Consider the following 144,179-nt stretch of genomic DNA (forward strand, 5'->3'; position numbering starts at 1 on the left):
GTCTAATACAACAGTCAACATTCATGAAAGCAGTATTTACTGCAGACTGCATTCATTTTGTTAGATGTACACTGAGCTAACTGAGTGTCCATTTTACTACAAATGATTATCTTGTTCGACTTGAAGTCAGACTCTCTTATTTGTACCTGCTGGCAAATAGGACATTTTTAGTGTACATTTCATTGTGCACCAGTAGGTACCCAAAAATTCCAACCAATAAAACCATTACAGATTTTTGAACATTACCTTCCCATCAAGTAAATCTTATCTTTCTCACTGTGTGATCACAGTGGTTAATGCTTTGAAAGCTTTTCTAGTGAAATGCTCCACCCAAACAACCAACAAAAGAGGTATTGCATCAAAGCAGAAAAATGCTCTAACTTGCTGTGTCATTGTGACTTTGGAACTCCTATGATGATAAGTATTACTCACTATGGAGATCAGTGAACTAAGATCTTGTAAATATTATGCAATGGCTATGTATCACTTTACACTTTGAACTACAGAAATGGAACCACAGATGTCACATATCTCATCATCACATCAGAGGAATAATTTTGCTGTTCCACTGTCGTCACTCCTCACAACACTGTACACACAATTATAGGTATCAAATCAATATCTTTAAGGGTTCTCTTACCTCCAAACTTGGGCTAAGGGATGATTTGGGTTGGTTACTTGTGAAGCTTCTAGGGGATTCACTATCAAATGAGAAATTGTATTTCACCTGTCTGTCTCTAGAGTTTATTATAACAAAGAACATAGTGTATATAGATGGGTGTTTTAAACATGGATTGGAGTAACCTGGAGCTGCTATTCCTCCACCTGATAAAAATCTCAAAATTTATTTTCAATTTTGATAAACAGTTGATAAAACACTTGAGATTTTTCTCAGGTGGGGAAACAGCAGTTGCAGGTTCATCCAAATCCTATTTGGCAAGAGTTTCTTGCCTTTTTACCTGGGTTGTGTAACAAAAGCAGTTTGAACATATGCCCTGTGGTTATTTACTAATAACATAATGGAGTTAAAGGCAACATGGATTGAAATATAGCAGTTCTCCACAGCCTGTAAAACAATAGCCAATTACTTTTGGAAAAATAAGGCTACAACTCACACTTCACTGCCAGAGCAAGTTTTCAAACACTTTTTGCCTTGAAACAAGGCAGAATCAGTGACTTCTTTTAAATCACTTCTCAAAGCCCATTTGCTTTTATGTGATCTTTTTACCATCTTATAGTCTTCTCTCGAGACAAAATTTGTATGTCAAAGCACTTTGTAAACTTTTTAAAAAATGTGCTATATAAATAAATTTATTATAAAATAAAGTTATTATAAAATAAAGTTATTATTGAGGTAACCTGCTTAAAACAAATGCTCAGCTTAGCTTAATTCGGCCAAAAGACAAAAAAAAACAAACAAAAAAAACATTTTATCTCTAATGTTACTGTAATGTAAATCATATCCAAATTATGTAAATGTTGTCTTTCCTCCTAATTTCCTGCCTCCTTTAGATTCGCAACGATTGACAGAACACTTGCAGGCCTCTGGTTCTTTAAATAAATATGACTGACAACTGAAAAACTGACAAATTTGACAAAATGGACATTGAGAAATGACTAGCACAGAAACTAGGTTAGCTTCTTCTTGTTCCCATGACTACATCCGTGCTCCCGCGAGATTTTGTTCTAAGTCTCTTGAGCGCCGTTGCCTGGATACATTCGCAATCAATGAGGACGCTGCTAGATTCTTCATCTACCACACAAAATGATGCAGTGCAAAACAGCCTCTGATTTGTTTGCAAGGGCGGTACTTGGATAAATGATACGTGAGTTGTTTTCCTTTTATACAAGCTTTACTTATATGCAACTTTGAAAGGAAGCTGTTTAACTAAGGTGGCACTAAACAACGTTATCTTGCTCGTTGCTAGTCACGTAAGCAACTTTGCAAATAGCATTACATGAATTAAGGGATCACTTGAGCTTTCATGCAATATTTAATCCAAGTATTTATATTTTGTCTCCCAGAAAAAGAAAAACAATCATTATCAATGCACGTAAGATGACCAAGGTGGGAAGGAAGTAATAGTTATTCTCATTCAGCTAAAACAAACACCTACGTTAGGTTGAGTGTAAAAAAAACTAAAGTCTATGTACCAAACTGCCACATAAAGTCCCACACAATTTGAATTAGTAGTATTTTACAGTATTCATTTTTGATGTAATTTCCCTCTTTTATAAGTTTCTTCTTATGATATGAATCATAGATCATGGAGCGTGAAGATGAACTGAATGACTTGCGGCTACAGTTCCAAGCTCTACAAAAACAGCAGGAGAAGAAAAAACAGGACAGGAAAAAGGAGACACAACCAGATAAACTTAATGCCAGTGTTGCCCAGGATGATTTGGATCTATCTAAGCAAGGTGTTCAGGCAGACAATCTTAAAGAAAGGTGAGTCTTACAGAGGCTTAATTAAATGTTTACCAAAGCTGTTCTCCACAGTGGTGCCTTAATGTATGTGACTATTACGCTCTGAAATTGAAATCAACCCCTCACCTATTTATTATTCATTTTAATCGCCTCAATATAGACTACTACAAAATGAGAATCAAACTTTGCTGGACCAGCTGAGGGAGCTAAAAGATGAAAATGGTCGGCTCTTCAAACTTTTGAGTGAGAAAGATTTTGAAATTAAACACCTGAAGAAGAAAAGAGAAGAAGAAAGACTGGCCTTGGCAGGTATGATAACATAATTGCCACTTATTTTACATAACTGTGATGTTATAGGTACGTCACAGCTTCTTCATGATTTATCCACTCATCCTTGTTTAGGCACATCGCGTTTAGCAGGGGATGTAGCAGCCACCAAGATTGTTGAGTTGTCCAAGAAGAATAGAGAACTGATGGCTGAAATTGAGCGAGGAAAGATTAAATCCAAGCAAAACAGCAACAGAATCAAAGAGCTTGAGAAAGAGGTAACAACATTTTGAGTTATGAATATAGATGTCACTTAATTGGATTTGTTTAATTTATTACATAGAGAATAAATGAATGAAAAATTGCTTTTTTCTATAGTTGCAGACTGCTCTTGTACACTCTCCATCGGGACAAAAGATCAATACAAAGTCACAGGACAGGAGGTCATCTGAAGACAGTGATGTAATTTTTAATGTGAAAATTGACCCAAATTATATTTTCATGTGGACTTCCTAACTTTAATGGGGGCAATTCAATCAGACTCATTCATAATTTGTTTACAAAAACAGGGAAATCCTGTGGTGAAATCTCTACAGGAGAAATTAGCTGCTGCCCAGCTGAAAGTGATTGAGTATCGCAACCAGGTTCAGTCTGTCAAACAGGAGTTGAAAGTTGCTCAGAGGGTAATAGTGCAATCTTTTTTACCTGGTCATATGACTAATCATTAATTCAAAAATATGAACTGTTACCTTCATGTAAATGTCGCTCTCTGATGCAGGTTTTAATCTGTGAGGTTGGGGAGGAGGTCAACCTTCAGCAATTATTAAGCAGTCCAGGGAGCTTTAGGGGTCGCTCTCAGCAGATACTAGCTCTTCAGACAAGGGTAAGCTGAAATTACTGCATTACTGACAGACATAAAACAAACACCTGAACAGAATCAAGGATAATAGAAGAAGAAGAAAAAGAAGAGCTTTTGAAGCAGAATAAATACAAAATAAGAACAAAACTTATGCTACAGGTACGGGACCTTGAGCAGCAGCTGCTGAACCAGTCGGCTCAGCGGAGACAATCAAGTGTCCTGAGTGTAGAGGAAGAGTTTCTGGGCCTTCAGAAAACCCCTCCTCAAGACAGGAACCTCAGCTACATTCGCACCATTGAGAAGGAGAAGAGAGAGGCTTTTGAGGTGTGTATATGTTTATTATTACCATGTTATTTAATTTAAATGTGAATTTGTTACTGTACAAAGGCCTTGCTCTCTTTCCATAACTGCACAGAGGATCTCAGCGGACTATGAAGCCCTCCTGAAAGACCATGAGGATGTGAAGAAAAAGCTGGAATCATCTAAAGCCAGGAACAAATCACTGTCTGCTGAAATAAAAACTCTGAAGGTCCAGGTCTCCACTTTACTGGAGAAGGGTAAACATGATGATGAGCTTGTGGATGCTCTGCTGGTAAGGCATTAGATAAGTGATATACTTGGTGTATTTGCTATTATGTGCACACACAAAAACTGTAGTACATTACATTTACAAAAACATTAGGTTTTGTAAGGATTATATAATATATTTGATTACATATCAAGTATTATCTTAAAACCTTTTTTTCCTGTGAATCATCTTTTCTGCAATTAGAAAAGCATACATGTTGGTTGACCAGCCTGCCAACTTGGGTTTACTCTCTGGGTGTACGACAGGTGTTTAGAAGTTCAAATAATCATGGAATTTTGTAAGCCACAGACGAGCATTTAAATTGCTGAAATTGGAGTGACAGGGTTTTATATAACAGCAGGAATATATTAGCTTTGTTAATGAGCTAAACATGGTTGAATGCGTAACATGATTAAAGCCCATCTGACAATTTGTGGTTTTGGAGCAAAATGCTCCATGAAAGGCATGAAGAGTCTTTAAATTTTAACTGTGTTTTATTATACAATTCAGTTCTTGTTACGCAGACCAAATAACCAACAAAACCAAAACCAAAATAATCAGGGATTTCACATCAAATTTACAAGTTAATATAAGCCACATAAATACGTACTGAAAAAAGAAGGATCATCTGGGATGAGCCCATGATTTACCACATTATTCTCAACATTACCTGCTCCTCACCTCATGTGCCTCTGGCAGAAGCAGCAGACCCAGATGCAGGAGGTGCTCACACGGCTCAGCCAACAGCAGAATGTACTGAGCAAGAAGACCCAGCCGAGCCACGTAGAGCAGCTGAGCAGTGAGCCTTCAATACACAACAATCTCATCCAGAGGCTTAACCAGATGGTTGCTGACAAAGAGGCCAAGATCAAAGAACTAGAGGAGGAAATCCAGCAGCTCTCAGTCAAGGTAAAAAAAATAAACAAATAATCGGACCAATATCTAAAAGCTCCTCAGCAAACATAAAATTGTATTTTACCTCCTGGAGAAGTTTAGTTCAAAGATTCCAAAATATTAGCGTAAAAATCTGCCAAGCCATTGAAAGTGTGTTTACAACATTTTACAGGGACAGGGCATGGAAAGACAGATCAGCTTCAACACAACAATTTGCAGTTCAGGATTGTCCCCTGAAGAGGGAGACATTGCCAAAAGAATAACATCTTCAAGGTACGCATGCTATTAGTAATCATGATAAAGGATCATACTTATTTTAATGGGATTACTCATTAAAACTTCTGATCCTCTATTTACATCTTGAACAAATCTAACACTAGTATCCTGAGTCAACTGTTACAGTGTCACTGAATTCTATGGCAGAATAAGGGTTAATAATTCAATCTGGCTAATGTGGGGCTTTCTGCAATGACATTATTGATTTTGTTTGATGTCTCATGGTTTTTTCAGTGTATTCTGCAGGGATTTCCGTTAATATGACTGTATGTCAACTCCTTTCTAGTTCTGTTTCTAAATTTGGTCATAAACTGGTGCTTCCTGCTGTGGGAAGTAGTATAGAATTCAAGTAAGTAGACATAAAGCTGTATTTAGACCTGTTCCTGTGTCATACATATCAATTATGTGCCAATGAATTATGAGCTAAAATGTTCATGTTTTATCCTTCTGTTCGCAGAGGTCAAAGTTCTTCAAAATGTCCACAATGTTTAGCTGATGTGAGCTCACTGATGACCCAGTGTAATGAATATAAAAACTTCTGCATGGAGAAGGACAGACTCCTCAAACAAGTTAACATCCTACAGGCAAAGTAATTCCTTCTGTAGACATAGTTGTTTTTTTTAATTATCTCCGAATTTTTTTCTGTTGAACACATTTTTTCTCCAATTTATTTCTCTGCATTTTCTGCTGTTGGTGGTCATGCTGTTTGTAGAGAAACATAGATCTAAAAATACCACTTCATCTGTAGCTTTAAAACAATTCAATTTACATTGATTCAAACAAACTCCCACAACAACAAAAAAGTGAGTTGCCATTAAAAGTCCCCAAAAGCAAGAACTTTTTCATTCTGTTACTTTTCTCACTGATGATAGAGGCTGACATTGCAAAGCTAACAGTCACAGCTAGATCAGAAACAGCATCATCATGTAACTGTTGCTGGCTCTTGTATTTGTCAAAGATTGTTTTTGTCAAAATTATCCGATGTTAGAGTACCTTTGCCATCATAAACACTTATGCTATTCTAATATAATAAAATGTCAGCTGCTCGTGAAAGACTGCCACAACAAAAGCATTACAGCATGCACCCTTGGTGGTAACGTCTATCCACTGAGAGATTGTTTTGGCTTGGCAAGTACACAACGGTTAAATAACTCACATGGGGAGCAATTAAACTGCAATGAAATGAAATGTTATTTTTCATATTTTTCAGAATGACCTTTTCCTAATATAATATGAGGGAATGTTACACTAGAGCACTGATTCATAGTCCATTGTGCGTGCCCGTTTCAAGGCCATGGACAGTTCTTACTGCTTTTTGTGTATTGCAGGGTTGTTTCCACTAGTTCTTGGAACTCATTTTATTTATTTATTTATTTAGTGAAAATCATGACTGACAGGTGCACTGAAACCAAGATTTTAGTTTCTTTGACAGCCTTCAGGCTTAAGTAGTACTTGCTACCTTTCCCTTACCTAGAATCCCACTACATTACTAAATCAGAAAATTGATTATGTCATAAATGAATAATTATATAATTTATATAGACAGTTACTTAGATTAATAATAATGTAATTATTATATTAGTAAGCAATTAAACAAGTAAATGTATCTATTCAGATATCTATGTCCATCTGAAGCTTCATCAATCCATCTCTACAGTCACCATCAAGAGTAATGGCATTATTTTAAACAAATTTGTAACCATGAGATACCTTCTTTGTGTCAATCTTCCAGAGAGAAAGAGATGAACCAAAGGTGTTTGGAGGCAGAACAGAAGTACCAGGAGGAGCACTGCAGGACAGTGATCCTGGAGCAGCAGCTGGAGAGGACAAAATTGGATTGAGAATAAGTACTGTGCAAACAGCAAGGGTGGATCTGGTATGCCGAGGCTCAGTGACAGCATGATGTGACAATGGCAAGCAGTCACGGGCGTGTGGTCCAATAACGTATTATAATGAAAAATCGTAATTGTTATAGTTGTTTGTGTGTATAAATTTTAGTTGTTACTCTCATATAAATCATATATAATTACAGAAATGTGCAGTGACTAATGAAAAAGCGCTGCCTGCAATCTTTGTGTGCTGAAGGGCGTACTTTTCTCCACCCTATGGCGTATGTGTGTAATATGTGTGGATGCATTATAAGAGCTGGATACGGCAGCGCCGCTTAGCCTTGCAGCCAATTTTTCTCAGTGGCCACTCGTGGTACCGTAGTGAAAAATCCCCCTGCAGCCCAAAAAGCATTTTCCCCATACACTACCATTGTAAAAGAGATGTCTGTAAAACTGTTGACAGGACACCTCGAACTGTAAATAACGTCAATTATAATTCTTTGTATCATGGATCTTTGATCCATGGAGGATTTATATTTGTAAAACTTTCCTTGAGCTGAGAAAAGCGATTTAAAAATATGTGACGTCACCACAATGTAAAGTCTATGGGCGGGAACTTGTGGGCGGGACCAGCAGGAGAAACACTACTGCGCATATTCAATGGGCCGCATACCCCCAGAAGTAAACCCAGAGGCTAGAAACCTTTTTGGCGTATGCGCCAGTTGAGCAATTGTTATTGGACTGAATAGGCGCCATTTTCGGTCTGGTATCCAGCTCTTATAATACATTGATGGTGATATGTTTGGCTTTTCCTGGTGGCCCTTGATTGGTTGACACCACACGCTGAAAAATAAGTGGATCTGGGTGGAAAATGTTACACCCAATAAATGTTGCCATATTGGGCCCAATTGCTGCTTTCTTATTAGATAAAATGTATCCCCTGTAGGCAGTCAAAATGCACACGGATCATTATGGTACTGTGGTGATAATTGTGAAGTGAAAGCAGTTGCTATGTGGCCACCAAAAGATACTTTTTTAAACTTTTAGAAACCACTAGCCTAGCCGCTATGGCCGCCAGCAGCTGGCCCTCTACTAAATTGTAAGGCGCATGATCACGGCCAAATGCACAGAGCTACCTAGTGGAAAAGTCTCATTATGACTCATTTCTCTACCTTTTCTGTTTCGCTTGTGGCTATCATGACTAAGGAGCAGTGTCCCTCACTAGCAGGTTGGCAGGAGTCTTAAAGCAACCGGAGCTGTCTGTAGACAAACTGAATACACGCTCCAACAACTCTGTTGCCATTTCTAATATTGAGGAAACTGTGTGGATGGTTTGACCTGGTCCTAAAAAGCGAGATTTCTATTTTTCCATCTATCAAATTTAAAATAGTGAATTTACACCAGAAAGAAATAATGATGCACGACAATGGACACACTGCCAAGGGACAGTGCTAATTCTACTCCTCATGTTTGGGCTGTGCAGAGATGTTAGTGTTGCTCTTGTATGTTGTCTCCTGGCTGGTCATTCAGCTGGAGGAAACAGAGGCGCTGAGGGCATTGCTGAATAGCACTCTCCACCATGACCGGCAGCTCAACGGTGACGTGATGAGACAAGTCAAGCATGTTTTCCTGCAGGGTCTGTGACAGCCCAGACAAGACACTAACCAGGGGAACTGGCTGGTCCCTGCGTAACCTCACGTCCAGCTGAGCCCTACCTTCTTCTGTCACATGTGACAAACAGCAGCCTGCAGGAAACAGGCTCTCCTCCTCTGCCACACAAACATCATACAGACCATGGTCTTTTTCTACATTTGAATCCTCAAAAACATTTTACGATGGGTTCCTTTGTGCGTTAAACCTTTTGAGTTTAACCATTTGAGTATACCTTGAGTAGCAGAGCTTTTAAGTCAACCCTAAAGGCATCAGACAAATGTTCCTTGATGCTGATAGGATGTCTCCCCATGGTTTCATATCTTGTATGCTTGCTGTTTTATAAATGTCACTGTCACATTTTATTAAGTCAACATATATCTTTTCCACCGCTGGCAACCTTAAGTGCATTGCAGGTATAGAGAGCAACAATGTCTATTTTTTAAGCATTTGTGTAAGCAAATGAAACATCTAATCCAATCAATGAGAGGGAGCCAAACCTTCATCAGACGTTTTCAACACATTGTTTACCTTCATGACTATGACTTTCCTAGAGTTCTTTGTTTTTTTTGGCCCCAGATGGTTGTACATAAATGTGTGACAAGCCAATCCAAATAGTAAACACCCCAGTTAAGCTCCCAAAAGCTTTAATATTCCTTTTAAATATTACTGCTAATCATTTCTGACTTGAAACCAGCTGTGTGGGAATAGTGGTTGAAAATGAATGCGGACTCAAGCTGCACAAACTCCCACTGTAGTCCTCCATGCATTCCCCAGAGCATGTCACATGTATGTACAGTATGTGATCTTAGCTCCTTAATCCAAAGGTTGTCTGGTTATGCGTAGCCTGGTGGGAGTGGCTCCCACATTCATACTAACATCTGAGTTATTTTCTTCCGATGTAGCCAAAAGGATTTCAGCAGAACCCCCCCTCCACATCACGCTTAATTTAAAACCATGGCTGAGTTAGTGTGCTGCTTCAAATACCGCACTATTTCTTCCAGGACCCTGTGGGAGATTGGCAGGTCCCCATTGGACTGAGCGAGAAAGTGCCACAAGACAAAAATATCAGAGTTTGGACGTGATGAAGAAATCCTTTATGCGCAGAGAAACAAAAAACAGCCTGTGTTGAATACCTCCTGGATAGAAGGTGAGGCACCCTTTAATGTAGCGGAGGTAACCACTCACTGTTGAGATGTGTCATTGGAGGAACAGAAGAGATACCATATGCCTTATGACCACATGCCCTACAGGATTGCCAAATATGTATCAAATGTAGCAATGTGCGTCAGAAAGGGTGTTGATGGAGCAAATACTTGTCATGGTCCCTTACTGCATCCGAGTCCAGGGAAAATGTTTAACTTAGCCTAATAAATTTTTAGTTTGGTTGTTTTTTAAATCTGCACAACACAACTTGATATAAAAAATGAAGTCAGTGTTTGCAAACATGTAGAATCATTTCTCAAAACCGCAGTCTAAAGCTTTTTATCTTGTACTTGTGGTGCTTGATAGGAATGAGGCCAATATTACCAGTTTTTGGCTTTTAAATAAAGCTTATTGCTGTTGAATACTCATTCCACTGTATCATTTCAGTTACAAACCTATGTTGTCATAGATTAATATGACTTCTCCTGTTGACTTCAGTCATTAAAGAGTATCATCACTTTCAAATAAATTACATTTCACTAAACAATTTTAATATTGTTTTATGAAGCTGTATTACGCAGAAAGGTGTAGATTTATTCCAAAATGCCCAATAACCCACCAAACCAAACACAAACTTATGTAAACACAGCATACGTAAACAGCCTCACCTATTTGTCATTCCAGGTTTGAATGACTCCTTTCTCCATCCTTCTCCTCAGAGGTATTCCCTCGTTCTGGACCAATGCTTCCTGCAGACCATTGACTGCATCCAGAAACTAAAGTAAATAGTGGAGCTGTGAACGCAGAGGTTAAAGTTAGCCATCAGTATATGAGGGATCTGTGAACTTTACTCAGGCCAGAAAACGGTTTGTGCCTCTATGAGTCCATTCATCTCCTAGTGCCTCTCATTTACATTTAATGGAAAGAAAATAAACAGTCGAGCCCTAATGTGCTCATTTACAGTAAGCAGAAATAGAGTAATGAGCTGTTATCTTTACTAAGACAGTGGTGAAGCGATGATAAGCACTTTTAATAACTGAAATGTTCATCAAAGTCCACAGGATGAATAAAATTGTTTCTGATACTGACATCCAAAATCACACAGTATGGAGTCCTTTACTACAGTCACACACAATTCATTGTGATGTGTTGATGAGACAAGCTCTGCCAGGAGATTATCTGATCTTGATTTTCTCTGTGCAGCTGTGCAGTTTGCTTTCTTATTTCAAACCTTTGAAGTTATGCTCGCTTGTTTTCAAACTTTGGCTTTGCTTGCAATTCCCCAACAGGCACAGTCTGGTGCAGCAAGATATGATGTCAGTACTTGTGGCAAGTTTGTTCATTTTATCAAGTTTAAATAAATAAATAAATAATAATAATAATAAAAAATGTGTGTCCAGATACGGGAAGCATCACTAGATGGCAGTGTAGTTAGTCATGTGCTGTATATCTACTACTTTTGATGTGTTTTTCTGGCAACCAGTGACTTGTTATTGTCCTCCAATGATGTGGTCTGAATCGGTAAATCCCAATTAAACATATACAATATGCCTAATCTGGTGTATACAGCCTTGCTGTTCTATACAATACATTTTGATTGCCATTATAATGACCTAGTGGTAATTGAATCAGTGGACTGTACAATAAAATAATCTCCTTGCTTCTTAAAGGGGATGGAGTAAATAAGTGAGTTAATAAATATGAAATTATGATAAATACAATAATTCCACAATAGCATTGTCCTTTTGGGAATGTTATTGTGTAGGTCACTCTTAATTTAGCAAATATACATGCGTATATCTTAGTGGTGACAGCACTGAAGAAACATACCAGTTGTTTTTTTGTTTTTTGTTTTTTTCTACTGAAACTCTTAGGACAACTGCACAAAGGCACAAAGAGCTGAATGACACAAAAACAAACTGACTCTAAAATGGTGACAGTATTGCTTAGAACGATTTTTGACAAACTAGCTCCTCACAGTCTGCGCCCTGCATGCTCTGTTACTACTGGCTGACTTTCCTTTCCCATCACTGTAGTAACCTAGCTGTCACTCTTGACTTCTCCTCGTCTCATCCGCCCCCATCGGAAGAACAGTTTTCTCACTCTATACTGAACTATTCTGTCAAACTCAAAAAAATAACAATTGCTTTAGGAAACACTTCACCTCACATCTGATGTCGTTCCTGACAGAAATTTATTTTAATCCAACATCTAGTACTCTCCCACTGACATTGCCTTTTAAATCACCTGTGTCAAAGAAGAAAGAGTGTTTATTGATACATACATGTTTATTTATAGCCAAAATCAGAAGAGAATGTGTCAGAGCTGGAAGTTTGAATCATTGGCTGTGTCATGCGTGTCCATTGTCACTGGTGCAGATATCCTTAATGCTCCAGGCAGCTGACACATAAAGACTAAAAAAATGACTGTAGCTGACTGCAGCTGCAAGGCAGGGGGAGCAACAATGTCCATTAATGAACAAAGTTGTTTAACAAGTCACTTAACACACAGTGATACAATGGACACAATGGTAGTGACATTTTACTCACCGATCATCGCCAGTGGGATCTGCTGCTTTCTGGAGATGTGTGCATGAAGCACTCACTGATCACAGGCTGCTGATTTCTGTAGTTTTACCTTTATATGATAGTTCAAAGTAGAGAGAGACAGAAATAATTGGGAGAAAGTGACAAAAGGGGATGACATGCCAGCTGAGCCACCATGACACCCCAAGAGGCTGCTTATTGCTCAGAGAAATACTGTTTGCATATGCTTTATGAATATAAATATGTGAAGCTTTGTTTTGACACAGCAATCACATCTACTGATTAATGCTTAATGGATCCTCATTGTGCCTGCACAGACCCATATTCTGTAGCTCTTTATGTGGTGCTCTATGTAAAGGCTGCATGCAGTCAAACACTGTCAGAGCCCATTAAGAAAATGTTCAAAGATTTCGAGATGTTTTGAAGCTTTTCGGAACAGAATACTGCACAATTTGAAAATTCACATACAGTATTTTCTGTTTACAGCAACAGTTAGCTGCTGTACCCTGAACAAGCTGCAATCCGTTTCTTCCTTTCTTTCCCATGTAACTGCTTTCTGACACTAAAGTAATTTGGTAAAAGATAGACATATTTGGTGAATATACAGCACATATAGGCTCTAAGTGGAGGCTCTACCACCTTACTTGTCCTCTACCCCCTGACGCAGGCCTTAATGGCTCCAAGTGCGTTTCTTCCATCATACAGAATCTAGTTCAGTGGACGGCCATAGGACGAAAATATCAAACACTCAGAGTTTGTCCCCCTGGAGGAAAAACTCAGTGTTTGAGGTTGTAGAATGCAACATGTTGCTCTTAACCCATTCTTGACTAACACAGCAAAATAATAGTGAGAGCAATACCCATAGAGAACACTGTGTTGTTTACAAAAACTGAATAAAACAAGTACATCTATCAAATAAATCTTGTCCATGGGATGAATCATGTAATATCACATTGTAATTTCTCAGAGACACCATTTTAATGCTATTTTACATGTTTCTTATAAAAGAAACACCCAGACAGCCACAGAGTTTCTAGTAATAGGGTAGTACAGGCGTGTACCTTGGTGCCCTAAGACATGTTTGTAAATGAAAGAAGCTGGGACCAGTATGTACCAAATTCTAGCTAAAATCTCCATGTGGGCTCCATGGATTAATGATCCTTTGGGTCCCATTTAGGCAATTAGTTATATTTATTTACTAAATTTAGTTATATTTTATGTACAGTGCATACAAATTTCCCCCATTAATTTTTGCATTCCTACATTGGCCAATAGAAACAAAAAAACCCACATGTAAATAGACATCTCTGCCACTGTGGCAACAGATACATGGCATCAAGAAACTTGCTGCAAATACAGAATACATAAATAAATTAAAACAGAGGTGCTGCAAGTGTTGCACGACAGATTCTGGAGAAGGCTTAAAAACTGATGATCATGCGACTAGTGGAAGGCAAATGTTAGATATCTCCAATAATATTGTAATCATGCAATCATAATGTCAAAACTGAAAACTTCTGTATTTTCTTGTGTTTTCTGTATCTGCAGCCCATCTCTTGATGCCATATACTGTATGTGTTGTCAAATTGGAGAATATATTTCTTAATTGCAGTGAGTTTTTTCCCAAATGCTACTAATGTGTTGTCAAAGTGGTGAAAATGTTTTCACTATTTTGTTGTGTTTTGTCTATTTGCAGCCGTTTTGTTAAGTTGCAGAGCGTTGAGCTGTACAATTTCCCCTCATGCACAGACAACTAGACCACACAGAGGGAAATCATAAGTGCACGGTGATGATAATAAATTACAGTAAACAAGATGGTTTACTCACTCAAACATTTGAATGAGTGAGTGGGTTCTTCACATCTAAAATATTGCAGTTTTCTAAGCTCATTTTGAATACTTTGACCTTGGCGCGGACAGACCTGTATTCATAATTATGGGAGAGGAGGGTGGATTGGCTACAAGGTTATCTTTTTTGACTACAAATAAAATATCAAGACAATGCAATATTATTACCAAATGTTGTTTTCTGACACTTGTTGCAATTTTAACTATGACAAAAATCAAATACCAAGCCAGATAGGAACAGTACTTCACAGCTTTTTTTCAAAGTGATTTTGAAATTCCACTCTGTTGACAGAGAGAGATTTAATAACAGAAAAACTGAAGTTTTTGTGAAATCATACCAGATGCAACAACACAGCAGGTTGTTTTATATCCCACCAGTCAGACTTGATCCACTGTAGCTGATGTAGCACTATAGCACTCTTATGGTAATTGGGACACCTCTGACAAAATCCAATCACCGGGAGCTATTTCTGACTAAGGCTGAGGACAAGGGCTCTCATTATCACCAGAAACCCTTAGGATGGGGCTGCAGGGTGGTAGCAAACGTTTCCTTATTAATCATCATCAGGGAAGTCAGATTCAAGTATGTTACATATCGCCGGGTGACAAATTAAAGGTAAAACTGGTACAGGTCTGAATGCTTGACCCCTACAGTGAGGGGATCTGGTGGCTCTGTTATGCTGTGGGAGGCATTTTGCTGGCATGGTTTGGGCCCACTTGTCCCCTTAGAGGGAAGGGTCACTGCAAATTAACACAAAGTCATCACCTTTATCCTATGATGAAACATTTCTATCCTGATGAGAGTGATCTCGTCTAGGTTGACAATGCCCCAATTCACAGGGCACGAGGGGTCACCGAATGGTTTGATGAGTATGAAAATTATGTGAATCATATGTTATGGCCTTCACAGTCACCAGATCTCAACCCAATTGAACACTTTGGGAGATTTTGGACTGACAATTTTACTGACTGACTGATTTTAGATAGTGCTCTCCACCACCATCATCAAAACACCAAATGAGGGAATATCTTTTGGAAGAATGGTGTTCATCCCTCCAGAAGTGTTCAGAGACTTGTAGAATCAATGCCAAGGCGTAACATTGTACTTCACTTTATGTTGGTTTTTCCTTTAATTTCTCACCCATCTGTATGTAAGTATAGGTTCCTCAATCAATACACTTTATGCATAGTGCCCCAGTTTCTATGGTGATTAATGGATGATTTGTAATGGTCTTTGCTGGAAAGAAAATCTTCGACACAATATATTTTGACACTATTAATTAAAGACTTACCCAAGGCCAAGGGAAAGGTTGGCAAATGGAGCTATAATAACAACATATCCACTTTGACTAATAGCATTTCTTATTAAAGAGTCTATTAGACCTGTCCTGAGACATGAAGATGATGCTTGAATTTACAGTATGAAAAGCATCTCCCTGCCAGGTCCTCCCCTCCGTCTCTTTACTGTTGTTTAACTGGAACCTTTATGTACTCTGTAAGTAAAATGTCTGGTTGTTATAGCAGTTGGTGTGAAAACTGGATACTACATTCACGCTAGCAACAGATAATATTCGATTAGATAACTGATCCTAAAAGACATTCTGGAAATATCCTATGTTAGAAATGAAAATGAGAATGGATTACAACACAGTAAATCAGGCAATGGAAACATCGAGAGGTGGAAAGTAACAAAGAATGTAAAGTCAAATACAATATTTAAAGTTATGTTCATTAATATTTTTATATAAATAATGGATCAAATGACTACATGTAGTGAGTGTTTTTTAAGTCTTGTTTCCAGACACAGTAGGCAGATTCTGTCAGTGAAAAAGCTATGATGAACCCAACAACAATTAACATGGTTAGCGACTACCTTACATGTGTAAGGTGACCAGAAACGTGACTCCCAATGAATGCTAATGTTGCTTTATATCTTGAATGTCTAAATAGATCTTTTTTTTTTTACAGCAGAACAACACGGATGTAATCAATAACCTCAATAGCAACCACAAGCCAGCTCCAGGATCCTGCTATTGTGCATACTAATTCACTCAAATGGCTTACTAGTACACATATTGTAACAGAGCCATTGTTAATGTTATTAATTTACCAATAAACCAACACATAAATAGTCCTACTAATATATAATATAGGCTACTAATGCAATATATAAAGTGTATTATATATCAGTAGTTGTGTATCTGATGGCTGCAGTACTGGCTGGTTTTCACATGAAAAACATGAAATAAGCTCATAGAAATTGATAAATTGATTGAGGTTACAACTGTATTAAAATACAGATGTACAATGCAATGGACTGAAAAAGACCGTTATCCACTCAAAAATGTTTTTTTTTTCTTGTTCCTTTAGTTGGATGTTTGAACTTCATTGTGCATTGATGTATGTGTAGAGTTTGACACTAGAAGACTCTTTTCACTTCATCTGTTGAAAGTTCAAATTTTCTCTGTGCTCACCTTAGTTTAAGAGGTGTAACGACGAGCACAATTTGTGACATCACAGTTTTTTTCGCAACCGTGGTCCAGTATGCAACTTACACAAGCGTGATATTGAAACCTGAAGCCTCCAATGCACATACACTGAGAATGGATTTTACAGTTGTGGTGGGAGATATCTTTTAATCATTTAAACGTATGAAATTCAAAAAAAGATATTCAAACGATTTAGGATTTTCCAATGTAGGAGAAGAAGTGTATGTCATTATAAGTATTTTTCAGGGGGTAATTGACCCTTTTTTGAGGAAAAACCATACTAGACACAAATTATTAGTCAAAGCAGAGTATTTTTATATGTCTTCTTCTTGTTTGGTGTATCAGTTGTGTTATTAGTTTAAAGTCCTAGCGCAAATACTCACTTCTCTCAGAAATGGATATGAGTAGGAAAATAAATCAGTTTGAGAAGTTATAAATAAGTTAGATATCAGAATACTGAGATAAATAATGAGTTTGATACAGACTGCTAAAAATCAAATTCACTTTGTTACAGAAATGTTAATGCCCTACATGATGGTAAAAAAAAAGCAGAAAGTATTAGATCATTTGAAAAAATTGTCCTTGAATATTGTTTTTCTCCAGGAACTTCACTTTAAACAGGCAGAAATTCAGTTTCTTAAATGAAAATGGGTGGTGGAGGAGAAGCATATGTTGCAACTTATTCCACTAACAGTAGGTGAGTGGGTGTTCTGGTGAGAAATAAGATGTCATTTTCTTTAATTTCACAACAGGAGGACAAAAAAGGTAGACTCTTGGTTGTGCACTGTATAATTTATGGGGAAGAATTCATTTTAGTTTCTTGATACATTCCATCAGCAGCAGATTTATCTTTCTTAGGTGAGCTTCAGACTACATTAGACAAAATTCCATCCAGCAGTCTCATTATTGGAGGTGATCTAAATAATATTTTCAGTTAATTGGATTGAGCAGGCACTAAATAGAACTCAAAGTTACCACCTATGGGTCTATTAAACTTCATTAGGAAAAAATAATTTGGAGAATTTGGTTCCCTAATAGTAGAGATTGCTTTCTATTCATATTACCATACACTTGTGTCTTCTCAGATTATCTCAGGTAATAACAACCTCTCTCAGTGGGTATGGACAATGAACAGGGCTTACCTCCACAATCCAGATTTTATTAAATATGTTAAATCTAATATGGAATCATTTAAAATCACCAATATGGAAGAATGCATCCCATGTTAAACAGGATGCATTTAAAGCCTTTATTTGAGGGGTAATAATTTCATATTCATCCATGTCAAAATCACTCAGAAAAAGAGATTTTAAAAAAAAGGAAAATAAAAAAGGAAAAGGCACAATTGGAAAAATTGGAAAATGTGCACATACAAAATTTAGGACAACATGAAGAGAAAACATGAAAAGAAGATAATGATTAAAACATGAATATGATACACTATTAATCAAAAGAGCAAATAATTACAAATTTATTTCTAATAAAGCTTATTACATTAGTGCAAACAAACCTGAGAGACAAATGGTGGCTTGTGTAAAGAAAATGTAGGCAAAATCTGTCATCACATAAAGGGACAAAACCACAGGACAAGTAATTATGGATAACAATACAATAAATGAAACCACTAAAGAGTTTTATTCTTGCCTATAGTCAGAGCTATCTATAAATTTCAATGCTGACTTTTTAGATGTCTGATCTAAGGAAAATGACAGAGAAACAAAAACAATATCTTGAAACATAACAGAAGAGATAAGAGATGTATTTTATTTTTAGAAATTTTATTTTCTAAAAATAAAAACTCCAGGCTCAGATGGAATTCCAATAGAGTCTTACTTCTCTTTTTGGTCTGATGTGAAACCCTTATTTATGGACATAATAGTGCATGTTTCAAAAACACAATTACCACAGACAGGGTATGAAACTGTAATTTCGATAATTCCAAAAACCAGAAAAATCAGAGCATTCGGTATTAGACTATAGGCAAATTAGTCTAAAATTATAAGCAATAGACTTTCTAGAATACTCCCTAGTTTTATTCACGTTGACCAAATGGGTTTTATATCAGATAGACATATGCAGGCAAATGCTCACAATTGCCTAACTGTAATTCAATATGCTAAAAATAAGTAAGGTAAATATGGCAATATTTTAATTTTCCTTGTCAGATAATTCAGTTAATTAAAATTATAATCATAAATTTCCCCTGGCCCAAGTGTTTACTAATAATATCCTGTCCGAAAAATTTACTTTGGGCCGGGGTAAAAGACAGGGGTAACCCCCTTTCCCTCCTTCTGTTTGCCCTGGCTATTGAGCCGCTGGCAGAGAATATCTAAAAGGAGAGGAGTATTAACAGACTTGAAATTCAACCACCAAAAATATTTTGGTGGTTGAGCTTTTGCCCACCGAGCTCCACTGATTTGGAATAAACTACGACTGCATATTCGGGAGGCAATCTCTGTTGAGACTCTTAAATCTAGCTTGAAAACACATCTTTTCTCTGTATACCGTGGCCTCTCCTGATTTCATCGGCTGGGAAGTCAAATCACTCATTGACAAGTAGTCACCCCAACCCTGTTTCAGTTATGTGATCTCTATTTGTTAAATTCCTAACCTCAACCTTGTTGTTATATTAACATTGTTATCTGTGTATGTGTGTGTGTGAGTCTGTGTGTGTATGTGTATGTGTACTTTCACATGTAAAGTCCTGTGGTTTTTGTTGTTGTTTTTATTAACTTGTAAAGTGTACAGAGACTCTTTGGGTGATGTGCACTATAAATAAATTGAGTTGAAGTTGAAGTACAAGTTAGAAGAAAAGAATATAAATTGAGTTTGTTTGCCGATGATCTTTTGTTGTATCTAACTGATGTTGAGACATCTATCCCTAGAGTGCTGGAAATGTTGTCTAGATATTCTGAAACTTTGGGTTATAAACTGAATTTGGAGAAAAAAGAACTTGAATGTCGATAAATTTCAAGAACAATGATTTCACAGAGTATGATCTCACAAATTGCAGGCACCCAAATGAGGTACACAAAGTTGTAAATATTTAGGTTGCCAAAGTAGCTTGAAAAAAACTATAAAAGATAACTATTTATCACTAGAAAGCAAACTGAAACAAGTCAACAGTGGGTTACCCTGCTTATGAAAATTCTTGGTAGGATAAATCTTATTAGAATAGTGTGGTTGCCGAAATGTTTATCTTCTCAGTGTTACCCATTATCCCTCCCCAAAAATATTTTAAAATGGTATCCTAACAAATTTTATATAGAGTGATAAAACCTCTAGATTGTAGAGAAGATAGAAGAGAAGGAGGGCTGAGCTTACCTGATTTAGAATTATATTATTTATCCTCCCAAACATTTTATTTATATTTAAAAATTCTGAAGATCAAAATTGGATAAATATACAGAATTCTCAATTCAGTCCAGGGACCTTATTTTGGAGTATGTTATCTAGAAGAGAAAAAGAAAATGTTAGTAATGTTATTATTAGAGATATATTAAAGAGCTCATAGTACCCCATTATCCCACTAGAACACTGTGCTCCCAGAATGCAGGCTTACTTTTGGTTCCTCGAGTCTCCAAAAGGAGAATGGGAGGCAGAGCCTTCAGCTATCAGGTGCCTCTCCTGTGGCACCATCTTCCAGATTCGGTCCGGGGGGCAGGCACTCTCTCTAAGTTTAAGAGTAGGCTGAACTTTCCTTTTTCATAAAGCTTATAGTTAGGGCCGGCCGGGGTTTGCCTTGGATCAGCCCTTAGTTATGCTGCTATAGGCCTAGACTGCTGGGGGACTTCCCATGATGCACAGAGCTCCTCTCTTCTCCTCCACCTCTCTATCTGTATGCGTTCATGCCCCATTACTGCATGTTACTAACTTGGCTTCTTCCCGGAGTTTTTGTGCTTTCTTGTCTCACAGGAAAAGTCCAAGTTGTGGGCCATGGCTGTGGTGGCGTGGTCCTTCTCCTGCTGTTATTGTTATTATTATTACTAGTCATATCTCTTTTATTATTGTCATTGTTATTGTTGTTATTATGCTTCTCTGCCCCACCCCCCTTCCTTCCTCCTCTCTCAACCCAACCGGTCAAGGCAGATGGCCGCCCACCTAGAGCTCAGTTCTGCTTGAGGTTTCTTCCCGTTAAAGGGGAGTTTTTCCTTGCCGCTGTCACCAAGTGCTTGCTCATGGGGGAATTGTTGGGTCTCTGTAAATTAAAGAGTATGGTCTAAAAAGCAAAACAATTTTTGTTGCCTTTTTTGTATTAATCTCATCCTTCTGTGCCTCTATCATTTTAAACTCTCCAAGTGTCAGTTCCTTGTGCCATTTTTCGCTTTCCTTTTCTTTTCTTCTCCATTTCTTTTTTGTCTGATGCATCCCATACTTCAAAACCTCATAACGAGTAAGCTTTAACAGCTGTGCTCTTTAATGTTGCTATGGTTACAGGCTGGGTAAAGGATGAATTTAGAACGGTGATTAAACTCGAGCCCAACTACGAGTGCAGTACATGGTTTTAATGCACACCTGCTGGCCAATCAGAGTACTCAGACAGACTATGGTATAATGAGTAATAACAAAGAAAAAGACACAAGGTAGAGAGAATAATAAATAAAGGTAATAATAATATGAAATATATATAATATGAAACTGGAAGATGCAGGCAATTTGAGTCTTGTGGGGCTCTAAATTTACCAAGCACGGGGATTGTTTTTTCTAATATTTCTTTACTTTTACATCAGTGAGTTATGAATGAGTTTTTTTTTTCCAGTGTGGCATTGATTCTTCCACAGAAAAGAATTCTTTTTCTATCACTGCAAACATAATAGAAATAGCTCTGTGGCTTCAGAGCTCTTACAAATTAAATCAGCAACCAGAAACCTGAAATTATTTCTGAATTTAAGACCAACAACTGCAGAAAAAGTCATTTAATTCTAACTCTTCTGCTCTTTCTTTAGGCAGGTGCATATAGAAAACAATGGATTCCACCGCAGTTTGGCTCTTCACATTTTCCACACTGAGGGGCGTGAGGAGGAGGTGTGAGGACTCCAGACTTCTGAGGAAATAGAAATGATGACGCTCACAGCCATTTGCTTCCCTGTCCTGCGCAGGCCGACCTCTTGGGTAACTGTGCTGCCCATCCCCCCTCACAGTGTTAACTGCCTGTCCCCAGCAGGATGAGCTGGTTGTAAACCACACCAGGTCTATTAATTAATTAATGTACCCTAACTGCAGGGCTGGCTCCATCCATTGTGGTGGGGCAGTTTTGAGCTGCATGCAGTGGTGACCGCTGGTGTGTTTTTGGGCTCCTGCAGTGTTGTGGGAAAGGAGGCAAGAGACAAAGGAGAAGAGCTGCAGACAACTGTGGATGGGAGGAAACTGTCAGCACCATAGTCACCATTAATCACCCAGGGCCATTGTGGTCCTGTCCTGTAAACGGCGCCAGTGCAGGCAGGCAGGCAGGCAGACAGAGAGAAAGAGGGAGAGAGGAAGAGGAAGAGGGAGAGAGGGGGGAAGGGTGGCTGCAGGGGGAAAGAAGGGGAGAGAATGGTTGGGGATCAGCCTATATGTCCACCTCAGCTCCTTCTGCGGGGCTGGGGAGCAGTGCTGCTGTCTCAGTGTTTGTCCTCCGTGTTCTCCCAGATCCCGGATCCTGAGGTAAGAGAGCCTGATACATCACCATGTCCTCCACAGGTTCCTCTGAGGAATAACCTGAGGATTATTCTGTGATGGGGGGCAGGTGTTCCGTTGTTTTATGTAATTCATGTTTAGTGTTAGGTTGCCAGACTTGTTTGTTGCCTTATATGACGAGGAGTGAGTGAAGGTTAAAACCTGATACATTATATTGTGTTCCATGGAAAAGCCAAACCACACGCGTACTATAGGTGCAAACAGAGGGATGAATATAATATGTCCTGGCATGAAGTTGTTTTTGCTATGAGGCTGAGGTGTAGATGGTTACATTTTTCAGGATAGGACTACTACAGTAATCTGACAAAAATACCAACTGAAATCCATTATGTTTACTGAAATACATGGTGATAAAATGACTATGCTACTGAGAAACAGACAATTCACTCATGGCACATGATTGAGAGGACATACTAGTGACATCACTGAGTAAAAATTTCTAAAATTAATATTGGTTGTGGTTGTATTCATTGAAATGTTAGAATCAAAACTGTAGAAACGAATTGACCATGCCATTGCAATAAATTGAGTGTTGAAATAATATACAATATGACTCAGACACTGTGAAAATATTGATTGTGAGTAATCCAAAAGATTATGTTCCTGGATACAGTTTTAATAAAGCTGTGGAAAATGGATTATATTTATTTTTAGGATTGAAGCACAGAGGATGATAGTGGCTTTAAACAACACAAATCTAAATAGTGTAACCATAGTATGCCTCTGTTTGGACATTGTTTTTAATTAATAACTTCATTATTGGTCCTTTGCTATTACTGCACATGTCTAATAACTTAACCTGTATCCCAGTGCTGATTTTTCTATTTTTAGATGTTAATCTTCCATTCAGTTATACTAATCTTGCAAAGTCCCTTAAGGATCCTCTTAGAAAAACTAAACAAAACACTTAATCGGGGTAAATTATCCATGCCATTGAATATGTAATGAGCAAACTAACAAACCATCTAACAAACTAACCCAGAAACAGAAATATGTAATAATTTGGGGTATTCAACAACGAACATGAGGCAACTTGAGGTCAGTATGTCTCTGAATCTATGTTGTTTGTTCCATCAGAGGAAAATTTGAGGCTTATAGCTACTTAATCCAGCCACATGAAATGGCTCTCTAGAGGAAAGGACTTAGTCTTACATAATCACTCTTGAAGCAAAAAATGTCATTATTTAAGGGCAGTGCTAGATATCCTTCTTAAGGCTAATCCTGCTGTGGGAGTTGCATAAACACGAGTGTAAACTCAGACCATTTTCCAAGCACATTCTTTGTTAAATTTCACAGCTTCTCTTGTAACCTCTGCAAACTAACAGTATAGAGACCCTGAAGACAGAGTGCACTGTCACATTTGTCATGTTGGCTCGCTGAAGCCAATCAGGCCCGACAAACAGCTAAGACCACAGCTTCTGATTTTCTCACATGGCACAAAGGAGAAAACAAAAGCTTTTGGTATCTGATGTATTTGGTTCCCTCCACATGAACTAAAAGATGTATTCTTCTGACACATTTATTTATTAATCACATACGCAAACACCTGCACATTGTCATTTGACAAAATAATTTTTGTTCATTTCTACCTAAACCAAAGCAAACTTATTCCATTTCATTTCTTATCCTCTGTAGAGCCTCCGTCCTTGGTGTTTACTACCCATCTTATTCTTAGAACATTTTTCTGTTTCACCACATAATGTAGTTACCAGTATAGCCAGCAAATGTAATAAGTGTCCATTTTCTGATCCATCGCTTATTGCTTTACGAACTTAAGTATAGAGTTTCCAAAACAAGCTTGTTTCATCCAATCGAGTGATCGATCAATATAGAGTGGACAGGGAGAAATCCTCACAATGGTTTTATCAGGGAACCGATGCTTGGCTGGCTCCACCAAAGTACTGATCCAAGCCATTGATCTAACACAAAGACACACACATACATACACAGTCTTTGTACATATTGTTCTCCTATCCCCAGCTCTGGAGAGGGGTGTTTTGAAATGCGAGAAGTGTTTGTTTTTGGCGTTATCGACTGAATTTTTTGTGCAGCAGAGACTTAAGACATCTCAGACGATTGTGAAAGTTCAGAGAAAATGTGGGAAAATTCCAGAGACAAGCACGCTCAGGTTGCTTGATTTTACGCAGGTCATTGTTTGTAGACCAGCAGCTCTTGTTGGTGTCAAGTAAGGGAGGAGATTGAGGCGGTGAAAGAGCCATGAAAACCCACAGGTGATGTGGGTGTTGGAAGTGTAGTTGGAAATGCTAAAGACCTTTTCACCTGGGCCTGGGTATTTTTTTTGTTTGTTTGTTTGTTTTTTTCTGCCTGTGCCCTGAGAAAAAAAAAAAACCTTCAAGTCAGCTCTGTGGTTTTGTGGAGTTCTTGTCAGGGACTGCATGTCAGCTCAGTTAAATGTCATAAATCTAAATAGATAGATAAATAATAAATAAAAAGAATATGTCAACCATTCCAACAAAGTATGACATCATGGGCTCGAAATTGAGTGCAGATTGAATGGTGAACTTGTATAAGAACGTCAGACACATGCTTGAGGATGTTTTGTGCTGAAAAGGAGACCGAAATTGCCGTTGAACATTTTGGCCATGTGACACTCATGAGATAACAGGTGATTAGGGAACCTGTGGCTTTTTAAGGACTTCAAACGCTTCTTTTTTATCTGAATTGTGTTAATCTATGACTGTATTATGTATATTAGATTCAAAATGGGTTCATCGTTAACTCATTTCTACTTCAAGTCAGAAAGTGAAAGAAGTGGCTGGAAAATCTTACACCAATTACTTTGCTGGCACAGATCAAAGTATGACACAGAAAACTGAGCATAATTCTTAGAAGATGTGAAGCTTGAATTCCACTGACATCTTGTTTACTCCATGAGGTTTCCTCTCCACTGTAAAGCCTATTTCTGTAGGATTATTTATGTTGTGTGGATTAAAAAAAAAAAAAAATCAATGTTTTCTCTTTTTTCCACAGCTTTTACCCACAGATCCCCCAAAGAAGCCGGACCCTGTCAACTCAGAGACTGTTGTTTTCTGGGGGTTGCGGCTATGGCAGGTCATCGGCATTTTTTCGGTGTTTGTTTTAGCAGTTGGTGAGTATATCACCATAAATTCATACTGTTTTCATACTGTCTTGAAATATAGACGCTCTCTTAAGAAATCACTGCAGGCTAAAGATGTCTGTGCATACAATTATGGGTCCATTGTGTGATTATTAAGTACAGTGTGATTAGGAGTAAGGAGACAGGAGATGAGGGATCACTTTGAAGTTTCTGGAAGTGAGTCATCCAAGTAACTCTTGGTGATGCTGAACTTGGAAAAAGTGGGTTCAAATACTATGCTGCGTACAAATGAGCAAGTTACACTCTCTGATTTCACTTGAAGATTTTCAAAGGCTGTACTTATGTATTTGCAATCCCACTTGTAATTGCTTTTCTTAATGTGAAACCAAATGTTCAATGTGTGTCTGTGAATTACCTGTCCAAGTCTCTCTTCAAAAAGAGATCCCGATAAATGAGACTACCTGTTTAAATAAAGGATTAAATAAAAGTAATAGCTGTAACTGTAATGCGAAGAAAGGAAAAGTCTCACTTTACTTTTCCCAGTCTCTGATCAACAAAACAACAAATCTTGGGTCAAAATGCAGAAGTTTCTCAATCCAAACCAACACATTGAGTACAGTCAACGCAGCAAACAGATTTTCTGATTCTGACTACATAAGTGACTTGTTGATCTTTGGCCACAAACCTCAGTTCTTTAGACACATGGGACCAAATTATACATTGTCTAATTTATTCATTATTATTCAATGATGCCCTCAAGTCGCATTATGTTTGTGTCAAAAAGTCAGAATTGTTGAACTCATTCTTTTAATGATCAAAAAGTTTATAGGTCTTTAGGATCCCAAGATATGTGAAGGTTTTTTTCACAGTATTCAGGTAGCATGTAATAGCCGGTTATTACCACTAGTGATTGTGTTATAACTGTGTTTGCATTTGTGTTTGGAAAGTGCCGGTCACTGAGCATTACAGTAGTAATCTGCACATGTATATAAACTTGAAATATAATAGGCTATGTTGAAAGACAGCAATAGGTTTTGAAAATATCACTTTTGGCATCAACGATTTAAAAAAACAACTATGTTCTGAAAAGTTTTTACAAGCTTACAGTTTACGTATAGTTCAGTCTGTTTTACATAAGTAACAGGCCTGTATGCATTTAAGGGTTAAAACATCCAAACACATCATCATCTAGTAAATGACATTGTAATGAATAACGTGTCTATTAAAAAAAAACTCTCCTTACTCTCTCTCTAGTTATCACTCTGTGCTGTATATTCAAATGTCGAATCCCAAGAACAAAGAAGGAAATAGAGGCACGGCATGCACAGAGACAGGCCGCCAAGAAATACGCCAACACATTAGAGACAGTGCCACCTCTGAACGAACTGACTGAGATCCCAGGATGTAAGTACTTCTCGCTGATACCTTTCCAATATTTATATGACTATATTAAATTGGTAATATCCACTAATGTACACAATGGTCTCTACTCTGATATCGACTGTGGTGCTTTCCTGCATGTTCTGCTCATTCTCTCTTGTGTCACAGCTTCTTCAAATTCTCCGCACAGGTCAACTTCAAATACTGGTGGCTCCAAATGAGAAAATGGAAAATAAATATTTGAAAACTGTTTGAACTTTAACACAGTGAATTCGTGTGACGTCAATAAACTGCACAGAGTACAGTAAGCCCCCTTGGACCAGTCTTGTGATTGCTTTATACAAAGGCACACCCAGAAGATCTCAAAATTAGGAGGAATAACTTTCTGGTCCAGCTTTCTGCAGCACTACAGTTTGGTTTTTGGTCTCTATCTATGGGCAGAGAAGTGTATTTAATACCAGAATTTCATTTTTGTCAAATCTACAGGGTCTTACAAGACTTTTCACTGTTGTGGTTCCACTTTATGATCAAGGCCAAGAGGACAGCTGCCTTTTATATCTATATAAATAATATATATATAATAAATCTATATATATAATATCTATACTTACATTATTTCTAAGGCAGCTTTAATTTCTTAGATTGTTGCTGTCTCTCCTTGTCACCTCACAAAACTCACTGCACTCTATTCAATTCTTCTGCTCTGTTTTATGCTGTTATACTTATCTGCAAATCTTCTCTTCTCTTCTCTTCTCTTCTCTTCTCTTCTCTTCTCTTCTCCTCTCCTCTCCTCTCTTCTCTTCTCTTCTCTTCTCTTCTCTTCTCCTCTCCTCTCCTCTCCTCTCCTCTCTTCTCTTCTCTTCTCTTCTCTTCTCCTCTCCTCTCCTCTCCTCTCTTCTCTTCTCTTCTCTTCTCTTCTCTTCTCCTCTCCTCTCCTCTCCTCTCCTCTCCTCTCCTCTCTTCTCTTCTCTTCTCTTCTCTTCTCTTCTCTTCTCTTCTCCTCTCCTCTCCTCTCCTCTCCTCTCCTCTCTTCTCTTCTCTTCTCTTCTCTTCTCTTCTCTTCTCCTCTCCTCTCTTCTCTTCTCTTCTCTTCTCTTCTCTTCTCTTCTCTTCTCTTCTCTTCTCCTCTCCTCTCTTCTCTTCTCTTCTCTTCTCTTCTCTTCTCTTCTCTTCTCTTCTCTTCTCTTCTCTTCTCTTCTCTTCTCCTTTTTCTTCCAGCTACCCCAGATGCCTCTGCGGTACAGACAGTCTCTGAACAGGTCCAAACTCAAAGTGCTAACAACAGCCAGCTTTCAGGAGTTAGGGTCAGCGAGGAGCACTCCAGCTCCCTCACTTTGCCAGAGATGGGATGACTTTTTCTTTTCGTCTACACTTATCTTCCTTCAGACACTCCTCTTGACTTCAAAAACATAGTGTATACATTCACAGCCACTCTGAAAGTCCACTTCCTGCATCTATTGACCCTCTGTCCTGCAGTTAGTGAGGCAGCAGTTCATTTTGTCTTCCTCAAATCTTATTGCTGTAAGTGGAATTCAAAAACATTCATCTCTCATTCAACTGCTGAGCACATCTCTTTTGACATATATGGCAAAAAAAAAGAACTGGATTTGAATTTAATCAAAGAATTTGCTCCATAGTCTCGATGTAGTGCAGCAGTAACTCTGTGTCGTAGAAAATTGAACTTTTACTGTGGCTACAAAATACAGATTGTACTATTTTTGCACACATGATTTCTTTGGGGCAGCTGGACTTTTGTATCTTGCTAGGCTTTCTTCTTGCTTAAAGCCTGGATGTTTTTAAAATACTGTAGGTGCTTAATGCGTATTTGCATGAAAATGTGGGAGAACAGGACTTATGATAACTTTGTGAATTTTCTGAGGCACAGAAAATTGGTATTACAGTCACCAATGAAAATAGTAATGCATGTAGTATGTCTCACTTCAAATGTTTGTGCTCTGTGTTTGTCTCTTTCCCTACCTGTCTGTTTGCCTTGCTAAGATTAGCTTTGAATAAACCAAATCATTTACACTGACCTCTGCAAGTGTAAATGGAATATGATCACTGATGTCAACACTGGTCTCATCTGTGATTAAATATTCTTGTTTTCTTCTTTCTCTCAGGAATTTGGTGTGATCGGTCTTGTGTGTATCTAAACCATTGTAGTTACTTAGTTGTGGCTTTTTCAGGGTAAGAGCAGTGACACATATAGAGACTGACATCTGTCTTGTCTTGTTCCTCTTGTGGATATATTATGCATTTGTGCACACAAATACATTAAATGGTTATTGTGTCATTATTATGGAAGAAAAGGCATTGAGCTGTCAATATGTTTTTCCAGCATGATAACTGTGTCAAATAACATCTGCGTTAAAGGGGGAAAAAACACATTACATCACATGATAAACCTACTGTGGCAAGAACAGCCATATCTCAAGTGTCATCACGGAGAGTTGATCTAATATGCACTGGAGTAAATCCTCCTTCGTGACTATAGAACTAACTAGTCAACTGCATGGCCGGGAGAGGGGCTGAGGGGGAGGTTCACTGACTGCAGCCATTATAAAGACTGAGGATGATCAGCTGCTCTCAACCGTGAACTCCAAACAAACCGTACTGTAATGTTTACTACTGGATTAACTCAGAGAGGGACAACATAAACATGCATGCAAATATGCAAATTGCATTTGCAGCCTTTGTGCAGTGATTATGACATGTCATAATGAAATATGCAATATCTGCAAAATCAAATAACCACACTGAGAGAATAGGGAGTGAATTTAGTGGCATAGAATTTAAAGCAGTAAAACTATAACAAAGATAAAATAAAATTCAGAAGCAGAGCTTTCTTTTTAAAATGAAAAATGTAAATGTTCTTCCAGTGCAATCAGTAAAAACAACACCAAATATAATTTAGCAGGTAATTAAAAGTTACAAATGAGGGTCAAGAAATCCCCACTCTTATCTTTTGGATGTGTGCATGAATATATTTTCCACACATAACGGAAGCTTGTCAAATTTGTTTATGCATTTGCAGAAAAATATAGTGTATGTTGTGCATAAATAAAGAGTCAGTTAGTTTTTTTTTTTGAAGATGTCTGACATTCTCCATTGAGAATTTCTCTCTGCCTCCATTTACACATACATACCGAGCTGTTAAAACCATCTGGGACAAAATATGAGAAAAGAAAGTGGTGAGCCTTTCCAGTTTCACAGCCAATATCTGTTGCAAACACATTGAGACAAACAGAAGGAAAGAACAAACAGCTGCCACTCTGTCAGTCTCTATCATCCATTTCTCTTCGTCTCCCTTACAAGCACTCTCACAAACATTAAACAATAATACAGGGACTGGAGAGGCAGAGTTGTGAATCAAACCCTCCTATTCGCCGCCCTCACTTATCTATCAACTCTCACTAGACCTGCTGCTTCTACAGTGCAGAGTCCATAATTCCAAGCAGCTGAAAAAGAAGAAATTCTCAGTGTCGCCAAACAGTTGCAGCTGTTGTTTTAACAACTCAAACACATTTTTACACATCTGCCGCCTATAGCTCTGAAAGGGTAGTGAGGAAAAGGTCGTTTGAGGTTCAGAGCACACCGACTGATGAGTGACGGACTTGCGAAAAGGAATTTGGTCCGGTTACAAGTCTCGCTCTGTTCCTCAGGATGAGGAAACAAAATCATTCCAAAAAAAACAGGCATTATTTGGGATATTAGTGAGACAGTTTCTGGCAAGCAAAATAACATCACGCCTCAGATTTACAATTCTGACAATGAATTATATTGCCCCAGTCACATTGAACTGTGATTTTTTTTAAATGTCACAATGCCAAAATGCACTGCGCCCTCAGGTTTTATCAAAAAAATGGTACCAGCTTTATCTGAGCTGATTTTTTGACATTTAGGGATAGTGTGAAGGTCAGGGCCTTTTGTAGAAGGTGACGTTAACCTTTTGTAATTCCACTGCCATACGCAATATAGTATGTAAACACCAATAGTTTTCTTGAAAGAAGTATTCAACTAAAAGTCCTGTATTCCAAATACTACTTGAGTAGAGAAGCATAGCAAAATGCACTTTAAGTATCAAAAGTAAAAGTGCTTGTTCTGCAGAAAAATGGCCCCTACGCCTGATATATTGTTGTATATGACATTATTAGATTGTTAATTTAACTACTTTCTATACTCTTTGGTAGTTTAGTACAGTGGTTCTCAATCTATGGGTTGGAACCCCCTCCAAAGGGCCACAAGATAAATCTGTATTCATTTTTTGGACTTTTCACATCTAGACTTTTTGTGAAATAGTGGATAATATAAAGATATCTCTTTGGGCCTTGAACTTAAATGAAACCATGTGAAGTTTAAAGGGGAACCCACTCTTGCTAATAACTCAGACATCTGAAGCATAACAATCAGCCACAGTTAGACAAAAGGTGGTTTTTTCAATATTTATTGTGTTTTATAAACTGGTCACATATAACTAGTTACTATAGCTGTCAAATAAACGTAGTAAAGAAAAAGTGCAATATTTCCTGCTGAAATGTAGTGGAGTACAAGTATAAAGTAGCATAAAATGTAAATATGTGTGTAAAATACTGATGCATCATCTCCAAGTTTTGTCAAAAGCAGACTGGCATGTGAAGTAGCAAGAAGTAAAGAGGCAAGAGAAAAGAGCTTATGAGTGAAGGAGAAATTCATGAGAATAAGAGCATAAGTTATTTTCAGAATTCAGTCGAAATACAAAGAAATCTATTCACAAACATCTGGTTGGTTGATTATTTTAAGTCAGCTGGATTCACCAGTCATAGCAACTTTTGACATTTGGTTCGTGTTTGTCATTTGGTTTCTTGGCCTTCGTTTGTGTATCTAGTGTCTCTGCAGCATTTGGGGAAAATGTTTGCCTTGCTACTGAAAAAATAATACAAAAAGAAAGCAAAAAAAAAAAAAAGCTATAAAGCTCCATTTGGCCTTGACTACAGTCTTTCCTTTGAGCAATTTTCACAGTCTTTAAACAATAGTTGCTGGAGTGTAAAATCACTCCAATTTTTCTTCTAGATCTATATCACGGTCAGGTGTAATTTGTTAAATCTTGCCTGAGGCTGTTACATGTTTTTGGGGATCTGTTGGGCCCTGTTAGCTTTGTGTCAGCTATTCATTGGGGTGAATATTTCATGTGGAGAATTTGTCTGTCAAATCTATTGCCTGAAAGAGACTGCTGTGGGCTCAACTGTTCCTAGAAATGAATTGTAAATACCTTTAGAGTTTTTCTTTTTCTGTAAAGGAAGGGTAGCTTTAGAAACCCTCTCTTTCTTCTTAAAGACAACTGTTAGTTTTCATGGAAAAACAAAGAAATCTTGATGCAAACAAATTAAACAAGGCGTAACTTGAACAAATTATGATTAGATTTGTAAAAGAAGGAGGCTGCAGGCCAGGGTATACTTAACATCTAAAGGTCAACAGCTTTTGGACATTTACTCGTTCAGAATCTCCACATGCAGGCAACCTGTTTTTAGATTACTTTTGCATACATAATTTTAAGCTTTATTAGGCAGGTTTGGGCTCCAGAGAAGATTTAGGGAGAATGTAATGCAGTAGTAGTAACATTTTAGGAAATGGGAAATATACTTATTTGCTTTCTTGCCGAGAGTGACATAAAAAGATCAATACCACTCTCGTATTTGTCCGTTAAATATGAAGCTAAAGATGGTTAGCTTAGCATAAAGACTGGAAACGGCTAGCCTGGCTCTGAAGGTAACAAAATCCACTTACCGGCACCTGTAAATCCCACTAATTAACTTGTTATTTCTCATTTGGTTAATCCGTACAAAAACCAAAGTGCAGAAACAATTTGTGGTTTTCTTGGGGTTATGTGCCAGACTATTTCTTGGCTGAGCACAGTAACTTCCTGACACTTTGAAGTCACCACTGGTTGCCTGGTGTAACCACAAGTCAATTTTACGCTTTGTTTTTTGTATGAATTTAACAAATGAGATGTGACTTGTTAATTAGTGAGATTTAGAAGTGCTGGTAGGAGGATTTTGATACATTTGAACAGAGTCAGGCTACTGTTAACCCTGTTTTCTGTCTTTACACTAATCTAAGATAACAGGCATCTGACTGCACCTTACCAAACAGATATTAGTGTGGCATCAACACTGTCATCATAATCTCAGCAAGAAAGCAAATAAGCATATGTTGAACTATGCCTCTCGGTCCAGAACAGATATTTTATTGGAAATATACATTTAATATTTGCTACTTAACTGTACTTTTCCTCAACTTCAATCCAAGCAACTTCAAGGTGATATTTATCCTCACTACCTCTGTTAATCATGTACATCTTCTGGATGTCACCTCTTGAATAATGATGAAAAAAACATTGTCTCTATCAACACACACAAAGTGGACTGTAAACTTTTGCACTCCATTTTCTCGCTCAGAAAGCACTTCAGTTCCATTAAAAGAATAAATAGACCATGCTTACTAGAACAGATAGAAACAGATGTTCCTTCATTACATGCAACCTACTTAGCACAGCATTCTGTTGGATTAAATTCTGCCTTCCAATTACCGTTAGAGGCAGTACCCTGGTGATACCTGATGCCTTTAACCTTTTTTGGCTTGTCTTGCTGCAGCTGCAAAAGCGGAAGAAAATGAGGAGGTGACAACAGTCTCCGGGAAAGTAGATGCTGATAAAGGGGAGAAGAAGACAAAAGAGGGCAAGAAAGAGGGCAAAGGTGCCAAAGAAGGGAAAGGAGATGAAAAGGATGCATCAACAAAGAAAAAGGGTGAAAAGGGAGCATCTGACAAAGAAGGTGGTGAAGGAAAAGGGAAGAAATCTGGAGAGAAGGGAGACAAAGGGGAAAAAGAAGAAAAAGGTGAAAAAGGAGGCAAAGGAGGGGCTAAAGGGGGAGCCAAGAAAGCTCAAAAGTGACCCCTGCCTTCCTTGGACAAAAACTGAAAAGGATAATTTTGCATTTTTCACAAGAAGCATTTTTTTTTTCCTAAAATGACATTTGTATGATATTATATTTAAAGTAAATAAAACTCTTACACAAAAGAAAATGCATTATTGATATTTTGTCTTCTTCAAACTCATGAAAGAATAGATTGCAAACACAGTTCTGCTAACAACACCATACAGTAAAATTATAGGTTTATTGTCTTGTTCACAATTCACTGATGAACATTAGAGACCAGAAAACATATTTTTTATTTTATTCCGAGTTTACACTGATATCTACAACGTGCCTAAATCACTATGGAGTGATGAGAAGGTGAGATGTATCTTAGCAAACACTGTCCACATACTGTATCTAAAGCATGAAGACCAAAGTTGGCTCCACTGAGTACATTTCGGCACGAGATAAATAAAGACAATGAAACACATTTTTATACTTCCATGAGAGGTATTTGAAAACAACAAAATACATTAGCTCTATGATTATTGGCCTTATTGTACACTTAGTTCCAAAACACAATCATTTTACATGATACAATCAGAACAAAATACTGTATTATAGGGTATTAAAGTGCTCAAATATAATTTTCCAAGTGTTTTTTTAATAAAAGATTTTCATGCTCCGATACCTCCCGCCCTTTTAATTAAAGATGTCTAGAAACTGTCTGGATTACACAACTCTAACATAATGTTCACTTGGCAATTAGTGGAAAGCCAGATTGGATTTGAAGAATAACCACCTCATGTCAACTGCAGTTTTTTATGTTTTATGTAATACAACTGCACTCCTATATGGGCTAAAAATTCAGAATACCAGAATACCTGCTCAAAGAACCCAGTTAAATATGAGAAATAAGTCTTAAGTGACAGTGAGATACTGTATTATCAAGTGTCAAAGGTTTCTCTTCACTTCAGTCTTTTCCTTTCTCCGTCAATGTGGCCTGCAGCCATCTGTAATTAGTGTTGTAGTCAATCCACTCAACCTGAAGTTGCAATCATGACCAATCCTCATGGAAATGTTCAAGTTGAGTCCAATTTGAGTCCCTTAAGGGCCAAAATGCACTTCTCAGAATTCCACTGCTAATTAGTCAAAATGCGCAGGCATCTGGCCACCGTAAATAAACAGTTGGAAGCTGTCTGGCTCAAATGCGTGTTGTGGATATTTCTAAAATGACTGTAAGGCTGGAGTTATCCTACATTTTTCTTATTGTAAAAAAATGCCATTAAAAGACCAATGACATCTATGTGTAAGTATTTCTCAATATTTTACTATTTCTCTATCCTGTCTTTGTCTCTCAGCCCAATTTTGTAATTTTTTTTTTTTTTAATTGGTCATAAATGTATAGTTTCCTTTAAAAAAAAAAAAAAAAAACTAACTAAAACCTCAGCAGTGAATTGTGCATTTGTTGGGGACTATTTTTAGCTGTGGATTACCACACAACACATTTGGTGTACTAGTGAGCATTTCCGCAAATGTTTGTGATTGACTCAACATAAACTACTCTTCCCATGTTCCTAATATTGAAAGAACATGTCACCTAGTGTAATGATGTGGCTCCTTTGTAGTTTTTAATAGATTGGACAACAATGGAGGTCTATGGCACAGAGGAATATCAGACTCTGGGTACAGAGACAATACTTGTTAATCAGTTCATTTCTATTTTTGGTCTTTTCATGGGATTTGTTTACAGTAAGATTAATATAGATATATCACCAGACTTACGACTTACCAGACTTATAATGTTTGTAAGGTTGTGTGGTTTATGTTGTGTGGAAAAAGTATGAATTAATTTTAATGTTATCTAAATCTAGTCTTTTACATGCAGAGTAAATCTGCTGGATGGACTTTGAGGCAGTACAAACGGCAGCAGACCAGGCTTTAACCTTTCAAAACACAATCAAAGCACACATCTTAATGGATCTAGCAACAGGTGAAGCAAATCTGGGAATCAGTTAATTGGGTACATAATTCAGTCAGTGAGAATTCACCAGAAGACAACGACAGCAGGAGGGACAAGAGAGCTTGTCCACAAACGGCGGTCACCAGATGTAAAACTAAAAAAAAATTTAAAAAGTGGAATAACACTGCAAACAAGAGCAAATATTAACTTTGGTCATGTATCAGTTGAAACTATACTGTGAGGTAAAACTCCTTCATCTCATTTAGGTAAGGAGCTCGATCTGATCTGAGTCACAAGTCCGTCAGACCTTTAAGTCCAAACCAAATAGCGACTAAATGGGCTCTTGGGATGTGAAAACCAATTCCACGGTAGGTCAAAAAATCCAAGTGCAGGATCTGAAAGCAAAAAAACTGCCTTTAATATTAATGTCTCAGTCAATTGTTACTAAGCTACTGAGTGTTAAGCACGGTTTTCTCATGCCTCACTGCTGTGCACATGAAACTGAGTATTTAAAAAGAAACTGTACGGGGGGCTGTATTTCAAAACCTTAATATTGACATTTTCTTTCATTACCTACCAGTAGCAAATATTTCTGGAGGGGTAATTTTACTGTACCTTTAAGACTTTTTGGTCACTGTAAACAAGATGGTGGATGAAAATACAAAGAAATGCTGCAAAATAACCTTTTCTCTGGCAGCAGATCATGCCTTTTCTCTTTGGTATAATAGATAATGTGACTTAACCTTCTGTGAACCATGCTGGTTGAGTGCAGTAAGTTACAAGTTACAGAATTTAAAACATCTTGTGGAATGCTTCATTAAATGCTTGTCTTGAATGCCCTCTGACACCTGTAAATATATTCACCAAGTTTTGTTTTGGACTATATACATAATCAAATATTGCAAACATTCTGTAAACGAACACATGAAAAAAAAATATACACTGAAACATAGCTTTTGAACATATTCATACACATGAACACTATTAGCTCACAATTAGAATGTATTTCTGATCTTTGTAAACATTGTGACTTGTATATACATCAAAAAGCAGCATAACACTGGACCATCTGTAAAAATTACTGTGTTATTCATTTCTGGGTTTTCCTTCATAGCCACCACAAATGTCACTCTTGGAATTCCAGCGGAATTTGAGATTTTCTTGGATTCCTCTTTTAATTAACATTCCATTGGAAAATGTGACCGTTTCCTGCACCCTGTGTTTTTTTTGAGTGGGGTCTTTTCCTTTGAAAGCTTTGAAGAAAACCATAGAGCTCTTCTTTACCTCAACTAACGCTGAATTCAAAGAGTGATATGGTCTTCAAAGAAATATTCTTACTTTGGCATCATGTTGTGTGTATGTGTGTCTGTGTGTGTGTGTGAGTGTGTGTGTGTGTGTGTATACGTGTATATGTGTGTGTCAGGGTATTTTGGGAGAAAATTTGAATATGAAACATTCATTTGAACTCTATGAGATCTGTTGTAATTAGAGAGATGAAAACTGGGTCATTCTAAACAGCAGAAACTGTACATTTTGAGAAATAAAAATGAACACAGCCTTATATAACACACCAACATCCTCTGGAGAGAAATGCTGACCATGCTAAAACACCACTTTAAAAGTATAAAAATAGGTGTGCAACAACAGAGGACTTCAATTACCTGAGTACCTTCCCTTTTACACTGAAGTGGATTTAAGTCAATGCAGAACAAATGCCAGAAAAGATGAACAGATTCCTCAAAACAGCTAGGATTAAAATTATTTTAAGCCAAGCCTACACTTAGTCTATTCACACCGACTTAATCCTAAAACTTAATCTGTTTCAATGTTTTGAAATTACCCACACATGTGCCACTAAGTGCACTCAAGATCCACCTGGCTTTAAATAGGTGATTAAGGCTGTTCCTGGCAACTAACTAATCCCAGTCTGATTTATGCACAAAAACTGAGCACAAGACAAAAAAGATAACAATTATGGCAGTGGAAAAGAAATAAGAAATGGCAGTCTGTTTTCAGCCTTTTACACATTCACTGTGGCAGGTGCTTGGTGAAAGGTTTGAGAGTATTTGCCACAACAATGAGGGTTATCATCCTCAAATAAAGGTGGTCCAGCTCACAGAGGTGATACACCCTTTTTGCCTTGAGCCTCATCAGTCGGCAATGTTCTAGCTCAATTCACAGGAGAAAAAACTGGCAGTGTTGATGCAGGCAGCCTTCCCCTTCAGACCATCCTGAGACTGTTTCATGATTTGTTTTTTTTTTTATCAGTTTTTTATCCCTATACACAGCACCCTGGAGGTCACATGACTGTCTCCCTCTCCTCCTCCACCACCGGTGAGGGTTTCTCGTCCTCACAGGGCCGTGTATGAGCAGAATGCTCTTCTTCGGGAATATGGAGCTCCTGTCCCGACGAAGGTATAGAGTTCTCCGAGACAGAGCCATTCTTCACGTACCCGGGAAGGTTCCGGTGCCCATTCACAGACACCGGCCCCAGCCTCGTGGTGAGGTGGAGAGCCAGCGGTCCTCTGGCAGTGACGTTGGTAACACTGGTGTGTGATACCATAGGTCCATAGCTGTAGGTGTTACTGCCACTCCGAGCTTTTCTTTTGAAGTCCAGGGCCAGAGTCCTCCTGCTCCAGGACTTTTTGATCTCAGCTTGCACCTTGGAAGAGAAGAAGTTATTAAGTTGTGTAACAGCTTGAATATTATACAGTAGTTTCTGCTATAACATGCTAAAGGTATTTGAGTTCTTACCTCCCCGTTGCAAAAGCAGTAGATAATTGCTACTAGGAATCCCTGGAAAAGAGAAGAAAATAATTTTACTTGCTTCATCTACAAATTTCCAGGGCAGCTATCTTTTATGTGCGCTTAATATGACATTTTAAGTGTATAATTGGATATTTAATATGGTATTTTTAATCATCAGCCACCCCTCTCTTTCTCTTCATCTTAATTAAAATCTAACCACCACTCAGTAACTCAACAATAAGCAACTATCTAACTATTACACAACTGATCTCTTCCATTGTCTTGATCGTTCTGTTTTTGGTGATTAAGACGTTAACCCTGAGGACATGTGAAATCCTGATCAGGTCAATCAGATTTGTTAAACTTGAAAGGACATGTTAATATTAATGAGGGACCCCAGAGCTACATTTGCATTCCTGGCATTTTACCACAGTGGCTTTACCTGGAAGGAGTTGAAAAGCATCTCGTAGTGCATCTGGATCTGCCAGGGAACTCCAGACACTTCTGTATAAGGCATGGCATTGAATATGATGTAGTGGACGCCAAACAGTGGCATCAACACCAATGTGGACTTCAACAGTTTTCTGTAATACAGAATAGTAAAATTCATAATCTCAAAAATTGTTTCGAAAGATCACTGGTACACCTCTGTAACTATAGCCTCACTTTTGGGGCCACTATGCACTTTTATGAACAAATAACATGATGAATACCTTAACTTAAATACAGGTATTTGGTTACGTGCTGAAACAATTAGTTGATTAATCAATTAATTGATCAATGGAAAAAGTATTTAAAACACAATTTATCAAGCAGAAAAGCCAAACATTCTTTGTTTCAAACTACTGATATGTGAGGATTTAGTGTTTTGGTGAAGACTTCACCTTTGACTCTAGGATTTTTCTAACTATTTTCTGTCATTTTATAGACTAAAACATCTCTTAATACAAAAAATAACCTAAATTATCTGTAATGATAATAATCTTTAGTTGCAGCCTTATTTTGGTTCATGACTGTAAAGGTACATTGTTATCTACCATTTGCAATCCTCACTTAGAGCCTATCTATTACAATCAATTACAATTACAATTTAATTTAGCTGACACTTTTATCCAAAGTGACATACATCTGAGAGGTGATACAACACAAGCAGGGGTCTAGTCAGGAGAGAACAACATATATAAGTGCCATAAAGCTAAGTTTGACTTAGATAGGACATAGGTGCCAACAGGCGGTGCACAGAGTGCATAGAAGCAGATTTTTTTTCTTCCTTTCATCCATCAAGTGCAGAGGTGTTTGCGAAAGAGCTGGGTATTTTCCTTTCTTATCTCATGATGTAAATGCAGTCAGCATAAATGCGTTCATGATTTTATCAGACTGGCAGTGATGTGGGTTACAAATACGTCATATGATGAATGAATCAGGAGAAGCCACTGCTCTAGTAAGGTTTAGAAATGTAAATACTAATTTGGCACAATACTTCTACTTCTCAGTACCTGTACTGTTGCCTTGTGTCACACCTTCCAGCATTTGTTTCTCGTAGTTTAGTTGCCAAGACTCTGATGATGTTCAGAAATAACATAAAATTAACCTGAAGAGAAAATAGAAACATAATGATAGAATTAAGTGTCATTGCAAACATAAAAAGGTGTGTTATCAAGCAGCCGTAATGCCACAGGTGCTGTGAAATACTATCATTTCCTACACAGCAGGGGAAAGGTGCAAGCAGTGAGCATGTACTCACCACAACGGCTGCCAGGATAGGCACTTGATATATCCATTTCAAATTGCCTGCACTTAAGTCCCAACACCTGCAGTAGATAAACAACAAAACAGGGATCAGCAAGAGATAAATAAGGATCAAGCTGCAAAGTGTGATGATCCAGGATCCCTCTGCTCACTCTGGTGAGATTTAGAAAGGACATTTTTTTCTCTCCCTCACTCTCTAAAGTTGATCTAAAGGCTCTAGACACAAGTATCATATGAAACCATTCAGAAATGAATTTGTCAAAATTAATACTTACATGATATTTTCAACCCTAATTCCTCATGAATTGATTCATTACCCCTGGGTTTCACATGATTTGCAATTTGAATATACTTTTTTAGTTTGTGCCAAGGCATTGAAATAACAAAATCTGTGTCTGATTTTAGTTGGTATTAAAACAGTTCAGTTGGCCTAAACTGTCACATGTCATTAACTAGGCCCATAGCTTCAAATGGGGATATTGAGGTCAGCTCTGTGTCTTTTTTTTGTTGTTGTTTTTTTTCTGGGGGTTTATGGCTTTTAGCGACAAGAAAGATTCATAGATCTGAAGACAAAAAACACTGAGTGCTTGATGTGGGTTGATAGAATCTGCTATAAATAGCTTTGATTTTTAGCCAAATGCCCACTATTACTGCTTACTACATACTACATGTACCACTTACAGTTGACTGTACACACCCAAACTGTGGTTATTATCATGCTTGGTTTGTTTTTGTGCCCAAAAAGGTCTAAAAGGGAGGTGGAAATGTTCTGCAGCTCTCCTGCTGACTGAGAAGTGAATTATGTAGTTTAGTTCCACTGGATACCAGCTTAACTGTGAGCTCTCAGCTCCAAAGTCTTCAATGTTCTACAGAGCTAATGTGGAGGAAGCAGATAGTGCCAGTCAGAGGATGTTGAGGGCCCGCCAAGTTGGTTTCAGGCAGTTTTGCCTATTGAGGGCTGCCCATTCATAAGTGGAAGGTTAATCCACTTAAAGGGAAACTTCAGGATTTTTCAACTTAGACCCTATTTTCTATCATTTTGTGTCTAAGTGACTAATGGGGACAACAATTTTTGAAATTGGTCCAGTATTGAGCGACAGCAAAATGGACTGCAATGTATCTTTTGGGGCAATTGCGCAACGTCAATGTACGTCCACTAAAAGTGGTTGTTTTTGCCAGGCTCAGATTGTTAATGTAAGTGTCTGACAAGTGTCTTGTTCTAAAATCTTGAATTGTTGTTGAATTCAGCTAAATATTCAGCCATGACAGAGTTGGAGAGAGGAGTGCCAGGAGGACAGGACAGGAGTTTGCTGTGTTGGAGTACAGAAAGCATAGCTTAGTGTTATCTAAAAGATTTTCAAAGTAATGGCTGAATATTTAGCTGATTTCACAGCTGCCAGCTGCAGCATTCTCGCTCTATGCCGGACCAATTTTATAAACTGTCCCCATAAGTCACTTAGACACAAAATGATGGGAAAATAGGGTCCAGGTTGAAAAATACCAAAGTTTCCCTTATATGCAGCTTTCAAACCTGTTCTCAATCTTTACTACATAAACCCATGGCATGTTTGGCCATGGTTTGTGAATTGTGAAGTCTAATCTTTGTATCTCCCATATAAGCCCTTGAGATTCAGACCTGTGTGAAATACTGTGGTATTTTTGTTAAATGAAACTTGCCACAAACAATACATCTGATCAATAAATTACTGATGAAAAATGTACTCCATCATTAACTTTGTTTGCACCTGCCTTCCTTGCTTCAAGGAACTCATGACCTTAGTATTTCTCTATTAAAGTTTAACAAGATTAATAATGCAGATCACTTACTCTGTGTCTGCAAATGTGGCTCTCACAGTTGCCCAAACCGTCACAAACATAGCTGGTACTCCTGAATAAAAAAAATAAAAAAATAAATCATTATGATATAATCGCCATCACTATGGCAAACTACTCTATATGATTCCATAAGAAAAGTCCGTAATTTGCTCATATGGGTAGAACCTGGGTAGCACAGCATCCACATTGTATGCGCTGTGCTTATGTGACTAATACGCACAGTGTGTACAATGCAGGAACTGTAAAGCCCATCTATATTCGTGCTATGTTTTCACATAGACTTGAGTCATAGTCATGAGTTTCCATTGTCTTCAGCTAGTTATTAATACAATATTAGCAAGAGACTTGACAGCATCTTTCATTGTATTTCTTACAAAACCTTTAAGGCATACTAATTTGTCCATCAATTATTAAATATCTTTCATAAGATTTAATTTGCATGGTATTAAATCATATTGTAATCACTTTTGCAAATAGAATGGGAATGAAGCAGCACTCACCCCATCCAATCAGAGTAAATCCCCAAAGATACTTTCTGTCTGAGAAGAAGGTCATAAAGATGAGGCTGTGGAGGTACAGACCCTCAACAAGGATCCAGTAGTAATTGGTCGCCAAAAAGTACATGAACAAGGTCACAGCCGCCTTGCAGCCAATCTATACACAAACAGCAAGGAGAACAGATCAAATCAACTCCCACATTGACAAAAAAGCTATAATGTTTCAATTTTTGTTCACATGTATTCCTATCACTTTAATCTCTTGTTTCTCCTCCCATAATGCTACAGTAGTTCTACATTATAGTGTATATGATTCCTGCATATAGGCTTGATCACATTTTTATTTCACCCGCAAGGGATATTTGAACAGAAATGTAGATGACAATGATACTTTTGATTATTTGGTTTATTAATTCTGATTTAGTTTGCATAGAGCAGCTATTGCATATGTAGTCATATGGAGCCAAGTAAAACTCAAAGAGACCAACACAAAACACACTCTTTAAAATACCTTAACATTTACACTGCATTCATGTGTCATTAAATAGTTTTGGGGGAACAAGGTTGTGAGTATGTATTCGAGGTCCAGAGGTGTATTATTTGTTCAAGGTCTGGAAGTGTAAATGTATTCACATGTACTCAAGCTTTGGAAGTATATTGTGTATTTAAGGTTTGAAAGCCAAGTATGTAATTAAGGTTTGGAAGTTGAATATGTATTCAAGGTTTGAAACCGGAGTATAAATTCAAGGTTTGGAAGTATAATATGTTTTCAAGTTTTAGAAGTTGAAATGTATATATAGATGGGTGACTTAGTAAGGTGTTGAGCCACCACATGCTGCCAGAACAGCTTCAGTGCACCTTGGCATTGATTCTACTATTCTACTTCTGGAGGGATGAACACCATTCTTCCAGACGATATTCCCTCATTTGGTGTTTTGATGATGGTGGTGGAGAGTGTTGTCTAACACTTCAGTGCATAGGTTATAGGCATAGGCATAGGATAGGCATAGGAGACCACTCCCATCAGGATAGAAATGTTTCATCATAGGATAAAGGTGATCACTCAGAACAACAACAACTTTGTATTGATTTGCAGTGACCTTTCCCTCTAAGGGGACAAGTGGACTCAAACCAAGCCAGCAAGATGCCTCCCACAGCATAATAGAGCCACTGGATCCCCTCACTGTAGGGGTCAAGCGTTCAGGTCTGTACTGTTCTCTTGTTGTACGCCACACATGCACTCGCCCACTTGTTGAGAATATGATGAAGGATGACTCATCTAACCATATCACTTTTTTTCACATCTCTGTAGACCAGTGCCTATGGTTTTTGCACCACTTAACTCTCAAATGTGCATTCATCTTTGTAATGAGGGGTTTATGCACTGCAACCCTGCTATAATATCCCTCTCTATGTGATTGTAGACAGACTGTTCTTGCTGACAAAGTCTGATCACATCCTGCATTGACATTCTCAGTCATCTGCGTAAGAGTTGCTCTTCTGTTTTTCCTTACATATCGCACTAATGCACAAGCATCAGTCATCAAATGTGCGCTGTCGACCACAAGTTCTGACCCTATTTACTGATGATCCCACAGATCTAAATGCAGATGTCACTTTAATCACTGTTCCTATTGAATCACAAGCCAGCTGAAGCTCCTGCCATCCGTACCCCAACAATGACCCTCTTTCAGAGTCACTTAGATCTTTTCCTCTTTCCAACTTCACACAAAATCAGAATCAACTGGGCCTGCACACATTTTTAAACATGCCACAGAGCATGACTGGATGTTAATTGCTTAATTGTACCATGCAGTGCACCTGTGTGGAAGCATCTGCATTCGTTATGTTTCACCACTCATTTATTCAGGCCTTTCCTTTAATTTGCCACCTGTCTTGAATGTATTCAAGGTTTAGAAGCTGAGTATGTAATCAAGGTTTGGGAGTGATGCATGGAGGTTAAGTATGTATTTGAGGTTGGAGGTGGAGTATAGAAGTAAATGTAGTTTAGAAGTGGAGTATATAATCAAGGTTTGGAGGTAAGTATTTATTCAAGGTTGGGAAGTGCAATATCTATTCTAGGTTTGGAAATGGAGCATGTGTTCAGTAAGCTGTAGTGGAATATTCTACTGCATATTACTGAATACATACTTGATGAAACCTGAAATACAGTATAGCAATTGAATTACTCAAGGTCAGACATGTTATTACTTTGAATTATTTCAAACAACAGAACATTGATAATAGATGATTCTGCACGTTTGGTTTGGCGGTTTGGTAATTAAAACTATCATTGTTAGGGGAGTATCGTCATGGTTTAATATTTAAAAAGCCAACATTAACTGTTGATCTAAGACAGGACACAAACCCTTGTCGCAAGTCGACAACCATCCACCACCCTGATCAGCCCACCCTGACCTTTCATCATATTGAATAAATGACACACTATACTTCCTTAATTGGCATTGAATGTTGGTGTTGGATGGATTGTGTTCTGTAGAATCATCCAATATCAATATAATTCCTAGGGATACTTGTTTTGTTTTTAATAAATGTTAAGGCTATGAAACTTAACAAAAGAAAAAAAAGGAAAAAAGCCCTTCAGGTTTTGTTTACATATAAAGTATTTTATATTCAAGTGCATTTACTGCAGATATCCCGCATATAAAGCCAGAACATATCATGAATGGACATAGCCTAATGCATATGCATATTTAAAAACAGAATATTTTTTTCTTGGCATGTGTGAGTATCAGCCTACGGTATACTCCTCCTAAAATTCACATATTTTAATTGCATTTGTGCTTGTGTTACTCACAGCCTGTTATTTCTCTCTGACACAGTGTCTTGATTCATTATCTACACTTGTGGAAGACCAAGTTCTATTCTGAGCTTACTGTTTGAACATGTAATCACTTTCATTGTTGCACGAGTGACAGTGAAAGTAGTTTAGCTTTGTTTACATATGATATGCGGTTTTGAAACTATGGCAGTTATCACAATGTAACATGTGGGTAGCGAGTCTTTAAAAGAGTGTTCAGCTGCGTAGTGTGTTTGACACATAATGAGCTAAAAAAAAAAAAAAAAAAGACTCCACGAGAATGTTTTCCCAGATGACTGGGATGATGATTAATGATTGTTAAAATAACAGTGCAATCATCACAATATATAGCATGCTCAGGATTCAGGACAGTGATTATTGGAAAACCAGAGGTGTAACAGAAGTGATCAGCTTTTGTGTTTCAGTTACATATTGCTTTTTGGACCATGTGAATTTCTCTTGGGCCCAGCTGACTTGTATTGGACAAGAGTAAAAATCAGGAGATGCAAGTCAGAGATTCAATTAAATAAACAAATAAAATAAAACAATATAAAATAAGATCCAGGTTCACAATCAGTATCGTAAAACTGATTGACAAAATGAGGTTTTATTTTCTTAAGGATTATTTGTGTTTGAACAGCAGTTAATAACAATCCAGTAATATTATGTGCTGTTGTATTGACAGAATGTATGGGAGTCCCAGGGGCCCACACTGATTTAGACAGCCATCGATTCAGCTCCAGTTAACGTCAACCTCCACACTGTTATCCAGCTTCAGCTGTTGCTGCCGTATTGTCATGAAATGATTATTTGAAGCCAATTCCTCTCAGCGCTCCTTTCTCTGTGTGCCTTATAGACAGCATCTGTCTGTTCGCTGGAGCATCTTTTTAGTTAGAATTTTTTATTTGCAGCCTAGACACAGGTCTATAATTTGAATATTTTTGTCTCTATGAGCATTATCTTTCATTAATTTTGTGATAAAATTGATTCATAAAGCTGAGCATTATTGAGTTCTTGACAAAGAAGCTGTGCTGTGCCCAGAATAGACCATCTGCAATTTACCAAGACATAAAAGACAGATGTGTAGGAATCAGACAGGTTGATCAAATTATGATGAATATGCAAAACGAGCAAATGAAATGAAATGTGCAAATGAAATGTGAATAATGACAATCTAGTTTTGCACCATAATCTGTGAAATAGCCTAGTTACATAAGGTCATTTTTATCTAGACTTACACTGACTTTATATTTGAATTGTTATTATTATTATTATTTGTTATTTTGTTGAAATAAGAAAAAACTGCTCGAGCTTCATGACAGTTTAAGTCATAGACATAGGAGAATTGTCTAAACCCACAATTGAAATTTTAATCCTTCAATTAATCTGAGAACCAAAAAAATCCTCAAATGTGGAGAGATGTGGTTTTTAATGGACGACAACAATAAGTTCAATTGTACTATAACAAAGCAGTTTTAATTCTACAGTACATTCACTACACTGAATTTGGAGAGCCAGTGGATTTAAAGCGCCCACTAAATATATTGCACAAATTGTTTGTTTGCATATTAAAGCATGCATGAAAAGTACCCAGTTTACCCATTTTTTAAACTTGACTCTAAAAGGAAAAGCCAAGTACTGGCCTAGTAAAAGCTTGGCATGGTGACAAACAGTACAGTTTATTTGCTCCAGCACTGGAAAAGCAGGTGAGACTTTGCAAAAGACCACTTCCTCTTAGGAAGCAAAAAGTTTTAACGCCCAACTGCACCACAAGTCAAATTCTTTGGCCATGTACTGCAATCAAACAATGATGATTCCTATTCTGATTTTCTTTGGAGAAATCAGGAAAACCTTAATGAAAATCTTGTCAAATGCCATTGTGTACATTATGTTACATGAAGACAAATACTGTGTATGTTCTGTTCCTTGTTATAGCATATAACTGGAAAGATCCTCTTTAGAAATTTGTTCTGTACATGTTTTCTTTCTGACCTTGTATCTTTCCTTGTATTTCTTCAAGGACAATGTGCTTTATGTTGCCCACTTCTATAGGTGTGTTTTAGCTGTGTTGATATACTTACAAACTGTGTTTTGTTGGCTGGCGGAGCCTCAGTGATGGACTTGAGGTCTTCCACTGTGACTCTTTCCATGTCCTCTAAGGCAGATCCAGAGTAGAGCACAACATCCTTCACAAAAATACTTATAGCTCTTAGCATGTAGGACACAAATAGGTGCATGTGGATGTAGTTCCTGGTGCAGTGTAACCGTCTAGGGAGAAAACAAACAAGAGCGACAAGGTCAAAAGACAGATCTGTTGAAAATTGTGTGTGTGTGTGTGTGTGTGTGTGTGTGTGTGTGTGTGTGTGTGCGCGCGCGTGCATGCGTGTGTGTGTGTGTGTGTGTGTGCACGCGCGTGTGGGCTGGCACACCTTCATGTAAGAGTGTGTAAGTATTTTCACACACACACACACACACACACACACTTACGCATGAACAATACTCATCCTAATTAGAGCCAGCTGAATTCCACGCTGACTATAACACATTCTTGAGATTTAGGGGCTTGAAACACACAAATATTGAATTGCTAGGCTCAAAGTGAGCTGTAAAAACAAAATTGCAAGCATGTGTTGAGAAGTTCCAAAAGCATGTGAATTTCCTTCCAGACAAGCACAAGTTTATCTATCAAAGATTCTTCCAAAACATCCTGTCTGAATGTTTACTGTGGCGTGGGCCTTTGAGGTCATGCATATTGGAATCAAGTTGCTAGATCAATGGCCATAAAGGTTACATCATTACACAGTCAAGTAAAAATAGTCGATGATCATTTTTACTGAATATTTATTGGTGTTATAATAAATCCAAGAAATCAACTTGTTTTTCAAATCTTGAACAAGAATATTCTGAAGTCCCATGAAAAATCTTTAACAATTACTGAATACTGAAATTAGTAGTTATTGACTGTTTCTTTCTCAATAGCCTTATTAATAAGCTGAATATTTGACAAGCTATCCTTAGAGAACTATTGATTTGAAGTGGTGGGCAAAAACTAATCTAGCGTACATTTCCCTGGTGAAAAAAAAACCTAAACATAACTGCTAATGTGAAATATCTCTTTTCTCTCCCTGGAAAACATTTATGAGCTCTCCTGTCTGAAAGCTGACATGTTGAAGGTGAGACATGGCTGGAGTGCTCTGGAGCACAGAGCCAGAATGTCAGATGGACCCCTGGGACAACTTATTAAACTCATTTGGCCCGTAGATTTCCTGGTGCCAGTTGGGAGCGTTCCTAAAGCTTTCTGACTGCCTGCCTGTACAGTAAGTCACGCTGGTGGGAACATTGGTAAACAGCTCCTTCACATCGATTTCTGATACTCCCTATGCTCAACAAAATAAGCAAATAATGACAAATCTGCCCTGCATTAATCAGCCATGAAAAAAAAAAAAAATCAGACTGTCACCACACAAAAAATGAATTCAGCCTTGTTTTGGGGTTTTCTTCATTGCCATTGAGGCAAGAGAGATTGAAGATTAGACTTATGTTTATAGCATTTATCTTTATATTATTCACATCTTTTAAAACAATTTGATCTACTTTATATGTTTCAGTGGAGAAAACAAGGAAAAAAGCACCACTCACACACATTGTGACTTAAGATATGTTATTTTTCTAAGCTTGGTGGAATTACAAAATCAGTATCCGAGCTTTGGTTGTTTGTCATCGAAACTCTAAATCGGCATGAAAATGACAAAGAACCTAAATGTCAGACGATTGAGCATGCATTGCTGCAAGCCTGGAGGCAGATTCCTCCTCAAAGGTGGACATATCATAGTCTGTAAAAAGTCAAAGTACAGTAAAAGTCAAAGGTAATGTTACATTTGCATGCTTCATGTTGTTGCCGTGACAAAAAATATACTGTGTCGCATGCTTATACACCCAGGGAGAATCGCATGATTTCATGATAAAGCCTCTTTTATCCTTTAAGTCATCATGAAATTAATATGCTCTCTGCTGTTTTCAACTTAACAATATTCACTGGCATGGTTAGAAATTGCCATTTATCATGTCATCATGCTATTAACCATTTAGAGTGCCTGTTTTGATCTCCTCTGCAACTGCTTCAACCTTCATTTCTGACCTTGCATTTAAATCCCTCTCTTGGGAACGTTTGTGGTTGAAAAGGCTGATTGAAAAATTCCAGTGACAGCATCGACTCACCGGAAATATCCCAAGATGACCACAGCCACCATGAGTGATCCCAGAGAGATGGAGTACCCCACTGTGTAGATGAGATACAGACGGTGAAAGACCTCCTGTTGGAAGAGGATAATTTGTTAGACTGTTGAAAGGGCAGCAAAATGGATAAAAACACTAAGCTTGAGAAGACTACAGCATAGCTTCTCTTTACTGTAGTGCCACTGTAGATGTACTGTAGGTTTTAGTCAGATTACTGTCTTTTTTTTCTTATAAAACAACTGTAACTACATTCATTTTTTAGCCACCATTATAGAAAAAATACATTAAAAAACTGCAAATTAACCTGGTCAACACTCATGTGCATCTACAAAATAATACATTGTAGCAATTACAGCATCTATGCAGTTTTATTTTAAAATAACCTAACGCACATAGGAGTTTGGTAGTTTACATTGTTGATCCAGCAACTTACTACAAAACATTTTAATCACATGAAACATCTGTTACATTAATCATATTGCCACATGGCTTGGAATGCTATAAATAGGATAACAGGGAACAACAAACTTTAGAAAAACATATACTTATTATTTATACTGTTCATAATAGATTATATTTCTAATCTCATGTACAATAAATAAAGATCAGGAGGCTTCAGCTACTCAAATGAAATATTATATAATCTTTTTCATAAAAAAAGAAAAAAACATTTATCTCTTATTGTTGGAAAAACATAAGCATACTGGCAGGCTTCATTTAGCTTTAGTGATCCAGGTAATTTGGGAAATCAGAACCATTCGGTTTAACTATTTTTCCATTAGTTTTTACAAGACTCGATTACTCTTTGTGCTTAAAATTTTAGTGACAACATTGCTTTAGGCAAGTGATTTTATTACAAAGTACATGTTTTCACCAAGAGCTGCAGAGATATAGAAAGAAGAATCCTCATCTACTAAAATGAAATACTATATGATCTTTTTCATAAAAAATGAAAAAAAACTGTGTGAAAAATGTATATCTCTTTTTGTTGGAAAATTATAGGTATACTGGCAGGCTTCATTTAGCTTTAGTGATCCAGGTAATTTGGGAAACTAGAACCATTCGGTTTAACTATTTTTCCATTAGTTTTTACAAGACTCGATTACTCTTTGTGCTTAAAATTTTAGTGACAACATTGCTTTAGGCAAGTGATTTTATTACACACAGCGTGTTTTCACCAAGAGCTGCATAAATATAGAAAGAGGAAATTTCTCAAAGACTGACACTATATGTTAGAATTTTTCCTAAAAACTAGGCTTCAAAATGTGTTAGCTTCCGTGCGTTTGAAAATGCATTGCCACCTGGTGACAGAATTGTCATAAGCACCCAAAAGTTACTGATGGAAACAACATTTGACAAGGGTGACGGCGCTGAGAAAGGCTGGGTGGGGTGGTTTGATCTTCTAAGCAGTGAGCTGGCAGCCAGAGGACACTGTGAGGGGAGCCAACCAGACCCTCTGCGCGTCAACATGCTGAAGGGGCCGAGAGCCTCATGTGATGTAACCAGATACTCCACTGCTGTTATCATTTAGCATCGGGCTTCTGTGCCAAACGTGTATCTAAGTAGTGATGGTGGTCCGCGGTATGGCGGTTATGCAGTCAGGGGCTTTCATTCGTGCATATGTATTTGTCATTAAGTGCTGCAACCGCTTTTACTGGAGCCCATCAACATAAACATCTAAAGTCAGAAAGAAATTGAAGGGCGCCATGATGAGGTTATGCCCACATCCTCTACACCCCATTCAAACAGGGGAGAGGAAAATGTATGTGGGAAAGCTGATGTGTATTGTTTCATGGCAAAAATACACTACGAGTTAAAATCAAACCAAAACCTTCTGTACAAAAATTTGGAGCGAGCTTTGAATGTATTTACCAGTGAGGTACTAATTACTCTATTCCCTCTATTCATTGACAAATTCCAAGGCTAACCAGTAGCAACCCTACAAACTGGAGAGCCACTTAATACTGACCACTAATATAATGATAATACCTTTAAAAGCTACAGACTACAGACTTATATCCATGATTATTATTCAAATATTGCATTAAAAAGCCATTTCAGCATAATAATAGTCGATAATTTGATATTATTTACACAAAAAACTTCATACAGTACACAAACACAACAATGGCTGTGTAAATGGCATTTTTTCCATTTACAGCCAGGCCCTGGCTGTTTTCAGCCGTTCTTACAATACCCAGTAGTCCTATTCACTGCCAGTGTTATGCTCTGACATCCAAGCCCCCACGCAACGATAGAGAAATACTACAGGAGCAACTGAGATCAGGGTCACATTTACCTTTGTCAGTCACTTGGGGATGAAGATAGTAAAAGGCTGCAGTGTTTGGTTTATGACACAATGTGCCTCTCACGTGTGATGGTGATGTCAGTGTTTGTAGTGTTTATGATCTAAGGTTTGATTCTCACGTGATGGTCATGTTTAGGTTTTATGTTACAGCTGGCTGAGCTTAACGACTATGTTAAGGGAATATGCTGAGTAGTAAGTTTTGGTATGTAGTCGTTATGTTTAATAAAAATTGCGTTATGGGTGTAAAGATGCAGACCCGAGAGAATATTCAGACCTATTCTAAATTTGCCCCAGCAGTCTCTCCCACCATGACTCTGCCCAGTTTTACATCCTCACTTACACAACAACTGTGTGTTTTTTGTGCAAAATTCTCCTTGTGTAAAATGAGCAACCTTAGTAGTGTGTTCTGTTACGATACACAACAGGGAAACACTGGGTACCAATGTTACAAGTATGAAACAAGGATCACCCCAATATTAGCTCTACTATTGTAATTATACAATAACTGTTTAATTCATCCATAACAACAGCTAAACCACAAATTAAATAGAATTAAATCCCTTTCAATTTTTTAGCATGACGAACATAAAAGACACACAATATGGCCAAAAAGTATGTGCTTGTACTTATTCTGCAGCTATTTATCATCACAATAAAATTATGTTACAGTGACAAAAGTGCACCTCCAACTTTGTGAGAAGCCTCTCCCGTGTCAATGTGACAATACACCCCATGGTCCAAGCTTGGTCGATAAAGAAATGTTTTTCCGAGATTAGTGGTGAACTTGAATGGCCTGCACAGAGCCCTGACCTCAATCCCATCAAACACCTTGAGCACACCTGGGATGAGCTGGGGCACCAACTGTGAGCCAGGCCTTATCAACCATCATCTGTGTCTGACCTGGCGCTCTTGTGTCTGGATGGGACTGAAATCCCTGCAGTCATGCTCCAAAACACTGTAAAAGCCCCTCCAACAGAGCGGATGCTGTCATAAAAGCAAAGTAATGGCAAAAGTTTTTGTTCAAAGATCACATACGGGTGTAATGTTTGGGTGTCCACATACTTTTGGCCATTGTGTCAATTTAGATTGACACAATTAGAATGTTTGAGCTCAGTAACAGCAATAAAATATATATATTTAAAACTGCACTACACTGGTAGCCTCAAATGGCTGTGAGACAGAACTTTTTTATTTTAAGAATGCCATTACCGGGAAGGCAACATGACATCAGTACACGGCAGACTCCTTGGGTCTCAGTTTCTTTTTATTTCTGTCTACTAACAAGAAAGCCAGCTACGAGGTTTAGTCATGATTGAAGATTTCTTAGTGTTTTGTGAATGGAATGCTCTCTGGCAAGTTTTGTAGTTTGCAATTAAGGCTAATGGGACACTGTTGTCAGTATCTGAATGGTCATTTAGCTAATTGAAGCTTTATATTATCACAAAGCAACCACATTGCCTTCCTGTCATTATCTATTTATTCACACTGTACATTAGTGAGGAGACATGTTGACATGTGTTACAAATTTCAAAGGGGTTGTAATTGCAGGGTGAAATGGTGCAATACAGTAGTTGCCTGAAAGGCTGTAATATCTTAAGTGTGACAATTTACGCAATGCATTCACAAAGGCTATTGCTCTCAATTATTGCAGAGAACGGCACTGTAACTGTGTCAATGAGCATGAAAATGGAAATGAGACGGCTCTTACCTTTTCATGGCTCTGGTTGTAATGGTAGAGGAATTTTGCACATTCGCTATAATTGGCCCATGTCTTGTTGTTGGTTGTGGCCAGCTCCCATGTTCCGTTGTTGTCACACCGACGGTATGCCAATCCTAGACATCAAGCGGAAAAGTCTATTTTTAATTACAGATTTCGATTGTTGATTACCAACACAATCAATTAGACATCCTTAGCTTATTTCTTAATTAAACCTGCATAATTGTTTAAAATTGCCAAAGAGGTTTCTACTGCACAGTATAAAACCAGAGGCATAGTGCTCTTTAATTAACTGAAAATGAGCCTACAGGGTGTTAATTCATGACTGTATTCAGGGCCACATTTACCTTTATGGTTGAAGTCATAGATATACTCTGGACATGCGGTGGATACAAGTTTTCCTGGAGCTCCTTCAGGCCAACACACAATGCCGTCCCATTCTGGTGAGCAGAAACCATCTGCGGAGACAGAAGCAGTGCTGACTTTTAAAAATAGAGCCACAGAGAGTGTTGTTCTCCCCTGATTCCAACATTACATGGCTTCGGGCATTTACAAGAGCAGCAGTAGGCTATGTTTTCAAGGATTCTGTTGTCCTTTAAAAAATAGGGCAAATGCATGGACTTTACATAGTATGTAAATTAGCACCGCAGAGCAGTCTTGTAATTTGTGGTCTTACTGTACAGTAAATGAGTCTTTTTTTTTTTTTTTTTTTAAGGAAACATGGGTCACCCAGATAACACACGTTCTTGTTCGCTCTCCATCTATTGTCATATAATTAAGACTCACAATCATGGAATTCCCAGCATGCTGATAACAAGTTGTCTATTGAATCTAGTGTTCATTGACCTTGTTTGTTAGCTGCAGAGGTCTCTTCAGCAGATTTCCATCACTGCTACATTGTTTATAACATCATACTGTTTTTATGTTGTATGGAATTGATTTCAGTATGGATCTCATTTAAAAGGTTACATGCAATACTGGCAGCATTGTAGTATCCTGAGAAGCCTACTATGTCAAAATAGAAGTGCTATGTTATAAAGATGTCTGTCTTCAACATGCATCGAATTCAACTTTAATATAATGTATCTGCAAAGAAAAAGAAAAGCTCATAAATCATTTAAAATACTGTAATTATAATCATAACATGCATTTTTGTTTCATTTACGGGATTGGTTGATTCAAAGGAAATTATAGGGAGTTTCTGAGATGGTGGTCAGGAACATTTAGTATGTAAAAAATTGTCAAGAGATCATTATAATGTGAACCTCTCAATTTTTTCTCTACACCCTTGAGATTGCTACAAAATGCTGACAATGTGCTTCTCCTGGAGATCACAAAAACTGTTTTCAGGGAACACTTCCCTGCATGAGACTTTGCAATAACGCATCTATACTTCAGACAAAGAGCTGCAGGTTCAAAGGAAAAAAAATCCTGTTTCGGAGCAGCAAGCCCCTTAATTATCAGCTAAACCGTAGACCTCAGCCCTCCGATAGTGGGAGCAAAGTCCCTTTCCCCACAGATTCCTGGCAAAAGCTTCCCTTATGGCTTGGCATTTATGTTGCATTATTGAAAACATCTGCCTCACTTTGACCACTAATAAGTAGCTAAGGATAAAACTAAAACTATCGTCTCTTTGCAGTAGATCCATTATTTTCTCATTCCTGTAATCAAAGTTACAAAGTAACATCTGACGCAATGACGACATGCTTTTTATTTGCCTGTCACTTGGAGCACAAAATTAAAGAGCAGACTGAGTGGAGCTGAATGATTCCTGTAGATCTCTAGTGGGGGAAGAACAGCGCTTAGTTTTGAAAATCACACTGACCACACATCCTGGGAGTAAAAGTAGAATTGCTGTTCACTTTTGCCATAGGTTTTATTACCATAGGACCACCTACTAACAGGCTTAAATTAAACAACGAACACATACACATATATAATTTCCCGTAAAATTCTTAACCACGATTTAAATATAAATGTGACTACGGGGGGACTTTGGTATTAGTGATGTAACTGGGGTTTTTAATAAGGTTTTCTTTCCCCCCCGACTCATTTGATTCTGACCTGCAGATGTCAAAACACATATTGCACTTTTTCCTGATACATGCAACCTTTTATAATGATTGCTGTTATTCTACACCCAGACCACAAGCTTGAAGGCTGTGCTATTTTCACACTGCAAGGTCTGGGGCATTGAACCCACATCCCTCCACTGTCCTCTCCAGGCAAACCTCAGTGTTTCCCTCAATGAAAACCTTGTCTCAGTCACGTAATGGAGACTTTTGTGTATTTTAAGCACAAATGAGAAATAAAAACAAATCGATAAAATGTTGAAATACAAGCAAAAACGAGGTTTCAGCCTCACACGGGACCTAATCCTCTCTCAATGAACCTTGAATTGCACGATCAATTCTTTACACTCAACAAATCCTACATTACAGACTGCTAGCTTTTTAAAATAGTCATCACTCCACCTCTCCTATAATAGATCCGAAAACCACAAGTTTACAGTGCCAGAAAAAAAAAAAAACTCTGGGGTGGTCAGGCAGGACACAGGCAAGACAAATACAGATGAAAGTCCTAAAAAATGCATGCTAGCTGCTATTCTCTCAACCCACTGTTTCAAGGTCACACCACAACGTTAAAAAAAACACATATTTGAGGCCAAAGCCATTAAAACTACAAGAGTAAAATTTGTCCAAATCCGTACGACCACTTCAAGAAAAACACTTACATGGGTCATTGGAAAGCACAAGTAGGGGGATGTTCAGATGTTGCGTCTAAAAACGCGTGGAAAACGCCAGCTGTGCTGCTTTCATCCTTTTATCCAAGGTGCTTGGGAGGTTGCACTACTGTTGCGCCTCCGGTTACTAAGCAACCAAAACTGCTTGTATACTTTATCTCAAATCTTATCTTGACGGCCTCCTAAATTTAAGTTTACATCAGAGCAAACCGCTAGTCAGATTTTAAATTATTTCCACATTACATGATTACAAACAAACAACCAGATGAGACTCTTAAGATCAAATTAAGTTCAATGTGAAAGTGAAGTCAAAGCAATTAATGGTCCATCAAGTAAAAAAAAAAAATCAAATCAAGCACATTAAATGAGCACATATGTGCTTATCCAGGCATATACAGCAACCACACCAGGGACTCTTTATTTTTTTCTTTAATAAGGTAATATGCTCAACATAATTCCTTCAGCTGTGATTGAACAGACGTGTGCAACCTTCCAAAAGAGGTCAGCAAACAGCCACCACATACGGGATGAGTCAAATCCGGTATGTGGCAGCATCATCAGGTATGCAGGTCAGTACCCCCAAAACAGCACCCCAAGCATTTCACAGAGTCCAAGTCACTGGTGCAGGAATATGGGGGACAACCAGACTTTTTCAACAAGACTAAAGTATAACAGTAATAAAATGGTACGTCTAAGTAAGCCTACTCTAACACGTTGGACCTGATGACTTGGACATAAACAAAGTGTTAAATAACTTTTGCTTTGGGAGTGATAGGCACACTCAGTACTTTGTAAAATAAGCCTCAGGGACTAAACCTTGCTCTGCTGCAGTGCTGTCTATTTGCATGTTAATAGGCATACTGGTTGTAAAGACTCTGTTTTAATAGGGAATGAATTTTGGTTCTCTTTCGAACCTTATTTAAAAAAAAGACGATTGGTTGGTTGGTTGATTGTTTACAGTGTAACAATTCTCAGAGTGAAAAACATAATGGTCCGTATCAACAGGAGCCAGGACACTCCTTTTGAGTCAAACCTTTTTAGCCGCTTTTTGGTGAACCACTGCGCTTGAAAAAAAAAAAAAAAAAGCAGCTGCTGCTACCATTTTGATGTGGAAGTACCCTGATGAGAACAGGGAATGCATTTCTTACCACATCTTATTTGTACAAAAATGGTAGGCTAGGCTGAGATTGAAAGGAAGTTCACTAATCTATTACGTCATCCAAAGCCGAATGTCCCCCCACTTCAAAACTCATTCCACTGATCCCAGTCAGACATTCTTGATGGGCTTGTTAGAGTCTAGATTCAGCATCCTACAGCACCTTAAATATAGACAAAAAAACCCTCCAAAAAAACCCCATTATATTAATCTACCCATGAGAGTGTATGTAATATAGTGCATTATAGCTGCAGCTATAATTATATTTATTATAGATTAATCTGTCAATTATTTCTCCAATTCATTATTTAGTCTATAAAATATCAGAAATTTCACAAGCTCCAAATGCCCAAGATGATGTCTTCAGTTTAAAACCCAAAGATATTTAATTTAATTACATTTTTTCATTTTATAAAACGGAGATCAGTAGAACATAGTCACGTTTGAGAAACTAGTAAAAGACTTAAAAGATGAATAAATCACCAACATAGTTTTATCAATTACTCTATTAATCAACTAAATATTCCAGCACAACATGAAGGAATTACACTGACACATCTGCAATTAATTAATTAAGAAATGTGATATAACTTTCTAATATCTAAGTCTAGTCAAGATCACTTGAAATCTTCAGTCAGGTTTAATATGGGGCTATATTTTTTGTAGATTAAGCTGCTGATTATTAATTTCAATAAATTGTTTCCTCTAAATAAAAGGAAAAAATAGTAAGAAAATGCCCATCACAGTTTCCCAGAGCCCAACGTGATGTCTATAAATGGCTCGTTTTGTCCAACCAACAGCATAAACCCAAAAGAGATCCATTTCACTATCATAGGATAATAAGAAAACCAGACATTCGAGAAACTGGAACCAGTGATTTTTTTGATTTTTTTTTTTTTGCATTTTTGTTTAAAAAAACCAAATCAAAGTAGTTGCAGATTGATTTTCTGTTGACCGACTAATTGATTTAGCTCTAATTTAATGCCATAAAGTGCTAAAACATTGCAATATGTTTTTTTATCTAAAATCAATTACATAAGTGGAATAAACAGGTGCAAATGTGCATGGAGATAGCTGGCGGGTGTGACACCAGGCTGGCCATTCACTATGACATGTCAGGATAGATTAAGCATGATGGTGGTCAGATGAGCAACACAGACACTCATCTGAGAGAGGCTTCATGTTTGGCTGGCTGCTCTGCTCTACATTAGCATCTATGGCCATCCTGTTAAATATCCTTTGAGAAAAAGCACAGCATCGTTATATAAGCCCTGGACATCTTGCACAAGCTGCTGTTCGGCGCCTGCAGTTCTCAATAGTAGCAATTCTGTCTTTTTTTTTTTTTTTTTAGGTCTAATTTGATATTTGTGGACGTTTATCAAAACCATGAAAAGTTGGGAAATATCACGCAGGGCAATGTAACTACTGGGAACGGTCAACAAAAGCTTTTGTGTTCGTAGAGTGGAAGTAAACATTTTTAATTATGTGTTTCATTTACAAAAGGGTATCGTTTGGAGGGTCCAAGAATTCAATGCGACCACAATGCACTGGGGTTAAAGAGAAAATAATACGATTGGTTTGGCTCTGGAATCCAAAATCCTTCTCTGAACAATCAACTGGGAAAATGACAGTAACCACAATCAGATACAGTAGATGCTGGGGTCGGCTGGAAAATGGCGCTCTTCAGACACCCATAAATACACAAATACACCCCAGGATCAACTTCGTCTTCAGTTCCAGCCTCCAAAAAGCCACAAGGAAGACAAAGGAAACAGAACAGCATTTTTCATGCATTCAAATGGATATGAAACTGGCTAGCTCTGAAAATAAGTATTTGATTTTAACGTAACGGCAAAGAGAAGGTCTCAAAAATCCTTATCTTTCTTGAATTTTTTTTTCAAAGAAGCAAGTTGGTTCTGAAGTGTGCATAACATCAGCTGATTAGTATAAGAACTTATAATCAACAATCACATTTTAACAAGTCACCAATCACGTTCAATCAAGACAACAAGTTGGTCTTTACAGTCGTCTGTTGCACTTTAACTTTCACTCTTGTGATCAACTTGCTGCTGCTGGTGATGCTGATTGCTCCAACAGTACCTGATAAACTTTATTGTTGTGTTGATTGATTCCTTCATCGATAAATCCAGCCTCCTCCTGGTACTCCTCCTACCTCTGATAGCATCTCTTGCCTTGCACATAATGTGTATTTCAAATATGTTTCCATGAAGTTGTGTTCTGTGCAGCCCGTGGGGGATTTATTGCACTCCCATTTGAATCTCCCGCTCCAGCTGGAATTCATCGGGAGCACCCTCAATAGCTGAACCTATTCTGACAAATAAAACCATTTTTCTGCAATAAATGGCTCTGTATCCTTTGACATGAGCATCTCTGACAGAAATCTTTTCAGGGCAACCCAATGCAGGTAGTGGAAAATCACACTATTGGAAAACTAATCAAAGGTAATGAAGTGGGACCTTGCCTTCACATGAGCTCATTGGAATCTTACACATCCTGCATAATTAGTCTCCGTCAGTTTTCATCTTTCAGCAAAACACCTATCAGCCTGTTGCTAAGACATTTGGTCGATATACGCAAGCCATGATGGACAGAATCATTGATTTTATCTATTATCTATCCAAAACATGCACTTAATTGGGTGATTGACATGACAAACATCAACAATATAATCATTTTGTCATTCTACTGTAGTATGGTATGAAAAAAAATCACAACATGGTTAAAGGGGCAAGCAATGGACCAACAGCTACCAGCTCTTGATGGAAAAAAAAACACATCCTAAAATGAATGTAAGCATCTTTGATATTTTCTAATATTCCTGCTTTTTTAGCCATATTAGTGAAATACAGTACCAGTGCCATTACAGTAACAGTACCATTCAAGGGTATGGGGCTAGAGCAGCAACCGTTAAATTTTGGCATCGAAAATAAGATTCGACATTGAAAACAAAACCTGAACTGGAAAAGGAAACACTGGCATTAAAACACTTGTAATGGAAAAAGTTGTATTGCCACTGAAACAAGTATTAACACAAAAAGTTACACTGAAAATAAAACATGGGCATTAAAAAAATTACAATCTTACAATCTTATTATCTTATTTTTTGCAATATGATGTGTATTTTAATGTCAATCTTCAGTTTTTTTCTTCATGTCTGTCTTCTTTCAGTGTCAGTATTTTTTGGGTTTTTTTGTTGTTGTTTTTTCAGTGTGACTGTTTTTCAGTTTCAACCTTCTGTCGGCGTTTTGGCATAGAGAGGAGGGCCTACATTACTGAGTATGCCTTGTGGTTCAACAAAGATATCCGAGGGTGATGGCATCATGGCGGAGATTTTGAGCCAGACAGTTGTAATTGTCGCTCTAGAACTGTTAATATATCACTTTAATAATATTTAATGTTTTTTCAGGTGAGAAAGTAACCATGTAGATTCCCAATATCTGGTCAGTTTATCCAAATAACGTTTGTAAATTTGCTGCAGTGTTGCAGACATGTGAAGAGCTGCTGGCCCACTGAGACCGGGCGGTCATCTTGCAGCAGCAGCCTGAGTGATCATGGGAGAACATGATCCAATGAGCTGATCTGTGCATTAGACAAACTAATGTGACAGCTACTGCAGTTAGATCTCATCTATGAGACCAACATTTATCTTCCAAAAGGAATTATATCATATATCAAAATACTATGTGACATTAGAGCCAGCGGTAAATTACCAAAGAGCTGCACAGATCAGTTCATCAGATCATGTTCTCCCTGGGATGATGACGCAGGACTCCGGCTGCGAGATGACTGGCCGGTCTCAGCCAGCCAGTGGCTCTGAAAACATTGCAGCAGATTTATAAACAGGTGTCATTTAGATAAACTGATCACATATTGGGAATCTACATGGTTACTTTCTCTCTTGAAAAAATATTTAATCTCAATTAAGTGACATATTAACAGTCCTAGAGCAAAAATTACAACAGTCTGGCTCAAATCTCCGCCATGATGCCATCGGCCTTGGATGTCTTCACTGGACTGCAAGGCATACTGGGTAATGTAGGCCTACGCCAAAATGGTACAGAAAGTTGAAGAAGAAAAACAATGATACTGAAAAGAAAACTGACAGCGTAAAAAAAAAAAACCTGTCACTGAAAAAAAACAGACTTAAAGAAAAAATCTGAAGCTTGACGTTGAAAAACACATCATAATGCAAAAAATATCTAAATAAAATAAGATAATAACATAACATAAATAACAAGATTGTAATTTTATTAATGCTAATGTTTCATTTTTCAGTGGAACTTTTTTCAGTGCCAATACAGCTTTTTTCCCAATACAAGTGTTTCAATGCCAATTTTTCCTTTTTCACTTCAGGTTTTGTTTTCAATGTCAAATTTTCTTTTCGATGCCAAAATTTAACTGTCGCTGTTCTAGCCCCATAAAAGTGTGTCCAAACTTGTGACTGGCACTGTATCTAAACAACTGATGGTTGGATTGTCATGAAATTTAATACAAATCATCCCGATGAAGGCTTTATGCCGCAATGCGTTGGTGAAATAAAGAAGATTCTTCCAGAAGTCAGCTTAGTGTTGCCGAGTTCTTTCTTTCACATGAAATTTAGTACAGACATACATGTTCCCCAGAGGATGAATCCTACTGACTTTGGTGATTCTCTGACATTTATTCTAGAGCCACCATGAGGCTGATGATTTTGGTTTCGAATATCTCAAAAACTATTAAAAGAATTTTGATACAGACATTCATGTCCCCCACAGGATTAATTGTAATGACTTTGGTGATCCTCCACCAAATACCTGCAAAACTAATAACATTCCCATCAGCCTCAACTGTACTTTGTGTTTTGTGCTAATTAGCAAATATAAGCTAACATGGTTTACATGTTAAACATTATACTTGTGAAACATCATCATTCTATCTTTGTCATTTTGACATGCAGTTAGCTTAAAGCTCTGCTGTGTTTAAGTATAGCTTAATAGAGCCGCTAGCATGGCTGTTGACTCTCAACCTTGTTTCTTTACTCACCAGCGACCTTGTGCTTTGACTTGATGTTCCCCTCACACTTCCGTTTGGCTTTGAATAACAGGCCTATCTGTTCTTCTTTCGTGAGCACATCATCTGCGTAAACCTAAGAAAATAGAAAAAAAAAAACACAAAAAACATGGAGTTAATGAAGTGAAATACTGAAGTCTAAATGGCAGTTTTCATTTAATATTTTACTGCACATTTGTGGTCCCATCTGGATCTGAAGAAAAGGTTCTGAATTTGCTCTTAAGAGTAAAAATCAGCATGAAATGCATCAGTTGGCTGATATCCAGACATGATTTCCTCTTCACAGCTGCTTCACAACCCTCTAACCACGGCTCTCTGCACCCCTGGTCATAGTGCTGCGGATAGCACTATCTAAATCGGGTTTCCTTCGATGAAACACTCCTCAAAATGTACACTACTGACATTTTCTCAGATGGAATATAAGTGAAAGTACTGAGGGACTGCAACGGGGTGGCCTGGATGTTGTACAGCCTGTTCTGTGACTGGAAGGTCAGATTAGATTTGACCGCAACAGTCCGTGTCAAAGTGTTCATAAGCAAAGCCGTATATTTATTTCTGTCTTAGCTGTCATGGAGCAAAAAAGGTTGTAAAAGACGTGTTTTTCCTCAACTAAACAGTATCAGTTTCATTTAATGTTTATAGTTCCAGCTTGTATTCCTGTAGTTATGTCCACTACGTGGGCACTAATCGGACATGACAAAGTTATTACAAGGACAAAAGCAACATTTTATTTCCAACATTTTCTTACACCTTACACTTTTTACTTCAGCTTTTAAACATTGTGTTTGAAAGCGGCGTGGTACCTCAGGTGTGGTTTTCCAGTCAAGGAAACATTTTCCATTCTAATAGGTCACACTGACTGGCTTGCTGTTTGCCCGTGGATCACTTTCGGGCAATGACAAATGTGACTGTATTAAAAATGACCACATTCATTTTTAACAGAGCGTGACAAGAAAAGTAGAAATGAAAACATAGCAATTTAAACCCAGCGCTAAAACTAAAGCAAAGATCAGTGCTCAAATCACCAGGATTTTCTACGCCGTCATATAGGGGCTTTCATGGTTGTTTGAGCAATACTGCAGCAAAATGCAATATGTACCCACACAATGAAACACAAACTAACGTGTATGCCATACAGTGTGCCTGGAGGTATGGCTAAAAAAACACCCAGTCTTGTTTTTTTGGTTCAGTGATGCAGAGCAAACAGCACAAATTAAAGACAGACTTTTACTCAGAGCAACTGACTCACTGGCTGCAGTTAGATTTGTCAGTTTCAAGACACAAATTACATCAAGAAATCAAATTTTGCTCTCACTTCTATCAGCTCTTCAAAACAAAAAGAAGTAGGCAGGTTTACATACTGGAGAAATATACTAATAGCATGCCAAGAAGCAAAAAGAAACAGGAAGCGAGGAGGTTAAATGTATACATGTTGAGAGATTACAATTCCCAAAAACTATATTGTAGCCATTCTTAGAACAAATAGATCAGATCTCAAATATTTGATATAAAAACAAATTAAAGAGCATGATCATCAAATCAGAGCCTCTTCTCCCACTGATAAAAAGCAGAGACAGAATTCTTATTATGATATAATTACTATGTTCTCTCCTATATTTTGTTGGCACCGATTTGTCCAAGTCTCCTTTGAAAATGAGATTTTAATCTAGCTAACATGATTTGATTTATTAAATATGCACATGTGTTGCAACTTTTTTTTAAAAAGAGGCTGTTTGTATGCTAATGTTTGTGTTGAGGCGTCTACAAGCGATGATGAATGTGTTTAAACCTTCAGCACATAATTGTTAGGGTGGGTTTTCACTGTGTGTTGCTTTCTGTTTTTCACTACGAAACATGCAGTGAAGATCCTATACTTAAGTAAAAGAAGTTGTACAACTATGTAAAAATGCTATTACAAGTTACTTACTTAAGTTGAAATAGAAAAGCTTCATGAGCAAAACTTGCTTTACGTATCAAAAGTAAAAGTACACACTGTGCAGGAGAATGGTCTGGTTGGAGTTATTTATTCCATATTATACTACTGGATTATTCTTACTGTTGCATGTGTAAGAAACATTTTAATGCTGCAGCTGGTAAATGTGGAACTAATTCTAACTACTTTTTATACTTTTGGGCAGTTAAATCTATCACAATTAATCTTAGTTTATGAAGCAATCAAATGTTTTATATATAAAATTGCTGCAAATTAACTAGTACTATAGCTTCTCTATAAATTCTTACTCCACTGACTTTATTTGACAGGCAGTGGAGTAAGAAGTACCATATTAAGTAAGAGTAAAACATAGCACAAAATGGAAATACTTAGTTAACTATAAGTACTTTAAATTTGTGCCTATGCACACAGTACTTACATATACTTAGTTACATTCCACTACTGGTATGTTTGTGCAGTTACTATAGTAGAAATATTGCGTACTAGGCAGTAGTTCTGTAGTTGGCTGCTATGAAGGACGATGAGAACCAACTATTGCAGTAAAACAAACTTTGGATATGTTCCTGACTTTTTTAGCCTTCTCCGGTGCCTGTTTATACTCTCAAAAAAGCAGCTAAGGAACTTCTAAATCTGCACACTAAGACAAGGAGTCATTTGGGAATGAAGATGTGTATACATTGTCTCTGATGCAAGTGCCTAATTTCGTGAGCTTAAAATTAAACTGTAAATACTGAGCCGTCGTGGGTTTGCTGCACACAAAACCATAATACCTCAATCCATCAATATTTTCACTACTTTCAGCCCTGAAATAAGGATGTCCAGTCTGAGAGCTGAATGAGGTTACAGAATGAAGACGTTTATGGCTTTGCACTGTAAACAACCACAGATGGAACAACATTTGACCACAGGCGAACAAGGATAGATACTACCTGTTTACTGTGCTAACTATGCCAATATAGAATATTCCACTGACAGCTCCTGAGACGTTCACATTATTTTCATCTAAATAGCTGACTGGGTTACTTTAGCTGAGAGCTTAACCAAGAGGAAACCAGAAACAGAGTACGGATGCTAACTGCTCTGAAAGAACAAGTGCTATTATCATCACTGAATTTTCACAGTTTGGATGTGAACAAACTAGCTCCTAGTATCTATGTTACTGTGTATCATATGTTGCATTTTTTTGTTATCAGGATTATTCCTGCTTTCATTAACAAACCTCAAAGTAGATTGAAATGTCAGCCAGTTTACTACACTTTGAGTAGTAAAGTTCAGTTCCAGTTTGCTTTTTTGAGCTTTTTTTCCCCCTCCAAACGTGTTAAGTGAGGCTGCTGTTCCAACACATTAAGAACAAATATCTTAACCTTTACGGCGCAGTTTGAGACCCTGTGAAACATTAAACTAAAATGAGCCATGGATTTTTGGGGGGTTTATTTTCCTTCTAAAAACTAGAGGAATTTTTCTCCTTCATCTGCAGACTTCTGCTCACGGGGACGTAGAAGAGTATCATTTACCATTTTAAGAAGAGAATCCTGGGTAATAAGTGTGCCCCCTGATTATTTCTGAAAACTATTCCTCCTCCATTGGCCAGAATCCAAACCTCCAAAGTAAACACAACTCTCACAGGGAGAAACATGGACATTCTTATTTACTGTATTTCATTTAAAACACAGTATTCTTTTTGTTAAATGCTTTTGAGCGTGTGCCAAAATGAAAATTAGAAAAATACACACCATATAAATATGTGTGTTTTCATCACTGGTCGCCAGAATACAAACTCCACTTGAATAAACCACAAGTTTCTATTTGTCTGCCCAAACTGCGGCTTGATGACTTAAACTGCAGCTCTCTGCGAGGATATAAGACCAATATTGAGAGAACTGTATTTAGGGTGGTGTGTCAAGACAGTGTTGAACCACTAGGACTAGGACAGTAAGTATTACTGTGTATACTATTCACACTATGGAACTGAAGGTACATTTGCAGTTTAGGTTTAGTTTGGTAATAACATTAAATACATACATTTGGTTCCTAAATTATTTTGGGAGCCAAAAGCAGATTATATATAGTTATAAAACTTATGTTGCTGACTTTTCTGTTTATTTTGGAATATTGTGTTTCAAAAGCATTAAAAAAGATATTTTAAAAAATTGACCATTAAGAAATGGAGTCATGTGGATAGACGCCATTCATACATTGAGTGGAGACACTGGGTTTCCGGTACATTACCAACAGTCTTGATTGTGGACAGCCTTGCGCTTTTTCTTTCTTTTTTTTTTCAAGAAAGTTGTGGTTGACCAAAGACATTTCCTGAAATGCCCTGCAGTGAATAAGAGAGTCAAACGCTGGAGCATGGGAGGTAGAATTTCATTAGAAAGCACAAAACAAAAAACCTTGAGGATCCAAAAAGTTTAAACGAACCGCAAAACCAGTTCAACATAATAAGTCAAAGTACAGCCCAAAAATCTCATTAGTAGTATCTCAGACCATGAAAGAGCGTTCTAAATTCAAAAAAAGAACAAAATTGAACAACAAAATCAAATTGAGACGTAAATAATAGTTGAGAGAATTAAACCAGTGTTTGACCAGATGTTCCAGCAACCATGATGCCAGGCAGTCGTGTATGTCTGAGCAAAACATCAAAGCTCCAATGGGGTTTGAACTTTGCCCTGAACTCCCTAACAGTAAAGTTAAAAGAAATTTTCCTTGCCAAGATCAACATTTTTTTACAGTAAGAATGGCGAGAAACAAATCCTGATAGCTAGTGTTAGAGAAGTGTCCGATACATGTAAAAAAGTTCAATAGTTTAATAGTAATGCTATAAGTGAATAACTATGTATTTCTCAATTATTGTGACTGTTACTGAAGGCTGTTTGTAGTATGAATTATAGGAAGTTGCTATAAGGTCAGGGTGTGTAACAAACATGCAGAACAGAAACGCTGAAGAGCGGTTATTCAAGGAAATATCCCAAATCTCTCAAATAGACGTCTTAATAATGTTGCAATTTGCCAAATGATCCCACTGAAACCTACTTATGACAGTGTCTGCTGCTTGACCAGCAAGATTCCAGCTTAGACCAGTAAAGCAGAGTCCACACAATCTAGGAGCTGACTCCACTCAGTCAGTCACTGGCTGGGAGCCAAACCAACAGTTGGGATTTAGACAGGCTCTCCATCTTCATCTCCAACGTGAACAAAACAGATTAGCTCAAATGCAGAATCTGAACCAACAGCAGTAATTCAGAGATGGGATTCACCTGAAAAAAATGTAACTGAACAATAATACAGAAAAACTGACATTTCATTTGTTTCAACGACAGATTTTGATATTTCAGTACAATGACTTCATGATATCCGTGAAGTTTTTGCATTATACTGATAAAACTATGATATTGTTGTATATACAGTACTACTGCTGTGCAACAACAATAGTAACGGCTGTTTTTTTTAATTCAGCGTTTCAAAAGGAGCATAGCATAATGATGATGAAATTATCAAGAGATTGATCAGTCGTGTCAACCATAGGTGATCTTTAAATATTTTACATCATTTAGATATTTACTTGCCAAATTGTGGGGAAACACTGCATGTGTCAATGCTTTTTACATAGATGTGAGACAGAGTATGGAAATGTTTTTGTAGAAGAATTTCATGTCAGAGTAAATATTAAATGACTTTGAAAACATGGGGAAAAGGGCAAACTGTATGCTGTAGATACAATTATGTGTCTTGCTTCAGTGTTCTTGGCATGTTTTGATTGTCAACATAAAACCACTGATCACAACTTTGGCATTTTGACTGGAAACACAAACCATATTAATTTTCAGTATCACCTCAGAGTCATCCAATAATGCCTCTCTCTGTTAGCTGATCCGTCAGTGGAGGATGAGATTTTTGGGTAAATGGTCATATAAAGTGAGACTTTCCTTTCCAGATCACACTTCGTCACATGGATGATAAATAATATACAGATAATATTTACTCTGCTAGCTGTAAAGCGCCTCTATTATGGGAATACAGTCGAATGTTTGTTTTATGTACTTGTTTTGGTCATTTGCCATTCTTTACACCATAGGCTAACATTCACTTCCTTGTTGTTGGCATATATTCAAAATTTGATCCCAAGGGCTTTTGGACTTTCCTGTACCTTTTTTTTCTCCACAAAATAGGGGGGTCTAGAAAATTATAACTCCGCTGAATCTTTTTTTTTTTTTTCTCCGCTGAATCTTGTTTTTAATGGCCTGTCCACTATCTGGAAAAAACATGAATATGTTACTTTTGACATATTGCACCGCATGAATGTTTTAGCGGATGAGGTTCCTGGATATTATAAACTCTATGAGTCAGTGCCACTCCTCTTCAACTGTGCAATTTGCATTTGATGATAAAAACCACAAACCACAAGACTGGTTGTCCTTTGGAAATGCTTGCAGACCACATTCTGACTTAAAGCAGCATTTAGTTCCTAATTATACCCTGCTCTGGTCGTAAGCCTGAAGAACAGCACTTTTGTCCTTGATGGAAACATTGTGTGTGCTCTGAGAGGCAGCATGCATCTCATGGAGCCCAGATAGTTGTGATCGTTGTTGTTCTCTCAAATTAAAAAGGACGACTCTTATGTTATATAAGTGATTTAATGCACAAAGTATGGGCCAATCCCTCAATATAGGAATGCAAATGCAGCATTTTAATTTTCATCAAAAGCTTAAAAACTACTAATAGTTATATAACAATGAAATACACCAGACATTTCATAATATCTTAATGGATGTCACAAAAGTGTCAACCAATAACATTTGTGACAGACTGCTAGCAAGACAATGGGTCACAATAAAAAATGTAAAAATAGTCATGGGTGAATGATTATTTTCATATACGGATTATGAAGATTATAGTTTAAAAATATCAAAGAGAATTCCATGAGAGCTTTTTTTTTCTCAGATGTACAGATCATGTAGTTTTACTCCATACACTGTGGCATTAATCGCATATGATACCCTCCCAGTCACAGCTTGGCAACATCAGCAGTAATCCACAGCGGCAGCAATCAGCAGTAAAGCACAGCGGTTAAGGATAAAACACGAGATGATGTTAGTGTTCATATTAATATCATCCAAAAAGCTTTGTTCATTCATGTTTATTCTCATCAGATGAATATTCACTACTGTCCAGTACTGTACATTTCACCACCTTACAAACAATTACACATTATATGTTGAGAAAGCCACTGAAAATTGATTATTTAGATATTAGTATTGGCTGCTATAATGAATGAAGTGTCAAATTTGTGGGTCAATCTAATTATATACCAGCAAATCTTCTTGACCTCATTGTGAAAACGAAATAGGTGAGGTTGCAAAAAGTAGGGCTCTACAATATTTATTAAGATGGACAGCAGGTATGTTCTAATGGACTCATCAATTTTTAAATGACACTTTCACAAAAATACATATTGCGGCAAGAGAAAATAGGATGAGCCTTGAAATGTCTGAAAGCTCTCCAGAGGTAATTCTTTTATACAAAAGATTGCATAAATGAATGATGACAGTGAATTGACTGTTGGTCGTGTGTCTTTTGAGGTTCAGGTACAATGTTCAGTGAGCTAAGGTTTGTTTCAGCATCAGCATCTTCACTGCTGCCACAAATGTTTCTCTGTTTCAGCTGCTAATTCACTTAAATTCACTCAATTTAGCAGAATCTTGTTGCACTCAATCTCACTGTCAACATTACCATTAGTTGTCTGCAGGGAGTTCTTCGATTTATGTTTCACTTTGTTTAAACATCACAAAGCCAGTGTCATTACAGACTAACATTTTCACAAGTCTAAATGGATGTGAGCGTCGCCCACCACTGAGCCACCATCAGCATTCTCGGCATGCACATCATTCTGCTTGCTGAGGCTTTTTCCTACAAGCCTTATAGAAACTGTAAACAACAGACACTGTGTCAACAATGATATTATTTTGTTCTCATTTTCATATATAGAGGAACAATGGAACTCCTTACCTTACCTTACCATAGTATAATTTTGACAAACTGTCAAAAATAATTTAAATTAATATTGATATTCACAAAGGTAGTATCTATTACAGGATTGTTGCACTGGAGTGCATTGCATTGCAGAGGTGTTTCTATTTTGGTCACTCAGTGTATTGCGATACAGTTCATTAATTGATGGTTGAAAAGCATTCATAGTTCACAAATAAATAAGTAAGTTTTGCCTAAAATGGAAACAGAGCTGAACACACCTCCCTATACAAATCTGTGCGTACTGTAAATGAAAATGAAAAAATAGCTACAAAAGAAGAAAGCGCATCACTACCAGTGAGGATCACATGATATGACAGTATGTGCTGTGAGAAAATAGAGATTTGTAGCTATCATTTTAATATCTCTGGTTGTATTAGGTAATTGTTGGCAATGTTGCACATAAATGAACAAGAATGATGTATGAAAATATATGATTTACAAAGCTTTTACACCAATTTAGAGCTAGCTCACAGAATTAGCTAAAAGCAGATGTTACCATTAGGTCATTTTATGTTCAGAGTAAAAGTAAATTGTGCATTGAATTTCTAGAAAATATAAAATTTCACTATATATATCAATATCATGATATTGTATAAAATTATATATATCGTTAGAAAAGATTTTATCCATATCACCCAGCCTCCTCTATGCTCAATGGCTAGCATGAGAGAACAACAAAGCAACAAAAGGAATCCAGTCGTCTGGTTTATCTTGCACAAAGTCAGACACATAATGCCTAAAAAGCCCAGAAAGTCATTTTCACCACAAGATTGCTTGTGAAGATTGAACTAAAAGCAATGGACAAAAAAACTGGAAAAAGAAACTGGAAATGCCTGCTCACGAGGCAACGCACGCACACAAATGCAAAAAGCTGCTGGAGCTGGTGTGTGCAGAATTCCACTAGTTTGACCAGTTCAACTGGACACAGTGAAATAATACGCTGCAAAGTCAGAATGTAACATATGCCCTTCTGACCTTATGAACGTGATGAAAATAATTTCTGCAGCAAGTATTTTGTGCGCCATTATCAGTGCAAGTAGAGCACAATACAGCAATCAGTGCTCTGGACGCAGTCTAACATTTGAGTGAAGAAAGAGCTGAGTGCAAAGAGGTGACACATCTAGAGGGCAACACTCACACATAATCAGCCCCTTTTCCACTGTTAACCAAAGGGGTATGAACAGCCTGCTGCCTGCGAGGAACTAGGGCAAGGACAGTGTTTGTATAAGATCCCTAATTGTAACTGCCTTCCCAATAAAGCCTCTAAATTGTAGACCAATTAGGCAGCGCCTAATCACCCAAGGTGTCTTTCATTGCCTGCTAATATTCCACCCTTGTGATTTGCTTATTGAAGAGGCTGCTGAGAGTCAGCCATGTGCAGATGGTCACCTTTGATTGAAGTGCTTTTCAGTGGAGCCTTTCTAACACAAACAGAATTTAAAATCACAAAGCAAAGGCTAAGCCATGTAAGAGCTCTTTAATCTTACACAACAGAAAAGACCAATTAATTAAATCACAATTATCATGAAATCAATATAGATTTCAAAGTGTAATGAATAACGATGAAAGGTTTAATGTGCGCTAATTTCTTTTGAGAATGAAGATATTCATAATAATTTAACTGAACCACAGGCTTTCCTCCTGCCAGTGATTTATTAAAACATAATAGTAACAACATTAATATGCCTTCATATCCATATGTTTCATCTTCCCCTGAAGCATCACTGTAAGGGTTAACATAAATAACATGCACTATAATTCCCAGCATGGCTTCCAGGAAAAAGCATTCACATGACAGAAGTCCACTTGAACACAAGTTATTAAGAAAGATTAAATAAAAACCAAATTGTAGCTTCCATCAATCCACAATTCAAGCCAGAGAATGTGCAATCTGCAACACATAAAAAATGGTAAATAGCATAATTGGCGAGTAAACAGGGTCTCTATTGCTTTTGTTTGTGTCAGTAATTTTCATTTCCTTTGTAATTTTTATATTAATTTATTTTCTAGAGCTGCCCACATGCCTGCTGACTCTATAAAAAGCTGTTCTTCCACAAATCTGATTCTATAAAGCCACTAAATGACATGCCAAGCCATTAATGGATTACAGAGCTACATATATGCATCACATTATAGCTGCATTTAAGGGATTTAATACATGTCCGAGACACAAATGGTAATGCGTGCAGTTGAGGATGATGATACTCAGACTGTCTAGTGAGTGAGGAAAACCCGTCTAGTGAGTGAGAAAAACCCTCGTTTACATGGGCTACACTGTTCTCGGTGTATTCCAACTGAGAGGCCTGTAACTGGCCTGTCAGCATGAGCTTTCCACCTTCCACTTACTACAAGGTCACTGGTGCTGAGGTCTTTGAACTGTGTTTTTATTTGACTGAAAATGACTTGAACTCATGGGTAAAAGGCAGCGTCTGTTGCAAAAGGCAAACAGTGTGCACGGATGAGAACGGTACAAATCAATATCACACACGTGGTTCGCTGAAAACACGACCAAGTAACAAAGTTTGACTGAATTGCACCTCAGTCACTATAAAGGAGAACCAACACGCAATATCATCTTTATTGACTGAATATGATGTTTTTAATAAGAAAATCAACCATCTAAATCTGGTGGTTTGCACTGCTGCCTAATGACAAGTCGTTTTAGGGCTTAAATCTAAATAAATCCGTACAGCCATGGTTTGAAGCAGTAGTGAATGGAAGCAAAACTGATCCTTGACACATCAAAGGATTATACAGTATTGACCTTTTTCCTCATCCACATAATTTTTATAAATCCCCTTCAAATGTACCCAAGACAGTCTATCTGACTTGTCACATATTTTAAACTGAAACCAAACTTTTTTACCTTGCAGATTGTCAAATTGTATACTTGCATAATAATAAATTATTTCAAAAGCTGGAAAGATCAGTTGACAAGTTGTCTGACTGACTACCAACTACTTTGATAACTAATTAATCGTTTCATCGATTTTTCTGGCAAAAATGCCAAACAAGCTCTGGTTCCAGCTTCTCAATTATGAGGATTTGCTGCTTTTCTTTGTCATATATGTTAGTAAATTGATAATTTTTGGGTTTGGGACAATTGGTCAGACAAAACAGGAAATTTGAATTTGTTGCCTGGGGCTCTGGGAAATTACAATGGGCATTTTTCACATTTTTTTGATTTTGTAGGGGCTTCACATGTCAGAACAGGAACTCAGTTTCCCATAATTCTCTGTTCCTCAACTTCTTGTCTGAATTCCACCCACAAACTGTATTTACAGTATGTCAGTGATATAGTTACACAGTGACTATACTCTATACCAACAAAGTACTCCTATTCGACTGCTGTTATGGATCTGGTTATAATATAATTACAATTAAAATTCACATACTAACAATTTTTACTAGAGTTTCCATTGATTTTGATAACTTTAATTATTGATTTAAGTTACAAAATGTATGGTGAATCATTTATTTAGACTGAGACATACATATTTTTTTATAGACAAAAAATGTATTAATCAATTTGTTTAAGAGCATATAAGCGTACCATATAGTGGCTGGGATATATTCTATTAAAGATTTAATATGATAGAGTTTGTATTAGTTGGGATATCAAAGCATTTCAACCCCTTCTTCTGTTAACTGCTGGTGTTTTAAATCTCATTCACTGCACTCATTCACTACATTTTTTGTAGCTATGAGTGAAATAAGTGAAATTCTGTAATTACACAGTTTGTACAGGTTGTATTTAGGTCTTGAATTCTAAAACTTTGTAGGAACGAAAAAAATTGAGTCTTTGAGCACGGTATATGGAGAATGTAAACTCCGTATTGACTGATCAGTTACAGATTTTTAACTCTAGTCCTTATGAGTCAGATTATTCTTGAAAAAACACACACAATGGCACATTAAATACACTTATTCCACACAGGGCTCTTTAATCTTCCAAAAAACCACCATGTCAAATAAAAAACTCAATAAAAATAATTACAGAAATAAGCCAAAAAAAACTCTAATGGGTGTTTCATTTTGTTTCAAAATTAGTGAAAGTGACGTTTGATCAATTATGAAACTCAGTGTTAAAACACTGCCAGGTTTCCATACAGCACGCTACATACAGCAGCAAATCAATGGGCAACATTTCAAACATTGCCTCTATTCAGTCCACATATGTACAGATGGATACAGACATGGTGCAAGTTGAAACATGATCGAGTGACCAACACCATGCACTGTGTGATTGGTGCAATCCAATAACATTTGATGTCTGTCTGAACTTTAAATCATTGATTTTGTCCTCAAAAAAATGCAAGCCAATCCCCTCAGGATAACCCTGAAAAAAGAGAGAATTAGACTGACTGCTGAAATATTAACAACCAAAATTTTAATTTGTTAATTATATAATTCTCTCACTCAGTCATTAATTCATTTCTTACTACCCGCTGACTATTTAGGACCACAGGGTTGGCTGGAATTTGTCCCAATGCATGCGTCACCAGTCTATCAGGGAAAGACACAGTGAACTTTGACCGGTGAGTAATATCTTCTAATGTTGGTGGAAGTACTCATGCAAAAAGTTTGCAATAACACTTGGAATTAATCATCTGTCTGACCTTCAATACACAATTAACATTGCACTGGTAAATGTCAGTTCCAAACATTAATTAAATCCCTCCAGTACTATAGACGTATATTCATATGGAACACTTCAACTTTAGATCTGCAGTGACTTGAACCATAACTTTTCAACCGCATGAAGAGTTTGTGCTCTTGTTGGCTCAAGTGTTAAATGCCACAGCGCTAACGCAGGAGAGACCAGCCAAACTTTGCACTGTTATCTGAATTTAAATTGGCTGAGATTTGTCCTGTACTGAAGTGAGAGGATTTCTTTACTTATTTGCTGGAAAATCTGGAGCCGTGAACTGCATACTTACAAACCCATAAGCTCCAGAGTTTTGCAATGAAACTAATAAAGGTCCTTTTAAGAAATCCGGCCTCCTCTCAGCCATAAGCCATGTGTCAGGGGAGTATTCCTGCCCAGGGTTTGAGCTGCATCCAAACAACTGGATCAGAAGTGTGAAATCCTACTCTTTCTGGTGTTGATTATTTGGGGAATTGACTTGTAACTGTCTACAAACTCAATTCATGCTGCATTTAGGCGAGTAGAATGGGTCTGGGAACTTCTGTACATTTGAAACTCAATCCCTTCAGCAACAGTGGGGGTAGGGCTCAGCGGATACCTTCGGTCAATGGCAAAGGCGTCTACATAGCTGAGAATTTTCACATGTCAACTCGACTGAGGTACACTGGGATTCCTATTGCCCGGAAGGAAGTCTGCACCACAATATTGATACAGCAGGTAACTGATGAAGAAAGACCACATAGGACGCAAACTCATCATGGCACATGCAATCAATCAGTGTGTCCCTGACTTTTTGACTTGTTATTGTTATAACATACTGTTATTCCTTTGTCCACCAATTTCTTAGTGCAATGCTAGAATGAAAACAATGTTGATATTGGACATTCTCAACACTCAGTGAGTAGAAGATAGAATCCAGACCACCTTATCAAAGACTGACAGAGGAGAGACAGCCCCACACTCTGATATGTGTCAAATGTTTGACACATGGCCGTGACTTCAACCTCCCTGAGATAACCATCACTGCATACAGCGTGTCCGTGGTATTCAGCTGAAACTTGGAAACTGTCTGCAGAAAAAAAAAATTTAATCTATGTCAGCATGTCCACAATGAGGAACAGAAATAGAAAGATGTGAGTGGAACTGTCAGATCTAGTTTAGTAAAGCGTCTTTGGCATCATTAAATACTGCCTCCTTCGCGCTTACTGATCTTTCATCAAATTGCTTCTCATTAGCTTTTGAAGATGCAACATGCAAAAAGGGATCACTGAGTACAAAGAGATGATTTAAATGCATCGTTAAGTCCTTGAGGTTAAAAAAAAATAAAGGCAGAAAAAAAAGCTAACATCGCTACTCATACAGCACACAGCCAAACGGTAGATCTTTATGAATGCTGAAGTTCATAGGGCAGAGACACACCATTAAAATGTCTGTTAGAAGTGTACCTTTTTCAGTGAGGTGTAAAAGTGGCATTGAGTTACACATACTCTAGCTTTTCTCAAATGGAAAAGTTAAGAAAAAAAAGCAGAGGTCACAGTAAGTCAAGAAAACAAGCCCTTTCCTGAGCCAAACACAGCCATGGTATAACCTTACCATGCTGGTGAAACTGAAGACTCTCCTATTAACACACACGTTATGAGTCTGACTCACAGGCCCTCTAAAAACTGAGCAAACTGTCAGTCAGTAGAAAAAAAAGACAACCGTGGCACAAAGATGTATGCATTTCTGAGAGAAAGTTCAATAAATTAGATTACTTTGCAGTTATCTCAGGAATCCTCTCAGCTACAGTAAAGCATATGCTCTGCTGTGAGTATAATGATATGTTTTGTGAAGGGTATTTTCCCACTACAAGTTGCCTCTGTGAGCTGAATCCCATGATGATCCCAGGAAAATTCAGGCAAACATGTTAACTGACTAGTGACGACAGTCAGTGACTCACAATCTACAGCGACAAGCCATGTACAGCAACTGATACAGAGTTTACACCTCCATGCTGCCTAAATCCACACTGCCTGCTGGAAAACTAAATTACAAAACTGTCTAAAATCTGCCAACCACATAATCTCATTTGGATGGAGAAATTACATCTTAACCAAGGTGGATATAAATAACAATAACAATAATAATAACAATGTATGAATAAACAGGCAGACATAGTACAAAAGGAAGAAAACTTAAAAACAATGGATGATTAAAAACCATAAATAAAACACTAAAGATAAAATGTGAAAACAATGGATGACTTAAAACTTAAAATAGAGCAGTGCAAGACTTAAGTGCAACGTCAAGAATAGAGTACGCCATAACATAACAGTTAGGAGTAAAAATAAAAATAAAATGAAAGAAAAATTATAAGAACGCCTTTCGATCAAAAGTGATTTAAAAGAAGATACTGATGTGGCGATCCAGAGTTCCTCAGGCAGGTCGTTCCACAGCCGTAGAGCCCAAACAGCAAACGCTTGGTCTCCTTTAGTCTCAGCCCGTCCTCAAAAGAAAAATGACGTTATAGGTCTAAAATTCAGGCTGGCAAAAATGATCTATAGTTACGTTTACACCATCTAGCAGCCGTAGTAATTATGACCCGGGGAAGTGACGCAGTTCAGATGACGTCAATATAAGGTGACTTGATAAGATTATTTAGGACGCGGGTTGGTTGGATGGCTAAATGGACATTGGACTTTGCTGCAGGAGACCGCTGTTCGCTTCCTGTTTCCAACCGCAGGTCGGGACATTTCTTAAAAAACCGTTACGTTGTGGTGTTTACTGTTGCCATGATGACGAAGGTTGTGTAACTTTAAGGAAATGTAAACCACGTTTCAAGTAATCATTTTAACTCAAACCACGATCTTTCTCTAACTCTACCCAAATGCTTTTTGTGCCTAAACCTAACCAGACCTTAGCCACAGCAATGTCACACCATAAAACATAATTGTTTTTTAACAGTGATTTGTAAGAGTTTTAGAAAGCTGGAGTGCATAACTACGGCCGCTAGATGGAGTAAACTATAGGTTGTTTTTGCCGGTCTGAATTTTAGACCTATACTGTCATGTTTTGTTCTTTTTTATGAGGATGTGTTGTTTATTCTTTAAACTTCAGGTGAGAACAGTCAGCAGGTTCCTGCCTGAGGATCTCAGGTTGCACACTGGTTAGTAAGGGGACAGCAGTTCAGATATGTACTCTGGGTCCAGGCCATGAAGGGCTTTAAAAGTAATAAGTAAAATCTTGAAATCAGTCCTAAAATAAATGGGCAGCCAGTGCAAGCCATTAAAATTGGAATAATGTCTTCTCTTTTCCTGGTTTTTGTTAGGAGTCTTGCTGCTGTATTTTGCAAAACTTGGAATCTATTAGATTTCTGGTTTATACCCATTAAAAGACCATTACAATAATCCAACTGTGAAGAAATAGAAGCATGAATGATAGTTTGAGTGTCATTAAAAACTCGGCACTGTTCGTATCCTAGCAATATTCCTCAGATGGTAGAGGCATGACTGGGTAACCTTGTTAGTGTGTTTCTTAAAAGTGAGGTTAGTGTCAAAGAGCACACCCAGGTTCCTGACAGTTGGTTTAACATTAATTGATAAGGGACCAAGAGAGTACTGGACACTAAGATACAGTCTGTCAGGACTAATAAAAAGGATCTCAGTTTTATCCGGGTTTAATTTAAGAACATTTGCTGACATCCATTTTTTAATAAGAAATACCATCTGTGCACAAAAATACGCCCTCTCAAATCCTTCAGCTTTATAAACTACTGCTGATTTCCATTACTTCACAGTCCATCACACACAATTACATGATACTCTTGAAGCTGAGAGTGTAAACATGTTATTTTTGCTGTGTTTCAGTGACTCGTTGATGTGACATTTCATTCAAGGAGCGAGCGCAGTATCTGCGGACAGTCTTCACCGAGCTGCGTGGTCCCTGTGGTTAAAGCACTATCCATAACTATACCTCGAACACAACTTTAAAAGCTTTCCCTACCCATTGTCGCCTCTTGTAACTGTTAATTCACATCTTGCCTGTGGTGGTGATAAATCTATATTTCTCTATAGAGTGAGGTTTCAGGGTAATCTTCAAAACCAAGTGTGACAATACAGCAAAGAAAAAAGAAGAAGAAAAAAATTATTATAATAATCTGCAAGGTGTTATGAGCCACCGGAAAACTGGCTAAAAGGCAAAGTCTGTCTATCAGAAACTGCAGGGTCACTACAATTATGATAAATTTCCACTTCATACCAAACTCAAAAGAAACCATTTTATCACCCGTCCTTGTTTTGTGCATTTTAAGTGTTCAAACACAGTGACCTGCAGCAAGTAGTATAATCAATGTAAATTAGGGTTGTGATTTTGAGTGTTTGTTGGGACATTTTGCACAGTGAAAACTGGGCATAAAAGACGGCAGTAGTGACATCATACAATCCTCTTATCCTGTTCAATAGTGCAATGATGTGAACCCACTATTTTCACTAACAGCAGGCCAAACTGGCATCAGCATGAGCAACTGGCAGGCTGTCTACTGTGTCATGAGTGGAAATAAGAAGTGGCATCAAATGGTTTTGTTGAGACTATCATTAGGGATTTAAGATTACTAATTTAAAGTGATTTTTACATTTTTGTCATTGCTTTTTGTTCACTGGCTACTTTTAATATGTCGGAAAAAGTTGCTAATAATAATTATCAATAAACCCACTTCCAAAGTTTCCATGGGGAACAACACCAATGCTAATAGTAGGTAGTGACATGCACTAACGTTTACAAACTGGTGAGCAAGTAGGGCTTGTCGACACGGATGAAATCACAGTATTAAAAAGAATCTTTTTCACTGAATATGTCACAACATAGCAAACGAATGCCAAAACACATAAAAACTTAACTTACTCTCAAAGAATTGAATTTCACTGTTATATATTACGTGAGACCAAAGTTTTCATACACATACAACAACGAGAAATATTAAAGCGGCACTAATCAATATTTTTAATCATATATCATATGGATCAAATGACTATGTGTAATGTGAACTGGATTATCCTTTTAGCGTCTTTTACCACTTTCTCTCTGTTTAGTTTTTTAAGCCTGCAACTTTATTGTTTTGGTTCACTCTCACCGCTCTCATCAGCGTCATTGCCAGCCACAACAGTCAGCACAGTCAGCAGTCACGACAAGACTAGGTCAAAACCTAGTACAAGCCTGGACTGTGTATGAAACGTTAGAGGGATTTTAATTTGAAACAATGGATACAGGAAGTGGTGACACATGGCGACCAAGTCCCCAGGAAGTGCACCAGGCTTTGACCAATTTTAACAAACTAGGTCTATCTGCGGACTCGCAGTAACGATAAAAGACACTTTACTACATGACACACCCGTGTTTAGGCATGGGCAGTGAGATGATTAGGGTTAGAGGGGTGTGTTGTGTGGCATGCCGTTATGTTGTCAACATAACGGCAGCATACTTGCTGACAGTAACAGCTCAGCTTCAACACAACTGCCTAACTGTATTGTGACAAAATAATCTCAACTCAAAGCTCCACTAACAGTTTTTTCTCACAAAAAATAACTTCATTGACAGAGAGATGCAGTAAATTATGTTATTCAGTCTGTAATATAGCTATAATAAAAATCCAAACTGTTATGTAGCTTAATAAAATAAAACAAAATTGAATATAGACTGATCTGTTCATTTTAATACATTTGTATTTATTGAAATGTGGTGATATCTGTACATATAGAGCCCCAGAGGCAGCGCTGTTGTTCCGTCCAGTGAAAACATGAAGCTTCACTTAAAATTCAGACAAACTAATGTGGCAGCTGCAATTGTTAGATTTTATTTGTGAGACCCACATTTATCCTCCAAAAGGAATTATATCATATATCAAAATGCTGTGGAGACATTAGAGCCAGCAGTAAATCACCAAAGAACTGCACAGATCAAATTTCTCACCTGAAAAAATATTAAAACTTAATAAAGTGGCATATTTAAAGTCCTACAGTAATCATAGTAGCACATTTAGCAGTTTTTAAGAACCAGATATTTCTATAGGGAGTTTGTGGACACCATGACAAAGAAAAGAAACATGACTCCAAATGAATGGTCATTAGAGCCAGATTGCTAATTCAGTCAGGCTGACATATTGGCCGATATTAGTTTACTGCTGATACAGTCACAGAAGACCTGTGCAATCTAATGCAATCCAATACAACAGCTCTGTCATAAATTCTGCACACACATTCTACTTTTATGAAGCTTATACATTTACAGTTTTTGTTTACATTGTCAGAGCAATGATAATTCCACTTTTTGTTTAGTATTGAGGTTGTAGTGGGTGGTGGTGTTTTTTGAATTTTGTCCACCTCATTAACCTACATGAGGGGGGCAAAATATTATGAACACTTTTCAATATAAAAATAATAAACTAGATTTATCAGCTTTCTGATAATGTTAACAAAAACTTAAAATGTATAAGCTTCATAAAAGTAGAATATATGGCAGAGCTGTTATATTGGATTGCATTAAATTGCACAGGTGTCCCTAAATGCTTGTTGAGTGTATATTAGTATAGATGTGTATGTCAGCCACTAAGTAATAAAAAATTGCAGTACAGAAACGCCACATTGAGATAATTTAGAAACAGTGTCTCTTTTACAGATTGTGAGTTTGTCATCTTGGTCACAATAAAAAAAAAAATCTACTCAGTCCTACTCAAGATTGTTTGTATTAATGTGTTTATGTTAAAAAAAAGACTATTGGCTGATATATTGGTTTTTTTAAATTGACAAATATCAATATCAGCATCAGACTCAAAAATCCATTATCAGTCAGGCGCTAATGGTAATATTGCTGGTGTCTGCTGAATGTGTAAATAAACCATTTGCTTTTTTTTAAAAGAATGACTTATTTATTGTTTGTTTTTCTTTCCTTCACCCTTCACTTTGTCATTTGCATGTAAAGCACTTTTAGCTGCAAATTTTGTATGAAATACAATTTATTATTATTGTTATTGTTATTGTTATTATTTTATGAACTTTAAAAGGTTATGATAGGGCATTGTTGTGTTGTCCCAAGTGTACACAAAATCAATTGATGAAGGTTGAAATTTGAAGAAACATGAAAAGGTCATATCACCCCCAATACTGTTTGATTCTTCCAAAGGTTGATAGAGTCATATAGATTTATTGCATAGCCCTACTACCTAGCTAAATTTTAATGGCCAATGACTAAAAGTAATAATTTCATAGTCGTCAGTGTTGCCAAAAATCATTTCTAAATCCCTTACTTAAGTAAAAGCAGGGAGGCAGGCTGGGAAGAAATGAATACAGCAAACTTGATGATTACAGCACTTCAGGCTCTGTTTTCAGGAATAAGGGGTGTGGGCTCACAGGGCATGGTTAGTGATGTTTGCTGATTTTGTGGCCAGGAGCATGCAACATTACATGTACAGTTGAAAAACAAGGTGGAACTATGAGACACGATGAATCATCAGTAGGGGCTGACATTGGTGATAACCAACCAGACTGTCCCTATATCTTCCCTTTGAATGCAGTTGTTTTCTGCACAACAGTGTTTTGTAATGTTGTGATGGAGAGAAGAGTTTGAAGTGGATCTAACATAAAAGCTCCAGCTGTCCTTGTTCATACTGCTTCTTAAATTAAAAATAAGTTTGGAGGAGATAACACATTTGATTATTATGTTGCCCTCATCCTAGGAGAGCTCTGGTACAATGTGGAAAATGGTTTGATGATATTTGGTAATGACGCAAAGAGAGGTTGGGACCATCATTTTCTTTAGTCTATCTCCCTCTGCCAGGCCCTATTTTGACTTAATTTTATCTGATCTCAATTTAGCCAGGGTTATAATGATGAGACTTTTCTAACTGGGCCCTGGAAACGAAGCATGCACAATAAGCATTATTAAAAATCTCCAAACAACCAGATAATATCATCATCATTATTAGGGCCCTGTAACTTGGAGAGACAGTGGGAGCAAATCATTAACTGTAAAGCCTAATTAAGGTTATCATGAAAAAATGTTTCATCCTTTTCCTGTCTGAAGGATTAGCATCAAAGTCAAATTAGGTAACATACAAATTAGTGACAACTATCTTAAGGCAAGTCTGAAGCTGTTTTGTCTGTGAAGCTGACCGGTATGACGAAGAGGTATCAAGAAAAGGCATGTTAAAGATTACCAGCAGAAACAATGAGGCAAAGCTAATCACAATGTCATATAAAAACTATACGAAATGACACCCAATGAGCCTGAATATCACTAATTGTCCAGTTAACAAAAATTGTACTTGATCCCATCTAGGCATGTATAAAACTTTCCTCAAAAAATAGCCTCCCAGTAGAGTTCTTACAAACAATGTTGAATATGAGCCCACATGCTAGATTATCAATGATTTTTTTATATTTTTTAAAAAATTTTCTGGAATAGATTTTGGTGGGTTCACATGGCCAGATGGCCAGGGTCTTCCCTTGGCCTTGTCTGTGGTTTCTCTCCATGTGAGAGCTCACATTTGCTCAATCTAAGCAACAATTAGCAATCTGCTCCACAGATCCCCGACTGCTAAAATGAACTAACTGGATAAAGTAAGGAAATTAACTGTGTTAGGATGGGGGGGGGTTCCCATTCAGTTCTTTTGTTGTTTTTGTAAGCAGTGGGCTCTCATTGGTCAACTAACAGGCCATTTACTGCATAGGTGACCATTCATAAAAGCACACAACTAACTGATTGTTTAAAAAGAAGCCTTTGCTGCAAATAAAATATAATAATTGTGTGGGAAAACCACCGATGTATAATATAATACAACTTTTATCATATGCGTTTGACGTGGTCTGAAGGCAGGCAAGAAATCCTGGTAATTCTTGACACCGAAATTGCACTTTGCTACCTAATCATTGCTGACATACCTCCTGCTGATTCTCTCCTCCCTCTTGGAAGCAGTAAAGGTCACGATATATAGCCTGGCTGTGCATCATACAAAAAATAAATTAAAAAAAAAAAAAAACAACTGAGCCCTTGATCATATAGTAACCCAACACAAATTGATGATACCTACTGTGTGAATACTATATCTGAGGGAGGTTCCTTTAATAAAAAAGGCTAGGAAATGACATCCAGTTGACAGAAAAGTACCCTGAGATGAGTAAATTGGTCCTGGCAGCGCTTTGTTGTCCCTCTGCCCGATGGCCCCATTAAGACACAAGGTTGGCTAAGTTGTGGGTTGGCAGGATCTTTGCCTGCAGGGTGTTGTGATGTGTGTACTGCAGTTTTGCTAAGTGAGCCATTGCAAGTAGGGATGCCTACAATTCGCTCCTAAGCTTCTGCCGCTGGCCTCCCTAGATGGGGTCCAGGAAGCACAGTATATACAGTAGGTCTTCCATGGTCATAGCCTTTCCCTCACCAAGACTCTTACCGTGCCTCCTCATAGTAACTCATGTTAACTGGGGTTTCTGTGCCCAAAGATTGAACTGGGAGGGGATCTCGAAGTTGCAGTGGCCCCCAGAGGGGTTTCAACAGCCACTGCCCCCACTGCCATGGGTGGTTCAATGGCTAAGGGAGTAAACCCCGATCACAACTGGGGACATTCATAGACAGGGCTCAACTGACCCCCCACACCCCCCCTCATCTGTCCAAATAGGTAACACATCTTATAACATCTGACAGTCTAAGAGTCTATTATAATAAAAGTGTTATTTTCATGTTACCTGTAATTTTGTGAAGAGGTGTAATTTCTATTTCAAATGGAAATGAATGACGAATGAGTGACGCATATTAAGTTTGTTTGTGTGCTCAAGACCATTGCAGTCATGGGAACTGTGGACAAAACTATCAATAATAATAATTGCAATAATTATCACAGCATTATCACAATCACAATTCTATTGAGTAATATATTCAAAATTAAAGCACAAAAAGTTCAATTTAACATGTGCACATCTCATTGAATAAAATTATTTTTCAGTATTCTGCAAAAACAAAATCCTGACGGGGATGGAGACGGGCTACAAATCTTATCATCTTATCAGTATTTGAGACAGTAAAATTTGACTTATTGTTGAGACATGATGATTGTAAAGTCTAATTCCCATGATGAGAATTCTGTCACAAAGTGTTATGTGGAGAGATGATTAATGATAATATTGAATTTAATATGCCATCACCAAGCTTTATATTGCAGGATCAGCTTCATCGTCTCCTATTAGGGAAAGTTAATGTTAAACAACTCTCTGCATGAAGCTGCAGACTAAGTATAATTAAAAGAGGCAATCACAAAGACTGTTGTCTCTGCAGTTTTGCCTAAATTACTCAGCGAAAAGCAAATTCATGAGATACATTTGAGGAGATGCTTCATTTCGTACTCCCTCACACACACACAAACCCAGACAATAGTAGAAAAAAAATCATAAGTCAAGTTGGGGATCAGCTAAAGGGGCACGCAAAAATGAATTTAAATATTAAAGCCTATTTCACAAATGCACCAGCAGTTCGTATGAATTAGTGAGAAGTTATCTGCTGCCCCTAATTACCAGAGACAGATTGAGATGAGATTATCCTGTACTCTAATCTGTGTTATGAAATTCCATTGAGGATAATTTGGCAGAGATGGATAAAGCTATTCTGAAAGGTTACTCTGAGGGGCATGCAGGGTGTGCTTTTTAGTACCATTAATTTTAAATGCTTTTAAATGATACACTTTGTGTACAGGGCAAAACTGAAGTGATTTACCATATAAAGGCCATCTCTTATGTGCATTTTACAGCACATTTCTCCTTTAACATGTCTCATGTGACATACATTTTGATTCAACTGTGGACTGGACTTGAGATCCTGCAGTTTCAAATTGATTGAACATGTCTGAACATCAAATGAAATGTTCTTTGCAGAGAATAATATACAGAAATCATCCATCCATGTGTATTTTTCCTAGCCTGAACAATTCCGTATCTGCCAGAGCATATTCAATCCCCAAACCCATCGGTTATCCCAGCAGATATCCAGATAACAGATAACAGATATCCATGACAAGACTTCCTCTTCCATGCGCCGGCTGTTGTTTACAGTCTGATTAGCAACTTGAGACGGTCCAGGCGACATTTTGGCTAATCTCTATAAACAGATATATGCATATGAATGCAGATACATTTTTAAAAAAGCGAATAAAAAGCTAAATTGTCATCAGATGATAGCCGATGGGTTCCGAGATTGCATTTTGGCCAATGCATTCCGCCTCTTGCTCTCCACACGGACTGTTTACCTGCATGCAACCAAAGCCCACTCAAACCTGATTGGTCAATACTACTCAGACTACAAACAAACTACAAACGGAAATCAGAAAGCTTCCAGTACCAAAATCTTGTCCCGTTGCCTATAGATTCTGCATTCATATATGATATTTATGGCAATTAGAACATATTTGATTGCTCATGTTATAATGTTATTTCAGTTTAGTATCACTTTGACAAATATTCTGTGCATGAAATCAAAGGTTACAAATATTCAGGTCAAAGTCTGCTCTGATTTAAATTATACTTAATCTAGAAATTCTTTCACATTGTTGTCCCAGAGGAACAAAGACCCAAACAACGTTCTGGGCTTAAATAGTCAACAACAGATATTTTCCACATTTCAAACTTGTCAAAACTGCCTTGTTCAGTGCAAAACATGACAGCCCTCAAAGTCATATTTTGTATAGAGCTGACATAACGCTTGGCTATGACAGATAGATAGAGATACAGCTCGAGTCCCTCCAGTGAGGATCCACACACATGCAAGTCATCACGGAGGAAAACACAGTCATGAGGTAAAAATTAAATGCTCATTGAGGTTCCTAGAAGCAGTGCTTCCGCTTAATAAATGTAATAACTGAGTAAGTGAGGCAGCCAGTCACACTGAACAAAGGCGCTATGAGGTAAGGCTTTGTCTGTGCCCTGTCCCTGCAACATGCTTGCTGAGGGGTTTCTGCTGAGATGTAAAACACAATGAAGAGACTCCTCGTCTGTTCTTGTATCAGCCAGTTTCCTTAAGATAAAACTGTTGGAGAACATGCACCTCACAATGTTGCACTTCACAATATTTGTTATTTATGATGCCAGGAAATCATCATTTATATTCTGAGCCTGCGGCACAGTCAGTCCTGTCGTTTGTCAACTGTATGTCTCAATTTTAAAAGCTTTGTATTCTTTCTATAAACAGAGACACAGACTTTCCACTCTTAGCTTTGGCATCCAGCGAAATCGACGTCCCTTTTGGTCGCAGTTTGGAAAAAAAATACTTTTTTGTGGAGAGGAAGACTAAGCAAACACCAAACTTAAAAACGGGTAAACACCATTCACAGACAGAGCCTTTAACGACTGAATGTTGAATCAGCTATAAATACACAGCTATGTTATAATTGTTTTCCTCTGCCATCTAAACCAATGAGCCTAGAGGTCCACTGCGGTACATTGATGGACCACATCACTGGGAAAATGCACTGTACCTCAGAGCCTGGGCGAACTGCCTGTTGAATGCACAACAGCCTCAGCCAAAACACACAGAACCAACTTGGTGCGCGGCTCTGCCTGTACAGCGTATGTGTGTGTGCAGCAGGCCCTCTGGATACAGTACAGCTATGGCAATATTTGAGAGCGCAATTATAAATCACAATGTCGGGCAAAAGTAAATCAGAATCACAGCTGTGAATCAGGGAGGGAGGATTGTTCAGGTGCTCCAGGAGTTGTGAATGAAATACTTTCTCCCATTCTGACTGCAGGAATTGCTTCAGTCAAAGCAGGCAAGAGCGCCGCAAAGCTATGTAACAATCTGTAGTAAACACAAAGCCCTGACTATAATACAAGCAAGGTTACACAAACACAAACACTGTGTTATTGTGTTGTAACTGTGAGAAGGTGCGTTTAATGGAACAAAAGTGTAATCACTAGTCACAGCAGCTTGCCATCAAGAACCGTGTCAACCTCTTCAGCCCAGTAATGAAACTGTCAATATGTGTGTCAATATATAACCTGGTCCTCTGCAATTTGAGCTCATACACGACTGGCAACACATACCAAATACAAGGAGGCGTTACATGCACATCCCAGAAGAACAATTAAAAGTATGCAGGTGAATGTGAGTACAAAGCACTGGTTTTCTTTCAGTATTTTATTCTGGATGTCAGCTTTAACATTTTTAAAAAATTGCACACCATTATCTTTCTTTAACCGTGGCCATAGGTTACCTGAGTCGTGATGTGCATGAATTGCAGCAAGCAGATATTGTAGGAATCAAAAGCTGAGAGTGAACATTTTCCAGATGTCACTAATCTAAATGTTTTTCCAATAAAAATCCAGGTGGTATTACATTTTTACAACATTTCCTAATGAAAAACAGTTACATATGAACAGCTGCAATAATAGCTGCTCTTCTGCCTGCTCTGACATGCTGATGTGCACAGAGGAGGCACCACTGGACTGGTTGGCTCCAGTTCATAATCAGTTATTACACAGAATAGATAATTACATGTGTATATGTTGTTGTTGTTTTTTTTAAAGAAAATTACTTACCAGGCATAAACTGCTGAGTAGTGAGATGAGAAGAAAGTCCAGATTGTGGAGCAGCAGAGCGGATCCCATCCCTGACCTGAGGCAGCTCTACCTCCAAGAGTCCTTGCAGGGCTCAAACAGATGCTGATGATGCTCAAATGATATTACTTAATCTACTTAACTCTCTTCAAAGCGGAGCGAGTTGTATTTTTTTACTCCATCTGGCCTCTTGATGCTTATGGCCGCTTGTGAAATCATAACTCTGTAATCGCCTCGCTCTGCCCTCGATTTAATTTCCTATAATCTACTATATGCTCAGGCTCAGTCCGCTCTCTTTATTTCTCTGCATCTGTCTTTTTTCCTCTTCTGAAATTACATCCACATGTCAGAACTATTTATGTCGCTCTCGCTCTGCGGTGGGAAGTTCAAATGATTCTTTGTAGGGAAGAAACCAACGCTGTATTTTTAGGTCTTTTAAATTTCCCCTCAGACTAACTTAAACACTTCAGTATGGAGCTGTGCGCCTTATGGCTTATTCCAGTCTTCTCTTCCAAAGTGTTAGATCAGTGCTGTACAAAAATAAGCCCAAAATGTATCACTCCATCATCGGTCGCTGTTGAATTTCACAGTTTGATTCCCTCTGACTCATGTCACCATCAACGCAGAAATGTACTAGCCTACTGTACAAGCGACAGTAAACCAGCAGGCTCTCAGACAGGGTTTAATCATATCATTTAACAACAAATAACAATTTTGACAAATCTTTAACTGTATGAGGGTGAATTTACAAACTTTTCATAGATTTGACTACTTGATTTGCGTGAATCAATGCATTGCTGTGCTTCTCTTTCCTTGGTTACGCTTCTTTTTCACTAACAAGTGGGAGCACAACATGGAAATGTGTCATTTAGTGTTATGAAAAGAAATGGTGTTGAAGTAAAACACAGTAAAGCGTGGCAGTTACACCGCAACTGAATGTATGAAACTCCCAAGCGATCTCTGTTTACCAACGGTGATGTAAAAAGCTCAGAGAAAGACAGACAGACGCCAGCTTGGCTTCAAGAATCTCTACTTACTATCAAGAGAAAGCCAAATTCACCCTGACGGACAGATAAATCGCAAACGCCTGAGTGTTTCTGCGCAGAGTAAACGCAAAAGTTGAAGTTTCTCGTGTTGGGAAGCGTCTCCAGATGTGGCAGGCGGCAGGTCGTGTTCAGTAGTGAGTAGCCTATGTGGATGGAAAAGGGGGGGCGGAAAGGAGGCAGGTAGGGTGGAGCGTAAAAGCCTCTGATTGGTGCGCACTCTCTTACGTTGGAATAAACCACGACTCCGAAATGACATATTTTCTCACCCCTCAAACAAACTCTACATTCAACAGATCGCAGGGTCTTTGCCAAACCACTTTTTTCCCCTGCACTCTCTCAAAAGTTGCATCTAGTAGGATTGGATTACCGAGACATAATGCAGGAGATGTCCGTTTTTATCTCAGGCACAGTCAGCTGCTTTACTATAATTTACATTTTGAGTTTTAGGAGCATCCATTTTTCACATTTCTCTGACAGCTTTTAAACTAGTCACTATGTTTGAACACTGGGTGATTTGGCATACATTAAATGTATGAACAGTCCCAGGGCAGTAACTACAACTAGAAATTTGCATTTCCTGCAGAAAATGCGTGTGAATGCTGACAGCTGAAATAAATGGCAAAGGATTTCTGAAAATGCAGATATCTGAAATGAATTTTGCTTGAAAAAGTTGAAAGCTGAAATGCTTTGCACTGCACTGCTGGAAAAACCTGGAAGCTGAAATGTAAAACTGGCAGAACTGGAAGCTCAACTGCATTACCTAAAGAAGCTAAGGGTTGAGATACATTGCTAGAAAAGCTGGAAGTTAAACTTTAATACTGTCAAAGCCGGGAGTTGAAATAAATTGCCTGAAAAGGCGGAAAGAAGAAATGCTTGTATTAATAACACACAGATTAACTTAATTGCTAAACACTTGGGGACAGAAAAGGCATTGGCCTAAAGAGCTGAGAGTTGTAAAGCTTTGCTGAAAATGCAGAAATATGAAATGAATTGCTAGAACTGGAAGCTGAACTGCATTATCTAAGGAAGCTATGAGCTGAAATGTATTGCTAAAAAAGCTGGAAGCTAAACTGTAATATTGTCAGTTTTTCACTTCTACTGTAATAAATTATTTAATTTTAAGTAGGAAAGGTAGAAAAAAGTTGAATAAACACATACATGTCCGTAAAGAGCAGGTTTAACATTCAAATGGTGTCCGTAGCTCAAAGTATGCAGAAGTAGTAGTCGACTGAAAAACATACAAAAAAAGAATAAATAGCAAAGCATTGCTGAAAATGCAGATATCTGAAATGAGTTACTTATTTTAAAATTCCAGCCTTGTCCTTTGGTGAGCTCCTATTACCATCTGGAGGCTTTTATTTTGAAAAAACAAGCCTCATCCTGAGCTTCCTGTTAGGATTCAATTACCGTCTGGGCTTTTATTTTGAAAAACTAGGCCCATGCCTAGTTTCCTGCTAACATACAGTGTCCGTTAGGGCCTTTTCTCTTGAAAAACAAGCCTCATCATGCATCACACTCGGCTGAAAAATTAAGCCAACGTGGAAGTGCCAAAAACTGTGGTTCCTCGAATGACCACTTGAGGCTGGCTCCAAAAACAAGTCAATCCTCATAGACCCCCATGTTAAAATGTCCAACTTTACAGAGGAAATAAACATATTTACAGCCTGGTACAAATAACTATTTTGGTCTCTCTAGCAAATTTTGCATTCATGACAACTGTACAGGGCGTGACTTTTTATATAACTCACCCATTTAAAATTTATTAAGGCTTAAAGTTATGCATAATTAAGGGTGTGGCTGCTTTGAGTGACAGGTGGGTGCCCTCACAGGCAAGCCATGGCAACAATGTTGGTTAGGTAATGCAACCATGGCATAACTCAAGATTCACAGAGTATAGGCATAGCCGTAGTCGTCACTATTTCAGTGTGTTTTCAGTTCATGAAAGTTAATTGCAGGCCAGTAAATTGAAGTTTTTTTTTTTAACCATTTATATTCTCACCAATTTCTGTATAATTTCAGCAGATCAGTCCAACTTTGTAATAAATTTCCTAAATATCCTTTTTTTAAAAAATTGTTAGCCACCATAAATTGCGAGTTACCGACAATCAAAAATCAAGTTACAAGTTGCTCATTTTAAAAGTCCTTGCTTGCTTATTGAGGCCTGCTAATAATGTCTTCACACCACTCAACAAGTTAAGATAAGTTGATCCACAGAAGTTAGGAAGAAATTACTTGGAAATTAGGCTGCAACAACTCACTTCAATTTAGGGGTCCGCTCAGTAGAAATTAGACAGAAACTACTTGGAAATTAAGCTGCAACAACTCACTTACTTACCACGAAATTTGAGGTAAATGCTGGGGTAATTTGGGAGTTATTTCATTGAAATTTCAAATAATTTACTTTCTTATTATATTTACTTACCATGAAATTCGAGGTAAATTTTGAGGTAATTTCTGGGTAATTTCGGGGTAATTTCAAAAAAGTTACTTGCTAATTATCACCTAATTACTGTGAAATTCAAGGCAAATTTTGGGGTAATTTCAAAGAAATTTCAAAGAAGTTACTTACTAAATACCACCTAATTAACTTGAAATTTGCGGACCCATAAAATGAAGTGTTACCAAAAGTCCTATTGGAGATCAGTTAAATGGGCATGCAAAAGTGAATTTCAATATTAAAGCCTATTTTAAAATAAAAATGGCAAAGTTAAATGCATTTTTTCTCCTCAGTTATTTTCGTTTCCTCTGAACATATTAAACTCAACATGAAGAAAAGTATTGAAGTGGAAACCCTTCATTTGACACAAACTGGGGTTACACATTTGATTAAAGTGACAAAAAAAAACAGACATGAAAAAAAAAAATTGTTATTACACCAAATAAGGAAACATTTTCCTATTTAATGGGATATGCATGCAAATGTGTTAGTGATGTTACTTATATGTTTGGGGTCAGTTATATCCCTCCTCTGCTGCTCTTCCTGAGTTTTCTTCCATTTTTTCCCCTTTAAAAAGTTTTTATTTGTTTTTCCTTATCCAAAATGAGGGTCTAGGGTTAGAGGATATTGTATTGCTGTACAGATTGTAAAGCCTCCTGAGGCAAATTTGTGATTTGTGATACTGGGCTATACAAATCGAATTAACCTGACCTGACTTGACTATACCCGCTAACTCACTGTTAGACCTCACATGCACCTGTGCAGGGGCTCACAACGCACACACTTATTTAGGATTTGAGAGTAGTGCCATTTAAAAGTATTGCCAACACCAATCACAGATATAGAGCATTATGCAAATTGACTGTGTTTAACTACGTTTCACAGCTGGAGACCCCAAACAGAAGTAATGTGTAATTTTCTGTAGCGGACCTCTCTTAAAATAACAAAAAGCTGCAAAGTATCAGGTTGATAAAACAAGGTTATGTAGTTTCTTTTGAGCTGCTTAAATGGCTGGGGGTGTCCAGGACCCTAAACAGAACATTAGGGTTAAATTCAGATTATCATGGGTTCTGTCTTTCTGTCATCATGGGTTCCGATTTAAAATGTGGCTATTCTGATTGTGAAGCCTTTACTGCCTGCTGCTCTGTTTCCAGCATGTCCTCTTCAACCAACTCAAGTGTGAAGCTGTCCAACAGTTTGAATACAAAACTGCCATCTCTCAAAACACAGTACAGAATCATTCACCTAGTGAATTTTGCAGGTTATGATCACAAAAGTTTGGTGGAAAATATCCCTGAAATAGCACTGTGTATAACCAGTGCAGCTCTAACAGCTGAGAGTACAATACAGATGTTCCATGTGTGCTCTCAACAGTGAATGGGCACTTAACTGTGGCAATATGAGTGAAATTTTCCACCTATTAAACGATGCAGGGCCAAAGCTATGATAGCAGAATAATTGTGTAATTTGGTAATCGCCTCCCAGACTCTTTATGCTGTAACACAGCATACATGCCGAGCAGCAAACAAAGACATACTGAAAATAGCTTTGGTGTAAAAGCTCTCACTGCTGACATGCAGTGATGGACTGTTGACGTGGACTGGGACATTTCACGTTATCTAATGGAGAGAATAGTGTTCCAGCATCAAAGTTATTCACTGCCATATGTTGCTGCCACACAGAGAGTGGAGATTTGGCACAAAAGCAGCTCCACTAAAGTGTCATTTATCCCCATGTGGTCTCTGATGTTGTTGACAGTATCATCACATAATATGACATCAAATCAAATATTAACTGGCCTGCACTCATTACATGTGCAGTTATAGTTGAGAATGCACATGTGGGGGCCTTTGACTGTATGCTCAAATACGCAAAAGAGACGAGCACTTAAATAGTGATAACAGTCAAGTTTGACTGATATACAGCAAGTTTGCAATTCTTACCATAATTAAAATAATGAGTGAATAAGCCGTACCATAGGCCTAGTTTCAGTTTTGAGATGGATATGAGTGTAAACAGTACGTGCATCAGTGTTTTTATGTCAAAACTATGAAACACTGGAACACTGGTTCTGTAGTTTTCAGCAAACGCCACTTAAACAAGAGTAATAGCTAGATATAGAGTAATAGCTGCTGATGCAGTGCATTTGTGAGTGTTTATGGCAGCAGGGCAATGAATGAAGGATCGATTCAAATTACACTGTACATCATGAGCACTGCTGGACGGTGCTGTTTAGTTTTTGTGCACTTTTGCTAAGGATGTATGGACTCTGGGATTGCTGCTGATTGTGTCTCTTTTTTAGTGTGTATGTTTTCATCGTGTATGTCAAACCAACTTCCCTCTGAGATAATAATAAAGTTAATCTTAATCTAGTAAATCACCCAGTGCAACAGTGTCTCATTGATGTGTTTTTAACAGGTTTTGGACAAAAATGGATGTCTTTGGCACAGAGGAATAAGCTATATCAGGCTTTTGCTACACTTGCTAGCATGATCAATTCATGGTTGGTTTTGGTCTTTACATGGAATTTGTTGGCAGTGATAAAAATAGAGAATATTACCTGATTTATAATTTAAGTAAACTCTATATGCTGAGGAAGAACATGAGATGCAATTGAAAGCTGTTGCTGTGTTGCTTTGCTCAGTAAATCAAAGACAGAAGCAAAATTGAAACATACTGTAAAGAGACGTTTTCTAACTTGCGCATGAACATGCATGTTATGAAACACATTTTGTTTGTACAGTTCTCAGAGTATTAATACATTTTCCTTTTTTCCACTTCCCTTTTTCCTTCCTTTTTTTAAAAAAACTCTATGTATTCATCTTCCCATGGTCACGGTATTACAGTAACAGTATCCTCAACCTTAATCAACCCAGGTTTCGTTTTCTATCGTGAATAGGTTATTCCTGGGGTGAGAGATAATGAACAATATGAAAGCTGTCATAAACAAGCAGCCAGCAATGAGACATGTGACCATACATTTGCTCATCTGCCATACAGAAGATTGCACCCTACTGCTTCTCCATGGGAAACTCAAAATACTGTAAGCTGCAGAAGATTAATAGGGGAGATTGTGTTCAGGACATAATATGCATAATCTCCATTCCATTTTCAATCTGGCAACATCTCTCTTATTCTCTTTCCTCTCTCTTAAAAATAAAACATAGTACAGGCTTTTCTCTCTTAAAGGTTAAATGTGCCTCACTCTTTCTTCTCTCTTAAAAATAAAACATAGAACAGGCTTTTCTCTCTTAAAGGTTAAATGTGCCTCACTGTTACTGTGTCTTCATGCCATTATGCCTGGTTATGGTACTTATCCTGGCTATGAAAATCTTCACTTTTCACCTTGCGACCCTGTCGTGCAGCTTCCAGCATCATATTCATCACTGAAGTGTGCTGCTTCTGATCCTTGACATCCATCTGGAATGATTAATATCCACCTCTGGTGAGTATCCCAAGTGCTCTGGCAAACATCATCCGTTATTTGCACCAAAACAGACATGAGCATCTTTAGGGGTATAAGAGGTGTTCATTCACTGAGCCATTTGCAGCAGCCAAGTATATAAAATGATGGTGCAATTTTCTTTGAAGGAGCTTGGCAAGCTGCCTTTGTAGTCTGAATCCCATTCAATATCAAGTCAGTTTGTAGATGCCTCTTTTCTTGATTTTATATTGGTTGTATGATGGGAGTCAGATGTCAATGTCCATGGGACCACTCGCAGGGAAGATGTGAGAAATTTTCCATCATCCAGGAAGTTGAACATGGGTTCAAAGTCCTTGATACAGAGTCTGCAAGAAATCCATTAAATATTACACTAACCGATTTTTTAATCTATCTGTTATAGATGTCAGATATCTTCCTGAATCATTCACTGGCTTTCATTGGATGTTAACATCCGTCCAAGTTTTTTTTTTTTTTTCATTTTATTTTTGGCGCCAGATAAACAAGCCAGTATTCACACTTAACATTATTATTATCGTTATTATTTTTGCTTTACATATGAACTGAAAACAATCAAACAATATACCCTGAATACCTGCTGCTACTATATGTGAGTCAATCTAGGAGTGGGGACACTGTAACTCTATATCTGTGTGACGCATTTCCCAAAAGTCTAGTGAAAACCCACATATAAATTCAAAGCACATGTATGTTTTGGACACATGATGGTTTTCATGTGGGAACATTTTTTTTGCACCATACTTATGGTTTCATGTAGCACGTATGACTTCAGATGTGAACATTTCTATTTATACTTTCAGTTTTATCTCTTCCATATGAACATTTATGTTCATGCTTCCACCCGCATTTTCACCTCTTCACATAACCACTAACAAAGAAATTCAAAAATTTTATTTACGTGTGAATGTTAAACATGCAGAAATACAGTTCACGAGTGAAAACCGTGAATTTCGCACGACCACTAGTCAGCCCCTAAAATGCACTTGGGAGTTTATAAAAGGGCTTTCTTTTCATTTTTAATCATTTCCATTTACTGTAGCCATGATTTCAAGACAACAAACATCATGCACAATACAATGGTGGAGTACCCCAGAGAAAGCTATTTCCAGTTGGAACAGGGTCAACTCATCCTTTCTGAATCAACTCTTGTGAGCTTGACAGCTCACGGTGCTCACCCACTCAGGTCTCCCAAAGGAATACCCCAGAAATAGAGTAAAGGAACAAATGTGGCCAAAGAATCTTCTTTCTTGTCACCCTGAACACACATACACATACGCACTGCTGAGGTGGATGTCTATGATTACAAGCCTCATTTTTCCACCTTGATGTTGATAGCTTTGGAGACCACCTTGATTAAACATATGGCTCAGGAAGATAAGGCAGCATTAAGAAACTAATGACTTTGACTGACCTCTATACAGAACTTAGTGATCACTACAACAGCAACAGGTCTTGAATTAATACAAATACAAATGCTTTTTTCTCCCACAAGGGTTTTGAAAGTCATACATTCCACCTACTGGTAAAGTATATATTACTCATTAAAATGACACATTTTGTTATAAACAAGGGTCCTTGCAAAGGATGTCCAGTAAGAACCCTACTCAAGATTCACATCACAAATTATTCCGAAATTCAGGATTACAATTAAAACACAAATACACGTAAATAAAAAAACACGCGCAAACAAGCCAACAAACACAACCAAAACAACACCAAACTTCTTCTTATTTGAAGTACAGAAGGGTGCTGTCATGTTTCACAGTCAACAATGTCTAACAGTGTCAACAGATTCCTTTGTAACCAAAGTCTTTTGCAATGAGACAGTGGTAGAAAAACAAACAAACAATTGTGCTGGCATTGTGTGTGTTACTAATGTCAAAGTCCAGAAAGTAGAGTACGAGTTTGCAAACATGCAGAATCTAACAGAATGCTAGTTGACAAAACAGATTCTGTGTAGCTGTTCTGGAGCTTTCAGCTGTATCACACAATCTTCCTCTGCTAATGGTGTTTGCCATCTGTCATTGTGAAATTGCAGCTGTTCAAATTCACATTTTTCTCAGCACTTTAAGAACTTCTCAGCCATGTTTGCTCGAAGGTTGAGACTGAAAGTTCGCTCATGATCTAATAGCTGTTGTTGAGTTTTCAAGCAGCATAAAAATAACATCTAATTTTCCATGAAAAACAAGCAAACTCTGACACTGCTGAGGAAGAGTAGCTCCAAAAGCTATTAAATGGAGAGTGTGTTGTCAATTGCTGTTTCGAAAGACCAAGAATAAACTTTCAGTCTCAATAACAGAATTCTGTTTTCAGTTATATTTTGCTGTTTTGTCATTTGATCACTGCCTGACATAGAAACAGAAAAAAACAAAAAATAAAAACGAATGAAAACAACATTAGTCATTATTTAACAAAATGTTCTAACAGTTTTTGTACAATGAAACTATATATTGAAAATAGAAATATGTGTTGTGATTTAGGCAACTGGATAAAGCAACTGAAATTGTTCAGGTGAGTCCAACTGACCCATCCAGGTAGATCAGAAGTATTTAGAACAGTTACAGTATATCGGACATAATTATCAGTAAACCAAACTAATCTCAAAAAATCAGCTTGAAATTATGTATGTAGAATGTGGAATAAACTATTTGTTTTTATGTGAGTCTTTTTATATTACATGACACATAGATTCGGGTCAGACACTATCTGCTCAGTCGTCACCATCAATGTATTGACATTTCAAGTTTTAGGAAATGCTTCCTGTCACTTATAAATCACCACCAGAATCATTAAATTTCACAGCCAAATATAGTGTAAACACTGGATTCCTCACAGTTCAAATTTGCTCTTCTTTCCTGAACACAGAGATCTGGCTGCTGAATGAACAGGATGCAGACAGAGCAGAGAATAGGCCATTTAACTGATCAATAACAAACAGCAGCGCTGGGGTTGAAGGAGTGAAGAGCAGCTGCGACACAGAAGGTTGTTTGTAAGTTTAATGCTGTTGCTGCACTCTGCAGACAGATCACAACCCAGAATACAATTTTAAAATAAACGACCACTTGTCACAGTGGCTTGGCGGTTAGCACTGTCGCCTCGCAGCAAGGACGTTCTGGTGTTGTTCACTGTGCTGCAGAAAGGCTGCCTATTGCTCTGCTGTGTCAAATCAGAGAATGAATTTACCCATGACAATCAATACACATAAGGTACCCCTAGTAAATATCTCTTGCTTTTCATTGTCTAAAGAAAGAGCTGTACAGTCCTGACGGGGTAAGGAGATGCTGGCAGATGGGTTTTTAATCAAATGTGTCATCCACCTAATGTGAGCATACATTATAAACAAGGTTATCTTGAAAATGATAGAGTGATTCAGTGATGCCGCTCAGCAGTGCTCAGCATCCAAATGTCTAAATTACCCCCTTGTTTCTGTTTGTAAACTCATGCTCACTGAGGTAAAAACATCCAGAATGAAAGTAGGGGGAGAAGGTGAAATGAGGCAATTAAAGGAGGACAAATCAATTAAACTGGGAGTTTAAGTATGCCACTACTAGAAGGTTCAAACTGATGAATGATAGGCTACCCTGTGACCAAAGGAGGGCACTGTGGCTCAGCTGATGGCTCAGCTTGCTGGTATGTGACAACACAGATGACGACAACTTATAATTTAGGCTTCCAGACTGACATCCTGCCCCTGAATAAATGATAGCCTACAACTTCCAAATTACTTTTCAGATTGTAATCTTTGATGCATGAACTTTTCATTTGTGAACACTAAGGATGCATCTTCAATAAAAATTAGAGGTGTTTAACTGATTGTGAAAAAATGGAACCAGGAATAGTTAAATTAGTTTATTTGTATGTTGTGTCCTGACAACGCACACTCACGCTCACTCACGCACACACACACACACACACACACACACACACACACACACACACACACACAAACAGGAAAACATTATTTATTAAGGCGAAAATGTTTTATATACGGAAATCCTGCTGTGTCCCCCAAAAACAGTGTTTATATTATCGTTACTAAATAAGAACTTCTGCCAAACAACATAGCAACAGAGTCTATGTTGGAGTGAAGCCTGCACAGACTGGCAGCGTCACCACTTCTGCACACTAAACTGGATGCCGCATTTGGTCCGAGTTGGACAGGGGACAGTTTAATTACATGCTCACGCACTTCACTGACGGCCTTGTGGATTTGATAATGAACACGTCACACCTACCGGGAATCCGGCTGGTGTATTAACAACCTTATTAGTATTAGCGTTGGCATGGACACACTATATCCTGAGTGCTGGTAAATGATCGCAGTGGAGCAGTGTCGCCACAGCTCCACAGAGAGGTAATACAAAGCCCTAAGGGAGTTTCTGTCTGTTAATGCAGTTGCAGAGTGCTGAATACACTTGGTACTGCAGTTTAAGGCAATCTAAATGTAAATAAAAGGGCTCCCCGGCCACAAAAGAAACAAATCACAAGATTGGAATCTGCTATCACTTCCAACATTATTGGAAGGTCCTTCAAGTACAGAATCAGATTTATGCGCTGAGTAGCAAGTACAACGAATTGAATGTAGTCAAGAAGACAAAAGAAAGTGCAATAAACATGAACATTAAACATAACCACAAACACAAACTTAACTGAGTAAGAAAGAGATGGACAGTAAATTACAAACATTCTGTGTAGTATGGGTGGACTTCGTGCGTGCATATTGACATAATAAAACTATGTGTGTGTGCCAAGAAGCAGAATATAAATAACAGTATAAATACCAATGTAAAATTACAGTGTAAATAAACTATGGCTGTGTATTAACAGGATATATTTGTACAGTTAATTTAAAAAAATAAACAACAATGAAATGAATGAATGTTCTCTGGTGCAGTTGATTTAGAGCAGAACTGTTTGCAAACAGCAGGAATCAGGGTTATATATTTTGAATAGTGATCAGATGTGAAAAACACAAAAGGCTAAAAGGTGGAAGTTTAAATCTATAACTCTTTAATCTTATATGTGAACGTACCTCAAGTCAAATATTAGTAATGGGACATTTTTTTTAATGTAAAAACTATCTAATTTATTACATTTTTAAACAGTATTCAATTGGTGGATACAAATGTATCTAGATCGATTACATCATAACCATGTTTACGTCTATAAATTCATATAGTGTGACGGTTCAAAACAATAATTATTTTTTTCTATTAAATAAATGATAATTAAATAATGATAATAAAATAATTAAACAAAGAGACAAATATGTGCATGTACACATATACATAGATGCATTTATACAAACATAAACAGGAATACTGAACACATTCATACACATACATATACTGTATATTCTGTACAACAATACTAAGGCCCAGGTAAATTCCTTTAAGAGAATAAAGACTGAATAAATTCAAGTCTTTAGTTTGCTTTTTTAACAGCACATTGTTGAAGCAAGTCTGACGTGCATAATGATATCTCACCTGACTTTGAAAACGCTCTGGGCACATTGAGGAGATTGGCGCCTTGTGACCTGAGAGATCCGTTGGGTTTGCACACTGAGAGCATGCCTGATACTGTATACACTGTGGAGCCAGGCCATTAAGAGCTTTGTTTACCAAGAGGAGAATTTGAAAATTGTATTCTGAAAGAAACCAATGTGGGACTGGAATGATTTGGTCTGATTTTTTTTTGTCCTAGTTAGTTGATTGATCCACTTGATCAGTTATAATGAATTAAATTGAGGCTATAGGATTAATTTAGGAGCGAGGAGCAAAATACATATGAGATCATATAATGTGTCTTCAAGTGTCTTCAATTAAAGATTCATCTTATTTTACAAGCAAACAACCCTAAAACCTATACTTAGCCTACATGAAATTGCACACGCTCAAAAAGATGTAGTAATAAACAATGATTTTCATATGATTAATACAAATAAGAGAGTTGAATCAAAGTTCATATTCAAAATTGTGATTTGTTGAAACAATTGTCTGAATTATTTAACTTTCCTGTCATAACGTTTCCTCTCAGGGGAGCTACTGCAGCTGATTTCAGAGCATTACTCCTTTTCATCATCCACCTCCTCCTTCAGAAAATAGGGTTCTCTGTATCTTCCTTAACTGGGTTTCACACTTGACGCATGAAGCAGGGTGAGATATATTGCCTCAAAATTGAACTGCACAGCAGTGACACTTTGGACAGTTGATTAATGGTTTGAAATTGTGGTTTTGTGTCTTTCAGCCACAAGATTCCCTCTTGATAAATAACAGCATTGCTGTAGTGCCACATCTGAATTGCTCTACCACTTTTTGGGGGTAATTATATAACAGCCCTGCTTTTATCCAGGCTTTTAAACCACCATACTGCAAAGGCCACAGCTGCACTGAAGGTCATCTGATGGGTCCAAGTAACAATTGGCATTGTGAACAGATTGGAGGCTTTCCAAGGTACATACCAGCCAGACAACAGGCTAACTCCAAAATAGCAAACTGCACAGGTCCTAGATGTTTTAGGAGCTTGACTCGATGTGGTTGGTCATGTTGTGAATTGTTGCTACAGCCTGTCAATGGCAATCACCTGGTTGGATATGAAGGGCGGTTAGCAGTGTGCTATGCAGGGCTGGATCCATTTATACTCGGACTGACATACAGTACACAGTTTCCGTCTGCATCTCACTGTAGGTTAGCTTTAGCCAGACTGTGACAACTTCAGTCATGTGCTATTTGGAAATAATGAGGAACAAACTGCAGCCATGACTTATTATTTCTACAGTACTCAGTAATTTTGTGATCATTTTATGCTCCGATGTCCCATTGCTCCCACGGCAGCTCAGGCCACAGAGAGAGAGAAAGAGAAGCAGAATGAGGCTAATTATTTTTCTGTGTGTGTCTTTCTTGTAATTGTGTTTAAAGGATGAGATTCTCTTGATCTGACATTATGTTTTGGTGTCTTCTCATGCATGAGTGAACAATATCAATTTGCTCTGATATGTCAAAAAGTCTACAACAGTCTTAAAACAATCCATGCAATTCCTTTCTACAAATTGTTACTGACAGGTCATGCCAATGTGAGCTGCCATCTTGGTCTGAACCCAATATTGTCTGTGACATCACCCCATGAATGTTGATTAAATCCTCCAGTTACTTCATTATGATTTGTGTTTGATTGACATTGTTAGATTTTTTTTAATCATGCATGACAACTGAATTATCATCACCACGGTGAAATTACCCTGTTCAGACTCCCTGAACAGGGTAATTTTGGTTTTTCCAACCTGTCATTGCAGAGCAAAGATGATATCTGAGCTCATTCAGTACTCATATTGACTTAAAAGTCTTTGCTTTTCATTATGGACAGGAAATCTAAAAACCCATTCATTTCCTCTTCAAAACCGGGCTTTAAGGGCAAAGACATAAGAGGAATGTATGTGGTACAGCATTGCAAGCCCAACAAATGATGATAAAGGCCACGCCTCCAGACCACATGTGTGCCAGAACATTTCCTGACAATGAATTTGCCATAACTCACCATTTGCTACTATTGACTTGATTGGTTGCCACATTTGTCACATGAGATAAGCGGGGAGCCGGGGCTTTAAATACAAGCTGAGAGAACAGCTGTTGAGTATTTTTCAGAGCAAAGACAAAGGGATGTAATGATGTCTGTGTGGTTATAAATTATCAAGCTATAGAGTGAAGAAAAATAAATAATTTATGGGGTACATTGATTCAAAATGAAAAATACAAAAAAACTATATATTTCTTGGCAAGAATGTTTTTTTTATTGCTGTATTGTTAATGGATTGTTCTGAGTCAGACAAGCCTTTGAAGGTGCATGAGAAACTGTTTCTTTTTTTTCATTTTGTTTATTTATGGTCAGGTCATACTTCATCCTCCATATGTCAAGAGATAAAAAATAAATATAGATCACAACACCTGCACACACATGTCCTTTTTAATCCATACCTACTCCCCATTGCCCCAAAATAAAAATAACCACAGTCGTACAAACTGAATAATATAAAAAACATTTTTAGTCTTGCAGGATTGTAGGCTGTCAGCTAAATGACTCAGCCCTCATGATAATGATGATTATGATTATTATTTATGACCTCAGTCTTACCTGCTGCCATGAGAAAAACTATTTGAATAAGCTGTCTTGTAACATGAGGAAAAGTTCATTCTTCAAGCATACCATCATTGGTAAAACTTTAAATCAAAGCTTTCTTTCTTGATAACATAAATGAAGTACATTTACATTTATTGCTAAATAGTTAAATTGATTTACTGCTTCAACCTTTGTGAGCACTTATTATGAACTGTCTTTGAATAATATCCACATTGTGAGTTCAAATTCAAGTTTATTTGTAGAACACAATCTCATATTCAAACATCTAAAAAAAGCTTCTACACTGCGAGAAAACAAAAAAAAGTTAAATGACACAGATAGACAGACAAGACACTAAAAAAGCTTCAAAAAAGCTAAACTAAACTAAAGTATCTTGAGTTTTAAAAAGAAGAAAGCATAAACACCATTACCTCTATTGTCTTGTGACTTGAGAAATCGGCTGGGTTGATAGACTGGTGGCATATCAGTGTGTATGTTACTGTGTGGTTACAGTTCTACAGTGTGGGTGCAGTGTAACAAATGCTATTGGAAAGAAAATAATATTAAGATTAACATCTTAAGCAGCAATTGTGAAATCTGAAATCAAAGAAATTAATCCTCTAATAAGAGTCTGAGTGAAAGTGAATCTGATGAAGCAACATGCCAGACACGTAGTTCGCCCCTTTTTATTTTGAATGTAATCTGTTAATAAAAAGTGTCAATCCTAGCATCCTGGTGTGCGCTGGAATATTGATGGCACCCAGGAGAGAAGCACTGCTGTGCACGGGGTCCCCTCAGTTTTTTTACTCTAATAAGAATGTCGAGCATGATCTTTGGAGGCTGTACCACTCTAAATTAATCTGCAAATTAATTGAATGTTTGCTCGAGTTATTTACACTCACATGGTTTTTATTTCACCTCAGTGCTCACACTAAAACATCACCCTGGCTGCCACTCTGTCTACAAAGGCTGTCTCCATCCAAGTGTGAATGGCAGCTTCACAAAGTGGCACTCAGTGTCATTCCACATTACTTTCCTGACTTCTATGTTCTTGACACTTGGCTTTAAGAGGGGCTTGTTCACATATAACTGTACTCGAAAGTCAGGGATCAGACAGACACAACATCCTATTTTAGGGTGGACTGGAGTTTAATGCTCAGCAAAGCCCCCTGATCAGAACAGATAAACGGTCACCATGAAGTCCTGGCACATCATGTGCACAGTGAAGCTTTCTCACAAGTCACAATTTGAATGATAATCAAGGATAATTGCTGGGAATTGCAGTTCATCATACAACATTGTGACATTGTAATTTAAACAACTTCACCCGCTCTTGTCCAGCAATCATCATTTTCCTCATCCCCTCCTCACTAATAACCGCCACACTTCACCAAACAAGGTCAACAGTCCAAGATAAGGGAGGTTAGTCGAGGTCTAACTTTGTGTTGATGGAAATAGCTTGATTAACAGACGGTTCCAGGCTCAGCTAATATAATTTTCCATCATCCATATTCTGATGACATGCACAACAACCTTCGTCTTAAATAGAAGCACAAAGGCATATCCTTTTATAGTCCTCCTCCTATTGTGGGCAATGTGTTGGGGCAGGGAGGGGGAGGAGATGACACCTGTGGACAGTGAATAAAGGGACCCGGCCTCTAATGGGTTGCCTCCATCCATTCTAACTGGATCCCTCTGCTTCGTCAGTCCTCCCCTTTGTCTCCTGAGAGCTTCTTGCAATGGCCCCTAAGAAGAAGGAAGAGCCCCCACCTCCTCCACCCAAACCTCCAGAGCCTGAGCGCCCTAAGACCCCACCGTTTGACCCTGCAACAGTCACGGTAAAACAAAACATAAACCGCAACATTTGGCAATGCATAGACTGAAAATGATCTGCAGTTTGTTTTGAGATTTAAGATTAGAGTGTTTTAATCTTTGACATCAGTCACACTAGAAATTAAAATTGAAATTCAGAGATTTCTTCTACAGCATTTTTATGCATTTTACAATTAGAGTATCACTAATAAGGATGAAAAGGAAATTTCATAGAAATTGTTCCATGGTTACGAGCCAAGCATGTCTCTAAAGAACATCAGAGACACCGTGTGACATAAACCTGGCAGTGCATGCAAAACTGGACTGTGCAGCCATTTGGATGATTCTAGTTATATTGGCAATACAGTATGTATTATAGCTATTTTACAGCTTTACAGAATATTTATTAAACTTTAAACATGCACAGCAAATTACACCAGACAGTTGAACAAACTGTTACAAGTTTCTGTTAAGTTCAAACTGGCTGATACCACACATCATGGAAACATTGTCTTCTGCTGACTTGGCCCCTTCTCAATGGATAAATGTTTTCCTGGTTAAGCGAGCCACCATGTTACAATGAAAGCCACAGAATATGATTTTCATTATGTCTGTGAATAGCAGACCACCCGCATCATTCCTCCGAGGGCAAAAGGGCGGAAAAACCAGCAGGAAGAAAAATATAGATAATTATATCCGTCGCCATCCATCTTTAAACATGCTTAGATAAGTGTTTGGATAATATTTTTACTAAGCCTCACGGAGGGGCTGGGTTTTGTAGATATCCAGACATCAGACAGAAACTGAGGGCTCTATCTGATGGCAGTCCAACATATACATGGAGTATAAATAGTCAACATTTGTCATGGGCGTTTAGAATAACGGTTAATTTTTAGACTTAGAATGACAGATTAAACTAGAGTGCAATGCAGATTTTAAATGTGAATTGTCATGCAGATACAGTAGCAGGTTCAGCATTTATGTCTCTTTCCGCTACAGTTGATTTTACCCTAAATTCTGAAAAATATCTACAAAACTTCATATCTCTTTGGTATTTATTTATAATAATTTGGTTGTTCATGTAAATCCTTTTTCTTGCTTCAAGGCATTTACAAAAACTGAAACATATTTCTCAATAGTGTCCCCTTTAAAGTTTTGAACCACTGGTTTCACTCAACAAGTGGTTAATGAATTCAATGCATCTCATTCTAATCTAAATATAAATGTGCAGCACTTTTCTTTTTCAAATATTCAACATACCATAATCATTACATAGTGAATTCCTAACCTTGTTGAAGAAACACATCCTGGTGGTATTTACAGTATAGCGCCAAAGATTCTTTGCGAAATATTGCATCTAAAAATAAACGCAAATGAAGCTAACAGTAGCTGACAGTTTACATACTGTAAGAAGAGGGTGTTAGACCCAAGGTCACTGATTAACAATGCTCTACAAACAGAACAGATGCAGACTGTAACTCGATCTGTTGGAATGACATGATGAAAGTGGAGGCACTGTCAGGGGTCATGGCGAGCAGTTTGTTCTCCTCTTTTTTTGCTCTCCATTCACTCGTTTTTGTAGCTATACTCATTCTTGAGTGATTGGCAGCTTCTAATCTCCTTGTTTGCTTTGTCTCTTTTCAGCTGGAATTCACACCCGAGCAAATTGAGGGTAAGTTTGAAGTTGTTGTTACAATTGTCATTTGTGTTGCAGAGACTGTCAGCTATTTATAGAGGGAATGAGTGGTTTATGTTATCATGATCTCTATTAATATGTGAGAAATGTTCAGCAACAGCTGATGACACAGTGGCCCAGGGTTACGCTATTATTCAGAAATAAACACATCCACCTAAATTGATCCCTTTGAAAGGAGATAAAGGCTCATGTGAATCAAAGTAGAGCCAAACACGTTAGGGTGTGACCCTCTCTGTCTTTGTCTTTAGCCAAGGACCCTTTTAACCGAGGCAGGCCATCATTACTTTTCAGCATCATCAAGGCCTTTCCTCAAAGATTCTGCATGTGCTTTTCATCACAAAGAAATGAGTAGAATTTAAAAGGAATTAACTGGTGTTTTTGTGATCACAGACTTCAAAGATGCTTTCCAGCTGTTCGACAGGACACCAACCAATGAGATGAAAATCACTTACGCCCAGTGTGGTGACCTGATTAGAGCTTTGGGACAGAATCCTACCAACGCAGAGATCATGTTTGTGCTTGGAAAGCCCAAGGCTGAAGGTGGGTAGTACGCTGAGTGATTCCCCTGAAGTCAATGCATGCTGTCAGATTGGTGTTAGTAGTCTGCGTTGAATCTGGTTCAAAGGCAGAATACAAGGAAAGGTTCAAATAAGGTTCAACTGGTCAAACCAGTCTAGTGTTTTTTCTTTTTCTTTTGGTAAAAGCAGGATTCATGTTATATTGTCATTATCTTCAACAGAAATGCAGTCTAAGATGCTCGACTTTGATCAGTTTCTGCCCATACACCAACATATCTGCAAGGCTAAGGATCGTGGAACATTTGAGGACTTTGTGGAAGGTCTGAGGGTGTTTGACAAAGAGGGCAACGGCACAGTTATGGGTGCTGAGCTCAGACACGTCCTGGCAACACTGGGTGAGATGAACAGTCGTAATGCAATCTGATTTCATAAACAATCTGTCATAATAAGGATAAGTATGGAGGTGACACTTATCTTGGTTTTTTCCTTGTGGGCCACAGGTGAGAAGATGCGGGAGGATGAGGTGGAGCAGCTGATGCAAAACCAAGAGGACGCTAATGGATGCATAAATTACGAAGCTTTTGTAAAGTACATTATGGCATCTTAAAAAGGGTACATGTCTATTTCAACCTCATTGTCATTCTGATGCTATGTTAATCTGCATTATGAAATCAATATAAGTGAGTAATGAGTTGCTTTTTCTCCATCACCAGAAAAAGAAGACCCTGAATTTTTGACGGCAGAGGATCTTTATGTTTCTGTAAATCCCATCTTGTATATTTCTCATTTCTATGTGTCTCAGATGGGTCAATAACTCAGCAATATTTCATCTTGTTTTTCTGAGACCCCTCGTGTTGCTGCTGTGTACACATTGCACATTGCCCGTGTTCATATTGTAGATCATGGTGAATAAATAAATTCATTGTTCTCTTTTCCAAAACAGTGCTCCTTAGTTGTGGTTCATTGTCTGTATTTTCCACAGGAGATCATTTCTGAAAACTTACATACAGTACTCCACAACTTATTAAAGAGAGTTATACACACTTTATGTCACAAGAGTAAGTTGAATTTATTTCCATCAGCACTGAATTAATTAGAAATAACAATGTTTCAGTCATGGACTTCCATCATGGATTGATGCTGACAGATTTCATTTTCCTACACATCTGTCCACCAGGTGTACAGTACAATAGGCAACACTTCGTCTAACATCACTAAAATAGAAAAGAAATATAAGAACAGGCAAAACATAGGTTATAGACACAGGAAAAATGAAAGGGGGATGGGGTTAACAGGAAAGAAAGAAAGGCATCCCACAAAATGTATTTCATTTGTTGATTCTTTTAGACAGAAGTGGTTTGGCATTTAAAATGATTGTGTAGAATAATATAGTGTTATAGAATATAATTTTTTAGATAAAATTTCAAAATTACTATTACTACTATTATCATTTTATTATATAAGATAGTGGTTAGCTAGGTGTACCTAATAAGATATTTTGTAATCTTATTTAACTCTCCATAACTCAACCATTTCACTAAGAAGTAAAACAAAGAAAAAACACAACTTAAGTCTGTAAACCTGATACAAAATGTAAAATGAATGTTCACTAACTTATTGTATCAGTGTCTCAACTTACCATACAGAAAATATTAACTGACTCACACAAATCCTGTTCAACATCATATCTTTTTAAAATAAAAAACAAATCTAAAGGTTTATCTGTCATCGCAAATTAAAAAATAAAAATACAGCAGGACCGGGGTAAAAAACCAAACAACAATAACAAGAACTGCAAAACATCAAACAAAACATAAAATACGGATTCAATTATATGATCCATTCACCCATCTTGTAGTAGTAATTCCTACCTTCTGCCAGCAGAGAGAGATATTGCTCAAATAATCTCTTCATTCTCTTCAATTTAGGGATTCAGTATACTTGGGGGGGGGAAAACAACATGCTGAGTGCATCTTTGCTGAATTAATATTAATAATTCTGAAAACGTGGTTATGGTTTTTGACTCCTTGTGTAGTTAGTTTCAAAGCTCCAGCCTTGTTTTTAACAACCAATGAGAATATATTAAACCTCTAAAACACACACAGCCAATCTGGTGCCACAAAATTGAATGTCATTTACATTTAAATTTCTATTTGATCCAACCAATGGCAGAGCCCTATTTACATTGCATTGAATCTTCATCTTTCAACACCTCAAACAGAAACTCATAATCATCTCAATTAGCATAACTGCTAGAAGCTTTTTCACCTCAAAAGTGCAAAACGTACACACATTTATTTCTGGTCTTTGAGATAAATAACACATCTTTTTTTTTTATCTTTCTTTCAAATGCACATTTCTTAAGTCAAATAACATCTTTCTCACAGACTGCTGCACTGCTGCTTGAACACGTTCTTGGAGCTTATAGATACAGTAGGTTTCATGCCAGTTTACCACTTATCTCTTTGTGGTTGCTAACACATTGTAAATGGGGCTGATCTTCATGCTGAAATATCAATTAAAATGCTAAGTTAGCTTAGTGCTTTGTTCAGTTTAATTGAGCTGATAATTCTTAAGTTATAATTCAAAATATTTTACAATGGGATAACAGTTTTTCATCTTTTGTTTACCCTTAAATTAGCTTAAAGATTGGAAAAATAATCTCAGTCCACACTAACAGTATCATGTGTTTTTTACAAGCTTGTTTAAACTCCTAAAAAGTAATGTGAGTGAGATAGTTTTATGGCTGCTAGATGTCTTGTGCACAATTTTGCACACATTTCCTCAAAATCCAGCAACATAATCAGCAACATATTTGATGTCTTTGGAAACTTTGTGGATCTCTCCTAGAATTAAACTTAAGTTCTGTGGATTTGAAAGATGTTAATATGCACAGTGTGAGTTTGTTAGGGCATTAACTGACCCGTAAACAATCCCCAACCTAACTATTTTAATTTCAACATTCAATATGACCTTCACCTTCACCTATAATAGCTTTTTCAAGCACCTCTCCTTCTCCTCTCTGCTGACCTTCATCACACCATATAATCTTTTTTCAGTCAGTGCTCCTCTCCCAGCCTGAGCATCAAGATATATATATATATCTAGCCATTATTTGTGCATAGCCAATTTTCCACCGGACCTCCAGGATGGCACCAGTTTATGGTTGCTAAGATATTTCAATCATATTGAGCTGCCTCAGTAATTCAGTAAACCGGCTGTATCATAATAGAATCATTTCCTTAATATGATTCCTGGTAAAGAGCAATACTGTTCCTGTTAAGTGCACTTTACTCGTACTCAACATCAGGTCCTAAAGGCACACTTATGGAAATGTAATGCTGAAATAAAATACTCTCATTAGACATTCTTTGCTTTAGGTTGATCAGTGTGATTAATCAGACATACATATATTCAGCCGTCACTCTGCAAATTTATTGGCTAAAGGTTTGAGCTACAATATATGACTCTGTTGGCAGGCTCCTGACTTTAAGTTTCAGTGTCACAGACATGCATAAAGCACTAATGCAGTCCACCATCCACCTATTACTAGCATCAATAAAATAATGTGTCCCATAAATGTATGATTTGTTGGCAACAGCTGCTTCTGTCATGTGGCTTTGATGTAGCCAATGGAATGAATTATGTCTCTGTCCAATAATTTTATGGTTAAAATAAAGTACAACAAAATGGACAATGCAAGACTGTAAAGCACAAATAAGTGCTTGAGGATATTATGGTTTTGCATTACTCAATCTTCAAAATGTACTTGTATTTTTACTTTTGTAAACGTAAATGTTGACCCATTCAGAAGCTTACAAATCACTTTGCTTTACTCTCTCAGGAGAAACTATCAATTAAAAGGGCACTCTAGTGATTCTTTATTGCACTTTCATTAAGTTTGGGAACTCACAAGAGATAGATTTAAAAACAATTACAGAAAGATGAAGAAGATTTCTTAAGAATGGAATTCCCAGAACAGCTACTAATTGGACTTGGAGATGAAACTGTTTGAACTTCAACTTTCAAGGCAAAATTGAGTCCAATAAGTGCTCAGAAAAAATGGAAATGTGAACATCTACACATCTACAAAAGGCAAACTCCACCTGATGAAGAGGATAATGTGGCATGATTGAAAGCTTGAGAAATGGACCTTGAGATGAGATTGTTTGGTCTAAAGATATTTTGACATTTAGTCTTGCTCCAAAAATGCAGGATCTTACATCTCCCATAATGCAACCAAGAACACCTTTTCCTTAGACCTTCTTTGTCTGGTGTTTTTCAAACACCATAGCCCCAGTTTGTCATGCAGGCTTGCTCTTACAAATTAGTTTCCCCAAACCCAGATAATCCTGACGACAGCATTAGGATCATTATCTCAGACTTGACAAAGCTCCTCCAGAGCCACACAAGACATTAAACTGTTTTCACATGCTGAGTATTAGCTCTGCCTATAACAAGTAAACAGATCTTTACGTGTAAAATCAGCAGGATGCCCATTCAAAGGATGACACTCAGACACATCATCCTTACTGGTGAAAGCAATAATTCATTAGGTGATAAGATATTGTAGCTAATTAACTTACAGTAATGTTTTTCTTTTTTCTTTTCAAATTGATACATTGTGTTTTGGGAAACCCCTTGTCACAGCGTAGCATTATAAACAACGAGGTATTGTCAGCCTGTATAGTGGCGGCCTCAGGCTGTCATGCCAGTCATTTATTTTTAGTTGAGGTAATGACTGGTGAAATGCAGTCTAATATAGACACAAAGGAGCTTGGGGCAAACAATCCACAATGAAGTTAAGATGTGCTGCTCGCCTCTGGCATTAGTAGGCTGCATAACATCACATCCTGTCCGCCTTTCATGCTGTTGTCAACCATCAAAAGCATTAATTGTCACAACAAGCCATTATTGGGCTGCATCAGAGTCCTAGCTAATTGTTAGGGGTTGTATAACTCATCGAGTCCTGAGTGTTCTGGGCAGAGGCAGTAGTTTCTGCTCCACTTCCCTCCAGCCCAGCCTGAAATGTATGAAACTAGATCTACATTCATATTACATAACCTAGCAGGCACTCTCTCAGGGCATCTTCCCTTCACTAAAAACTATATTTACAAGTAAGACAATTACATGCCACAGTGCCAGTGAAGCTGCAGTATTCTACTCATGAACATAATTTGATTGAGTCATTACAGTACAGCTGCATTTATCTCATACTATTCTTGGAGATATTATATTATCTAAATAGCAAATGAATCAACTAAAAAAAATCATATTAGTGCAATCTACAGTTAATGTCAGATTATCCAGTGCAAATGAACAGACATAATGCATCATATACTCTGTCAACACTGATTACTGTTGTTTACAGCTCCTTTTAAAATCGTCCTTTAATATGAAGAGTCCAACAGCATAAATAACAGTATACTTTTAATTGAAATTAATATTTTTCCTTTCACGTGTGCATGTACAAATGTATATCAGTAACACAATGACATGTAATTAACAGAAACATTAGCTTCCTTTTCACAAAAAAAAGCATTTTCTTTTGTTTATAAGGCAACATGGGTGGTTCAACAAATAGTTTTTTCATAAAATCAGTAGGTCAAATGTATTTATGTACAATAATAAGTTACTAAATATGACATCACACTTCATTGAATACATTTCATCATGTACAGTAAATGGTGTACAAAGTAAAGTCAACCAGATTTGGTCTACAAAGTGCAGTGGCAACAATAGAAACATGTAGACAATAAAAATCTCTTTGTTGGTAAACATGGTTTGTCTCTTTGGTGAGTTGGAACAAATGTTGTTGGGTTTGTTTGTTTGTTTTTTTATTTATTTCTGTATGAAAATATTTCACAACTATTAGGTAATGTGGCAGATGTTGTGATGATGAACACAGAAACACAGGTTAATGTTAAAAAATATTTACATCTAAATCACTTTGGATGATCAACAATTAATGTAGCGGCTAACATCCTTCCAGTTGAGCAGTACAACAACAAAAGATGATGTCTGCTGTAATGTAACAAAAGTTTACAAAATACATATGAAATGTATATTTTACAACAATAAGTTGTGAAATATGTTATCTTCTTTACAGTACAACACCCTCAAACACATTTGATTTCAGTTCATTTTTGATCATAATAAAAAAATTCAGCATATTTTCTTTTCATTTTTTAAATCCACGACAATATCAAAGAATTGTAAATAGATATATAAATAAATATACACAAACTAAAATAAAGCAAGATTAATCACTAAAGGAATAATTTGACAATTTGGTATATGCTTACGTTGCTCTCTTGCTGAGAGCTAGATGAGTAGATCGATACCACTTTCATATCTGTCAGTTAAATATGAGACTGGACCCAGTAGATGGTTAGCTTAGCTTAGCACAATGACTGGAAACTTGTGGAGACAGCTAGCCCGGCTCTGTACAAAGGTAAAACCTCAAAAACTCACTAATTAAAACATTACAGCTTGTTTGTTTGTTTGTTTGTTTCGCTGAAGTGTAAAAAAAAAAAAACAGCATTTTGCAGTTTTGAGAGGGGACAGAGTCTGGCCAGCTGTTTACCCCTGTTTCCAACCTTTATGCTAAGCTAACCTAACTACTGGCTGTAGCTTCATATTTAACTGATATGTGAGTGGTATGGATCTTCTCATCTAACTCTTGGCAAGAAAGTGACAAAGCCTATTTCCCCAACATGTCAAACTATCCCTCTAAACATTCTTTATTATACCACCTGACAAACCAAAATACTCTTCAGATGATATTTAGTGAATTTAGAGACACATAAAGGAACATCTGCATCAAAACTTAAGCTTGCAACATAATTCAGACTTTTCCATTTCTCAAAATTCTTTTCAAAACTAATTTTACCTCTCCCCTTGTTTATCCTGCTGCAGAGTACAACAGTAATTTGGGGTCACTGCAAATAGATGGTTCCTGTTATTATTGTCTGAGCAGCCGAAGCAGATGTAAGTGCTGGTGTTAGAGGAAGGCAGCATGTTGACCTGACCAGGGCAAGCATTAAGGGAAGCAATTGGTGCTCACTTCATCTAGCTCATCTTCTCTTGAACCAGAAGCTTAGTTGTGACACTGATTAAGAGAAAGCCACAAGGATTTCGTAAAGCCAAGACTTTAAGCTGCTTCCACTGTGCCTGCATGATAAATCCATGCATGGCACTTAGCATGCATATACATTACATAAATGCCTTATAATCACTGTTCCAACTCCATAAGATAATGTATTTATACTATCTGATCAGATTTAATTTGGGACCGCTCATCCATCAGCCTCTGGGAGTTCAAACACATAACATGTTAAATTGTTCTTTATATTCACACCCTCCTTCTTTGTGGATAAAAAAAATCCAACAAATGGGAAGCAAAAATTGTGGTGGAAACAAAAAGCTCAGAGAAAGCCTTTAGAGGAAGCTTAGTTTGTGAACAAGTATTTTAACAATGTTTACAACAGTATACAGACTAAAAATGTATCATTGTATAAAAGAACACAGACTTCAAGAAGAATCCAGAGACTCTGACTACTTTGAGGAAACATTTGAAGGCTTCATTAGAATGGCTTATCTGTGTAAAATAGTCAGCTCACATTGACCAAAACATATCACAGCATGTTGTGATTGTGCTTTGGTGGGTACCAATTGTTCACTTTCACTTAAATTATTCTTAATCCCCTTTCCTCAAGAGAGAGCAGTGCCTCATTTAAATCTCATACCTTTTATAAAGTACAGTTTTTGATATTTAATTCAGGCGAACCCACTTCTTCCCCAAAGCCTCTTTTTTAGCTGTCAAAAGAAGCTGTCGATGCCAAAGAGCACTGATTAACTCAAAGAGCCTTTCTGCATTTTGATATTCATCATGCTAAATACAAATGGTTGTTTGGGCAACATTTTGAATGCATCATGGTCAATGTGTCTAATTAAAATGCAAATATTCCTTGTTTCCCTTCCACTAAGTAACAATGGAGCAGCATGCTTACAAGTGTGTGAGCTGCTGATGTATCCTGCTACAAATCCCGTAGGATTATCTTGCCTAATAACCACTTAGCAGTAAGATGACAGTGATAAGAACATTGTAAGATCAGACGATAAGATTTTTGCCAACGTTTAGATGTGACAGTTTGATGATGCCATTTTAATGTCTTTAAATACTCCAAAATCCAGAAAAATCAATACCCCCATTTACCCCCGTTCCTCATGTACAGAATGTCATGCGCCATGTCCATTTTACTCCTTTAGACGCCAATTGTTCTCAACAGGCAACAGAAATTTCCCCATGATTCTTCCGTCGCACTATGGCCTTGTTGGCGGAATCTAGGATATCAGTCTCTTCTGTGAATCAATTCATTGTTTATACTGGACAAAAAGATTAAGTCTGATCCCTTAGTGTAGAGGAGATTATGCACTCGTTTCCCTCCCCCGGTCACACAGCTGTGGTCTGTTTGATGCTGTGAAAGCTGACCCTGGTTGGAGACGTTGGGATGGACATGGCTCGAGCCACTCGCACTCGGAGTGCATGGTTGTCCTGCCAGCGGTGCCACCGTTTCCTCACTGCAGAACGTACCTTAAATGTTGACGATAAATACAGCTATTATTTCTATTTGCTATCATATAAAACTAATGTGTACATGCAGAAAAGAAGAAACGCTACAACTTGAAAGTCAGAACTTGATTTTTTTGTTAAAGGAATATACTGTACATTTAGCTTAGTTTAGCATAAAAACTGAAAGCACCTCTAACTAATTAACACATACGTTGATTGTTAGTTTGTTTTTTGTGCAGATTAAAGATATAACGAGTTAATTAGTAGCTTAAGAGGTGCTGTCAACTAGCTGTTTCACCACTTCTCCATCAGTCGAGGGGCCAGAGAAGGAAGAAGGAAGAATGACTACAAACACGAAAACTCCCTGCATGTATGTGTACGGTGAGTACCAAATTAAAACGGTCCTTTAAAAACAATTCAGACCTTTCCGTTAATGCCATGCAATCATTTTTGCCAGTACAAGAGGGATGACTAAAATTCTTCACAATTCCTCATCAAATTAACCGCCCCCCCCACCCTCGAGTTTCAATTATTGGAGGGCCGGGAGAGAGCATTAAGAGGGTGCTTCATTTTTCAGAATTACTAGCAAATGTGTAATTCTTGTAATGGCATTAATGACTTTCAAACAGCTGGAATTCCAGGAATCTGCTTTTATTTTAATTAGTCTAGAGGGACAGAACTCAATTAAGGTATTTTATCATATTTAAGGATCATCATCGAAATGCTACAATTTCACTGATGGAGCAGAATATATATCTAAACTGTTTATGAAAGCTACCTGATCCTTCTCCTGGTTGAACTTAGTAAAACTATAACTAGAAGGGGATAGAAAGAGGTTAGAAAAAGACATTACTAAAGTAATCAAGAAAATCAATTTGGGGTTTTATTGAGATCACATATCAAGAATCATGTTGACAATTTGATTAAATTCATAAATTGCAAAGCTCCAATGACTCACCTCTCCATTTAGAAAGCAGTAAAACACTGACACAAAGAACCCCTGCAGAATAAGACACATTACTATTAGAAGTAGTAAATGCAGCTGTATTGTGTAATCACACCTTAATTAGACATGAGAGAATTCAAATTGTGCAGTCATGAGAAGAAAAGGTGAAAAAAAAAGTTCAATTTAGGGAGCAAATCTTGCAATGGCAAATGTAATTCTTGACAGTAAAAAAGCCTTACTTCTCCTCCCACTCAGTCTTACATTTAAGCACAGAACATAGAAAGAAAAAAAAAAAAAAAAAGGCCACGCCACAGAGCAGAAATCATGCCCACATGGCCCTGGTAATCCTGACAGCTGAGAGTCCTGAACACGAGGCAGCATTGGCCATGTTGTGTGGAAGCACAGCCAGGATGCTACTTCAGATCATCTTCCCACAAGAAGGCTCATAACCTGAAAAGTCATCCTTAAAGAAGTGATACATCCCCACGATGCGACGCATTACGAAATCAGTATGATTCACATTGTTAACTCTAAAAGTAGTGCGCGCTGGTTTTTCGAGCACTGACCCGCGTCACGCTGTATCATTATCTTTATTCTCACCTGAAAAGACTGTAAAAAGGAATTGAAATAGATGAAAACTATTTGTGAGATGTCATCCTCCCCTGGATTCACAAAGAAGAGCATGTAGGTGATTCCCAGCAGAGGTAGCAAGACCAGTGTTGCTTTCACAGCTTTTCTGTGAAGACAGGAACAGAATATCATGAGCCTCATTAATAAATTAACTATAATTATAATATAATAAGAACTTGGTTTTCATCCAAGTTGACTCTAGAAAATGCGTGATCCTGCGTCAGCAGAATAAATAAACACACAGCTTTGCTTCTCATAATACCAACACATTATTAGAGAGATGAAGCCTAGTTTGCATTATAGCTACCACTTTATATTAAGACACTCTCTATAAATGAGTGTCTTAATATAAGTCAAAACTGATACTGTATGTTGTAACTGTACACATGATTATCAAATGTACAACTTTTACTTTTATAGGTTTTTTTCCATTTCTAAGAACAAATTTGTGGTTCTCAGGTTTTGAAAAATATAGTTTTATTATTTTCATCCCTCTTATGTGGTAATAATGTTTTTTTGTTTTTTTTTTACTTTCTATAAACCATCAGGTCTGCACATATAAATGTTAATAAATCATCAAGTAAAATAATCTATTAAATCTGCGGTTATAGATGTTTATACATTGTAATCAACAGGTTTTGTTTTGGATGTTTGTTTAACTTAAGAGCTGGCTAAAAAAGACAAAGCAAGTGTTTTTGAAATCTGGCAACCCAAAGATTTTTTATGACTTTTAACTGATCTATAAAGCAATAGTAAATTATTTATTTACCGTTGATAAAGCCATTGGTTACAACTCATCAATGCTTTATGAAGGGTGTCATACTAGAGTGAGGTACAACAAGATGTTTAAAATGAAACCGGGATTTCAAATATGTTTTCTGCCAATAATCTTGACATGCTGTACATTGCTAGCAATTTAAACATCATATAAAATCCTGTCTTTCTTTGTCAAATTCATCCCCTGGTTTGTGTAATTCTGGTAAAACCAGCAGCATGTCGAAGCAACCATTATTTTCTATTTTTAGGTCAACAATTTCTGCCTGAAATCCCTGTCCTGCACTCACTTAAATCTTCATAGCTCATGTCAGCATATCTGTCAGAGCAACCGTAAATCCAACTCTGGCTTGAAGTACTTGAATCAAAGTTGTCTGAGCTGTGACACTGCTAACACCCTGTACACTCTGAATAATCCCCCCAGGGGAGAAAAGTACACTTGATGTTAATAAAAAGCGAGAAAACAAGCTCACAATTTTAGTGCACAGCGGCACACAGCATCGCCTCTGTCAAGCACAGACACACCAAATCTCTGCCATTACTCACTCATCAAGTCTCATCAGACACATGAGAGGTTAGCCACCTCTAAAGATTACTGGTGGGACCAAATGAAATGGCTTCTTGGATGGAGTACTGTAAATACCTTGTGCTCACTCACATCAATTTGTTTGTCTAGACTTCTTTTTTTTTAATGACAGGGATATTTAGCGTTTTTTTTTTTTTACAGAATTCAATCCGAATGAATTTCTACAATAAAAACCCTGTCTGCCATGGGCTCTTAAGGAGATTAGTGAAACACATCAGATTTCACCTTAGATGTTCAAGGAAACTGCTGTGCACACAACTTAATCTGAGTATCTACAATATCTACCATATAGTACTATAATATGGAAGTGTTCTGAGAAACACACAAAAAATGCAAAAGATTAGAAAGGATTTGACTGTTGCCCCTTTCTGACAAAAAAGATGACTTTCTTATTTGCTTGAAATAGCAGTGTTTTAGTGAAACACATCATAAAAATAGGTTTTCAGTGTTAATGTGAGTTAATCTTTTAAAATGACAGCAATAATTGCAATTACAGGCGATACTTAACCTGAAAGTGGCACAGCAAAAGCCATTAGAACTATAATCGAGCTCTACTATTACAGTACTTGGCAGTTCTTTGGTCCCCTAATATCTTCTGAGGGCATCGAGTGCTCTGATTTGTATGAAATTAAGTCAAAATTTAAACATTTACACTAATAGTAATGGTTCAAATTCGTTTACGCATTTCTTCACAGCCACTAAACGCTCCATGTTGTCTTTGGAAGAAGCGAACAGACAGAAAAAGAGCCTCATTTCTACATTGCACGCAATTACGCACAGAATCGACTCACCTGTACTGTATCGTTTCAGATGTGGTAGAAGCTCTCAGTTTGGTCATAAGAATTCTTACAATGTTGAAGAGGAAAACAAAATTTATCTAGAAGAAGGCAAACAAAACAATTAGTTTTGAACTCTAGGTGCTAATGGCTTACACTGAAATACACCGAGAGCAATTTTCCGTTAGGACCAGACTCTGCTCATTAAATGCTGAGTAGGAGGAGTAGAGGGCAACACAAGTCAAAACCATCTCCTCTCTCAACAAGACAGTGCTAGAGGAATTGGAGAAATCAAGGCTGGTCACAGCATTACTACATGCTGGTAACAGCTTGTACATAACCATTAGTGGATACATTCCTACAGCATCAATACAGTTTCTTATTTTCAGTATTCCTATGAGTGAAAACGCCTTAACGCTTCAGGAAGATTAATTCTACCTCAACACAAGCTAGATGCCGCACGCTCATTATAAAACCATTTTCGTTCATCATTTCATTTTTCACCTACAAGTAGGCATAAGTGATGAATCTTGGGTTAGTGTAAATGGTGTTATATAAATGAATGGTTTCAAAAATAATGCAAAAATAATGACAATGAATGTACAGTGCAACACATCTCTGTGCTGTTGCTCACCAGAAGCACAAGAATAACTGGTCCCTGGTAAATGTAGTCCACATATTTTCCAGGTTCTTTACCAAACCAACATCTGTTGAAATAAAGGAAATAAATCAATACCATCTCAGTAACAGAAAATCATATGGACTTGAATTTTTGTTGAATACCTACTGTTCATTTTCATAATATAACTTTCCAATAGCCCAGGCTACTATTATAGGGAATGGAATACCTGAAAAAGAGAGAAAAAAATATCCATGTCATTCAGTGTTTTTAGATAAAGTATTAAACATTTACAAGGGGCATATATATTGTTAGAAAATAGCTTCCATTGCAAATAAATGTATTAATCCACAGGCTACAAACAGCTTTTAGATGGCGTGGAGGCAGTAGGACTGAATGATGAAGGTGAAAATCACAGAATGTCCTCCTTTAAAAAAAAAAAAAACTCAGAACCATATTCTCCATTTCACAAGAAAGATTTAAGAGCTCATGCTGCCCATTTTGAAACCTTTGTGCAGCAAGATCAAAATGGAGAAAAATAACAACACTACAAGCTTCAGTTACAAAGCAGAAACTTGAAAAAAGGATAAATATGTTCCCATTTTTCTCTTCTGAAAGAACGAATGAGTACCCATTATGGTAATAACATTTTTTAAATCAAATTTTAATCAAAACATATTTTTTCTCAGAGAAGCATATTGCTATTTACACTTTAAACTGTATTTTCATTTGAACTTTTCACAGTATACTTCCACCTAATGTGTTTTTCTACAATCCTTTATTTGTTTTCATGTACATGTGGTCTGTGTTTCAGAGCTTATGCCTATTTTATAAACTGTTTTGAGACTGTTTTGCTGCTTTTTGTGGCTTGTTAGGATAGAAGAAGTAAAAAGAAAAAAAAGTAAAACCCAAAGCCGTCTGGACTGCAGTTCAAGGAAAGTCTGCTTTTCCCAAACAAGTAGTTGATTCTTGGCTTTTAACCTTGCCGGTGAGCCGACAACCTAACTGAACAAACATCCTCTAGCTAAATAACAAAAACACAAAGACAGAAAGCTGATCTAATATGGTTAAGTTTTGTAACAAGCAGCACAAAGTAGATCAGCTGTTTGTAAAGGTTAAATGATCAGTGAAATAACCTTTAATGGAGCTGAAAACATATTCTGCACCAGGTCTGAAACTATTTTGATCCCAGCTAACAGCAGGTCTCTGGTGGAAGACAGATTTAATCTGCCCCACTTCCATCATATAATAATGAATTCTAATTAACAATCTCTGAAGACTAATAGCAGCGACACAATGAGAAATCTATTCTCTTTCTGGCTCATGGTTTCCACAATGCAGCAGTTGTAGAGATGAAAGAAGAGAAGAAGAGAATTCGCTCTGATTACTTATCATACTTATATCTATTTAACTGTATTTATATTATATGTTGTATAAAATAAAGCTTAGTGAATGTTCAGTCAGGAAGGCTATATTCTGCATGCTCAGGTCTGTAGTATTATTTCTCAAACCATCTGTCATTCCCTTCCCTGATGCATGCTCATTCATAATTTCCTTGCTGTCATTCCCCTGGGTGTCAATTAAGACATCAGCTGTTCACATCAGCTGGTCACATCTAACCAATAGCACAGTAACACACCTTCATCGCCAGCCTATCATATTGCAGCTGTCCTTTTAAATGTTTTCTCCCTCTCTACCTTAGTGCTTTCCTGCTGCCATTTTGCGCACCCCACCACCTCCCCATCACCGCCCAGTCTTTGCAGATTCATCACTTCATCAACCTCATCAGCCTTATCAGTCTCAGCAGAAGTCATCAGCCACCACCACCACCACCAGTGTCTAGACCCCATGGGGGGATTTATCTTGCTGCTGCTCAGGATTGATGTCCCTCAATTACAAAATCTCCCTGTAGAGTCTAAGTGCCAAAGACTTGTGACAGCACATAATCATTAGTATCATCTGTATAATAAACAGTTCTTTGTGCTTCATTCATTCGTCTCTCCTGATTGAACTATAGCTGCCTGCTTCTATTTCAGTATGAGTCTAATCAAGTCACCACTGGAATATTTGCAGAAATATTTGCATATGTTGTCTAAGGTATTGTAATGTAACGTAATGTATTGCTTATTCTTTCTCATTTATTTAATTTTAAATGGTTCTTTTTTTTCCCTTTAATCAGTTTCCTCCCACTTTAACCTCTTTCTGCTGAAATATGTAAAAGTCCTGTATTTTGTAACAAGCTAATGATACTGTTGAAATATTATAAATTATGGACATTATTTACAGAAATTAAAATAGTATTTTTCAAGGTATTATGTTTACTGAAAATACATCCTACAGGGTATGTAACCAGACAGATTTGATTAAAACAAAACTCAATTGTAATCTGCACCTGCAGGAGTGCTTGATGACTTTCAAGTGCTAATGAGTTGACCTTCTTCATAGAGGAAGTTGTGTAGATAATCTAATCACATTAGGTTATTAAAGTTAGACTGATATGGGTGATATGTTCCTTTGGTTATTTCTATTTTAAAGCCAATATTGGCTTCATGTCATTAGCAATGATATGTCATCTGTTCATTTGCTATTTAGCTCTGTTGAGTCACTTTAGCATGACCTAGATGCAGTAAAGTATCTGTTTCTATTTCTTCCAGCAAGAACACACATTGTCCATTACATAAAGGAAAGACGGAAATGTCAGACTGTCTCAGGGAAGCATATAAGCGTGTTTCCATGCGCATTTTTCTGCCTCGAGATGAAATATTCTGACACTGGTGTTGGGTCTGTCCAACTCACAATATGCTTCTCCTAATAGTTGAATTCAAGGTGAGCATAGATAATTAATGTGGTCATGACAGGGCATCTGCTGCATGTTCAAAACTCATTGTATCACTGGAAGTCAAGCACAAAAAAATGACATTTTCCACACATCACTGCAGCTCTGTTCTATTATGAAATCAGAGCATTAGCTTGAGTCTGAAGCACTGAAGGGTCTCCATCCACTTCACCGCTGACCAGACTTCACTTAAGTACCTCCGTTCAAGCAAATGTTAACTTCATCATTTAAAACTGTGATCTAAATGCCTCAAGAATTTCATTTGCAAAAGTTGAGCAAATGTAACAAATTCATAACATAAATTCTGACACTCTTCATTTTGGCGAGATATATGATTAGTGCCAGAAGCCAACCAGAGATCGACACTTATACACAAATATAATGTGTGTAAGCATCAGTTACTGTATGTCAAAATAACAATGTAAACTCAGAATTAATCCAGAACGCTTATGATATTTATAATCATGTGGGAAAAAAAGGTGATATGATCCTAAGATCCAAAACAACTACTAAATAGACCTTGAGGTCAGAATGTTTTTTCAACTACTGTTTCCAAATTCAAAAATGAACATCAGCTATTTTCAGCCAACATGTATGTGAAGTCCTTTCCATTCCAGTAAAAATGGAAATTTAAACATCTTCATTTCCATGACAACAGATGAAACACCATCTGCTGATCAAAAGCAAGGAAGCGTCTAGAGTTGCTACTAAATAGACCTTGTGATGAAATTATTTCATCAACTGTTGTGAAGCTCAAGAATGAATTTTTAAATTTAATTTATAATCAGAAAAAATACATAAAGCTTAAGATTTGGGATCAATGAATACCAAATACTATCAATCTATAAAATCAATGCATTGTAGGTCACAAAATACAAGGTTAAACTGGAGTTTAAAATGTTTTAGTTTTTTTCCACTTGGTTCTGATATTTATATTTTGTAATGAAATCTATAAAAAAACAACTTTTACTTAACATTCAACATGTTTTTGCACATTTTATGCATAAGGGAGGGTAAATATCTAAATACGTACTGCCATTTACTGCTTTCATTCTACCTTTGTGAGATATGTGAGTGTCTCAAACTATGAACGCTGTGTATCATGCAGAATCAAAAACAGTGTAGCGTCACTAATGCACAGTCAACATGAGCATACTTACACCAACCGATGAAAAGGAAGACCCACTTTCTGAGCTTGTCGGTTGAATAAGTCATCACAATGGCTGTGTGAAGGTAACATCCTTCAACAAACATCCAGAAGAAGTTTGTAACCACAAAGTAGTTGTATATTGTTGTAATTAATCGACACCAAGGCTGAAAAGAAAAAGACAAGATACAGAAACACAACATACTTTTCTTTTACTTGAACTTACTGAGAATTTAAATGGATTTACATGTTATATGTGTGCTGCGTACACTATACCAAATCAGTTCTGTTACCTCATTGCTCTCATGGATATTGTGGTCAATCAACTGAAGCAAAAACCACATCACATTCCTCAGTATGAAGGTGGTGATCAAGTTCCAGTGGATGATGTTTCGTAGACATCGTATGCTCCTACACAACGAGCCGAGTGAAAGAGATGTTATATTATGATGCTTTTATTACTACAGTAAAGCATATTCAAAGTAAAATGAGATTCAAGATCAGAAAATAAAAATGCCAGATCTGTGTTGTCTATGATAGGGTTAGACCTTAGAGTATTTTCATTTATGTAATACATTTCTTTCTCAATGTACTTATTAAAATGAGATTTAAGGGCTTATACTGTGACACTGAAAAGTGTAGATGAGGTGGGTCATCATTCATTAAAGCAACTGACCCCAACTTGTTTTGCTTGTGACCCCTCTAAGATAAAGCATTTTCTACTTATGTCATCACAGGTTATGAAATTGGTGTGGATGTGAATTTTGAGTGATTCGACAGCAGCAGCAGTCATCTAGGTTCAGATGCTGCTCTAGAAAATTTCCCGTCCTGCCAACAATACATTTCTGTGGGAAAAACACAAGTTTTTTTTCTCTTTAAATCTGTGAAATCTACAGATATTTAATCTCAGAACCAAATATTGACTATTTTTGTCTTTAATCTAAAGAAATCAATTTTTGCCTTCAGAAGCACACATCAATCAAACCCTAGTGCACAACACAGCTGAGGCTGTTTAGTATCTGCTCTGTTCTGTCATAGTAGACGTACGTGTGTGTGTGTGTGTGTTTAAATCGGGACATAAAAAGAGAAGCTTAGAAGAGAGAAGTGTTATGAAATACACATTATACCTTCTGTAGCCTATATGAGTGCTGAGTTGCAGGGATCTATTCATTTGACATAAACGAATTAATGATAAGCATTCCGAGGACATCAAATGAATTTTCATGACTGTCTTCTGTGAGGACGCATGCATACAGGACACATTTAAATGGGCACTATTTCTGTACTTGCCTTAAGCATAAGAAGAGAATGAAGGCCACGACTAGAGCTCCCACAGAGATACAGTGGCCTAGGTAGTTGATGATCAGCGCTATTTTATAATGCATTGGATATTTTCTCTGGAAAGACAACACTTGAATTACTTCTTAAATGTTACTGTTGGATAATAGAAGAAAGAGAGTGGGTCAGGAATACATAAATATCAACAGTGTAATATCTATCTATGCTTTTTTTATATATATATTTTTGAGATCTAGTGAGAGAAAGCAAATGTCATTGACACAATTCAGATGTGTTGGCTTAAAACTGTCTGAGAAAATAGAGCAAGACCCAAAAATACACATAATCAGGAGACATGATGTGAGGAAATCAGGCCAAAACTCATTACACACAATACATCAGTCTTATAGTTTGCCCTCAGGCTTTGCTTATAGAGACACAGACATGACTGTATTTCCATATTTGTTAAGTCATCCGGAAATAAATGTTTAAAAGCGTTTATATGCGCTATGTCAAATAAGGAAATGCAGTTCAATAAGTGTTGCGCAATCACAAAACACATTTACTTTGCCATATCTGATTGGTTTTCCCTCTGCGCCATTAGTGTAATGATGAGCATTTATCTGAGATGCTTAACAGATTGCTTAGAGAATAAAGGGCATAGCAGGATTGCTCCTGCGTCATCAAACTAACCTTCTCCTCCAAAATGGGTTCACAATTGGAGTAATTGCTCTTCAACGCCCACGTCCCATTATCCATGCATTCCCTGTAAGCACTCCCTGCAAGAAAAGAGTTGAGAGCACAGTTGAGATAACAACGAAATTGTTGCATCGTTGCCAACACTGACAGTATTTTAGAAATACTTGTTGATCTCAACTGAGAGATAGTTTTCAAGATTTGTACATCCATTCAAATCTGACATCTTTATTCAATATCGGACACTGCATTCAGCTGAGACGGCACTGGTACAAGCCGGTTATTTGTTGTGTCAAGGTTACAGTGTTGTGTTTGCCAAATAGGTTAGCTGAAATATCTTTGTAATTTCCTTAGAGCTCAGTTCAAAGTTTAGCGCTACTATCTGTCTGACTCTTACACAGAATACCAATTCAGCAATACAAATTTTTATTATGGCAGGGAGATGCAAAGCCTCTTACTCAGTCGGTTTATTTGCATATCTTTTAAAACCTGCTTTCCATAATCAACTTTGAAGTGAAGTTTTTCATTTTGCTCTTTCCTCACCGCGCATTCAGAGGTCCCTTTATCTCTTTAACACTGAAAAATTTAGAGTTGAGGCCAAAACAGAGCAGCTATAAATGAATAAAGGTTATTTTCTTCTATTCTATTATGACCAGTCACATAAAGTGATAATTCTAACCACTCCGCTGCCAAGATACACATCATTTATTTAGCTTTTTTCTAGTGTGCATGAAAACTCTCATCAATTATGATTTTGCTGCTGTCACAAACTATAGCTGTCTGATAAACAATGGTTTCAAAAAAGCATCCACAATAATAGTTTCAGTACGTTTTTTTTTTTATTATTATTTACTAAAAAATATTTTCATAGTTCAAGGCCTTGAGTGTATTCAGTTACAAATAAATGGCTGTCGGATTAATTTTAGCTCATTTTATGATCAGTTTAGATCTAAATAATTAAACTGTTCAACATAATTTCATGTGCTTAACTGATCCTATTTCCTGTGAGTAAATTAGCCCTGGGGCTACTTTGATATTTCCCTAAATACGTGAACGGATGAATGAGAAAATATGTTTATCTCAGTGTTCGGAAAGTTGCATAATAGTAAGTATTCTGCTTTGGGAATTAGCAGTTTAGACAAATCTCACACAAGTGCAGACTGTAATGCTCACATTCACTCATCCTGAATCACAGACTCTTGGAAACAACAAAACAATATGGTAGAAAGTGGGGGAATCATCCACCTCAAAAAATGCCTACAGCCTCTCTTGAAGCAACAGCAGCAGCAGCAGCAGCAGCAGTTAAAGATCCTCTGTCTTCGAATTAATGTTATGTAATGTGACATTTGTATTTGGAGAGCAGAGAGCAGAAAACTGCTTGCGGCAGCTTGAAATAGAGTAAAAATAAAGTAGAAGATGATCCTTTAAAACAGGCTCATATTGTGCTTTCATTTGACTTATGGCAACACATATTGTATTTTGACTAGACAATGCTTTGTGTTGTGTTTGTGAGGGGAAATCCCAGGTCTCAGTCGTTTGTGTATCGAGCACGAAACACGAGCACAGCAGTAAATCAAAGTCAGTTAAATGGCTAAAGCACTTGAATGAGTGGAACACGTATCCCTTGAGACTCAGCAACACAGTCAATCGCAGTACATTTAAAACACACTGTCCTTGTTTGTTTGACTTTGCGAAAAACTGCCTCGACATGTTCATTGATCAGTTGCCATGTGGCATTTATAGAGTTCTTGTGCAGTCTAGGCAACCGTGATAGGACAGCTAATGTCTTATGCATGGTTTGAACATGAACTAAGGCAAATGAACTAGAGATTTAGGACTGCAGTTTCTGTTTGTACCATCAGTGACTTCAAGTGTTTACCAAGAGGAACATTACTTTATTCAACTGCGTAATCACAACAAATTACATTAGTTTGGAGTCACTGTGTAATTGATTGTGGTGCATACTGACTGACAAGAATGTTGTACACTGTAATGCAATCCAAGACAATAGGCAGAGTGGTGCTGATTGAACTAATGTTCAAAGCTGTATTGCCTGTATTGTTGTACTTCATTAGACAGAATTGGATCCATCATTGTATATAACATGGTTAAATATAAAAACACAACTACAACCTCAAAAATGTACTCTTTGACACAGTAATGGTCTTTATTAAAGGGATGAATCACATGTTTTTCCGTGTACTGTATATACTGTATGTATAACTTGCTGCCTCTTTCTGATAAGGCATTTATAAGCTGTAATTAATATAGTGTGTAATACTATATAATTATAATATAATATGTATATTTGTATTTTTTTGCATGATTTTTGTTTGCTGTTCTACAGTAGGCTATAGCAGTTTCATCTTTGTTCTCTAGTTTTTTCACTGGTTTGGTTTGGTCTTTGTTTTGAGTATTTCAGCACTAATCAGTGTCATCAGTACCACCTGCACTGGTCACATTGAATAGGTGTAAATACCTGAGGTGTAATATGGTTTGTCCACACTGAAGAATGTGTCTATGCTGAAATATCTGTCTTTGTGCTCAGGTATGTAATTTAATAAAAAAGAGAGATTTCTGAGACATCTTTCAGAGTGTGAAAGCTTTTTTTGACTTCTGATTATTTTCCCTTGCAGAGTGCACCTCACAAATAGCTGGAGCACAGCTGTTTTGAAAATGAGCTGTAACTAATAGCTTAATAAATTTAAATAAAGTTAATAAATAATTTATTAAGCTTCATAGACCAGTCATAAGCCATTAATAAGAACACCGTCTTGGGTTGCCAGGTTGTGAAAAGTCCCTACAGCATGGCACTTCCTTTGTTTTCTTAGCTCTTAAATCAAGAAGACTCCTCTAGAGGACTGTTTGACACCTGACCTTCTGGAAAAGAGTTGATGAGCATATGGACTAAAATCCAATTATCAACAATTTTATTATTACAACCTTGATGGATTATGTAAAAATCCTATTAATGGCTATTAATTACTTATTAACATTTAGATTTGCAGACTTGTTGGCTTATTGGAAAGTGAGAAATGAGAATTTATCAATGGATTACCAACATTTATTCTTGCATGCAACTGCATTATTACAGAGGATAAAAATCAGGCAAAATTATTTTTTTACAAACTGGCAACCCCAAGTGGTCTTTATTAATTGCTTATAATGGATGTGTAAAGTAGTCACTGATTCATTAACTGTTAATAAAGCCATTCCTTACAACTCATAAAACCCTTTAACACACAGTAATAAACATTCTTCAAAAAGCCAGAATAGACACAAGTGAATTTAAGAGGTGGTGAATGTTTCTTGCATACAAAGTCATTAGAAAGCCAAGATTAGACATGAATTCACCTGGGTAGGCATGAACTGATGTGAAGACGTGTCTGAGCGAGTTTAATATATTTCAAATCAAATTCACACGTATCCCAGGGCTTTATGAATCTGCTTTATAAGCATACAGAGATGAGAGGAAAAAGGAGAACAGTCACACTCTCGCAAACAGAGTACACGCCTCCATATGCAGCTTACAGCTAACACCTGTATGGTCAGTACAATAAACCAGCGGACAATTTTGCGTGAATGGCGCAAAGTGAAAATTTCACTTTGCTTTCTATCTGATCACACCTTCAAGTGGAACTGAAATGTTTAAAGAAGACACAACATTTCACTGACTAACATCAAATATATGGTTTCAGTTATTGCATTTCTAATTTTAATTTTTGTTATTTTTACCGGCAATTTCAAGTTAACCTCCACTCACTTCAAATGCTACGTTGAAAAGAGGTTTATTTGTCTTTTGAATCTGTTTGTGGGGACAGTTTTACTTCTTTTACTCTTCTTTTCTTTACTTTACTAAGTTTTAGCATGGAAAAAAGCCCAATCTCTTACAAAGTTACAAAGGTGTGATTACTGGAATACTTTCTCTGATTAAACACCATAGTTGCCGCTACACTAAAAATATCTCATGCTGTCTATGGATAGTTTTCAATGGGAACAATAACAACACTTAAAAAAGCACCAGGGGATGTGGTGTATATTTCACTTCAACATGCTTGAAATGATTAAAACATTTTCCAAACAAGATGTTGTTCCTGGCAGACAGGTAATTATTTTTTTTTACAGTAACTGCTGCTTTTATATCACACCTCATTTTATCAGTAATTAAGCAACAGTATGTCACTTCTCCATCCCAATATGAGTACGACAAAGCACACAATGGGTAATTTAGGCAGCATGACAATCATTTTGTCTCACTGTGACTGTTTAGGGTATTCAACTTGAGTGAGTATGATACTCTCAACAGGACACTGGCTTCACCTCAAGTCAAGATAATACAGGTAGGTCTGTTATATCAACACCACAGCCAGAGAGTTGGTGTCATTTGCCAATTCAAGGTTCTAGTCTCTTAAAAATCTCTTTTAAAATATAGATTCATTTACAGAACATTATGAAGAACACGATTCTTAGTATATCTGCAAACAAAATCATTAAAACTAATATAAACCTTTAACTTGTCTGAACTAATACTACAGTAGCAGTACAAGGTGCTTTCCATTTAGAGTTCTCAGTCTCTCCAGGCAAATATCACACTGTGCTTGTGAAACAAGCAGTGATGGTGCAGAAATAGAGGAAGGGGAGCAGGTTGTGAGGTTTGTCCCTGTGAGCTATTCCACTGACGCAAGACTAATTCAAGGCACTGGTGCAGGAAAAACACATTTCTGACTAACCATCTGCGCATTATGCGTGGTAAAGCCATTCTCTTCCCATTTTTCTTTTAAATGCATTATATTCACACAGTTAAAATAAAATAACTATATGACTCAGTCTCTCTCTGCTGGGGTTTGGGTATAAGCTGCCACGTGAAGGTATTAACAATGCTGTGAGCTACCCAACGCTGACCACACTACACTGGTGTGAAGATTTATCAGAAGAAAGAAATGTGGTGTACTCCCTGCCAACATTGCCCACCTCCTCCACGGCCACCCTGCCAACTTTCTTGCCTTTCTTGGATGCACAAATATTAACATGCAAATAAACACTGATGGCTCAAGCTTGTTTGTCGAGGGAAAATGAGGAAAGGATCTTTGAATTACATAAATTTGGGCTGGATTGGTTGTTCATTGGTGATAGGGACTTCAATTATGAGTAGAAAATTAAATATATTCAGTTATTAATTGTAACTGTAATAAATCAGCATCCAATCTCATTTGGATGAAAAACAAAATGTCTTCATTGCAGCTGAGCTTGACCTGTTTCTTTCAGCTGATTGTTGCTGTGCTCCGAACCGTGGGACCTGCAACAATGCTGAATATTACAGTACAACATTTTTCACTTAAAGACTGTGTAAGCCGGCTTTTCTTTTTTTTTTTAAAAAAACTTCTTTACATTGGTATTTTCCATTATACAAAATATAGTCATCTTGACATGCAGATACATATACATTCTGTTATCATCATCTCCCCCTCCCTCACCCACACCCTCCCACTCCCACATCTTCTCGTCCAAGGTCACGAAAATCACAGACAGAGAAAGAATGATCACATACTGAAAGAGAAAGAATAAATAGATAAATAATCATTTTAATAATAAATAATAAATAATAAATAATAAATAATAAATAATAAATAATAATAACATACATACAGAATAATACAGTGCAAGTCTTTATAAGAGGCAGGTGTTACCAGACATATCTTAATACACTGTATTCCAGTTGACCAGTATATATGTTCAGCAGTTGCAACTTATTTATTTAAAGGAAATTGAAGGCCCTCAACATAACTAATAAACAGAGACCAGGTTTTATCAAATAATTTGTATGATCCACGTACAACATACTTAATCTTTTCTAATTTTAGCATTGACATCACCTCCTGGATCCACTGAGTAAAGGAAGATGGCCTTTTTGCCCTCCAATTAAAACTCCTTAATTGACCCGAAAGGCCCTCCCCCATTTGGACTATCCAAACGATGGTAGTAAGGAGGTTAAGTTTTAGTGCTTTGTTACATATTGATGAGAGACATTCCAAAACGGAGGACCAGAAGCCTTCAAAAATTAAGGACCAGAAGCCAAGTCGGCCTTTCTTTCTCTGGGTCTCATTGCTCTGTGCTTTAGTTTGTCATCTGTCTCTTCGGGTTTGTGTTACTTTTGTGCCAGTATGTTGATTAACTGAATGATGGAGTGAAGAAAAAAAAACATGATATGACTGCTATGCCTCCTCAAAGCACAAAGCTGCTAACCACAGCCTGTCACAAATTACCCTGTTCCAGTTGTTTTGTGAAATAACAAAATTGGAGGCTTATATTCGGATGAGTGTCAAATTGGAGTAAAGATGAAAGGCTATAATATCTCAAAAGTGAGTGATCAAAACTGCTCATGTGAGGCATACACCTGAGCCAGTTACAGCAGCCTCCAAACCCTGTGATATTTAATTTCGTGAGCTGGGGGGCAGAGTAAACTAGGCCATACAATAACAGCACGGGAGTCTCACAGCTTGATATTTCGTTTAGGCAGCAGGAACTGGAGCAAAGCTGCAATGTTACATACACAGATGTCAGAGGGCAGGTGAGGACATGGAGGCAGGAGGGTGCAAATACAACATGACAACATAAAAATCATGACAATCATTGATCATGACATGACAATATTCACTCCTGGCAACTAGCCACTTGGCTGAATACTGAAAAGCAAAGGGTGATACAAGACATGACGTGTTTACTTTTAAAAATATTTGACCAAATCACCATCTTTGACTCATCAAAGCAGTTTGTGGCCTAAATCTAAACTAATCACATGCAGGATGCAAGACGCAAGCCCCAGTTTCCGGTGTCAAAATTCTCTTCCAGCAACCGACTCGACCACCTCGTTACGACTACTGTGTGGTACAGGAACGTAACACCTCACAAATCATATAAAGTAAAACCATTTAGTTGCATATGAACTTATTATTATTTACTAGTTATTTACTTCTTGTACTACCAGCAGTAATTTGTTGAGGAAAGAAATTGAATCTGGATGATAGATGGAAAAACATTAATGATACAAAACAGATACTTAAACATTTTGCATTTTTTTTGTCATATTCCTTTAATCATCATCATTTCTTAAGTGTATGTGTCAGTAATATCAGCTATAGGAAGTAAGATTTTGAAATTAACATTTGTTCAATATCCCAGATGAATGAGTTAAACTATCTCCGTCACTGTAAGAGACAGAGAGCAAATAAACTGGAAAATGAGGGCTGCAGTTTTTTTTTATGGAGTGCCACATTTTTTGATATTTGTCTGGAACTGTTGTATAATAATGTGAGTTACTGAGGTATGTTTTTTGCATTGTCAGGATGGTTCACACCATTTTGGGGCCTGAATCTCATTGCTAAGGCTATTGTTTTTGCTTTTTTGTGTGTGTCAGCGACCGTCCCTGCCCTTTTTGTCCTAGATGCAAAATTGTCCTTTTCAAAGGGCAAGTAATTTTTTTTTTCTTTTCCTCACATGTTTCTGGTATTTATCATCTGGCTGGAAAAGGACTACCCTAAATGAACCCAGAAGGTGGACGCATGCAGAATTAAGTTTCATAGGAAAGCAGTGAGAGCTCTCCCTCTGCACAATATATAATGGAAAACACAAAGTGTTCTCTACCCTTGAGAGAAACTATCACAAGCCTCGAGTTTCCAAAAATCATATATTTATGACCTAGATGACCTGTGGTTCAGATCATATCATATCTCCAGCTACTCTAACCTGTCAACACTAACATGCCAACATCACCGCATTAGAATGCAACTGCTCCAAAACCCTTGATTGACCCAAGTTTGATCAAACACGACGTGGCAGCTAAACCGCTTCACAAAAAATAATACTGTCCCGCCCTTGTCACATTCACTTTGTTATACATTTTGTCAGAGGTGCTGATCCTTGTCAAAGAAAAACAAACTCCCCTTGCTCTCCCTGGCATTATCAGCACATGTTCCAAATGACTGGTTTAACTAAAATAAGTCTCAGGGCTATTTATTCTATGACAATATTTGATAATTCAACTATATTTGATCACAAGTCACGTGTAGATCACAAAGTGTTTAAGCTCATCTCACCAGGCAAGAGCTTTCTGGCACTACAGCTACACAATATTACTCTGATGCTCTGAGCTTCAGATATATGCACTGCCTGCTGAGTTCTATCAGTAATGAGCACATCATTGCTTAAATATGCTCATAGTAAAAAGCCTATTATCTTGTAACCTGTCCTGTCTCATTACATACATTTTTGTTTCTTTTTGCCAAGGAATATTTATGCATCTATTGATGTCCTTTGAATTGCTCCAGGAAAATAAAGCTGTTGCACTAAACAGCTGCATATGATATAAATTACACTGTTTAAAAGTTTAGAAATCAAATACACATGGACAACCTGTACCAAATTGCTTTGTTTTGTCATCTGTTTCCTTTGTGAAATCTGTTACACACCCATGTCTTGTATAAAGGGAACAGCCTAAGGGGGAGGAATAGCTCTAAAGAAAGACGCTCAAGCTTTTTCTGTGTCAAACACATTTGTGGTTTGTGCTGAAACGTTAGCGACATATTTTTTTGCTGACAAAATTAGATGCCCACTTCTACCATAAAGAGGCAGTTGAAAATAAATCTCAGGAACATAACTAACGTGGGTGCAGATTTCAGTTTGATACCAAAAAGACCAAAAATCATTTGTATGAAAGCCAACAAGATGGAAGGTAGAATTGTGCGCAGGGGACCAACCAGAATAGAAATCTCTGCTGCCTGTTTTGTTTTCTCGCAGTGACTGTAAGCCTCTGTGCCACACTCTTCCTCCTTCACCTGACAATTGAGATGGCAGTTGGAGATGTGGCTGCAGAAATGCTGCACTGGGTTAAAAGAGAGACATTTCTCAAAGTGACTGTGTCCTGGTGCACTGTCATGGACCACCTTACCATACAAGCTGTGGTCAACCTCCACTGATCCAATCAACAAAAGACATATGGGGTTTGTCTAAAAGCTTTGGCTGCTTGCCTGACCAACCTGCTGAAGGAATACAGTCACATGTCAGATGTCTTTATCCTACATCCATGCTTCACAAAGAATGCAGGAACAACTTTCTTGGCAACTTAGGAACAAACAAAAAATCACATTCTTATTCAAAAAAAAAAAAAAAAAGGTTTACTCCAATGGCTAGAAAAATACATGTTTTTTTCATGCACTGCCCCCTGAGGATAAAGCAAGTGTGCAGCCGGAAAGTTGTAAAGAGCTTCACTGCTTTCGGATGAAAATTTCCCTTCCTTGCTTAAATTTATCCCAGTGGCACTTGCAGCTCCCTGGAACACAGATATATAGAAAGCTACACAATTTAGCAAAAGGCCAAGAAACCAAGAGAACAATTAGCTTTTAATGCTTAACCCTCCCATCAAACATCTGGCTCTCAGTCAGGAATTGTCAAGTCATGAATAAACTGATTATACAGAACAAGAAAAGCTGCCAGTGTAACTACGAGGAGAAGTGGCCTAACAACATGTAACAACAGCTCAATCACAGACACATTCTTACCATGGTGTTATCATTCTCTTACTGTTTCAAGAGTCCTCAAAAGCAGATTTTTTATCAGTAAGACACCTGCAAAGTCACACAGCTTTCTTTTTAAAAAGCTTTATGTAGTATTATCTCTGTATTCAGATGAGAAATAACACGATATGACTAAAACAAATCTTTTAAATTATGTACAGTAATTGCAACCCAGAATTTTTACTCTCCAGATATGGGATCATTAGGTCACTCCACAATCATTGTAAATGGAGCCAAATGCTAAAAAAAAAAAATCATCCAAGCATAGAATATGTTAACAGCTTCATTACAGACCAGGGATTACATGCATCAGTGGTAACGTACTGCAGAAGCAATGTTCTCATGAGCTAAGCATGTAATTATTAGTGATGATCCATTAGTAGATCTAACATATATTAGCATACAAATAAATGCTAGGGATGTGCATTTTCACTGGCTAAATGTACATTTTGGAGACACAGAAGTACGCAAAGGGAAAGTCCAGTCTCTTTTCACTCGATTTGACCTTAACAGTCATTTTGTAGCCTAAATGTGTCTCAAGCAGCCTTTCCTCCAACATGATGGAAAGTATAAATAGGCATTATTGTCATTTTTACTTCTTGTCAATGGGTTAAGATGCATTCTGCAAATTTACCCTTGCTTGGGGCCCCCTGTCATTTAAAACCATTGTTGACCATTGTCAATCAAGGCTCAAGGTGCAGACATACCAAATTCATTGTCAGATGTCAAGTCGACGGATCCCATTCATTTTCTATTTAAAGCAGGAGATCTGGCCGCACAGTGCATAATGAATATGGCACGATGAGTTGATGGACCAACCACCATATCTAAATTTATAAGATCATGACTCATCCCGAACTCTACTTTGCAGCTGTAAAATGAGAAAGTTTGTAACGTGGCCACCTTGTTGAAAACCGCAGAGCAAAAACCAAGCACCGTCCAAGTCATGGTATGTCATCCACCACGTCACACAACGGCCAGGGCGTTCAGTGGTCCAGTCCATCCAGATGCATCCTCACCGACGTCTGTGTGTCTGCACCATCAGTGAGTTAAAAGCGCAGCTCTGCACCATGAAAACTCAGTCGTTAGCTACTGTTGTTGGCCAGCCCCCAGTAGTCAGTGCAGGCCGACCCAGCAGAGCTCCCAGTGTAGCTCCTATTTTCCTCCAAGTTAAGTTAACGAGACTGGTGACCATTGTCAAATGTATTGCCGGGGCCACAGCGGGTGACATAGAATCCCATTTAAGACTGCTGGCTAAGGATAAGCGTAAATATGATAAAATTATTATTCACGTTGGCGGTAATGACTCTTAGTTATGCCAATTGGAGGTCACTAAAGTTAATGTTGAGTCTGCGTGTACTGCATATATGCAAAGAAAATGTCAGACTCTGTAGTTTTCCCTGGGCCCCTGCCAAAATCGGACCAATGATGATATATATAGCCACATGTCATCATTCAACCACTGGCTGTCAAGGTGGTGTCAAGCGAATGATGTGGGCTTTGTAGATAATTAGCAGACTTTCTGGGGAAGACCTGGTCTGATTAGGAGAGACAGCAAACATCCCACGTTGGATGGTGCAGCTCTCATATCCAGAAATATGGCCAAGTTTATTAATAGACCAAAAGCATGACAACCCAGAGTTGAGACCAAGAGGCAGAGTTGCAGTCCCACACGCCTCTCTGTGGTTCTGTTAGAGCAGTTACCCACCTAAAACCCCATAGAAACTGTGTCTTCCCCCCAATCACTTAAATCAATTAAATCTAAAATAAACAGAAGAGGCATTATACATAGAAATCTAATACAAATTAACACCACCACTGAAATAGTACAACAGAACAGGTGAATTAAATGTAGACTTTTAAACATTAGATCTCTGTCATCTAAAGCTGTATTAGCAAACAATCTAATATCAGACTATCATGTTTATTTATTTTGTCTTACTGCAATCTGGCTGTGTCATGAAGAATATGTTAGCCTAAATGAATCCACTCCCCCCAGTCATATTAATACTCACATTCCTTAAGACACCAGCCGAGGAGGTGGAGTAGCAGCCATTTTCAATTCAAGCCTATTAATCAGCCCTGGACCTAAACTTAATCATAATTCATTTGAAAGCCTTGTTCTTAGTTTTTCACACTCAACCTGGAAAACTTTACAGCCAGTTCTATTTGTTATGATGTACCGCGCTCATGGCCCATACTCTGAATTTTCATCGGAATTCGGAGATTTTATCATGTTTAGTCCTTAGTACTGATAAAGTAATTATAGTGGGCGATTTTAATATTCATGTGGATGTTGATAATGATATCCTTAGCACTGTGTTTATCTCATTATGAGACTCAATTGGTTTCTCTATCTCAGAGTTTAAATAAACCCACTCACTGTTTTAACCACACCCTCGCCTTTGTTCTGGCATATGGCATAGAAATTGAACATTTAATAGTCTTTCCACAGAATCTTCTTTTATCAGACCATTAATTTCATAACTTTTGAATTCCTGTTACTGGACTACACGCCATTGGACAAAAAATGTCTTCACAAGATGTGTATCTCATAGTGCTGTAGCTAAATCACAGGAAGTGATTCCATCAGCATTTAATTCAATTCCATGTCTCAAAACAAAGGACGGTTATGCTAACTTTAATCCCTCTCAAATTGATCATCTTGTTGATAGTGCCGCAGGCTCACTGCAGATAATACTTGACTCCATTGCAACCCTCTAAAAAAGAAGATAATAAAACAAAAGAGGTTAGCTCCATGATATAACTCCCAAACCCACAAAAACTTGAAAAGATATGGCGTTCCACCAAACTGGGAGAATCTCTCTTAGTCTGGCAAGATAGAATCACTAATGGACACAGGGCACCATTTCGAGTCAGGCACCGGCAAGGGGAGGAGGGGTACTGGTATGGGCTGCTATCATTATGGATGAGCTAGTTGGACCTTTTCGGGTTGAAAATGGACTGAAAATCAACTCCCAAACCTACTGCCAGTTTCTGGAAGATAATTTCTCCAAGCCGTGGTACAGGAAGAAGTCCTCAGCATTCAAGAAGGCCATGATCTTTATGCAGGACAATGCTTCATCACATGCATCCAAGTGCTCCACTGCTTGGCTATCCAGCAAAGGCCTCAAAGATGACCGAATAATGACCCGGCCCCCTTCCTCACCTGACTTCAATCCTATTAAGAACTTGTGGGCCCTTCTCAAAGATGACAATCATAACAATGTTACTTATAACATTCTTTCTGAGCCCTGGAACTCAAACCATTTTATGATGCCCCAAAAATACATATATTTAAATAATTACATAATACCATAAACATGCAACAACTAATCAACTAATGGCTTGAACTAACAACTGCAAGTCAACTAGGAAAATCTTTGGTAGGCCCTAAAGACAATACACCTCTTTGAACAGCATTTGGGAGGCTGTGGTTGCTGCTTCAGAGAAAGTTGATCGTGAATAGATCAAGAAACTAACAGACTCTGTGGATGGAAGGTTCATGGCAGTTACTGAAAAGAAGGGTGGCTATATTGGTTATTTATTTGTTACACTTAATTGAGAATAAACATGTGATTTGGGAAAAATTCTTTTTGTAATTTAGTTGCCTAATAATTGTGCACATTTAGCCTATATATTCCCCTGAGAAAAACAAAACTAATTTTTCCTTTGTTAAACATTCAGGTTTGGGGTTAAATAACAGTTTGGATTGACTGGGAGTATTGTATTTATTCAACAATACAAATGAATTATGAGGAATACAATTTGCCTAATAACTGCACATGCAGTGTAGTGTAGAGAGTGATGTTTTATATCTTCTGAAGGCCTCGGAAAACATACCAGCTGCCTGTGACTTGGTGACCTGATCAGGGAGCTGTGCTGCTCTGCTTGAGCACCAGAGGTTTTTTTCTCAGAGGCATAATAGAGGTTGAGCAACCTTGTGGAAAATATGCCACTTTACAAAGAATAGCTTGTTCAGTTTTGGCTGCATTCAAAGACATCTTGGAATAGGGTGACAGCAGACAGCTGGATGTTTCTGAACACATTCACATTCTAGTTTGATCCTGCTGGAACTTTTAAGGATATTTTATGTCTCTTAACATATCAATTGAACAGACAATACTGACAAATTATAAATTCCTCCTGAGAAGGGATGGGGGTGGGGGCTGTGATTGACACTGTGATGGTTCATTGAGTTTCATAATGAACTAATGGGAAGGAACACGATGTACATACAGTACGTGACAGAAGTTTTAATGTCTTTCTAGCTTACGCCTTATGATGAGGTTGTATAGCCATGACACACATCCTTGAAATAAATATCCTCTAGAGGATATTTAGTATTTTCAGTGAGTATTTTCAAGAAGAAGAGAAGTGAAAAGAAAGTGACTTTTCTCAGTTCAATGCAGAGGAGAAGGGGGCAGGTTTTGTTTGAGTTTCAGAGTCAGTCGCCTTGAATTGCTGGACTTATGCAAGGAGGTAGAGAAACTGTTATTATTACCCTAAGTAAAGATTTTGTTTTTCTTGTATACAATATATGAATATGCAGATTTGGAAGGTTGTGAAGGTCATTCCTGGATTTTTAAGTTTATGATCCAGGATGAACAACAAGTTCAAGCAATGATACACTGTATAGTTCAAGGTGAAACTTTTATTCATATTCATAATTACTTATGGCTGTTTAATGATGGATTAACAAAACTACAATGTCTATGGTTGCAAAAAGAAACATCTCCACTTTTGTCCAATTTCTTTGCTGTATATATTTAAATATGTTTCATAAGTCATTGTTATTCACTATACCATGTCTATGAGTTTAATGCTTTATTATCTCAAGGGGACAGAGCTAATGATACAAACAGGACTGCAACTGCTGATTATTTTCTTGTTTAATTAATGAATTTTGTCCATAAAATATCAGAAAATAATGAAAAATGCCCATCAGCTCAAGGTGACATATTCAACAAAAAACAGAAGACATTCATATTTGAGATGCTGGAAGCAGATACATTTTGCTTGGTTTTTCTTTTTAAAAAAATGATTAAAACAATGAATTATCACAATTGCTACAGATTAATTTCTGTTGATTGACTAATTGATTAAACCCTATCAATGTCCAGTTTGATCCAAATACAGATCAAAATCATTTGGATGGTTAAACAAACATTGTACAGCTTTGGATACAAGTAGCACACATCTTATAAGCATCAAACTGCTACGGCAGTGAGAGGGAGTTTGGGAAACTGTCAGTCCATTTCCTCTTGTTTAGCAGGGAACACTAGATCCCTCTTAAAAAACATTGTGCCTTTAGTGATGACCACTGAAGCAGACAGGCCAACAGACCCTTAGGAAAAGTTGCTGGGTAATCTTTTACTCACAGCTGTGTCTCTTAAACTATCCCATTTCTCCTCATGCCCTCATGGCACATTAGGAATAACTCCAATTGTAGGTCATAGATTCAAATGTTTGCCTGCGTGTTTGCTGTCAAACTCTCACACCTCACAGCTACATTGAAACCAGTTGGTGAGAGAAAATGAGCAAAATGGCGTGCACTACAAGTCTCTGGCCCTGAGGGAAACCAACAAGCCAAACATGGAGGATAGCATGTCTGGATAATGAGAACATATTATACTACATTACACAACTAAAAAGCATGCATATGCTGTCAGATTTTATAAGCAATTCATTTATAGTAGGTCATGACCATAAGAAAAAACTCTTTTCAGTCTGACCGTTATTGTTAAAATCAAACAATTAATTTGTATTGGTAGTGTGGCCTTGGTACCACAACATAGCACTCCCAAGACATGTAACCCTGCCTTCTAGCTTGCTTTGCCGAATACATTTTTGCAAAAAAAAATTGCTTCCTGCATTACATTCACTGGCAACAGAAGGCCTGAATAAAGGGCAAGTGGACTGGCTTTAGATTCTTGAAATGTTTTACCTGCCTTCCTTCTTCATGACCTGGATGACTGAGATTCTTCACTGACATTCACTGGCATTTTTTTTTTTTTTTTCAGAAGGATGATGTCCTTTTGCACATTGGTCATGAGGAGAAGGTCAGGGTGGATGGTTAGACAAAGCACAGGGCTTATACAAAAATATACAAAATGACATACATATACAAAAATACACCATGCTTTAGTTGGCAGATACTGGAAGAAATACATGTTAAATATGTTGACAGTGAAGACTTTGAATTAGAAGTGAAGAGTTTGCATTTTATTTCAATATAAACATTTCCTTGTTATGTTGATTTAAAAAAAGTGAAATCTAAGTGGTATTTATTTTCCTACAAATATTAAATGTAAATTAGTTATATATGAAAAAGAGGTGCAGTGGTTGTTACATGTTTTATATCTCATAAACTCATAGGCAGGGGGATTTACTGTGTACCTGACTAAAATAGCCAGAGATGCAGCCAATAATGTTGAAACCTTTCATTTGACTTTAGACTTTAGGGCAGTTCCTCCTGCATGCAAGCTTCATTGAGGAATATGAAAAAGACAAAAATAGTTTAAACTCTAGTAGTTAACTGATCATATGTAAACTACAAATGTGAAGGGAACACACCAAAACACTCTGAAAGTGTGTCAAAAAGTGAAGAAAACTGTTTAACAATGATAACACAAACAAGAGTAGAGGGAGAAGCATCTCCAGAAATAGACGATGAGAAAGACATAACGTTATTTGACGGCATTACACTGGCGGCCACAGAACCGCAGGAGTTTACAAGTGTTGATCGATACCAGAGACCACTGTTACCTCAATGGGTGCTGAGATTTTAGGCTCTCTTAACAAGCAAGGCCCGTCCTCTGTGTTTTGATGTGTGAAAACACTAATTTGGAGTAGGATAGGCAGGGGTGTCAGGGATGCAAGACACAACATACCCATCTTTCAAGACTACTACACTACTGATATGAATGTAATTTTTAGGAGACAGGATTGGTAAATCAGCATCATTTGGAGAAATTGTCTAGACTAAACATGACTGACTGCCATATAAGGCAACCTTGCATTTAAGATCAGGAACAATTCATTGTATATTTCTTTTTTTTGCAAGGGAAACAATCAAAGACTGGTACTTGACTAACTCTTCTGACTGCGATTATTTAAAGGTCCCATATTTTACACTTTTCCGGTGTTTTATTTGAAGTCTTGATATCATAAGAAGATATTTTTGTGGTTTTAAGTACCAAAAACCATCTCTGTGTAGTCTTACATCTCCTCTCTGAAGCCTCTCTCTGGAGCGCTACAGAGAACAGGCTGTTTTGTGTCTGTTCAAAGTCCCGCTCTTCTGCTTGGCTGACTGTTTTCTGAGTGACACATGCCCAAGCCAACCACAGGTAACAGATTGTAGCCTAGCTTGTAGCAAGGAAAACCAGGGCTCCGGGTAAAACTCACTGATAAGTTGCGATGGCCACAGCTGAGGATAATGTTATTATATGACATATTTGCTTCCTGACATCCAACAACTGCACCACTGTCTGTCTCTCCCATAGACTGTAAAAAATATGGACGTAGTCACCATGACGTCACCCAGAGTGGTTTTGAAGTTCAAAGTGGGTGGCTCCGGCCATCACCATATTGGCAGTGCCTGACTCCACTTAACTCCGGGCTAAGAGGTGGAGCTGAGGTGGGCCAAATGAAGCCTGGCTGCTGAGACAAGCCACCTAGTGGCTAGAGAACTGTCACTCAAAGCAGCCCCATCCTTAATTATGCACAACCTTATGGCTTAATAAAATTTAAACGTGTGAGTTATAAAAAAATTCACCCCTCGTACAGTTGTCAT

The 144,179-nt window shown here is 37.4% G+C and overlaps 5 protein-coding genes across 7 annotated transcripts in view; 3 read left to right on the top strand and 2 right to left on the bottom strand.

Moving 5' to 3' along the window:
* The first annotated feature begins 1,683 nt into the window (after positions 1 to 1,683).
* On the top strand, positions 1,684 to 7,361 carry ccdc13 (coiled-coil domain containing 13). Of its 3 annotated transcripts, XM_067606160.1 has the most exons (14): positions 1,686 to 1,826; positions 2,265 to 2,449; positions 2,589 to 2,737; positions 2,831 to 2,973; positions 3,074 to 3,157; positions 3,265 to 3,378; positions 3,474 to 3,578; positions 3,714 to 3,878; positions 3,970 to 4,146; positions 4,822 to 5,031; positions 5,189 to 5,289; positions 5,579 to 5,641; positions 5,750 to 5,881; positions 7,025 to 7,361. In XM_067606160.1, exons 2-14 carry the CDS (start codon positions 2,268 to 2,270, stop codon positions 7,131 to 7,133), a joined length of 1,734 nt encoding a protein of 577 aa, XP_067462261.1. In that variant the 5' UTR covers positions 1,686 to 1,826; positions 2,265 to 2,267; the 3' UTR covers positions 7,134 to 7,361. The 3 variants fall into 3 exon arrangements, with proteins under 3 accessions (XP_067462263.1, XP_067462261.1, XP_067462262.1); XM_067606161.1 differs by lacking the exon at positions 5,579 to 5,641 and having other exon boundaries at positions 1,689 to 1,826; XM_067606162.1 differs by lacking the exons at positions 3,074 to 3,157; positions 3,265 to 3,378 and having other exon boundaries at positions 1,684 to 1,826.
* A 14,710-nt stretch (positions 7,362 to 22,071) lies between these two features.
* tmie (transmembrane inner ear) lies at positions 22,072 to 33,910 on the top strand. Its single transcript, XM_067604655.1, has 4 exons — positions 22,072 to 22,445; positions 25,470 to 25,587; positions 26,812 to 26,961; positions 33,567 to 33,910. The coding sequence occupies exons 1-4, from the start codon at positions 22,335 to 22,337 to the stop codon at positions 33,863 to 33,865; spliced, it is 678 nt and encodes a 225-aa protein (XP_067460756.1). The 5' UTR covers positions 22,072 to 22,334; the 3' UTR covers positions 33,866 to 33,910.
* Positions 33,911 to 34,070: 160 nt separating this feature from the next.
* Positions 34,071 to 90,164, bottom strand: pth1r (parathyroid hormone 1 receptor). Its single transcript, XM_067606163.1, has 13 exons — positions 88,851 to 90,164; positions 62,648 to 62,750; positions 54,053 to 54,163; positions 53,697 to 53,821; positions 49,663 to 49,757; positions 47,526 to 47,712; positions 42,627 to 42,780; positions 42,118 to 42,178; positions 40,286 to 40,352; positions 40,038 to 40,132; positions 38,984 to 39,125; positions 38,548 to 38,589; positions 34,071 to 38,455 (listed from the first exon to the last, which is right to left on the bottom strand). Exons 1-13 carry the CDS (start codon positions 88,917 to 88,919, stop codon positions 38,093 to 38,095), a joined length of 1,614 nt encoding a protein of 537 aa, XP_067462264.1. The 5' UTR covers positions 88,920 to 90,164; the 3' UTR covers positions 34,071 to 38,092.
* A 15,421-nt stretch (positions 90,165 to 105,585) lies between these two features.
* myl13 (myosin, light chain 13) lies at positions 105,586 to 108,564 on the top strand. Its single transcript, XM_067606164.1, has 5 exons — positions 105,586 to 105,764; positions 107,383 to 107,410; positions 107,825 to 107,974; positions 108,174 to 108,347; positions 108,453 to 108,564. Exons 1-5 carry the CDS (start codon positions 105,666 to 105,668, stop codon positions 108,557 to 108,559), a joined length of 558 nt encoding a protein of 185 aa, XP_067462265.1. The 5' UTR covers positions 105,586 to 105,665; the 3' UTR covers positions 108,560 to 108,564.
* Positions 108,565 to 113,355: 4,791 nt separating this feature from the next.
* Positions 113,356 to 144,179, bottom strand: part of LOC137194333 (corticotropin-releasing factor receptor 2) — a 38,426-nt gene continuing 7,602 nt past the window's right edge. The window contains exons 3-12 of the mRNA XM_067606165.1: positions 126,813 to 126,898; positions 126,132 to 126,238; positions 125,135 to 125,252; positions 124,855 to 125,008; positions 121,027 to 121,087; positions 120,874 to 120,946; positions 120,255 to 120,340; positions 118,074 to 118,209; positions 117,486 to 117,527; positions 113,356 to 116,548 (exon numbers count right to left, since the gene is read on the bottom strand). Coding sequence (XP_067462266.1) covers positions 116,408 to 116,548; positions 117,486 to 117,527; positions 118,074 to 118,209; positions 120,255 to 120,340; positions 120,874 to 120,946; positions 121,027 to 121,087; positions 124,855 to 125,008; positions 125,135 to 125,252; positions 126,132 to 126,238; positions 126,813 to 126,898 — 1,004 coding nt within the window. The 3' untranslated portion in view covers positions 113,356 to 116,407. The remainder of the gene's footprint in view (positions 116,549 to 117,485; positions 117,528 to 118,073; positions 118,210 to 120,254; positions 120,341 to 120,873; positions 120,947 to 121,026; positions 121,088 to 124,854; positions 125,009 to 125,134; positions 125,253 to 126,131; positions 126,239 to 126,812; positions 126,899 to 144,179) is intronic.

The sequence above is a fragment of the Thunnus thynnus genome, chromosome 12 (assembly GCF_963924715.1).
Source record: "Thunnus thynnus chromosome 12, fThuThy2.1, whole genome shotgun sequence".
Taxonomy (NCBI): domain Eukaryota; kingdom Metazoa; phylum Chordata; class Actinopteri; order Scombriformes; family Scombridae; genus Thunnus; species Thunnus thynnus.

Coding starts and splice junctions, on each gene's coding strand:
- myl13 (XM_067606164.1), top strand. CDS start 105,666: ATGGCCCCTAAGAAGAAGGAAGAGCCCCCACCTCCTCCACCCAAACCT. Junction 105,765..107,382: donor TTGACCCTGCAACAGTCACG/GTAAAACAAAAC, acceptor GTCTCTTTTCAG/CTGGAATTCACACCCGAGCA. Junction 108,348..108,452: donor ACACGTCCTGGCAACACTGG/GTGAGATGAACA, acceptor TGTGGGCCACAG/GTGAGAAGATGCGGGAGGAT.
- pth1r (XM_067606163.1), bottom strand. CDS start 88,919: ATGGGATCCGCTCTGCTGCTCCACAATCTGGACTTTCTTCTCATCTCA. Junction 49,758..53,696: donor ACAACCAGAGCCATGAAAAG/GTAAGAGCCGTC, acceptor CTCTTCCAACAG/GAGGTCTTTCACCGTCTGTA. Junction 38,456..38,547: donor ACTGCTTTTGCAACGGGGAG/GTAAGAACTCAA, acceptor TTCTCTTCCAAG/GTGCAAGCTGAGATCAAAAA.
- ccdc13 (XM_067606160.1), top strand. CDS start 2,268: ATGGAGCGTGAAGATGAACTGAATGACTTGCGGCTACAGTTCCAAGCT. Junction 5,032..5,188: donor TCCAGCAGCTCTCAGTCAAG/GTAAAAAAAATA, acceptor AACATTTTACAG/GGACAGGGCATGGAAAGACA. Junction 5,882..7,024: donor GTTAACATCCTACAGGCAAA/GTAATTCCTTCT, acceptor TCAATCTTCCAG/AGAGAAAGAGATGAACCAAA.
- tmie (XM_067604655.1), top strand. CDS start 22,335: ATGGTTGGGGATCAGCCTATATGTCCACCTCAGCTCCTTCTGCGGGGC. Junction 25,588..26,811: donor GGTGTTTGTTTTAGCAGTTG/GTGAGTATATCA, acceptor CTCTCTCTCTAG/TTATCACTCTGTGCTGTATA. Junction 26,962..33,566: donor ACTGACTGAGATCCCAGGAT/GTAAGTACTTCT, acceptor GTCTTGCTGCAG/CTGCAAAAGCGGAAGAAAAT.